The sequence below is a fragment of the Osmerus eperlanus genome, chromosome 9 (genome assembly GCF_963692335.1).
Source record: "Osmerus eperlanus chromosome 9, fOsmEpe2.1, whole genome shotgun sequence".
Lineage (NCBI taxonomy): Eukaryota > Metazoa > Chordata > Actinopteri > Osmeriformes > Osmeridae > Osmerus > Osmerus eperlanus.
Window position 1 is genome coordinate 5,819,069 of NC_085026.1, and position 109,542 is coordinate 5,928,610.

General features: G+C 44.4%; 6 protein-coding genes across 15 annotated transcripts; 3 read left to right on the forward strand and 3 right to left on the reverse strand.

The window, feature by feature from the left end:
• Nucleotides 1–594: 594 nt before the first annotated feature.
• On the reverse strand, nt 595–4,445 carry LOC134026826 (phospholipase B1, membrane-associated-like). The gene is made up of 16 exons (XM_062469811.1): nt 4,399–4,445; nt 4,206–4,258; nt 4,003–4,111; nt 3,869–3,927; nt 3,651–3,718; nt 3,330–3,373; nt 3,092–3,212; nt 2,660–2,711; nt 2,496–2,576; nt 2,324–2,389; nt 1,959–2,050; nt 1,667–1,748; nt 1,213–1,314; nt 1,041–1,136; nt 874–945; nt 595–771 (listed from the first exon to the last, which is right to left on the reverse strand). The coding sequence occupies exons 3-16, from the start codon at nt 4,031–4,033 to the stop codon at nt 664–666; spliced, it is 1,074 nt and encodes a 357-aa protein (XP_062325795.1). The 5' UTR covers nt 4,034–4,111; nt 4,206–4,258; nt 4,399–4,445; the 3' UTR covers nt 595–663.
• Nucleotides 4,446–7,152: 2,707 nt separating this feature from the next.
• Nucleotides 7,153–11,420, reverse strand: LOC134026881 (activator of 90 kDa heat shock protein ATPase homolog 1-like). The gene is made up of 9 exons (XM_062469894.1): nt 11,194–11,420; nt 10,294–10,484; nt 10,105–10,187; nt 9,803–9,920; nt 8,886–8,971; nt 8,612–8,737; nt 8,164–8,265; nt 7,996–8,047; nt 7,153–7,680 (listed from the first exon to the last, which is right to left on the reverse strand). Exons 1-9 carry the CDS (start codon nt 11,271–11,273, stop codon nt 7,508–7,510), a joined length of 1,011 nt encoding a protein of 336 aa, XP_062325878.1. The 5' UTR covers nt 11,274–11,420; the 3' UTR covers nt 7,153–7,507.
• Nucleotides 11,421–14,527: 3,107 nt separating this feature from the next.
• LOC134026411 (cell division cycle-associated protein 4-like) lies at nt 14,528–19,918 on the forward strand. Of its 6 annotated transcripts, none has more exons than XM_062469150.1 (4): nt 14,528–14,711; nt 15,263–16,739; nt 17,113–17,236; nt 17,577–19,918. In XM_062469150.1, the coding sequence occupies exons 3-4, from the start codon at nt 17,126–17,128 to the stop codon at nt 18,507–18,509; spliced, it is 1,044 nt and encodes a 347-aa protein (XP_062325134.1). In that variant the 5' UTR covers nt 14,528–14,711; nt 15,263–16,739; nt 17,113–17,125; the 3' UTR covers nt 18,510–19,918. The 6 variants fall into 6 exon arrangements, with proteins under 6 accessions (XP_062325134.1, XP_062325136.1, XP_062325137.1 ...); XM_062469152.1 differs by having other exon boundaries at nt 16,534–16,739; XM_062469153.1 differs by lacking the exon at nt 15,263–16,739 and having other exon boundaries at nt 17,110–17,236.
• An 18,729-nt stretch (nt 19,919–38,647) lies between these two features.
• LOC134026249 (neuroblast differentiation-associated protein AHNAK-like) lies at nt 38,648–50,715 on the forward strand. 2 transcript variants are annotated; one of them, XM_062468799.1, is made up of 2 exons: nt 38,648–47,658; nt 48,223–50,715. In XM_062468799.1, the coding sequence occupies exons 1-2, from the start codon at nt 38,733–38,735 to the stop codon at nt 49,776–49,778; spliced, it is 10,482 nt and encodes a 3,493-aa protein (XP_062324783.1). In that variant the 5' UTR covers nt 38,648–38,732; the 3' UTR covers nt 49,779–50,715. The 2 variants fall into 2 exon arrangements, with proteins under 2 accessions (XP_062324783.1, XP_062324782.1); XM_062468798.1 differs by having other exon boundaries at nt 38,648–50,715.
• A 1,697-nt stretch (nt 50,716–52,412) lies between these two features.
• Nucleotides 52,413–70,200, reverse strand: cnksr1 (connector enhancer of kinase suppressor of Ras 1). 3 transcript variants are annotated; one of them, XM_062468801.1, is made up of 21 exons: nt 69,941–70,193; nt 68,975–69,132; nt 66,654–66,850; nt 66,079–66,166; nt 61,993–62,034; nt 61,754–61,873; nt 61,442–61,501; nt 60,749–60,817; nt 60,483–60,611; nt 59,656–59,738; nt 59,262–59,371; nt 58,077–58,216; nt 57,813–57,846; nt 57,308–57,483; nt 56,896–56,969; nt 56,590–56,661; nt 55,813–55,886; nt 55,515–55,585; nt 54,629–54,710; nt 54,095–54,276; nt 52,413–53,913 (listed from the first exon to the last, which is right to left on the reverse strand). In XM_062468801.1, the coding sequence occupies exons 1-21, from the start codon at nt 69,990–69,992 to the stop codon at nt 53,482–53,484; spliced, it is 2,445 nt and encodes an 814-aa protein (XP_062324785.1). In that variant the 5' UTR covers nt 69,993–70,193; the 3' UTR covers nt 52,413–53,481. The 3 variants fall into 3 exon arrangements, with proteins under 3 accessions (XP_062324785.1, XP_062324784.1, XP_062324786.1); XM_062468800.1 differs by having other exon boundaries at nt 54,095–54,279; XM_062468802.1 differs by having other exon boundaries at nt 53,774–53,913; nt 54,055–54,279; nt 69,941–70,200.
• A 4,895-nt stretch (nt 70,201–75,095) lies between these two features.
• rps6ka1 (ribosomal protein S6 kinase a, polypeptide 1) lies at nt 75,096–104,051 on the forward strand. Of its 2 annotated transcripts, XM_062470165.1 has the most exons (22): nt 75,096–75,732; nt 84,537–84,581; nt 94,050–94,166; nt 94,848–94,929; nt 95,099–95,179; nt 95,302–95,381; nt 95,771–95,877; nt 96,001–96,038; nt 96,276–96,418; nt 96,818–96,888; nt 97,886–97,974; nt 98,107–98,171; nt 98,392–98,494; nt 98,928–99,058; nt 99,305–99,430; nt 99,606–99,695; nt 100,170–100,328; nt 100,963–101,124; nt 101,550–101,626; nt 102,045–102,162; nt 102,427–102,564; nt 102,757–104,051. In XM_062470165.1, exons 1-22 carry the CDS (start codon nt 75,670–75,672, stop codon nt 102,877–102,879), a joined length of 2,208 nt encoding a protein of 735 aa, XP_062326149.1. In that variant the 5' UTR covers nt 75,096–75,669; the 3' UTR covers nt 102,880–104,051. The 2 variants fall into 2 exon arrangements, with proteins under 2 accessions (XP_062326149.1, XP_062326148.1); XM_062470164.1 differs by lacking the exons at nt 75,096–75,732; nt 84,537–84,581 and adding an exon at nt 91,566–91,810.
• Nucleotides 104,052–109,542: the final 5,491 nt, after the last annotated feature.

The following is a 109,542-nucleotide window of genomic DNA, read 5'->3' on the forward strand; positions in this document are numbered from 1 at the left end:
TACCTTTGTACTATTTCAGTTTATTCACAGGACTTACAGTGCTTAAATACAAATTAAAAACCTGGGTGTTCTAAAACTTCTGATCGGTAGTGTAGAAGAAACCTCTTTGTTGACTATGAACAATGGAACCTGTTAATTTACCCATGCCAATTTAACGGCGTTCAGTCTATCTTTGTTTCGACACCTATATGAATTGCTATTACTGTCCAAGATAAATTGTCCAACATAAAGGTATTTTATTTAAACACCACACAATGTTTGATGGTTGCACATTGGAGTGTGAGATGTCATAAGATAGGTGTTTGTGTTTTTTATCCGAAGCAGCATACAAATAGTAGATGTTGTTGCATATAGTAAGTGCAGCAGATAATCAATAACTAGACCTGCACAGCTCCAACAGTATTACAGTAGTTAGGCCAAGGATTGGACAGTATTTTACAAAACAGTGCAAGAACAACAACACTAACATCACTGTTTATCTCAATCAAAACATAGAAGTGTTGTTTGTCTTACTAGACACTATAAAACCATATGTCAAATATCAAGTCAAAGAATGCCAAAAGTCCGCAAAATACAACATCCTCATCCTTGATGTGTGAATGCTCCATTAGGATTGCCAATCAATTTTGTTGTATTGTATGACGATAAAGGAAATCCATTCTCTCAGTGCAGAGAGACCTCGGTAAGAAACAGTCCAGTCAGGATCACCATGGAGCCCAGGCAGGGGGTGGCGGCAACAGACTTGGGTTGTGTGTAGATGTAAGGATGATCCTGGAGCATCACAACCACATAACAGATCACATTAGAGAAATCCCAGACATCATTGCTCACTGTACATTTAATTACCACACTTGATATTTTCTGTTGGTGTACCTCAGGTGGGCAGATGAGTTCAACAGGGTCTGTTAAGCTCATAATCAGCCCTTTCTTGCCTTCTGGTTGAAACTGAAGCAAAATTATATTGAGCAAAATCACACAATGCAACAGAGACGGTTTTGTATGTGAACAGTTGATGTATTTCATGTTGATTGTAAAGTTACCATGTTGTTCCACAGCCCCTTGGCCAGCTCCTCATGTCCTTTAATAGTGAAGTGAAAACAGTCAGGGCTAAAGAAGCTCAAGTCAATAGTCCCGTCCTTTAATAAAGAGAAAACAAGTCAGGAGAAGTTGACAGATCATAGAAATATGAAAAGCTTTTTGTTTAGAACATACTGGAAGCCTCGGGGGTAGAGCGTTCTCTAGATATGGCTGCAGGACCACTGCAAAGTCCTTCCGGAAGAAACGATCACTGTGCAAAAGTTTTTTCAGTTTCCTCTGGATACAAAGATAAATCAAAAACAAGAAAGAAACCAAAGAGGTTTAAATGTGAGAGTAACTGGACATCTACAGGCTGGACACCTGGATGGAGGGCTTTACCACACACCATACACCACACATCTCACACACACTTTACACGCATGCCTCACACACACCACACACAACCCACACATGTCAAACCAGGCACACCTCACACACAGGCTATATACCTCACACACACCACACATACAAACCTCACACACTACACATCCATACCTCACACACACCGCAACACACACAACTGGCCACACCAAACACACACACCAGGCATACACACCTGGTCTCACTTCAAACACACATACACACACACCTGGAACTCACGGTTGACCTCTATAAGCTCCTTGAGCTCAGGTGAGTTCTCTTCAGGTAACACCAGGCAGGAGCAGAAGCTCCTGTGAACAGGATATGACAGCATCCTCGATTACAAAATGCTCTGCTGAAAATAAAGCAAACCTGCCCAATGCTTCTGTCAGCGTTGAATTATAACTGTTCTTGTATTCGTCACACATCCATACTACTGTAACTAACTCCCATCAAGAGGTCTAAATGGAATGTCTAAATGTGAAACAATTTAAAGTGGAGGTGAGAGAGAGGGAGGGTACTTCTGCAGCTGACAGCCCAGGGTGGGCCTCTGAACCTCCCTGAGGGGCTGCATGGGGAAGATCTGCGCCACGTTCACTATCAGCCTGGGGACCTGCAGCAGCACGCAGACAGCACACAGGCCACAGGATCACACCCAGCCACCCTCTATGGTCTCAGAAACAGTAGAGCCAGCAGGCCCCATCCAGCATCTTACTGAGGTCCAACCACAGAATTGTTTATATCTGACTGTCACAGGACAACATTTTAAATAAATAATTGTGTGTGTGTGTGTTTTTTTTTTTTTACAGAGATCAAAGCCTCGGGCACCTCATGTTTAGCTTTGGACCTGACAGCCCCAGAGACACTGTTGCATGAGGGATCTTACCTCAGCCATCATCATTTCCAAAGACTCTGTCATGTAGTGGATGAAGTTGTCTGGGGAGAAGAGAGTCTTTGGACAGTAAAGTGTGTAATTACTCCACGTGGACATACATTGACATTTAAATGATGGATGGATGGATGAATGGTGATTCTGTGAGAGATACCAAATATCTTACTTTATTTTTACAATAATCGCAGATATCATTCATTCCAATTAGTATCGTTGCCAGCTTCCAATCTTCTTCAAAGTTCAGGCCCTGGAGATATACAGAATAAAGTGTGTTGAAGTAAAAAAAAATTCGGAAACACTTATCAAGGTTTATAAAGACTTCTGGCTTACAGGGTAGGATCTGAATGTGTCGATCATGTGTCTTGTCTGCTCAGATACGTTTCTGTGAGAGGAAACTGTGAGATTAGTTTGTGACAAACTGTGTCGCCCAAGACTCACCTCAAATAGTTCACTAATCAGTACCATCAGTATATAGTCATTAATCTCTGTGGTAGAGTGAAATAAAGGTGATCTTTGGACCAAACATGCAAACAGGTGTTTTACAAGAGAGACCATCTTGTCTGGACACATCAGATATGCATTAGAAACTATATTGGTTCAATAACATTTATATTGTTAACAATAAGTACTCATCAAGCAATAGTTTTAGGTTGTTGCTTCCTCCGCTACCATTGGTTTGCAGACAGTCAGTAATGTTGTGTACCAGACAGCCAGTAATGTTGTGTACCAGACAGCCAGTAATGTTGTGTACCAGTCCCTCACAGAGAATTATGCCCAGTGACAGCAAAGTTGAAGCCTGTCTGGTTGATGGTGGAGGGGTATCCATTGACAGTGCTCACAGGAGCTGGGCCCAGCACTTTGGGGTTAAAGAGTTTGACAATATCTGTAACCAGAAATAATTATTTACCGGGGGGAGTTGTGTAGAGATTTGGCAGTTATTGTTGGCATTATTTGAGTTTTCTAACTTCTATTGTGAAAATGGGGATAAACCATAACATACTTGCAAGGGTGATGATGTCACTGTATGTCCCATGCCCTCCAATGCTGCTCAAAACAAGTTGAAGAATTGCAGTCAAATCAAATCTAATTTGTATAGTCCTTTTTGCATGCAATTTCATACAGGGCTTCACAGATACCCACAGATCAGCATCAACAACAACAAGAATTACATGCTGGAACAGAACTCTCATAAACTTAGAAACATGTTTTTGTCCATTTATATTTGCTGTTTGATCAACCCCTTTTCCAAATGTCATGCTACTGACCAGTGAGACAGGAAGTGTCATGCTCCTGACCAATGAGCAGACGGGAAGCTCCTTACCTCCATGACAGGTGACGATGTTCAATTGGAACTGATAGAATTGTGGATCCATTAGCAGCAATAGCGGTCTGCAACAATAGTGTAGAGTATGCTGATCCATTTAATAAAATAAGGGACTGGCGAAGCACAACAAATGTAAATACTGACACTTTTATTAACTCATTACTTATCATTGGATGCTCTCATGCATTGCACTCATAAAATCACATTATACTTACAGTCAGGGAATCTCCCAAAGCTGCAATGACTTTGATATCAGCCGCTTTCACATATTCAACTGTAAATAAATGAGCACATATTCAATTGAATGTATTTATTGTTGATGTTGCAGATGCCTTGTAGTCAGTCTAACCTGATGTGGGGATCGAGGGGGAAGGGCTCATGTCTGGGCACTGGAACACAGGGTGGAATAACTGCCGGTCTCTGGTCTCTCTATGCTGCTGGGCTCTGGTCTTTTCCAACTGTCGATGCAGAGACCAAGGTGACCACTGTAGTACATGCAAGGCATTTCTAATATGGACGGTGTCTTCAGTTTGGACACAATGAAAGGGATACCTGCTTCCCCTCAGCACACAGCACCTGGTTGTCCTCCTCCCTCCAGTTATTGCCTAAAAAAATACATGTAAGCACAGATGCTGGAGTGAAGTCTGCCCGTGTCTTAATTACAGACTGTGTTTACAGAAAATTATGTTATATTAGTACTGATTATGATAGTCTTATTCTCTATACTAAATAAGCTAAATCTTACCATGGACACAGGAGGCAACACAGGCAACGAACACTACAGCACCAATGATCATATCTCCACCAGCAAGAAAAAAGTGAGTGTAATTGTATTGAGGCGGCTTATATTGAGAACCTTGAGCCTTATTTAGGGCCCTCTGTGAGATTATAATAGTTGTATGATCATTAACGTGGTGATAACATTTCTGAAAACATCAGATTAGCAAACACTCGTTATGGGAATTATACCAATAAAAATGAAAAGTAATAAAAACAACTAAACGACTGACACAAAAATATATAGTAGCAGTAATGAAAATAAACTACATTAACATTTATACAATACATTTAAAGTCGTCTGAATCAGGTGAAGTCGCTCGAGGAACCCCAGCATGGACGGGTGGCCTATGGTGACTTTCGGGAGGCGCTATTAGAATTTCTGCTTACACCTGTGTACATTTATAGGGATTCGGATGTTGGGATTATTTGTGAATCAATTTGGAATTCATTTTCAATAAGGCAGCATTTAGATTTAATTAAATAAAAAATACGCAGTTAGTTTTTAAACGGGGTCATGGTTAGGGTCAGGGAGCGGAGGGGGAAGGTCAACCCCCGCGCGTGAGTTCAGAACGTCTTCTTCAGCTATGAAAGGTAAACAAATAGAGAACTGGACAAAGTGTCGCCTAATGTTTAAAAAATGTAACCTTATACTGGAGCTTTAATTTGAAAATGCCTAGACAGAAGAAAAAATACAACGTGCGCTTCCCACCTGTAAGTAACCAAACCTTTAGGCCAGACTCTTAACAGAAAAGTACTTTCTCCAGGTGACCATGTCCTCTCTCCATGCAGGGTCGCATTAAAAAAATGATGCAGAGAGATACTGAGGTGGGGAAAATAGCTGCTGCAGTTCCTGTGATAATATGTATCCTTTCGGCCTGTTAAATGGTTACTCGGTCAATTAGTTCAATTGGGTTTCTGTCATCTGTCTGGTGAAGTTGATGCGGATATAAGCGTCAGTAATGTGTAACACGGGGGCGTAGATTTGGTTATACATAAGCTTAGGTTTCATCATACATGAGCGTAGGTAAGAAACCTACGCCACTGATGTAGTGTACCACTGTCTTTAACTACGGACATCAGCACGGGCTGTGGAACTGTTTGTGGCATCACTGCTGACGAAGACCTGGGTGATCACCCAGTCAAAGCGCAGTAGAGTCTTGTCCATCGCTCACATGTAAGTATCAACCCCCTTGGCCTAACCATGTGATCTGTGGGTATCTTTGGAGCCCTCTGTGACATGCTTGTAATTTGGTGTCTGTACAGGAAGCAGTGTGTGGAGTCAGAAAAGCTCTTTGTCTTCCTGAAGAACATTACTGAGCATGTTCGATCCATGTCAACCCAGGGTGAAACCCAAGGGAAAGTGGCTATTTAGGTAAGAGAAACCGTCATAGTATACAGTCAATCCCTGTTGACCTGAAATCTGAATTTGGAATGGGTATAGCTCAGTGGTTAGAGAATTAGATGGCAGACTTAGAGGTCACAGGTTCAAATCCCCTCAGTACATCACTGTGGTTTAAAGTGCTTGTTAAATGAATGTGTTGTTCTTAATTGCATCTGGCCCCTCGCAGAAGGAAACAGCAGGATCTTTCTGCCAAACAGCATGACGCTGGAGAGAAGTCAAACAACAACAGCTCCAGAGTAGGTATTTCCCTCTGAACATGAACATGCAGTGTTTCTGACTTCAGAGCAGGATCCCATATGTGTTGCCCTGTTGAAGTGCTTGGTATTGGATAATGTCACACTGTTTTTCAGGACATGGACTCAGATTTGTTTATCTGCTTGGGAGCTAATCTGTGACGAGAACAGTCATCTGTTATTGCTTAGGTAACATCTAAACCCTACAATGACATGTCTTTTTAATTATACATTTGTTTATTTATTCATGTGAAAGCCAATTATTTGTAATGACAGTGTGGCATTGTAAAAGTAAATGTGATATGTTTCTGATAAGTAAAATGTGAGAACATTATTGTGAATGTGAGAGGCTCTGTTGCCAATATTGCTGAAAATAAATAACATTGTATTGTAAACTTTTAAACTATGAACAAAAATTTGCCATTTGTAAATACCCAAATGGAGAAATATGAAATATATGAACCATTAACCATGAACCATAACCATTAACCATAACCATAACCATGAACCATTAAGAAATATATGAACCATTAACCAACCAAGACAATTTAAGGATTTATCATTTTTGTTGCTTTCCCTAGTTGGATTATGCTGTTGAAACATTGTTGTTTTTCTTAAGTGGAGTATATCTGATTACAGATGGATCATTTGTCCACTGGGGCTGCAACAAAACAATCTGTTACATGACATTCTAAATATTTAAATAGTGTTCTTAATGATTCAAATGAGGGGTCCAAGTATTTAAGCAAACTGTAGACCCACAGAATAAAGAATATGCACAGACCAGTTCATTTCAACAATTTAATAATTCTCCAACAAATTACTGACAGATGATGCAAACCATAGTACTGCTGATCATTTGTTGTTAAATGGAGACACCTGAAGGCCAATCGAAGCTTCAAATATAAATATTTACTTTTCAAAGCCCCCTTGAAAGCTCTTTCCATCCTTACAGCACTTTCTGACCAAACTAGTCTGAAAAGGTGACAATCCTTTAAGATGTTCCAAATTCAGAGACCAGTCTCATGAACAGAACATTTATGCTCTTTGAACGTGTAATTTAACATGGTTCGTTTCAAAGATGAAAGATGAGTAAAAATAACATTTATTTTCAAAATAACAAGCATGACATTTTGATCAAACAAAAACCAACAACCAAACTATTGTTCCCTGTAATAACTAAATATCTAAATCTTGATACCAATTCATTTAGTGGTTTGAATCATGTCAGTCTTCCCTCTGCTGCTTTTGAGACAAAGCTCCTTATGTTCCTTACAGCAGTGGGAAATTACCTCTAAAATTCAAATACTTTATTTATATACAGCTACTGTCTTTTTGCGCTTTAATCAATACCATAACCTTTCAGTTAGAAATGTTGCGCATTAACCCTACCCCCCGTCCCCCCGTCCCCCCCAAAACACATAATACAATAATGGTCTTCAGTAGAGCCGTGCACCGTATCCAAAAGTCTGTTTGATGGAGTCAAAGTAGTGTCTCTGCCACCCCTCCCTGGTCCTCTCCTCCTCGCTCTCGGGGACACCCCGGCAGCACAGGGCCAGCTCCGTCTCACTGCCGCGGTCCGACAAGCTCAGGGTCACCGTCGCATAATGCTCTGAAGAACGTTACGGTCAGAGGAGAGGTCACGTTAAGGGGTTTTGGATGTGCATGCCTGATGTGTGACTAAGCATGGGAGACTGAAATGTACATGGTGTTTATTACATCTTATCCATTTAGTAGACACTTATCCAAAGCAATGTACAATAATGTCAAGGAACTGTCAGTATTTTTTCCAGACACAGTGCAACAATACCATTACAACTACAATATTTGATCCTTCTGATGATATGGTGTTGTTATTGTTGCCCTTTCCTATCTCAAATGCAATATGTTTATAAGACAACATCTTCAAATCAACAACACAACTTACCACTTGGCCAGGTGTTGTATCTCCACTTCATAACTATCCTCTCCTCAGGCACCTGAACAATATGAACAGGAGAGATGTCTACTAGGTGGTGTATCAGGAGAGAGATGTACCAGGAGAGGTGAAGATAAGAGCCATTTATGATCTTATTGGACAGGAAAATGTTCTTACCAGATCCTGGAATTCACCAATCACGTTCCCATCCAGAATACGGAATCTTCCACCCTTCTCTGCCTCCACAATCGCAGAAGCGTGGGTGAATGCCTGAACCATCTACACATGCACGCAAGCACACACACAGATTCAAATGAACCATCTACACACACTAAGAGAATATCTCTGGATTCCCAACCCTTTTGACAAAGGGATTTCCATTACCCCTTTCTTAAACTGAGTATTAGTTATGGCTTTGAACACATCTGACCTATGAACATGCAACTATGTCTACCCATGCAGGCCTATGAGAAAAGGTGTTACATATCGGTAAGCCTATGAGAACATTAGGTTTCATGAACATCCATGATTTCCCAGCCAGTCGATCACCATTCTTAACTTCCAGGGTTTCCTTCCTGACTTGCAGTGAACTGGCACAGTACAGGTGTGTGAAGGTGCATCTCACCTCCTGGTTGAGGAATACTCTGTACAGCTCCTGTGGAGAAGTAAGGAATGTCTCTTTCAGGCTGAATTTACAGGTGGGGATCTTCACCCCGGCGTGGGCAGAGGGGGTGGAGCTGCTGGTGCCAATCTGTTACAGTACAGGACACATGGAGTACACATGCAGCATGGTTAGTAAGAATATTTACATTCCATTTACATTTAGTCATTTAGCAGACGCTCTTATCCACAGCGACTTACAGTAAGTACCCTCTGATGCTGAGATTAGCTGCACCAACCTGAGTTTTGTTCACGCTGGCTCTGGGCTGTGAGGTATGCTGGAACATGCCATTGGCCGTGGGCAGGATCATGCCCTGAGTGAACTCTGCAACGACACAGCGGGACGTTCACAGTAGGGGTGGATAGATTATCGGCGTGGCCGATTATAGGCGCCGTTATTAAGCATTTTTATGGTTATCCGTATCAGTCATTTTCAAAACCGATTTGCCGATATAATATGTTTTTCTTTTTTTTTCCATTATTTGTTAATTTGTTGCTTGTTGTGGTTTAAATTTACTTCTTTAAGTTTTCCAAAATGTTTACAGAATGAAGCTGGATGCTCCCTGCATTTTGTAATAATAACAACTTTATGTTGTTATTATTATTAACAGTTCTCAGAATTAAAGATATGGTTAAAAAATGTTTTAAAGAGTCTTTGTCAGAGGCCTTTTTATTATTAATTTTGAGATAATTCTCATTTTTATACTAGACATATATCGGTTATCGGTGTACTTGATCTGTAATCATCTGTATTGGCATCGGTCCTGAAAAACGCATATCGGTCGACCCCTAGTTCACAGCACCAGGTATATTATGGAATAATGTCTTCATTTAGCACACGCTTTCATCCACAGCAACGTATTGGTTTGGGGGATTTAACTCTGTAACCTCCTTGTCTGAAGTCAAATGCTCTACCACTGAGCTATATCCATCCTCATGCTCTACCACTGAGCTATACCCATCCACATGCTCTACCACTGAGCTATACCCATCCACATGCTCTACCACTGAGCTATACCCATCAAAGTGCTCTACCACTGGGCTACACACATCCCTATACTGAGCTATACACATCCTGGGTTATATGAGGAGCTATGAATGCCAGGGAACATTGCGTGTCACCACAGACAGATATGGACATTGTGGACAGTCTCACCTGTTTTTAGATAGCCGACGTAGCTCCCAAGCACTGTGCGGATCTTCTCTGTTCCTGTGCTTCTCATCAGAGCCAGCAGAGGAGTGTCCGGCTCATCTTTGCTCAGCGACACACTTATCTACCACAAAACCAAGAAACAAACAGCAAAGGTTTGGTTAACACATCTTGAGACTTTTAGAAAATACATACAAGGTTGTTGGTACTGCCCATCTCCCTGTGCTAGGCTGTGTAGATCCCTTACTGAAGCACCTAGCAGTGAGCTCAAATCAATACATTTGTTTTGTGTCCTCAACTCGACTCACGTCAAGGTCTTCCATGTCATTCTCGTCAGACAGGTTTGGTACATCAATGCTGCCTTTGTACTTGACTCCCGTTTTTGACTCTCCTGATGGACAAACATAACTTAGGATTCTGGGCAGATAGCAATCTCCATAAGCAGTATGTACAAAAACAGTTTTTTTGTTTGCCAACCCTTCCTCCCAGACACACACCTGTCCACGTAGCCTGCAGGTTCCACTCATAGAAGAAGATAAGCTTCCCTTTGCGATTGTTGATAGAGGCCTCCCCTTCAACCTTGCTGACCTCAGTCACTTCACCACTACCCTCCTCATTCTCCACTCTCACGCCCATCAGAAGGGATTTGAGTTTATCTGAAGACCAGTTAGTAGCATCACGTTCAGTCCTGCAAAATCAGATAACATGTGTATAGATGGCAACAATCTACTCTAATAAAGACCCAAACCCATATTTGCTGGCACCTTTTTTCTTTACTACTGAGATACATACTCAAGTTCTCAATTGTTTAAAAAGGAGCCTCAATATATCACACTGCAACCTATGACCTACACTAGTATATTATAATTATGAGTACATTTGAGAATTATTTGGACGATGATGTTTTTTCGAAATTAAATGTTGGCTGCAGGCTAACTACCCATATAGCATTGCTAACTTAGCTAGTATGCTGAAACCAGCCTTATTGAGGGACTGACAGGTATGCTAAGTTACTATCTTACATGAATAACCTTGCAGTGTATTCATTAACCTATTCTCGTCAGTGATCTGATACATTTAGCTATTTAGCTATTTTACATTCTGTAATCTGGTAAACACTAGTAAATTCTGGCTCAGATACCACAAATAATTTAGCAGGCTAGGAAATTAGCTTTAGCTAGCTAGTGTTGGCTTGCGATATAGACTAGATTAATAAAATACACAACAGTAACTCTGACCAATGCTTCTAATTGTTTTGCAGTATTGTATTGCTGGTTCGCAAGCTAAAACACAAAGATAACTAGCTATCATGGATGACTTGATAGCTGACTGTCCTGTTACATTGATGTAGTTAGCTGTTTAGTGAACCAAGTTAGCTTGCTAACGAGATAACTCACCAGTGCCAATTGTTGACATTAGTCGCGTCTGCTCTCTCCTCCACAATCCAACGAGGGTCCCCTTCTCCCCACTTTGCCATAGTTAGATAACTGTAGCCTCACACTTGTAGTATCGTTGGAAGAGAGAGCAGACCGCGCCACCGGTAACCGTTAACGACTGACTGACAGGCCCGTTTCCTACTCTCGTTTAGCTGCGGATGTGCTGTAGAATTTGCTGGAAACGGAAATATGTTCTACGCACAAAAATGTACCCACCCAGTTGTTTCCGAAGATTGAGTTCCACACACTCCTCTGATAAAATACTGTATATTGTCTGATGCATTCCTTACAATTTTTATTACTAGCCTTTTATCTACGTTACATTCTTTAGGACAATCTCAATTATAAAGCGGAATTTGGTGCTATTTGATGGGAACGCTTGCTTTTGTACATTTTACATGCTCTGCCCTTCCTTGGCAGTCATTCCATCACCTAGTATGTCGTCGTGTGCGTACGTGCGTGTTTCGCAGGGGATGGGAGCATCCAAAAATGCACAACTCGTTACAACGACGAGTAAAAGGTACAAACTAGACAAATTACCCTAAATGGTAGAACGTAGGCTAGTCTTTTGGAGTGTTAACCGGAAGCTAAATAGTGAGCTGTTCCACCAGGCTATTTTCATCCTAACCAGCCGACCAAGGTACGACGTCGCGGCAACGTTGTCCAGGGGACCAACAAATAACGTAACCAGCCGACCAAGGTACGACGTCGCGGCAACGTTGCCCACGGGTCTAAAAATAACGTAACCAGCCGACCAAGGTACAACGTCGTGGCAACGTTGTCCATGGGACCAACTGGCAACATTCCCTTTATAACGTAGCTACGACGTTGCCACGACGTTGCCAGAAGGTAACGTCGCGGGTTACCAACTGAGCACTTACTGGCAACGTTGCCGCAACGTCATGTGTTAGCTGGGCAACCATTTGTGACCGGTAGTTCCTCTCTCGCTGGCGGTCGCGGACACGGATCGAGGCTGCAGTGGTGAGGTGAGCTGTTTCATTGAACTGAATTATTCTTTTGTGGATCACACAAGAAGGAAGATATTCCAGTAATTTCATCTTTGAATCATTTTATTTATGTATTGATAGATATTAATGATGATGAGTATCATGAGGTTGTTTATGTTGCTCACGAAAACAATCGTTGAATTGACTAACATGGCCTGAGTTTATGGATTGCAAAAAATGTATAGCCTGAAACTATATGTGGTCATTAGTTCAAACATCGATTGTGGCTTTTAAATATAAAAATTCTAGTCAATCTAATGCTGAAACCACCACTTGTAGCCCAATTAGGCTAGCTACCAGGTAGGCAGGATGTTATAGCTATTTCTACATAGGTTGAGCTATGTTTATCCGTAAGATTCTTAACATATTATTCAGTTTCGCAGGTAAGTCATTTTTGGCCTTGCCTCTCAATATTTCCTTGGTAAATATGTGTAACAGACGTGGCCGCGACCACGTCGGAGGTACTGTACACTCGCCTGACGTTCGCACCAGGGACCTAACCCACCACCTCCGACATCCCATGCGCGAACACCAGCTACGCCAACGAAAAGCTAGCGATTTGCTGGCGCGGGTGATCTGTATACATACGGAGTGAGTTCAACTGATCTACACCGGCTAGACATGCACCTAGTGAATACAATCAAAACAGCTATGGTTGCCATGGTTACTGATATATCCATCCAATTTTGGGCCCCGTGACAGTCAATTGGGCCCCCTCTGCGCAGCTGTTGTCACCACATCTCTAGGACCCAACTGTCCCATCAAAAGCTTTACATAACTCTAATTAAAGGCTTGCAACTGTCTTGCTACTTGTAGTTCAATACTAGTACTAGCACAATATTTACTGCTGGTGATTTGTACATGCAAGTCTGCATACAGTAGCCAATGCAGTTCACTATTTGATGCAAGATTAAAAGCCACCAAAATATCCTTAACCCTTGTGTTATCTTCGGGTCATTCTGACCCATCAGCCGTGTGACCCACCGTCGTATTGCGACAAATTTACCCCATACATAAACAAAGTGAAGCATTTTCTTTTAACCGTTGGGCTGTCGCAGACCCCCCACATTGCAAAGGTTAAAATATTTTTTATTTTATTTGTTTTTGTATTGGGTAAAACTGGGTAAACACAACGATGGTTCGTTATGAACCTTTGGGTCATGTGACCCGAAGGCAGCACAAGGGTTAAGGCAGGACCAAACCATTTTATGCAGATACAGGGGGGTGGTCGGTCAATATGGATGTTTTTCTTTTTGGTCAATGGGGATATTTAACTTTTATTGCCAAAAACAAGTACAAATTAAGAGATCAGTAATTTTATTAAATTAATGTATATAGGCCTACTCAATGATGATGGTTTATATAATATAATTTTATGTTAGTTTTTACCTATTTTTTTGGGCCCCTGTCAGTCACTTGGAATTGTCCTAACTTTTCCCCCCTATACGGCACCCCTGATCCATCCACATCCACCCTTCCGTTCGACACGGACCGCATCCTTCTGATGGTCAATAGAGCTCTGTCTGCAAGGCTGCCTCTAAAGCTATTCCGCCCCACCACACACACAGATCTACACCCACAGCTGTACCCATATTGTGTCCAGAGGTATTTTGGTCTGCACCCGTTGATTATGCCCCTTTGAAATCGAAAATGAACTGAGAAGTTACTGACTAATAAACATTTACACATTGACGTAGCAATTCCAGGACTCTAATCAGATGAAGCCTCTGCATGTATGCTTTAACTGTTTCTGGTCTTTGTTGTCGTTTTGTTGTTCGTTGCACAAACTGCAAAAGGCTATGTAATCAAAATGTCATTAATAAAAATATGAAATAATTCAGTCCAGGTTTTTGTTAAAGGTTTTAGTGATAAATTGCTACATGTATGCTCAGTAAAGTTCAGTTCACAGTGGCAATGGCTCCCACTGCTGGACACAGGGTGTTCAGGTGAATATAGCCACGTCGGGGAAACTAGAATCAGCCCCGCTGCTAAACACACACCTAGACCTACAACGGGTCAGGTCATGCAAGAAAAATACATGATTACTGATGTGTTTCGCAAGCTGTAAAATACCATAATGTAAACATTTTTTTATTATTATCATAGAACAGATGAAAACATTCTCACAGAACATATCACATTGCCCGGAGCGTTGATTTACTCTGTATTCTCACCCAAGGTCCAGCCACACTGTCTTTTATGTTGTTATGGCTTTCTCACTCATAAATCATCATATCTCCTGATACAGATGCGTCGAGCCCGCCCCATTTCCCCTCACCCCCACCCATGCGCCCTGTCTGCCTTGCTGTACCAGCAACAAGCTCGAGCAGGCGAGCAGCGAGACCTAGCGAGCGAGACGAGAAGGTTAGCCAGTTCTGATGCCGTGGCATGAATGATCTCATCCCAATCTGATCTCCCGCTATTTACAGAGAATCCTATGACCGACACCGGTATTAAGTAAAACCAAAAAAGGTATGCTTTATTTTTTTAAATATTTATGTATTTATTCAAGTCCTCAATGGATGTTTATTTATGAGCTAGTTTGCTAGCTTGCTAGGCAGCTTACTAGCTGGCGATTTCCGAAACTAGTCTTGCAGCTAGCTAGCCACCTAGCTAGCTAACGACGTTAGCTTGTCTGGCATGACATAGAAGGACGCTTGTTGGGAGGGCGCAGCCGCTAGCTAGCCAAGATGGTCAAAACAAATACATCTAAATATACCAAGTTAGGGCGGATGGTGTTTGGTTGCTAGTTAACGTTAGCTATTTTCATAAAGCAATAATTGTATTACATTGAACGAGTCTGCTAACTAGCTAGCTCTGACTTCCTACTAGACTAGCGAGCTAGTTATTTCAAAATGGCCTCATCTCCATTGTCGTCCTAGCTTCTCAATGGTGCTCGTCAGACAAAGCATGCGGCTGAACCATCACCGACTTGACAGAGGACGAAGAGTTAGTTACATACGACTGTAAGACGCGTTGATTGCATCATGATGAATGCTTTGCCGATGTATTATGCATTACAGGATTAACTGATTTGACTGCTTGGGTTGCCAGATTGATACTTCACATAACCCGAGCCAGCAGCAGAAGGAAATGCTATCAACGTCAGTATAGTGGGGGAGGGGAGCCAGCTAACAAGGAGGAACTCGGGTGAAACTAGCTAGTTAGCTGTATTATTTTTTTCCTACGATTGTTGTTTGCTGTTTCAGATTGACATCTTTGTTCAGAATAACTGTTTATCAGACAGCATAACATCTCAATATATCAGTCTTTGTGCAATTTGGTGAGATGAATGTCTTGACTCTTATCTTGACCAATGTTTTATATCTAAATAACATATTGAATCTTTATTCATCAGTTTCTATCAGGCCCTAACAGACTTGTGTTGAATGGTCCCTTTCAGGCTTGCAGTGTGTATTCTGATGGAGGAGCCTCTTAGTTGCCACACATTTTTATCTTTCAAGTTTCCTTCTTGTCTTGTCACGACTACTTCCCCATGTCTTGTTTTCAGACAGCCAACTAGTTAAACACACCCAATAAGCTTGAATGCAGCTTCTGCACAGGGACAGCTGCATTTGTATCTACGGCCGGGCTCATTTTTGCTCTTATTTGTACACGTTTTGTTTTCACAAATAGTTTATCATCTTTTAACAGGATCAACCGTTGTTCGAAAATACGGGAATACACATTTCCCTTCGTCTGTCTCCCGTGTTGTGTTTTTTTTAACGACCCCTTTATGAATTCTCTTAGTCATGGTGTAGGAAATTTGAGTCTGTGCAAGAGCAGGTGTCCCTCTCCCCTGGAGCTGATGCGTTCCTCTGTTCACCCCAGAGGCTCGCGTTGGTCCCAGTCGTGGACAGCAGAAGTAATATCATGGTCTGTTTCAGTACGGAGAGATGTTGACTGACACTGACTGACACTGGAACGACTTCTCTGCACTCTTCATCTTTCTCGAGCAGTCACAAACTCTTGCACTCACAATCTGTCAAATGAGTTTTTGTGGTGGGTGGGTGATGCGTGGGTTCAGTAGCCCCAGTTCATCCATGTTAGACCAGCACAGGGCTCCATGGGCAGGCCCCCCCCCCCCCCCCCCCCGAGTACCAGGTATCCAGCACATCATTGGCTTGAAACAAAATCAAGTCTGCTGTTTTGCTGTCATCTAGAATAGTGTAGTTAATGCTTATAAATCCTTTTAAAATTTTTATTCAAGGTTCTTCTGTTCAAATTGTGTCTTGTATATTTTGGTTTATGTTACATGCTTGCCTCCCCTTGGATTTCCTGTGCTGCTTCTCAGATAGTACATGTAGCGGAGTAGTGATCCACCTGCTTCGCCCTCCGCCCTCCTAGCAGAGCCTCCCAGTAGCTCCCTCGGCTTGATGGGACATGTAGTCGGAAACCTAGCAACTATACTCAGTCCAGTCCCTTCCGTAGTGACTGTTTTATTGGTGCGCGGGAGTCAGCGGCCATGCTTACCTTGAGGCAAGTTTTCTGACATCTTGAGTAAGTTCAAATTGATCAGAAGTGGACTTCATGTATCAAAGACGTCTGTTGATCTCCCCCCCTGCAGCTGTAGTTGTGAAGGTGTGTGTTGTGTAAACATGGAAACATATCACATGTGCTTCTGTGTGGTATTTGTCTTACTAATATTTTCTTCGTATTTTCTCATGTTAACACGACGCGAGTGACTGATTTGAACCTCCAAGACAGCAGGTGGCAGTGGGGCAGTGTGGCTGGGATGGCGTTGTGTTGTTTTTCCGAGCGTGGCCTGTCTCATGCTTTTACTTTTAACGCACTCATAGCAGCTGATTGGTAACATGCTACATTCCCGGTGGTTCAGTGGGTTTGTTAAAAGTGTGGTTATTCCGCCCAGCAGGAGTCAGCCTAAAATGGGCAGAAATGGTGCAGAACAAAAGCTGCTTGTTGCTTGTACAAAGGTTGAGACGTGCAGCAGCTGGGACCGGGGTGCTATGCTAATGCCTGTGCCTTCGACAGGAAAGGTATAGCCAACTTTCAGAAAAAACAACAACAACCAGCCGTTTTTATACTTAGCCTACACGAACACTTGTAGAGTTTCTCGTAGAGTTTCCTTATTATCAGTCTTTTCAGCTTTTAAGATTTAGCCTATTTTGTAGTCTACCATCAATAACTTCTCCTTTGTACACACTTAACATCACATTTTACGATTTTCCATTCATGATAAGAATATAGACGTTTGTTGACTTTGTGAAACTCAGCCAAAACAACACATGATACTGTCAGTATGTGTGTGTCAGTATGTTTTGTCTTTGGATGACGCCTGGCCCCGTGTAACTCTTCTCCTTTTCCCCCACGTCGCAGAGAAGCAACATGTTCCCGAAGGGCACGAAGCGCAAGTTCTCCGACTCCGGGGATGAGCCGGGGGCGGCCGGCGAGGAGACCCAGTCCAGCTCGATGGCCATGCGGATGCTCTCCTCCTACAGCCTGCAGCGCCAGTCCCTGCTGGACATGTCCCTCATCAAGCTGCAGCTGTGCCACATGCTGGTGGAGCCCAACCTGTGCCGCTCGGTGCTCATCGCCAACACGGTGAGGCAGATCCAGGAGGAGATGACCCAGGACGGGACGTGGCAGATCATGACGCAGGCCCTGAGCGCGGCGCAGTGCCCCGCCGACCACCTGGTGGCCACGGAGGTCCTGTGTCGGCAGGCCGAAGCGGCGCAGGGAGAGCAGGGGCCCAAGCCCCTCTCGGAGGAGGAGGAGGGCTACCACGAGGAGGACGAGGAGGAAGAGGAGGACGAGGAGGAGGAGGAGGTGGTGGTCGAGGAGGGGGAGGGGGAGGGGAAGGTCACCATGTCCTCTGGCGTCCCCCAGGCTCCGGCCCCTTACCTGCCGGGTAGTTTTGGGCTGGACCCCCGCTGGGAGGAGGACCACGATGAGGAGGAGGACGAGGAGGAGGACAGTGAGGAGTGCGGGTCTGGGTCGGAGGGGGAGGAGGGGGACAACAGGCTGGTGGGAGACTCCAGGACAGCAGAGCAGGTCTTTGGGACCTTTGAGATTAAAACCCCAGCGCCCAGCCCCGACCCTGCTCTGGAGGAGCTGTTCTCCGACGTGGACGCCTCCTACTACGACCTGGACACGGTGCTGACGGGGATGCAGAGCGCGCCTAAGATGGGGCCCTACGACCTCCTGGAGAGCCTGTCCTCCCACGGGCCCTCGGCCCTCAGCTCCAGCTCCAGCTGCCGAGCCGACCTCAACGAACTGGACCACATCATGGAGATCATAGTGGGCTCCTGAGGACTACCTAGCCTGATACCAGACTGCACGTTGTGTGTGCATGGATGGGGAGCCCCTCGACACATTTTAGACATTGGAGGGTTATGAAATCAGACTTGGTTATGAATCTGAAGCCAGCAATGATTACTTATACCATGATGTTTTATTTTTTATTTGACATATTTTCTATGTTCACTTTTGTCATACATTCTATATTTTCCAGTCTTTGTTTATTTATTGTTGAATGGACTGAAGATCAATTCCACACTACATGACAAAAGAGCTGAACAAATCGCAATGCATATTTTCCTAAAGAGTCAAACCAATATGAATGAAATATATGTATATGTACGTATGTATATAGAAATATATTTTTTTGCATTACACAGCTTGGGAAATTTACCAATATGATGTAATATTATTTGTCCTTGATAGGTTTTAAGATTTTAATGTAGCCAGATTCTTCTGTCTTCCTATGGGTTGGTATCAAGCAGACTGCAGCAGAATCAGACTGGCTCCTCCAGGCCTGCTGGTCGGCTGGCTCTTTCAGGCCTGCTGGTCGGCTGGTTCCTCCAGGCCTGCTGGTCGGCTGGTTCCTCCAGGCCTGCTGGTCGGCTGGTTCCTCCAGGCCTGCTGGTCGGCTGGTTCCTCCAGGCCTGCTGGTCGGCTGATTCCTCCAGGCCTGCTGGTCGTCTGGTTCCTCCAGGCCTGCTGGTCGGCTGGTTCCTCCAGGCCTGCTGGTCGTCTGGTTCCTCCAGGCCTGCTGGTCGTCTGGTTCCTCCAGGCCTGCTGGTCGGCTGGTTCCTCCAGGCCTGCTGGTCGACTGGCTCCACATCTGAATGAACACATGGAACATGTATTACACATGGAACTGGGAGAGTTCTGGGGACCTTAACCCTTTCACCTGCAGTAATAAGCCATATTTTCTGACTTTTGTAGAATAACAAACAACTAATTATGAGTTAACCCACCTAAGTTATTTCCTTTTTTTAATTTATTTGTATTTATTCAACACAGATAAAAACATGTTGAGTTGTATTTTGTTGAGACAGATATTCATTCCCTGTTCTGTAACAAATATGGGCTTACTACTCTATGCAGTTCTTTCATACAATTCACACATGATTGTACTCAACAGTAATAATATCAGTATTTTGTTTCCTTTTTTTTTTTTTATATATATATAGGCAGTTGATTCTCTAGATCTTATCATGATGAAGAGGTTACTCAGGCTAGTGTTGGTGAAGTCAGACAGTATTAACATGCTTGTTACCTTCCTCACTCCTCCAGGAATGATGTCACTCTGGTTTGAACACAAGCTGGAATTTCAAAGACCTTAACAGTTGTAAAGTATATGCATTTTTTATATTCAGAAAAAAACATTGTACCGTCTTTGTAAATATTTTTTATAATAAAAGGTACAAAGTGTATTTGTTGTGTAGTTTTGTTCTTTACGGCAGTTCTTTAGTTGTACTTTTACACTTCTAACACACTGGCATGCTAGCCTTCTGTTTGCATCTTACTGCCTCAGTCAAACTGCCTCAGGCAAGCTGCCCCAGTGAAAGTGACATCAGATTTGACATGCCTTGTGTATTGTTATTTGACCTCAGAACCTTGCATGTAAACCTCAACCCCATTCTGGTATTGAAGTGAATAACGTTCATTCGCTGCCCCAGCCATGCCCGTGATATGAAGGCTTTATTTTCAAAGCGGTCAAAACAAATGATATGGCGTATGGTTTTACTCTAGGCTACCGCCTACTGAAATGGCAGAGTTGCATGATGTGATGTGGGAAACATTGTTGCGGCGACAACACTGCAGAGAGGAACTCTGCCCTGAGCTGCTGCACCTGTCCGGCAGGCAGTCAGGTAGGCAGTCAGGTAAGCAGGCTTCAAGACATTCATACTCAACAACTCAAGGACTGAGGAAGAGGTCTGAACGCAGACAGACCGAGGGGATGAGCTGCCTACCTGCAGGAGTGTGAGCAGGTGTTTGTGTCTCAGGTCTCACAAAGTCTGTAAAGCTGCCAGGGAGGCCAGGGGCCCAGGCTGTTCAACATGTGGAGGGTTAGGGTTAGCTGCAGCAGGAGAAGCAGAGGGATTGGCCTGGAGCTGGGGCTGGGAACAAGTCTGGGACCTGGGGCCAGGGACAGTGCTGGGACTAGGGATCAGGATTGTGCTGGACCTGTCCAGGTCATCTGCTCGCACCCTGACCTCCCAGGTGACCTGGCCAGCCTACCTCAGCCTGAGCCTTCCAGGACATTACATTTACATTTAGTCATTTAGCAGACGCTCTTATCCAGAGCGACTTACAGTAAGTACAGGGACATTCCCCCGAGGCAAGTAGGGTGAAGTGCCTTGTCCAAGGACACAACGTGATTTTGCACAGCCGGGAATCGAACTGGCAACCTTCTGATTACTAGCCTGATTCCCTAACCGCTCAGCCACCTGACTCCCAGGACCAGAGGAGCATAGAGCTAGCCTGGACCAGAGCTCAACAACACAGGGTTTCTACTCCTCCATCCCAGCCAGTCTGAATCCTCTTCACCAGTTTGTCTTTCCGGGTGCTACAGAGTGCAGTTCTCCAGGGAAGGCTTGGACTCTGGTTGACCCCTTTGCACCCCATAACCCCCCTGCATCCCTATACCTCCTAGCCCACCCTGCACACCTAACCCTTCTGTACTCCTAATAATCATAAACACAGTTCTCAAGCATGGTAAGCACTTATAAAATGTAAAACCTTTTTTTTTTTTTAACAAGACCTCTATGAAAAGTGTGCATCCACTTGTTTGCACCACAAATAATTTACTTCACATCACTTGGACAGCAGCAAGGGTGCCTGCCACCTAGTGGCCGTGTAAGGGAATAGCAGAGGAGAGCAGCATTGCTGTGTCCATCTACAGAGTTGCATCATCTGGGCAGAGTAGTAGTCTCCTCTAGTGAGAAAAGCACCAAATACCAGTGACTGGGTTTATAACAACACACCCTCGACAGACTAGAAGAATAAAATATAAATATTTGACTTGTCAAAATAGCTCATTAATTTTGATTTATTCGTGTAGAAAAAGAACTGTGTCTAAATGTTTTAAGCATATGAATCGCGCTCTATGCCCCTTGACACCACACCGTCCACAGTAGCTCTGTAAACATGAACGCAGATGACAAAACGTTGCTTGGCCCGGTGAATGGAAAATTAACATACAAAAAAAGCCCAGATAGAACTGCTGATGGGCGTACCGTTCTCAGTGGCGCCAGACCACGGACACCCTGATACAATCACTGCCCCCCCCACTGGGCCCCCTCCTAAGTCACATATCGTCTGGAATTAATAATAATACATTTTATTACTCAAAATCTTAACTGCACCGCTATTAGTAAAGTAATTTATTGCTTGAAAGCCCTAATAAAGATTGTATTATCTCAGTCTCCTCCAGTCCACCAAATTCTCCTGAATTAAAGTCATTTAATCTTAATCTTTAGACCCAGAGCCAGGGCCAGGGCAGGAGGACCTTCTGTTGGGGTTGAATGCTGGGATGAGGTTGGATGCTGGGATGTTGGGATGAGGACACACACACAGATAGACAGACACCTTGGTGTTGATAAGAGGAGCTGGAATAGGAGGGAGCTGTGCTTCTTCTCGGTACACAGAGCTCGGCACAGGCTACAAGAGATTACAGGTAAAGTATGTTTTCATGTAGAGCAGAGAGCTCTATCTAGTGGTTATAACAAGAACTGCTAGGGGGGATTTTTGTATAATAGCGATGACATTTTAATAGATTACCGGATAAAACAGCCCAACCTGGAGATGGTGTGTCGGCAGACTTGTGGTCCAGGCCAGAAGCACTCTAATGGCTGTTTTATTGTCCTCAGATTCAAATATTACCTAGAAATATTGGCAAACTACCACACAGGGGCTCCAGATGATCCATAAATGCAAAACACACATATTTGTCATCACTCAATCACCATACATCTATACTTCAAAGCACCTTTGACTGATCCAGGAACATTAGAAGACAGAAAAAAGATGCTCATGTGGCTCGAAAACACAATTCCATTCTCTTAATGCTCTGTCGGTGTTACTGCTAGACTCTGACAACTTCACCCTCAGAGGTTTGCCCTGGAGCTCTCAGTGTAGTTGCATATCGCACTGCAAGGTTGTTTTACTTCACGTCAGACTGAAGTTGGTTACTAACTGAAAATACATTTTTCACAACTTAATGTAAATGATATGCATTCAAATAAACAGTTTACCCCTTTGAGTCCATTACGTGTTACCGGTTCAACAGGAAGTGGGACAGTTACTAGCCAATACCAGTCAGGACCCGCCCGGTAGAGGCACTTTTTCCGACGGGAGTGGCGTCCGCGAGGTTACCGGTGGTGACGTTTCTCACTTGGGACCGGCGATGGTGTGAACGATTCACAGTGAACCTTCTGAGTATTAGTCACAGCACCACTGTAAGAGGTTGATGACTAGACAGTCAATATAGCATGGAGGAGGGTTCTTAATCTTATTTTTTATTTTATTGTACCATAACGTTTTAACGATTTCATGTTCACAACAGGCAAAAAAGGTGATCTGGCAATGCCTTTGAAATGCTGGACTAGAGCTAGCTTGTAAACCATTACTGATTTACTAGGTCTAGTCACCATGGCACTGCAATTGGATTCATTCATGTAATAATTTGCACACAGAACACTCTTTGTTGGGCCCCTCTCGACCCCCCTTGAAAAAATAGTTTCGGCCCTCGGTCAAGTTGTGCTGTTGTACAGGCTACTTACAGTGTGTGGGTTCTGTTGTCAATAATGTATGACTGCTATGATTAACCTATTGGCTTAACTCTGTGTTGGCAGGTCTTGCTGCAGATTATTTCTTGTTAGAACAGAAAGTCAGAAAGCAGGTCACTTCAAGAACAGCTCCCCACCCAAACTCATGAAAAAATACATTAATACTACAATATTCTGATGTCCTCGTGTCCATTCTCTGGCTCACAGTCAGAAACACAGGTGTACCTCTCTCCCCTCTGGCCTCACACCAGGACCTCTCTCCCCTCTGGCCTCACACCAGGACCTCTCTCCCCTCTGGCCTCACACCACGACCTCTCTCCCCTCTGGCCTCACACCAGGACCTCTCTCCCCTCTGGCCTCACACCAGGACCTCTCTCCCCTCTGGCCTCACACCAGGACCTCTCTCCCCTCTGGCCTCACACCAGGACCTCTCTCCCCTCTGGCCTCACACCAGGACCTCTCTCCCCTCTGGCCTCACACCAGGACCTCTCTCCCCTCTGGCCTCACACCAGGAACTCTCTCCCCTCTGGCCTCACACCAGGACCTCTCTCCCCTCTGGCCTCACACCAGGACCTCTCTCCCCTCTGGCCTCACACCAGGACCTCTCTCCCCTCTGGCCTCACACCAGGACGCATCCTGGTCCTCCCAGAGGAACAAGCTCCATACTATTCAACCCAGATCCATGGTCTCAACTCTTCAATCAAATCTTCTCAAAATGAATTATGAGCCTGGGTAATTACGGACTGTGCATGCATTATTAGATGACTCCACTCTGCTGTCACGTAAAGCTCTGACCTCAGCATCGTCCCACTGCTGTAGAAGGAGTCTCCATCACGTGACAGAATTCTATACAACAACACATAGAGATTGAATAAAGGTTCGTAAACTCATGGTATGTCCTGTTGATTGAGTAGGTTGACTTGCCTTCACCAGAGAGACACTGGTAGATGGGCCAGGGAGACACAACCTGTAGCCATGAAGATAGTTTCTCATCTGTAGTGTGTTCAGCAGATTCCATTATCTCATCTGCCAGAAATGAATGGAATGTCATTCTAGTGTAGCCAATTCTGCTGTAGGTATTATTGGTTTGTTTTGGGGCTTAACTCACAAAATCAGCCGAAAATATTCAATTACATTAAATTGGTGGGTCAAATATACAAGAGGTGTTCATTGTGTTCAGATGATTTCAGCTACTCCCACCACGGTAAACATGCCACACACGACATCAACACAGGGATGGAACACTGCCCACTAAAGTCCCAGAGGGAAATTCCACCGTGATTGACTCAGATGTGGACATCAGGTATGGAGAGGTCTGCAAGCCGCCCTGTCTTCATCCTGACCTCTCTCACATGCTCGGCCCAGACACTGAGAGCTGTGTGTTTCTCTGAAGCAGCTCTTCAGGACGGACGTGGAGAGGAGCCAGGAGACCTAAGTTGTGTGGAAACATAAAATCGTTTTTTCCCTGTGTTGACGATTGCAAAGCATGCCGTTTCTTCTGACTTCCAGAACAGGGCACTGTTCCTGTGATCCTGCCCCTTTGTGCCAGGCCTGTGTGGTACCTCACCTCAGGGTGAGGAGCTACACCTGCGAACGCTCTGCTGCTCCTTGGGAGGGGGAGAGATGCGGGGATCATTGATTTCATATCTGGCTGATGCGAAAGGGTCACGTTGTGTACGATAAAACTCAAATATGCACTTACAGTGCATATTTGAGATACATATCTCATAATGCTGTTAACTTCTGTGAATCCATCGTCATGGACATAGGTTGTGCATCTAAGAGTGCAATATTGCGTGTATGTGTGTCTGTGTGTGTGTTACATGCCACTGGAGTCATGTGAGTCTTGGATGTCTCTGGGAAAATCTTTTTTTTTTTTGTTTGTTTCCTGGAACCGACGCTTAAATGTCAATGCCTTCCGAGGTACACAGCAAGCCATCTGAGTTGTGCATCTTACCTCTCACTGCCTCCCTGTTACCCTGTCTGCACTCTGAGGGGCTCAGCCAGACTTTGTGCTTTAAACGGCACAATGAATTATTCAGACCATGACTCAGCACAATTCCAGATAGTTGCCTGTGCATGTCTTTGACTGCGTGTCCACACTCATGTCATCTGTACATTGCCTGTCTGCTGCTGCCTGTACACATGTACCTGTAAAGTTGAAGGCATATTCTATTCTAATATTCTAGTTCTTATAAAAAACATGTCAGAGTATAAAGCTGCTTGTTGATCCGGAGCCAAGCATACTGCCGTATCATCTTGCTGCTCATTCTAAAAAGAGCCTGCAGTCAGATAATATTCGTCTGTATCTGTCTCAGCAAGGAGGATTTAGAAATGTGTCTGAAACGTTCTAACACAGCGTTCTAACTCCACCTATACAATGACACTGTCTTAAGTTCGGTCATTAAATTCTGTAATTTTCCTATGTAACTTTGTCTTTGAAGGTATTGCCATGTAGTTACATGGCAGTTAAATCATAACGTACAGGTATGAAAAGAGTTGCCCTTTCTTTTAACACAGTGTTCCACCTTCCATCCATCCATCTATCAACCATCCAGATGTGTTTCACCTATACAATGATGTTACCGTAAACCTGTCTTTAGTTCTGCTCATTTGAGTGTGTAATGAACTCGGTTACTGTCTGTCATACAATGGGTGCCAGCCCGTGTTTCTCTGGCCTGGCCTCTCTCTCTGGATGCTGGCTTACATTTCTACTCTATTGATTACAAGCACTCAGCCAAACAGGGATAGTGCCTTGATGTTTTAGTTTCTGGCCATCACTCAGTCCTGATGGCCGGACCAGTGCCCCTCCCCCTCCTCTCAGCTCCGGTGCTGTCGGAATGAGCGTCTGGTTTCAGGATGTGTTCTGTTCCACTTGGGCCATGGCCTTGAGCCCGCTCCAAACCCCTTTATGCATTCGACAAACTAATCAGCCCAAACTAATAAAACTAAACAACTCTTGTACAGTACCCTTCCAACTTGAACTGAAACTCCTGTATATCTCATCCTTCTAACCCAAACTCTAACCAAACTACACTATCTTACACGTCTCCAACACCTTCTGCAGTTTTCTATCCACCTATCTACCTTGATGTTTATGATTCAGGACATGGTCCAGTGTTGTACATGGTTTAGGGGTAAGCATATAGGGTTATATAGAGTTAGAGTACAAGGTTTGGGGTACTCCAGTGTTGGAGTACAGGGTTTAGGGTTAGAGTACAAGGTTTGGAGTTTAGGGGTAGAGAATAGGGTTCAGGGTTCTGGGTTAGAGTATAGGGTTCAGGGCTTATGGTTAGAGTGTAGGCTTTAGGGTTGGGGTTTGGCTTGGAGGATTGCCCTGCACTTGTTTTTCAATTCACAAGGTGAATTACAATTACTATGAAGACTACAGGAAACTGTACTGCCCACTGCCTCATCTTCTGCTCTGGAGGTGGGGTCTTGAATCATTGAAGAGGTAGCGTCTCCTTGTAAACACGACACCAGAGCGAGAGGACCTCCAGTTGTGGCATCACCTACTGCAGCGTCCTCTCCTCTCGCTGGAAGAGCCTGTGTCTGCCTCCATGCTCCTCCTCTTGTTTTCCCCACAACTGTGATTCCCAGCATGACTCTCTGCCTTTCCAGCTGTTATGATGAGAGCTGAACACAAGTAGTGCTCTGAGTCTAATTCAATTATGTGCCTCCGCACCACGTTACTGTCCCAGTCCAGAGCCGGTCTGAGCTGTCCTGAGTGTCCTTGCCTGGTGGGTCAGATCGATGCTCCTGCAAGGAGGGGTGGGGGGGCTGTGTATGGGAGGAGCCTCCCCTCCCATATTTGGGCTACTGAGCTGGACCGGAGATCCGTGTTTACAGCAGGGATCCAGACAGAGCTGCCTCACTTCACCGTGGACCAGGCTGTGGATGCGGCAGTGATCTTTTTCTAGGACAACAACTTTGACACTCACTCGCTCCCTCTCTCTCTCTCTCTCTCTCTCTCTCTCTGTTTCTCTATCTCTCTCTGTCGCGTGCGCGTCCCGCTCCGCTGCGACCGAGGGGAGGCTGCCCCAGGACAGAGAGGCTTCTCAGCAGCCGGTCGGCGCTGGCCGCAGCCCCATACGCTTCACTCCCAGGGACACCAGGAAGAAGCCATCATGTGTGACTGCTTCCACATCGCCTTCCCCAACTGGCACACCGCGCCAAGCACGGGTGGGCATCCGTCTCTCCCTGTCTCTACTCTCTTCACCTCTCCTCTCTCGGTTCCGGTTCTCCTTCTTTCTCCCCCTCGCTGTTACTCTCTTTTACTACTCCCTTTCAGTTTCACAGCTCTCACCGTCTCTCCTCTGTCTCTCTCTCTCTCTCCTCTCTGCTGTGAGTGGTCCCCTGACTCAGCAGGAGTGAGCGGAGGCTGCAGCTGAGTAGCGAGTGTTTGTTTCCTGGGTGTGTCTGCAGTGTGCAGGGTGTGCTGTGCTCTCTCCCGTCCATACTGGGGAAACTCAATTGACTGTTGAAATTGTTTTGTGACTACAGTATTCTCTTTGAGTCTTCAGTACTATGACAACATGCACCTGTCCTGTTATCTTAACATATCAATCACAGTCAGAGAAGCAGTGTTTAATACTAATAATATTATCTGAAATATTTGTAATTCATTCAGTGTTCTGGAAGCCGGAAAGCGTTCATCTTTCTGAGATGTTGTAGCTTTCATATCTAAGCAGGATGGATGGATGAATTGGAATGCGAAACTCTTTGACAGTACTACAATGCACAGAATATTTGGTTATTGAGATATGGGATGTTGAATATTGTGTGTGTGCTCACAGGAAGGAAAACTAAACATATCTGTGATTCTCAGACAAAGGTTTGTAAAGGCTTTTAATTTATCATCCATATAGAGACTGTAATCACCAAATAGAGACGGTGATAACCCTATAGCTGTTATCACCCTACAGACACTGTTATCACCCCATAGAGGCTGTGATTACCCTATATATGCTGTTATCAGTCATACAGATGCTGTTATCAACAGAGAAATGCTGTTATTACCATGTAGAGGCTGTTATAAACCATGTAGACGCCGTCATACCCATATAGAGGCTGTTATCATCATAAAGAGGCTGTTAGAGGATTTGGAGGGCATGTCTTTCTGAGAGGCTCAGCTCCTGTGGTGAGCCCCACCCTTGAGGCCCAGACCAGCTCTGGCCCCGGAGAAACGGATGCCCAAACATCACAAACATCAAGCGTTCATTCCTCTCTGATAGGAATTTGTGAGGTGATCCTATTGGTACATCGCCCCCCCCCCCCCCCCTCTGCCCCCCGCCACCCCCCCACCCCCCCCGCCCCCACCCACAGCGTTTGTGGACGGTGGGAGGGGTGTTTCCATTCGATGCACTTGGTTCTTTCTCTAACATGCACTATTCCTGTGTTCAGTCCTTGGCACTGCCGGTTCCAGTACAGAAGGACTCCCGTGGAAAGACACACGCATCATCATACCTGCGTTGCACACCATGACGAAGCTACGGGCAGATTAGTATAAATGTTTCAGCTTAGATTGAAAGCATGTGGCGTGACAGTCCCATGTGCTCATTATCCTCGGGGGAAAATCGAATTCATTTTTCCCCCTAAGGCTGAAATCTCATTATGTTTTGGATACAAACAAGCCACCCCCTGCTGAAAGAAGCTTGTGTATGTTGGATAGGGATCGAATCCCTGGTTCTCTGTAAATCCTGGACATGTAATGTGCTGTATTAGCTCGGCTAACAGGCCGCAGGACTGCCCAGGTGCACTGTGAAATGAGAGATACTAACTCGACTGTAGTAATGCTGGTCATGGGAGAGCTGGTTATGTTTACAAGCTGTCTAAAACAGATTGAGAAATCAGACGCAGTGAATCCATGCTGTTGTAAGTTAATTAGAAAAGTAAGACTAGCTGTTCTGCTCGGAAATATCTAAAGCATAAACATCTGCAGAAGTCAACAATAAAAAAAATTATGATGTCATGACATGGCTCTTTAGCAGACATTTAAAAGTTATTTTTCTGTGTAAAGACAGGACAGCCCAAGCCAAACACAGGGCCATTGTGTGAAACACACAGGCACACACACACACACACACAGGAGACCGGCGGTGTAACAGACATACATTGGTCTCATCCACCTGCTTAACTAACTCAGGTGAGCAGGTAGAGTGACACTATCATTAGCATTGAACATTTTTGAATTTGTCATCTGCTTTGTGATTACATTTGGATACTTTTGGTCAATAGTGGGTGTTCTTATCATTTGCAGCACCCGTAGCACAAATATTTGAGCAGGGAGTTACGCCATATGTAGGAACAGGATCCTGGAACACCAGCCATTCACACATACTGGAACACAACATGATATACATGATTCAGGCTTGGTACCAACACATCAATTTGTGACAGTTTGATTTCAGACAGTGAATTAACTCTGCATCAAAACACCTGTGACCTGTGGATCTCACCCTCTGAGGCAGAGCCCTGGTTTGGGGTTAGCTCTGGGCTGTGCTGGGATGGTCACTGGCCCTCTGGAGTAGAGGTCTGGACTGTGATGCTATGGTCACTGGCCACACATGGATTAGATGTGTTTAGTTCTGGTGTAGACCCAGAAACACAGGGCTTCTGTCAGGGGTCCCCACCCCTGCCCGCCTCCCCCCTCACTCCCCTCACCAACGGATAGATGCAGATCACCAGGTTGTCTAGGAGACTCTTGAATGATGGTGTTCAGGTTCAAAAGCCAGTCAGTACAGACCCCATAGACACAATACAAGGATGTATATGGCAAATTCAATTTTTTGGGCTGTATCATGTGCAAGCCTTATCATCTAAATATGCAAGTTGGATGTATTATTTCAAGAGAAGTGTAACCAACCACACCTTCCTCTAATTCAGACTTGTGACTCCCCTCCGTAGCGTATTAGTCATTCCAGTGGAAGATTGATGTGTTGTTAATGTAGTTGACTGGACTGTAACCCATGGAGGAGGCAGTGTCCTCCCTTATTTGTCCATCAGAGGCTGGCCCTTATCTCAAACCAAGTGCACCCTGGCCAGTCTGGGGCAGCTGCAGTGTGTGTGAGGCAGAAGGAAGAACGCAGGTTGTTTCTTAAAAGCGACAGGTGACTTCAACAGGTGAGTTGTCTGTCTGTGTATCTATTTCCTCTGTAAGATATTCTAAGGAACAAAGACAGTTGTAAAGCACCATACCAGGAATGATGCAGCAGCTGCTGTCGGTAATAATAATGTGTTCAGTTAGTGGACGCTTTTATGTAAAGCAACGCACAGGAACCTACAACCTCTAGATAAATCCAATGCTCAACCACTGAGCTACACCCTTTCCATGTGTTTAGAATAGTTGGCAGAGACACTGTGTCTAACTGGACACCTGACAGCTCCAGTCTCCATCCAGATGCAGTGTGTCAAAGCTGTCTGGAGGGCAGGGCTTTCTATGGAGTTACTGTTTACCAGGACAGAGATGTTACACTGACTTTATTGGGTTCAATATTCTCTATCTGCTAAATGTGTTTAGCCATGTGTTTAGCTGTGTCTTTACAGCCCTGAGACTGTGGAGGTGATGAGACTGTGGAGGTGATGAGGCTTTGGAGGTGATGAGACTGTGGAGGTGATGAGGCTGTGGAGGTGATGAGGCTTTGGAGGTGATGAGGCTGTGGAGGTGATGAGGCTGTGGAGGTTATGAGGCTTTGGAGGTGATGAGACTGTGGAGGTGATCAGGCTGTGGAGGTGATGAGGCTCTGGAGGTGATGAGACTGTGGAGGTGATGAGGCTGTGGAAAAGATGAGGCTGTGGAGGTGATGAGGCTGTGGAGGTGATGAGGCTGTGGAGGTGATGAGGCTGTGGAGGTGATGAGGCTGTGGAGGTGATGAGGCTTTGGAGGTGATGAGGCTGTGGAGGTGATGAGGCTTTGGAGGTGATGAGGCTGTGGAGGTTATGAGGCTGTTGAGGTGATGAGGCTGTGGAGGTGATGAGACTGTAGAGGTCTTGAAGACTTGTTGCTGTGATAGGGTACTCGACCCTTCCCAATGAACTTTTAGGAGCTCGCCCTCCATCAGTAACTCACCTGCAACTAGGGCAGAGACACATACACACACTCCCGCATTTCACACATTCCAGTAATTAAAATGTTGATCACAGTGTCGAATTGCGGCATATTAAGAGCTTAATTTCCCGAGAGGAATTCAATACATTTTGGCAAATTAAAATTCCTTTTCTCAGCTCAAAAGTAAAAGCTGAAAAACAATGTGGTATCAAATTCTAAAATATTATATTATATACATGCATTATTTAATATTTCTAAGCTGTGTTCTTTGGTAGCGATAGTTGGTACTGCATGTCTTGTAAGGCATGTCTTGTAAGGCAATGCAAAACTGGACAGCATTCCAACAAATATTATAGTGAAAATAATACAATTCATTTGAACCTGCAATTAATATGAAATTACAATGACACTATTAATGAAATGACAGTGAGGAAATACATTTGGAATATTTTTTATAAAATAGAGCACTACCCTTCCTAATGACATGGTTTGTAAGAATTATTATTGTACAGATCATTTCCTGTCCTAGTCAAGCCATTTTCCTTGGGCATAGGAATACACTTTCAAACAGAACATTTCACAAACAGAACATTGCACACAGATACTTTGGATACCTTTACAATGAAAAAGTTAAATAAAGCAGCATGATCACATATCCAGGATTATCAGGATTCAGATCATATTGATTGGGTGTAAATGTTTCCTCCTCCTACTCCGGGCCAGGTGTCAGCAGCTGTCTGCACTCTGGGTCGATACAGTGGATTGTTTTCCAGCCTTGTGGGGAAGCTAGTCCCCAAGGGAGGTCTTTCCAGGAAAAGCTACCAATAATCTGGACACTCAGTCTCTCAGTCTTCACCCAGTCTCTCAGTCTTTCACCCAGTCTCTCAGTCTTTCACCCAGTCTCTCAGTCTTCACCCAGTCTCTCAGTCTTCACCCAGTCTCTCAGTCTTTCACCCAGTCTCTCAGCCTTTCACCCAGTCTCTCAGTCTTCACCCAGTCTCTCAGTCTTTCACCCAGTCTCTCAGTCTTCACCCAGTCTCTCAGTCTTCACCCAGTCTCTCAGTCTTCACCCAGTCTCTCAGTCTTTCACCCAGTCTCTCAGCCTTTCACCCAGTCTCTCAGTCTTCACCCAGTCTCTCAGTCTTTCACCCAGTCTCTCAGTCTTCACCCAGTCTCTCAGTCTTTCACCCAGTCTCTCAGTCTTTCACCCAGTCTCTCAGTCTTCACCCAGTCTCTCAGTCTTCACCCAGTCTCTCAGTCTTCACCCAGTCTCTCAGTCTTTCACCCAGTCTCTCAGCCTTTCACCCAGTCTCTCAGTCTTCACCCAGTCTCTCAGTCTTTCACCCAGTCTCTCAGTCTTCACCCAGTCTCTCAGTCTTTCACCCAGTCTCTCAGTCTTTCACCCAGTCTCTCAGCCTTTCACCCAGTCTCTCAGTCTTCACCCAGTCTCTCAGTCTTTCACCCAGTCTCTCAGTCTTTCACCCAGTCTCTCAGTCTTCACCCAGTCTCTCAGTCTTCACCCAGTCTCTCAGTCTTTCACCCAGTCTCTCAGTCTTCACCCAGTCTCTCAGTCTTCACCCAGTCTCTCAGTCTTTCACCCAGTCTCTCAGTCTTCACCCAGTCTCTCAGTCTTCACCCAGTCTCTCAGTCTTCACCCAGTCTCTCAGTCTTCACCCAGTCTCTCAGTTTCTCAGTCAGTGTCCCAGTCTGAGATGCAGTGAGTCACCAGTAGTCAGGGGTCTGTACCATGGTGCTATATGACAATATGTCATCATCAGGGCCGGAGTTTATTGTAACATGTCAAATGTTCTGGCCACACTCCAATCCAGATACGGCATCTTGGTTATTCATGTTCTCCAGATGATGGAACATTTATCTACGATGATATTTCTTTTTTAAACAATTGACAAAGTTGTGTAAAAAGTGAAATGCTAAAGGTCTTTTTTCTGGACCCTTCTTTCAGGGGCCAGCCGAAGGCTGCAGGGACCACAGGACGAATCAGTAAGTTACTGTTGCTGTAAAGCTGTTGTATTACATTCATCTAGCTGACACTTTTATCCAAAGCGACATACAAATAGTGCGTATAGAAAATACAGCAGCAAATCAAAGATCAGAAGTGTTTAGTTCTAACAGTATTTCAGTGGTCAGAATCAACTTGTATTACCAGCATTACCAGCATCCAGGACACTGTGCACAGTAACCACATCAGGCACGGTGGAACAATAGTAATATCTCAACAACAATGGAGAAGAATGAAGCAAAACATCCTATTTTAAATGCAACATCAAACAAGTGTGTGGTTGTGGTCACTTGTGAGACAGTGGTACATTTACATTACATTTACATTTAGTCATTCAGCAGACGCTCTTATCCAGAGCGACTTACAGTAAGTACAGGGACATTCCCCCGAGGCAAGTAGGGTTAAGTGCCTTGCCCAAGGACACAACGTCAGTTGGCATGACCGGGAATCGAACGGGCAACCTTCGGATTACTAGCCCGATTCCCTCACCGCTCAGCCAACTGACTCCGATCAAACAGGTACAGCAGGATCTCAAATATAACATGCAGAGAAAAGACAGATTAGCAGGCATCATAAGAAGCATGTAAACATGTAGCCTCAAAGACGGTGGAAAGCAATAATGTGTTGTTTTCTGACTCCATAGATATGTGATGATCCGTCCCACATCGTAGAGGGGGAGAGACCACGGCCACAGGGATCCTCGCCTGTAGAAGAGTTTCCTGAAGCGGGCACAGACACACAGGTGTAGTGTGCCTTCTATGGGTGGGGACATTCAAGATTACTTTATTTGTCCCTGTGGAAATTTGTCTTGGACATTTGTCAAATTTCCCTATGAACAAATAAAGTAATCTTGATATCTAGAGAGAAATGCAGGATCTAAGGTTGATTTCTTTTCAGGGTGGAGAGGAGCTTTATGATCCGCTCTACAAAGGTGTCAAGAAAGAAAAGAGGGCTGGGCGAGGATTCGGTTCTCTGTTTGACAAGCGCTCCACGCCCAAGACGAGGAAGCTGGAGGTAAGATTACCCGCATCCTTTTCCTTCTTATGGGTATGGGTATAGCTCAGTGGTAGAGCATGAGGATGGGTATAGCTCAGTGGTAGAGCATGAGGATGGGTATAGCTCAGTGGTAGAGCATGCAAATGGGTTTAGTTCAGTGGTAGCACATGAACTTATTGCATTATACCACTAAGCATCGGATTGTATTATTTTTCATGGATAATCAAACACAAAACTTAACTAAAAGAGATGATCTATTTATTTATAACGTTGTAGGAAATAAATATGTCAGAGTCTGGGATGATAGTGAAAACAGCTAAAGAGGCCTGTTCTGAGGGTCTGGTGGTGAGGGGAGGAGGAAAGGAGGGCCTCTTCATTCAGGAAGTCAGACCTGAGTCCCCTGCCTCCAAAAACACGAGTGTGAAGGAGGGTGAGTTGCTGTTTATGTCTAACGAGGATTTATAAGTGACATCACTTTCAGCTAATTTGTGATGAATTTTAATAAATGTATCTGCTGGACATGATGTAGTGAATTTTACTGTTTATATCGTGTAAAAAGTCAATGGTATATAACTTAATATTATATAATAATATTATATAAACTACAAATTGTATATAAACAGTACATGTATTTATCTTAATGTGTACATGGATTAACTAAGGGTGTTTGCAGGGGACCAGATCATTAGTGCTACAGTGTACTTTGAGGACGTGGCATACGAAGACGCACTCCAGATTCTAGAACGAGCCCAGCCTTACAAAGTAGAGTTCTGTCTGAAACGCAAACCCATTGAGGCCGTCACCCTGGAAACTGATCCAGCCTTGCCTTCTGAAATCGTAAATTTAACTATTATCATAATATTCTTGTATAATGAGTACTATCTGTACTCTCTGCTTTTGTAGAGTTTAGCAGTGGTATTCTGAATAGAAAATAACTAATGTTTTCCTTTTTTATTGTCCACCAGGGTGCAAAGGACTCCTCTCCAGAGATGAGGAGACGTGGAAAGACCAAACGGCAGGGCGACGGCCGGATCTCATGGCCTAAGTTCCCCTCCTTCAGTAAAGGACGGAAGTCACATTTTAAGAGATCTCACAGCTCCTCAGAGGCTGAAGAGCACCGTCAGTTGGAGCTCAGCCCTGCGACAAGCGACACAGAGTCGCCGATCAAGACTCAGGAAGCTGTCAAGCCCAAGACTAAAAAGCATAAGATGAAGTTGTCAGGTCTGAGAATGAAGGGCCGCTTCAGCAGGTCTGTAGACCAGGCTGACGAGGAAGCGCACATCCCAGGACCAGAGGAGAGGGGGCAAGGCTCATCAGGTATCCACTCACCTGACCCACCAGGGAGTCCAGCAGGAGAATCACCTCAGGTATATGTGTTAGAAGATCCAGAACAAACAGGGTCTACCCCACAATACAAGGTGCAGCTCATCAGCTTGGACACAACTTTAAAAACAACAGATTTAACAGCTGCAATAACTGACCAGGAGTGCCCCTCTGGCAATAAATCCCCCGAAAGAAAGACAAAGAAGAAGAAAGAGCGTTCTGAACTCAAGCTCAGGATCATGGGAAAAGAAAAAGCAGCTGGTAGTCAAAAGAACAAATCCATACAGAAACAGGATGTAACAGTTCAGTCTTCGCCACAAAGACTTAAGACTCTAGGAGCCAGTATGGAGACCACTGAGCCACTTACAAACGTATTGATGACCCATAGCGATGTATCCCACACAGAGCTGGATTTGTGTCAAATCTCTGTTAACACTGAAGCAATCAACATTTCCAGTCATGAGAAAATATTACCCTCCACCATGACAACTGATGTTGAAATGAGCATGCCTAAAGTAGACCTGTCTCTTGACATGTCAGAGGTAGGGCTTCTTAGGCAATCCCCAAAGACTGTGAGAGAGAAAAATTTAACAGAACCATATGGTATACGGACAAGAGGACCACTAGCAGACATGGGCACAGCTAAGCCACGGATGGCAGAAATCCAGGGTACAGGTAGTGACAGTATTACACTTCTACCTGAAACAAATATTGAGGACTCCAACATGGATGTATCTAATCTTCTGTCCAAAACTAAAATCAATTATGCTTCAGCTGACTTTGAGGCAAAAATCACTCCCACAATCAAACTGCCACGAGTGGACCTTTCTGACATTGTATCTGATAAACTTTTAACATTTACAGACGTGAATGTTAAAGGAAGTAGAGATTGTACAGCAGAAGTTGAGGGTGTGAAGAAAGTAATTTCAGATGACCAACTTCCCAAAGTAAAACATTTCAAAGATCAACTTCCTAAACGTGAAGATTTAGTTATACCTGGCATGGAAGATGCATTGACAACTAAATCCCAAGTGATGAAACAATCTAAACCTGTATTTACACATGTTATTGAAGAAATTCAAGCTGAAACTGTACAAATGGAGATTGATGTGAACAGGGTTAAAGAAGTTGTCTCCAAACTACCAGGATTTAAGCTGCCACATGAAGATATTTCAGGACTGTCTTTTCACCAGGAAATTACCAAGACAGATGTGCAGGCAGAAAAAGTAAAAGTGACCGTGCATACCACACTACCAAAACAGGACAAAAACATCAGAAAGTCTGACGTACCAAATTACTATTCAGAAACGATTAATACAACCACAGTTACACCAGTCAAATTGCCCAAACCACTGCTTTCTGATTTAGATAGCCATGAACACATTACTGTGAACTACACTGAGGACAAAACAATCCCAAAGGACACTGGAATTACCATTGAACTTAATAAAAGGGAGGACTTAGAGATCCCTGGAATGGAAGCTATCCAAACAACAGGACGTGTTCAGAAAACATGCATCCAGTTGCAAAAAGATTCAAAGCAGGAAGAAGCCACTATAGAAGAACGTTTTGAATCTGAAATACCAACCACAACAGATAAGGGAAATCTTATAAGTTTTGACATAACTGGATCAAATAAGAAGACAAAGAAAGGAAAAATGCCAACACCTGGCTTTGGAATGGTAAAATCGGATGAAACATTTCCAGAAATTGGGATTCAGTTCCCTAAGACAGATATTTCTCTTAAAGGAGATGAGATCAAAGATGGAGAGGTATCTGGAAAAAAATCCCATTTTGATATTATAGACTCTAATATAGAGTATAATATCAAAGTTGAAAAAGTCACTGTCTCCCCAGCCAAATTTAAACTACCCTCTTTCACTTCATCCAAATTTGAACTCTCTGAACCTGAACTGGATTTCAGTGCATCAAAAAAGGTAGCTATCCAACAGTCTGAAGCTGAATTCAAGGACCTCTATTTTGAATATGAAATACAAAAAGAAGCAGCTTTGGGGATTGGACAGAAAGAAATAAAGCCATCGATGACAGTCTCCAAAGTTGGATGGTCAAAACCAGGATTTGTTCCTGAAGTGGATTCAAGTCATCCAAAATTTGATATTCAAATTCAAGGGGGAAAAGTGGAGGTCGCTGACACAGATGGGGATTTAAAACCAACAGACATAAAGCTTGACATCAAGGATTTTGAATCTAGGGGGAAAGCAAGTACATTCAAACTACCAACAATGAAGCTCCCTAAATTTGGTCTGGAATCTCCACATGTCACCATGGAAGTACCCTATGTAAAGAAGGAAGTGGAAATTGGTGTGGTTGACGTTACAGAAGCCAAGCTATCAATGTCAGTGGAGGGACCTGTTGTTGATATAGAAACTCCATCTATAGATGTTGATGTGAAGAGCAAAGGCGTTGAACTTGAGGGACAAGGAAGCAAGTTTAAGATGCCAAAGTTTGGAATCTCACTGCCAAAAGTCAAAGGTCCTGAAATGGACTTCAGTTTGTCAAAAACAGACAAGGACGTGACTTTACCAGAAGCCAAAGCAGAGATCCAACTACCTGATGTTGAAGTCAAAGGTTCCCCAACTAAATTCAAACTACCAACAGTGAAACTCCCTAAATTTGGACTGGATGCTCCACATGTCAATGTGGAAGTCCCCGATGTAAAGAAGGAAGTAGAAATTGGCGTGGTCGATGTTCCGGATTCAAAGCTATCAATGTCAGTAGAAAGACCTGTTGTTGATATAGAAGTTCCATCTATAGATGTTGATGTGAAAAGCAAAGGATTTGAACTTGAGGGACAAGGAAACAAGTTTAAGATGCCAAAGTTTGGAATCTCACTGCCAAAAGTCAAAGGTCCTGAAATGGATTTCAGTTTATCAAGAACAGATAAGGACGTGACTTTACCAGAAGCCAAAGCAGAGATCCAACTACCTGATGTTGAAGTCAAATATATTTCAGGAGATGCCACAGTACCAGAAGTAGCAGCACCAGACGTTGATGTGAAAGTTAATAGAAGGAAGTTTTCATTCCCTAAATTTGGATTTTCAAAGCCAGACATGAAAGCCCCTGAAGTGGATGTCAGTCTTCCAGAGGTGGACGTTTCTTTACCGGAGGTTAAGATGGTAACCAAAGAGACAGAAATCAAAATTGAAGCACCCGAAAGTGAAGCTGAAGTCAAAGGTTCCTCAACAAAATTCAAATTGCCAACAATGAAGCTCCCTAAATTTGGTCTGGAATCTCCACATGTCAATGTAGAAGTCCCCGATGTAAAGAAGGAAGTGGAAATTGGTGTTGTTGATGTTCCGGATTCAAAGCTATCAATGTCAGTGGAAGGACCTGTTGTTGATATAGAAGTTACATCTATAGATGTTGATGTGAAGAGCAAAGGCGTTGAACTTGAGGGACAAGGAAACAAGTTTAAGATGCCAAAGTTTGGAATCTCACTGCCAAAAGTCAAAGGTCCTGAAATGGACTTCAGTTTGTCAAAAACAGACAAGGACGTGACTTTACCAGAAGCCAAAGCAGAGATCCAACTACCTGATGTTGAAGTCAAAGGTTCCCCAACAAAATTCAAACTGCCAACAGTGAAACTCCCTAAATTTGGACTGGATGCTCCACATGTCAATGTAAAAGTCCCCGATGTGAAGAAGGAAGAAGAAATTGTTGTGGTCGATGTTCCAGAGTCAAAGCTATCAATGTCAGTGGAAGGACCTGTTGTTGATATAGAAGTTCCATCTATAGATGTTGATGTGAAGAGCAAAGGCGTTGAACTTGAGGGACAGGGAAGCAAGTTTAAGATGCCAAAGTTTGGAATCTCACTGCCAAAAGTCAAAGGTCCTGAAATGGACTTCAGTTTGTCAAAAACAGACAAGGACGTGACTTTACCAGAAGCCAAAGCAGAGATCCAACTACCTGATGTTGAAGTCAAAGGTTCCCCAACTAAATTCAAACTACCAACAGTGAAACTCCCTAAATTTGGACTGGATGCTCCACATGTCAATGTAGAAGTCCCCGATGTAAAGAAGGACATAGAAATTGGTGTGGTTGATGTTCCAGATTCAAAGCTATCAATGTCAGTGGAGGGACCTGGTGTGGATATAAAAGTTCCATCTATAGATGTTGATGTTAAGAGCAAAGGCGTTGAACTTGAGGGACAAGGAAACAAGTTTAAGATGCCAAAGTTTGGAATCTCACTGCCAAAAGTCAAAAGTCCTGAAATGGACTTCAGTTTGTCAAAAACAGACAAGGACATGACATTACCAGAAGCCAAAGCAGAGATCCAACTACCTGATGTTGAAGTCATAGGTTCCCCAACTAAATTCAAACTACCAACAGTGAAACTCCCTAAATTTGGACTGGATGCTCCACATGTCAATGTGGAAGTCCCCGATGTAAAGAAGGAAGTAGAAATTGGCGTGGTCGATGTTCCGGATTCAAAGCTATCAATGTCAGTGGAAAGACCTGTTGTTGATATAGAAGTTCCATCTATAGATGTTGATGTGAAAAGCAAAGGCGTTGAACTTGAGGGACAAGGAAACAAGTTTAAGATGCCAAAGTTTGGAATCTCACTGCCAAAAGTCAAAGGTCCTGAAATGGATTTCAGTTTGTCAAGAACAGATAAGGACGTGACTTTACCAGAAGCCAAAGCAGAGATCCAACTACCTGATGTTGAAGTCAAAGATATTTCAGGAGATGCCACAGTACCAGAAGTAGCAGCACCAGACGTTGATGTGAAAGTTAATAGAAGGAAGTTTTCATTCCCTAAATTTGGATTTTCAAAGCCAGACATGAAAGCCCCTGAAGTGGATGTCAGTCTTCCAGAGGTGGACGTTTCTTTACCGGAGGTTAAGATGGTAACCAAAGAGACAGAAATCAAAATTGAAGCACCCGAAAGTGAAGCTGAAGTCAAAGGTTCCTCAACAAAATTCAAATTGCCAACAATGAAGCTCCCTAAATTTGGTCTGGAATCTCCACATGTCAATGTAGAAGTCCCCATTGTAAAGAAGGAAGTGGAAATTGGTGTTGTTGATGTTCCAGATGCAAAGCTATCCATTTCAGTGAAGGGACCTGGAGTGGATATAGAAACTCCATCTATAGATGTTGATGTGAATAGCAAAGGGGTTGAACTTGAGGGACCAGGAAACAAGTTTAAGATGCCAAAGTTTGGAATCTCACTGCCAAAAGTCAAAGGTCCTGAAATGGACTTCAGTTTGTCAAAAACAGACATGGACGTGACATTACCAGAAGCCAACGCAGAGATCCAACTACCTGATGTTGAAGTCAAAGGTTCCCCAACAAAATTTAAACTACCAACAGTGAAACTCCCTACATTTGGACTGGATGATCCACATGTTACTGTGGCAGTACCTGATGTGAAGAAGGAAGAAGAAATTGTTGTGGTCGATGTTCCAGATTCAAAGCTATCAATGTCAGTGGAGAGACCTGTTGTTGATATAGAAGTTCCATCTATAGATGTTGATGTGAAGAGCAAAGGATTTGAACTTGAGGGACAAGGAAACAAGTTTAAGATGCCAAAGTTTGGAATCTCACTGCCAAAAGTCAAAGGTCCTGAAATGGACTTCAGTTTGTCAAAAACAGTTAAGGACGTGACTTTACCAGAAGCCAAAGCAGAGATCCAACTACCTGATGTTGAAGTGAAAGATCTTGCAGGAGATGCCACAGTACCAGAAGTAGCAGCACCAGACGTTGATGTGAAAGTAAACAAAAGGAAGTTTTCATTCAATAAGTTTGGATTTTCAAAGCCAGACATTAAAGGCCCTGAAGTTGATGTCAGTCTTCCAGAGGTGGACATTTCTTCACCGGAGGTTAAGATGGTAGCCAAAGAGACAGAAATCAAAAATGAAGCACCCGAAAGTGAAGCTAAAGTCAAAGGTTCCCCAACAAAATTCAAATTGCCAACAATGAAGCTCCCTAAATTTGGTCTGGAATCTCCACATGTCAATGTAGAAGTCCCCATTGTAAAGAAGGAAGTGGAAATTGGTGTTGTTGATGTTCCAGATGCAAAGCTATCCATTTCAGTGAAGGGACCTGGAGTGGATATAGAAACTCCATCTATAGATGTTGATGTGAATAGCAAAGGGGTTGAACTTGAGGGACCAGGAAACAAGTTTAAGATGCCAAAGTTTGGAATCTCACTGCCAAAAGTCAAAGGTCCTGAAATGGACTTCAGTTTGTCAAAAACAGACATGGATGTGACATTACCAGAAGCCAACGCAGAGATCCAACTACCTGATGTTGAAGTCAAAGGTTCCCCAACAAAATTTAAACTACCAACAGTGAAACTCCCTACATTTGGACTGGATGATCCACATGTTACTGTGGCAGTACCTGATGTAAAAAAGGAAGTAGAAATTGACGTTGTTGACGTTCCAGAAGCAAAGCTATCAATGCCAGTGAAGGGACCTGGAGTTGATATAGAAGCTCCATCTATGGATGTTGATGTGAAGAGCAAGGGAGTTGAACTTGATGGACAAGGGAGCAAGTTTAAGCTGCCAAAGTTCGGAATCTCACTGCCAAAAGTCAAAGGTCCTGAAATTGACGTAAATCTGTCAAAAACAGGCATTGATGTTGAATTACCAGAAGCCAAGGCAGAGGTCCAACTACCTGATTTTAAAGTCAAAGATATTTCAGGAGATGCCACAGTACTGGAAGTAGCAGCTCCAGACGTTGATGTGAAAGTTAATAGAAGGATGTTTTCATTCCCTAAGTTTGGATTTTCAAAGCCAGACATTAAAGGCCCTAAAGTTGATGTCACTCTTCCAGAGGTGGACATTTCTCTACCAGAGGTTAAGATGGAAGTCACAGAGCCAGAACTCAAAATTAAAGCACCAGAAGGTGAAATTGAAGTGACAAGTTCCCCAACAAAATTCAAACTACCAACAATGAAGCTCCCTAAATTTGGTCTGGAATCTCCACATGTCACTGTGGAAGTACCCGATGTAAAGAAGGAAGTAGAAATTGACGTTGTTGACGTTCCAGAAGCCAAGCTATCAATATCAGTGAAGGGACCTGGAGTTGATATAGAAGCTCAATCTATAGATGTTGATGTGAAGAGCAAGGGAGTTGAACTTGATGGACAAGGGAGCAAGTTTAAGATGCCAAAGTTCGGAATCTCACTGCCAAAAGTCAAAGGTCCTGAAATTGACTTAGGTTTGTCAGAAACAGGCTCTGCGGTTGAATTACCAGAAGCCAAGGCAGAGGTCCAACTACCTGATTTTGAAGTCAAAGATATTTCAGGAGATGCCACAGTACTGGAAGTAGCAGCTCCAGATGTTGATGTGAAAGTTAACAAAAGGAAGTTTTCTTTCCCTAAATTTGGATTTTCAAAGCCAGACATTAAAGGCCCTGAAGTTGATGTCACTCTTCCAGAGGTGGACATTTCTCTACCAGAGGTTAAGATGGAAGTCACAGAGACAGAACTCAAAATTAAAGCACCAGAAGGTGAAATTGAAGTGAAAAGTTCCCCAACAAAATTCAAACTACCAACAATAAAGCTCCCTAAATTTGGTCTTGAATCTCCACATGTCACTGTGGCAGTACCTGATGTAAAGAAGGAAGTAGAAATTGGTGTGGTTGACGTTCCAGAAGCAAAGCTATCAATGTCAGTGGAGGGACGTGGAGTTGATATAGAAGCTCAATCTATAGATGTTGATGTGAAGAGCAAGGGAGTTGAACTTGATGGACAAGGGAGCAAGTTTAAGATGCCAAAGTTCGGAATCTCACTGCCAAAAGTCAAAGGTCCTGAAATTGACTTAGGTTTGTCAGAAACAGGCTCTGCGGTTGAATTACCAGAAGCCAAGGCAGAGGTCCAACTACCTGATTTTGAAGTCAAAGATATTTCAGGAGATGCCACAGTACTGGAAGTAGCAGCTCCAGATGTTGATGTGAAAGTTAACAAAAGGAAGTTTTCCTTCCCTAAATTTGGATTTTCAAAGCCAGACATTAAAGGCCCTGAAGTTGATGTCACTCTTCCAGAGGTGGACATTTCTCTACCAGAGGTTAAGATGGAAGTCACAGAGCCAGAACTCAAAATTAAAGCACCAGAAGGTGAAATTGAAGTGAAAAGTTCCCCAACAAAATTCAAACTACCAACAATGAAGCTCCCTAAATTTGGTCTTGAATCTCCACATGTCACTGTGGCAGTACCTGATGTAAAGAAGGAAGTAGAAATTGGTGTGGTTGACGTTCCAGAAGCAAAGCTATCAATGTCAGTGGAGGGACGTGGAGTTGATATAGAAGCTCCATCTTTAGATGTTGATGTGAAGAGCAAGGGAGTTGAACTTGATGGACAAGGGAGCAAGTTTAAGATGCCAAAGTTTGGAATCTCACTGCCAAAAGTCAAAGGTCCTGAAATTGACGTAAATCTGTCAAAAACAGGCTCTGCAGTTGATTTACCAGAAGCCAAGGCAGAGGTCCAACTACCTGATTTTGAAGTCAAAGATATTTCAGGAGATGCCACAGTACCGGAAGTAGCAGCTCCAGACGTTGATGTGAAAGTTAACAGAAGGAAGTTTTCATTCCCTAAATTTGGATTTTCAAAGCCAGACATTAAAGGCCCTGAAGTTGATGTCAGTCTTCCAGAGGTAGACATTTCTCTACCAGAGGTAAAGATGGAAGCCAAAGAGCCAGAACCCAAAATTAAAGCACCAGAAGGTGAAATTGAAGTGATAAGTTCCCCAACAAAATTCAAACTACCAACAATGAAGCTCCCTAAATTTGGTCTGGAATCTCCACATGTTACTGTGGCAGTACCTGATGTAAAGAAGGAAGTAGAAATTGGTGTGGTTGACGTTCCAGAAGCAAAGCTATCAATGTCAGTGAAGGGACCTGGAGTTGATATAGAAGCTCCATCTATAGATGTTGATGTGAAGAGCAAGGGAGTTGAACTTGATGGACAAGGGAGCAAGTTTAAGATGCCAAAGTTTGGAATCTCACTGCCAAAAGTCAAAGGTCCTGAAATTGACTTAGGTTTGTCAAAAACAGGCTCTGCAGTTGATTTACCAGAAGCCAAGGCAGAGGTCCAACTACCTGATTTTAAAGTCAAAGATATTTCAGGAGATGCCGCAGTACCAGAAGTAGCAGCTCCAGACGTTGATGTGAAAGTTAACAGAAGGAAGTTTTCATTCCCTAAATTTGGATTTTCAAAGCCAGACATTAAAGGCCCTGAAGTTGATGTCACTCTTCCAGAGGTGGACATTTCTCTACCAGAGGTTAAGATGGAAGTCACAGAGCCAGAACTCAAAATTAAAGCACCAGAAGGTGAAATTGAAGTGACAAGTTCCCCAACAAAATTCAAACTACCAACAATGAAGCTCCCTAAATTTGGTCTTGAATCTCCACATGTCACTGTGGCAGTACCTGATGTAAAGAAGGAAGTAGAAATTGACGTTGTTGACGTTCCAGAAGCCAAGCTATCAATGTCAGTGAAGGGACCTGGAGTTGATATAGAAGCTCCATCTATAGATGTTGATGTGAAGAGCAAGGGAGTTGAACTTGATGGACAAGGGAGCAAGTTTAAAATGCCAAAGTTCGGAATCTCACTGCCAAAAGTCAAAGGTCCTGAAATTGACTTAGGTTTGTCAGAAACAGGCTCTGCGGTTGAATTACCAGAAGCCAAGGCAGAGGTCCAACTACCTGATTTTGAAGTCAAAGATATTTCAGGAGATGCCACAGTACTGGAAGTATCAGCTACAGATGTTGATGTGAAAGTTAACAGAAGGAAGTTTTCCTTCCCTAAATTTGGATTTTCAAAGCCAGACATTAAAGGCCCTGAAGTTGATGTCACTCTTCCAGAGGTGGACATTTCTCTACCAGAGGTTAAGATGGAAGTCACAGAGCCAGAACTCAAAATTAAAGCACCAGAAGGTGAAATTGAAGTGAAAAGTTCCCCAACAAAATTTAAACTACCAACAATGAAGCTCCCTAAATTTGGTCTTGAATCTCCACATGTCACTGTGGCAGTACCTGATGTAAAGAAGGAAGTAGAAATTGGTGTGGTTGACGTTCCAGAAGCAAAGCTATCAATGTCAGTGGAGGGACGTGGAGTTGATATAGAAGCTCCATCTATAGATGTGAAGAGCAAGGAAGTTGAACTTGATGGACAAGGGAGCAAGTTTAAGATGCCAAAGTTTGGAATCTCACTGCCAAAAGTCAAAGGTCCTGAAATTGACGTAAATCTGTCAAAAACAGGCTCTTCAGTTGAATTACCAGAAGCCAAGGCAGAGGTCCAACTACCTGATTTTGAAGTCAAAGATATTTCAGGAGATGCCACAGTACCGGAAGTAGCAGCTCCAGACGTTGATGTGAAAGTTAACAGAAGGAAGTTTTCATTCCCTAAATTTGGATTTTCAAAGCCAGACATTAAAGGCCCTGAAGTTGATGTCAGTCTTCCAGAGGTAGACATTTCTCTACCAGAGGTAAAGATGGAAGCCAAAGAGCCAGAACCCAAAATTAAAGCACCAGAAGGTGAAATTGAAGTGATAAGTTCCCCAACAAAATTCAAACTACCAACAATGAAGCTCCCTAAATTTGGTCTGGAATCTCCACATGTCACTATGGAAGTACCCGATGTAAAGAAGGAAGTAGAAATTGGTGTGGTTGACGTTCCAGAAGCAAAGCTATTAATGTCAGTGGAGGGACGTGGAGTTGATATAGAAACTCCATCTATAGATGTGAAGAGCAAGGGAGTTGAACTTGATGGACAAGGGAGCAAGTTTAAGATGCCAAAGTTCGGAATCTCACTGCCAAAAGTCAAAGGTCCTGAAATTGACGTAAATCTGTCAAAAACAGGCATTGATGTTGAATTACCAGAAGCCAAGGCAGAGGTCCAACTACCTGATTTTAAAGTCAAAGATATTTCAGGAGATGCCACAGTACTGGAAGTAGCAGCTCCAGACGTTGATGTGAAAGTTAATAGAAGGATGTTTTCATTCCCTAAGTTTGGATTTTCAAAGCCAGACATTAAAGGCCCTAAAGTTGATGTCACTCTTCCAGAGGTGGACATTTCTCTACCAGAGGTTAAGATGGAAGTCACAGAGCCAGAACTCAAAATTAAAGCACCAGAAGGTGAAATTGAAGTGACAAGTTCCCCAACAAAATTCAAACTACCAACAATGAAGCTCCCTAAATTTGGTCTGGAATCTCCACATGTCACTGTGGAAGTACCCGATGTAAAGAAGGAAGTAGAAATTGACGTTGTTGACGTTCCAGAAGCCAAGCTATCAATGTCAGTGAAGGGACCTGGAGTTGATATAGAAGCTCAATCTATAGATGTTGATGTGAAGAGCAAGGGAGTTGAACTTGATGGACAAGGGAGCAAGTTTAAGATGCCAAAGTTCGGAATCTCACTGCCAAAAGTCAAAGGTCCTGAAATTGACTTAGGTTTGTCAGAAACAGGCTCTGCGGTTGAATTACCAGAAGCCAAGGCAGAGGTCCAACTACCTGATTTTGAAGTCAAAGATATTTCAGGAGATGCCACAGTACTGGAAGTAGCAGCTCCAGATGTTGATGTGAAAGTTAACAAAAGGAAGTTTTCCTTCCCTAAATTTGGATTTTCAAAGCCAGACATTAAAGGCCCTGAAGTTGATGTCACTCTTCCAGAGGTGGACATTTCTCTACCAGAGGTTAAGATGGAAGTCACAGAGCCAGAACTCAAAATTAAAGCACCAGAAGGTGAAATTGAAGTGAAAAGTTCCCCAACAAAATTCAAACTACCAACAATGAAGCTCCCTAAATTTGGTCTTGAATCTCCACATGTCACTGTGGCAGTACCTGATGTAAAGAAGGAAGTAGAAATTGGTGTGGTTGACGTTCCAGAAGCAAAGCTATCAATGTCAGTGGAGGGACGTGGAGTTGATATAGAAGCTCCATCTATAGATGTGAAGAGCAAGGGAGTTGAACTTGATGGACAAGGGAGCAAGTTTAAGATGCCAAAGTTTGGAATCTCACTGCCAAAAGTCAAAGGTCCTGAAATTGACGTAAATCTGTCAAAAACAGGCTCTGCAGTTGATTTACCAGAAGCCAAGGCAGAGGTCCAACTACCTGATTTTGAAGTCAAAGAAATTTCAGGAGATGCAGCAGTACCGGTAGTAGTAGCTCCAGATATTGATGTGAAAGTTAATAGAAGGATGTTTTCATTCCCTAAGTTTGGATTTTCAAAGCCAGACATTAAAGCACCTGAAGTGGATGTCAGTCTTCCAGAAGTGGACGTTTCTCTAACAGAGGCTAAGATGGAAGCCACAGAACCAGTTCTCAAAGTTAAAGCACCAGAAAGTGAAGCTGAAGTCAAAGGTTCTCCAACAAAATTCAAACTACCAACAATGAAGCTCCCTAAATTTGGGCTTCAGTCTCCACATGTCACTGTGGAAGTACCTGATGTAAAGAAGGAAGTAGAAATCGGTGTGGTTGATGTTCCAGAAGCCAAGCTATCAATGTCAGTGGAGGGACCTGGAGTGGATATAGAAGCTCCATCTATAGATGTTGATGTGAAGAGCAAAAAGTTTGGAATCTCCCTGCCGAAAGTAAAAGGTCCTGAGATTGATGTAACTGTCTCAAAAACAAACATTGATGTGACATTACCAGAAGCCAAAGCAGAGGTCCAACTACCTGATGTTGAAGTCAAAGATCCTTTTGGAGGTGTTGCAGTACCAGATGTAGCAGCTCAAGATGTTAATGTTATCAAGCGTAGGATTTCATTCCCTAAATTTGGATTTTCAAAACCAGACGTCAAACAGACTGAAGTTCTTGTCAGTCTTCCAGAAAGTAACATATCCATGGCAGAACAAATGGTGGACATCAAAGAACCAGAGGGGGAAGGTAAAGGGCAAGAGAGTCACCCTGAAGTGAAAGATGTCGGCTCCCCTACAAGGTTCAAGATGCCAACTATTAAATTCACTAAATTTGGTTCAAATGTCTCAAATGTCACTGCAGAAACACACAATTTGGAGACAGATATGAAAGCAGAGAGTCCGCAGAGTAACAGGGATCTCCCTGAGCAGGAGGCACAGACAGATGAGAGGATGAAGACAGAAGCTATGCAGGAGACTGACAGTCATGCCTCTCCAAGCAAGTTTAAACTCCCAGCCTTCAATATGCAATGGTTCAGTGTTTCTAAATCCAAACCCGAAGACAGCCATGCAGACAGTGGTGACTCGGAAAAGAAAACTAAAAATCAAGAAACTGAAAAAGGAGAGAAAAAATCCCCTTCGTTAACTATGTCATCCTTCGGAGACATACTGAAGGCCATTGATGTTGAATTTGACGTTCCTACTATAGAGGAAGTGGAGGAAAAGCTGACACCTTCCATGGAAGGATCACCTGTCAGAAGTAAAACCACACCAAATGCTGGCCCAACACCTGAGAAAAGTGCTTGGTTTAAATTCCCAAACTTTGGACGGCTTTCTCCTTCAGAATCCCCTAAAGTCCTAGAAAAAGAGTCCAAGGACCATATGAACATTGCTGCTGGTGACTCTGTGGAAGATGACGTCAGCTTAACCCTCTCCCTGAGGTCATCAGATGCCTTCGCTGATATCAGCTCGACAGTAACAAGTGAACAAGTAGCCATATCCTCTGCTTCTCCAACCAAGGTAATGGTTAAGTACACTGACCCTAATGCCACTGTGAGAGAGACGATGGGCGACGTCATCACTTCCACTGCAAGGACCGAACTGATCTCACTTGAACCACACTTGCCAGAGAAAATCACCATTCCAACGTTGTCTAGCACATCATCTTCCTCCGTAGACACACTTAAACTTGAGAGTGGTGAGATACATGTAATCACGTCAAACACACAAGCCACACCGGAGGCAAAGCAGGTCACAGTGTTCACTGATGTCCAGATGCGCTCAGCTACCAAAGATGCTTCCGGTCTGTGGAGTGGTGAGAGCTCAGCTGTTCAGAGGCATGTTGTGAGGGAGGCGTCAGGACATGGCATAGAAACGGTCGTACTAACTGAAAGAGTCACACATGTAGGAGTCCATCCTGGTGAGGCTATATCAGATGAAACAGCCTCCTCCATCAGACGGTTAAAGGACACTGTGCACTCGGAGAAAATGAAGTTCTTTGATGGAACTGAAAAATAATACGTTGTGATGTTTATCAAAGACAATAATACAGACAGTAATTGTATTCTAAAGTATGACTGAGTTTTAGCATAAGCAATCCTATTTTAGTATGCTTATAGTGCACACTTGCTGTAACCAATGTCAAATGTAAACTAAAATATAAACTTCATAAAACTGTTAACAATGTCTCGTTTAGTCATGTGATTATGCATATGTAGACCATGTTCCAGTGTGTAATCTGAGATAATTTGATTAATCCACTGTTGTGAGCCTGAAGCACAATCTATAATTTCCCTTTGTTTTGCTGCCAAACATCAAGTTATTATGGTTTATCAGTTTCACATAATGAATGATAATCTTTTACCTTCATTTCACTGTTGTTGAATATAGAATGCACCAAATGTTAACATAGCGCTCATGAATTGAAATGTTTACATTATATTTATGCTATTATCATCTTACATAATCACACTTACAAAATACAATTGGATATTCAAATATATTTCTTAAATAAAATTCCAATTTATGCAGGGAATTATAGCCAGAGATTAAATGGAAGAAGAAGAAACAAATCGAGTTTGTTGTATTTACTTTTAAACAATATTTGTTATTTTTCAATTTGCCACCAAAATTATAACACACATTCTGTATTCTGCAATTTGTATTGTTCACTGTATAAAGTAAAAAAAACAACAACGCTATTGTAAATATTTGTTGACTTTATTATTTCTTATGGAGTGTGACTTTGATTGTATCTCAGGATTGTATTCAGTACCTGATTTAGTCAATGTACTTAATATACATAATAAATTATATGAAATATTTGTTGTCTTCGTGAATATAAAGTAAATCATATTTCACTAATGAAAATAGGACTAGGCTGATATTGTTTCATATATAAATAAAGATATATAGTATGTGTATACATTAAATACTACAAAAATGCAATATTTGTTTTTAATGAAGGAATCTAATTTAGTATGTCAGTGATCACACCCCAGTTGGATGTTTTATGACTACTACTTTATATACTTTCAAGCATTTTTTACCTCAGTCATTTACCATACTGAACAATATTCTCAGTCCTCATGTCCATCATGTATATATGACACAACGTGGACATGCTCTCAATTTGGAACACAAACACGGAATGAGATGGGCGAGCAGTCAGAGATACAATATGCTACAGTCATTTTTGACCCATCACTTCTCCAGCTCGTTTTTTATTCCCTGTAAGTGAAAATGCAGTACAGTAGACCATCTCTTCAGCCTCTGATGGTGGTGGTGGTAGTGGACCGCAGCCTGTTCTTCAGGCTTCAGCCTTTTTCTTATTGGCTTAATTGGTGTCAAATTATTATATGCTCAGTAAGCACACATTTTGAGACTTGTATAAAAGCATTATACTTTCAAATGAACAAAATAAAAAAAACTGTCAGTGTCGAGATGGCTGACGATTAAAAAGAGGTATTGCTCAGAATCTTTTTGGCCACTGTGCTGTTTAATAAAGCTCAGCATAATCACAATTGCTTGTATTGCAATTAAACCTTACCGGTTTATTGTATTTTTGTATTTCATCTTCAGTTGCTGCCAAGTGTGTTTGATGCCTGTTGGGTTGCACCTAAATAATATATAAATATGCACGCACGCACACACACATAAATGTTTAATAAGTGGAAGGTAAAAACTATTTTTTTCCAAACGATAGGCCTGCTCTCATATTAACTTGGTCAGCAATATTCTGCCATGCCAACTCACATTCTTTCGCTGCTGCTATGGTACTGCTTTTTAAAACAAAATATTGGTTAATATGCAGCATAGCAGTCACTAATATCTAAAATTATACTAGGGAGAAATGGCCGGTTCAACGGTTTCCTCCTTTTGCATGATGAAAAGTGTGATCTGTGTTCCATTGGTGAGGGCTTTTTATATCCTCATGCCCGAGCTTTACGCAGGGTTAATTAGGCTCCGACATTTTTATCACCTCTTCTGAAACCGTCAATTTCGTCAACCCAGAGTTGGGGTTTGAACTCAAGAGTATGTTAACCCTGCTTTCTGAAATATCCCCATTATGTGACATAGAAGCTTCACACTGCTGGAAGCATGCAGAGGACTACTATTACAAACACTGCTATTAACATGTAAATGTATCCTTCTGAAATGTCAAAGCTCGCAGTGAATTGTGTCGTGTTCCTCTGCTTCACTGTCAGCCGTATGTCTGAGTGGACTGTGACCACCTTCAGCATAACTGCCATCCCACAGACCTCCTCTGATGGCATCTATGCATCTTTAGACCAGAAAGCTGACTAGATGACCTGCGTGCAGTCGAGACTGTATACACAGACAGAAAGCTGACTAGATGGCCTGCGTGCAGTAGAGACTGTATACACAAACAGAAAGCTGACTAGATGGCCTGCGTGCAGTAGAGACTGTATACACAAACAGAAAGCTGACTAGATGACCTGCGTGCAGTAGAGACTGTATACACAAACAGAAAGCTGACTAGATGACCTGCGTGCAGTAGAGACTGTATACACGAACAGAAAGCTGACTAGATGACCTCAAACAGAAGACAATACATATTTTGATATGATTTTAGAAAGGAAGTAATATCAGTAACACTTTGGTTAGAATGGTGATAATAACACATTGATGAATCATTTACACAACCTTTATAAGCATGTAATTTATAAGCATGTCACAAACGATATGTACTCAAAGAAATTCATTTGAACTCAGAAATAATAATGCATATTAATGTTGAATAAATGCCTCATGAATACTTTATCATCAACACTGGGTAAAGTATCACCAATCTACTGTCAGCATCACCCCATTAACAAGATTCAGCCACTCTACCTGAGGAAACTACTGTTTAAAAGCTTCTATGACAACAGGCTAGTAGATTATAACAGTGTATCTTTGTTACATGGCATCAACATAATAGGCTAAAAGGAAGGTATTGTTAGCAGATATTCGTCAGCAAATGTTTTTATCTTTTATTTAGAAATTTAAAACAACCTTAAAATCCCATAAACATAGGTATACAGTATCTATCAACAAACTGTGAAATTTGATTGAATCATGTTTTTTTTTCCTTTTTTTCAAAATACTGCTACTAGAAGTCAGCTGATAACATCATCATACACACCCTGGAGACAGACAGAGACACTGAGTCTGTTCCCCTGGAGACAGAGACACTGAGTCTGTTCCCCTGGAGACAGAGACACTGAGTCAGTACCCCTGGAGACAGAGGCATTGAGTCTGTTCCCCTAGAGACTGAGACACTAAGCCAGTATCCGCATGCTAGGGTGTTTCAGTGGGAATACTCCGGATACAGCATCAGCAACTACATTAAACACTCACAGTTACTCAGTTATTACAGTGATTACGTTAAAGCTATGTTCAATTGAATTAGCATTCTGCTTGGCAGTATATGTGTTGAGGGCGTATCAGTCCGTACCAGCACGCTATAGACCTCCTCGGCAGCAGGGCTGCCAGATGGCGTCTCATGAGAAGTACAGAGGCCAGGAAGCCTACTGCAAGGCCACCTCCTTCTCAAAGCAGAGGCTTCTCGAAGTTTGAAGAGGGTCATCTGCCTTGGTTGACCCCACCTACACCCTGAGGTCCTGATTTGATCTCAGCAACAAGGCTCCATCTGGAGAGGGAGGCAGAAGATCCCTACTGGCTGCTGTGATTCCCTCCCTCTCTGAGCCCCGGCGTCTCATATGTAGAAGTAGTTCTCACTGGAGGGGCGAGCTGTGTCAGGGGTGAAGCCTGAGTCACGGCTGCTCTGTGCGTCTGTGAAACCAGACCCAGACAGCTCCGTCCCCTCCTGGGGTTCTAGGGCCTGGCTGACCACGTTCTCCAGGGGAACTGAGGGTTCTGCATCCACCAGCTGCTCCCCATCACTAAAGCTCATATCCGGAAGTGTGTCAGTGCCTGTGGAGACTGTTGCTATGGGTGCGTCATTACCTGTGGAGACCGTCGCCAGGGGCATGTCCTTGGCTGTGGAGGCCTTTCTGGGTTGAAGTGCCAGCTTTTCAATCTCTAGGGACAGATGCTCATTGATCTGCTTCCACTGGCGAAACTTTGCAGCTGTCAGCTCGGAGTCTTCTAGAACCTTGTTGATGATCTGCAGCTCTGCCTCTTTAGCCTGCAAGACAACCGAGCGTTACTAGAGACATCATCAGAGACACAGTCCTCCACTACTAGAGACATCATTAGACAGAGAAACAGTCCTCCATCACTAGCGAAACTGAGCGTGCCCTGTCGGAGTTACAGGGTGTGGGCCTACCTTGAGCGTGCTCTGTAGGAGGTACAGGGTGTGGGCCTACCTTGAGCGTGCTCTGTAGGGCACGCAGCGTGTGGGCCTTCTCGTTGATGACCGGGTTCTTGTTCCTGCGGATGAAGGACTTGCGGAAGTGGTCATGTGTCTGAGGCTGGTCCTGACCAATCAAAGACACCCCACCCTCCTTCAGCCTGTGGAACAGAACCCCCATCTCGTCTTCAGGCGCCCCTGCTGGGTGAGGGGGCGTCAGACAATGAGTGGTGAGGAGGAGAGAGAACAGGAGAAAGAGTGTAGAAGAGAGAGAGAGGAGGGTGTTTGAGTAAGCTATGAGGTAGGGAGGCGTATTTAAACCTGCCGTCTGGAGGGTCTCGTTAGTGTTCATTAGAGAGAGACAGGAAGACTACAGCGTCGACATACCAGTATTCAGAAACTGCCAGATTAAAACCTCCATCAGAAAACAATATTCACTGATATATACCTATTATCTGGAGTTGCTACAACCATCTTGTGAATGAGGGGAGAGAGAGGAAACACTGTAGATAGAGGAGTTAGAGAGGGGAGAGAGAGGTGTGTACTCTACCTGTGGCTTTGGCAGGGGTGGGGAGTGCTGTCGTCTTGTTTTTCTTGGCCTTTGTCCGAGGAAGTGTGCTGGGCTGGGGTTTCTGTGGACGACATCCCTCGTTAAGTTCCCTCCACCAGGCAGCAGGGCCTCCTCAGTGTCACTCACATGGCCGGCCAGCAGCCACCAGGGGGCAGCGCTCTGCCTCCCCGGAATACTACTGGCATTGTTTTCCTTGTGTGTGTGCGTGCATAGTGCAGTGTGTTTGTGTGTGTGTGCGTGCATAGTGCAGTGTATGTGTATGTGTATGTGTGCATAGTGCAGTGTATGTGTATGTGTATGCGTGCATAGTGCAGTGTGTTTGTGTGTGTGTGCGTGCATAGTGCCGTGTGTGTGTATGTGTATGTGTGCATAGTGCAGTGTGTGTGTGTGTGTATGTGTGCATAGTGCCGTGTGTGTGTGTGTGTGTATGTGTGCATAGTGCAGTGTATGTGTATGTGTGCATAGTGCAGTGTGTGTGTATGTGTATGTGTGCATAGTGCAGTGTGTGTGTGTGTGTATGTGTGCATAGTGCAGTGTATGTGTATGTGTGCATAGTGCCGTGTGTGTGTGTGTGTATGTGTGCATAGTGCAGTGTGTGTGTATGTGTATGTGTGCATAGTGCCGTGTGTGTGTGTGTGTATGTGTGCATAGTGCAGTGTGTGTGTATGTGTGCATAGTGCAGTGTGTGTGTATGTGTATGTGTGCATAGTGCAGTGTGTGTGTGTGTGTATGTGTGCATAGTGCAGTGTGTGTGTATGTGTGCATAGTGCAGTGTGTGTGTATGTGTATGTGTGCATAGTGCAGTGTGTGTGTATGTGTGCATAGTGCAGTGTGTGTGTATGTGTGCATAGTGCAGTGTGTTCACCGTGGTGATCTTCCGTCTTCTGCGTGGTGATGGAGTGTCTTCCTCCTCTGACTCCGTCTCGCTGTAACATTCTAACAGGAGACAAGGACAAGCTTTACTATCTCTCCACATCTTTACTCTTAATACAAGTGGGAGGGAGGGCATGAACAGATGAGTAAACATGGTTGGTTAGATGTGGAGGATGAGGATGTGACAGGTTATTTGTGGAGGAAGCGTGAACATGATTGGTTAGATGTGAAGGATGAGTGAACATGATTGGTTAGATGTGAAGGATGAGTGAATGTGGATGGCGTTCTACCTTCCTCGCTGTCAGGAGGAATTTTGTGGAACTTCTTGTGCTTCTGAATGGCAGCAATCAGAAAGTTGATCCATCTGGACACCAGAGATAGAAACAGAGACTCAGCAGATAGACTAGATGTGTCCTTTTCATGCATGTGTCTGCTAAAATACAGAAATATTGAACGATGCACTTCTGATCTTTGATTTTCTGTTGAACTTTCTATGAGCACTATTTGTGCCTTTGGAGAAAAGCATCTGCTAAAATGTTAAATGTAGAAAGCTCTTTTTACAGTGTAATTACATGAGTAATAGGCCTTGATAACAAATCAGAGTATCCTTTTCTGCACCGACACTCAAAGGGGGAGGAGCACATGATTAGACTGTACCGACTCAATGAATGGGTGTAGGTTTTCAACCGTGCCTGTTGAAGCTTTAGCAGGCCACCAGCAGGGGGCGATGTGACCCTGTCCAGGTAGGAACGCTCCTGTGTGAGTGTGCGTGAGTGAGTACATGCGTGGGTGTGTATGGTGCCATTGTAAAGAGTAGACAGTGACACCAGCTGTGTTTCTTCCAGGTTTATGTAAGATATGTTTATGTAAAAGATATGGTTTATGTAAAATACTGACCTTTTGTCAGCCAGACTCAAGGTGGTCTCGGACGTGCCCGAGAGAATGACAGAGAGATAGAGAGGAGGGAGAGATATAGGCAGAGACTGACAGAAAAGAAGCACCGACAGAGATACAAAGCTCTTGTGTCCGACAGCACAATGCTTGTGTTTATAATTTGTCACACTCACTTGCTCATGTCAGTAACATTCTCGGCTGCAAAGATGAAGTTCTGGAAGCGCTGGTGGCACATCTGAAAAACACTGAACACACAGAGAGACAAAATTGACAATCTATCTGCTAGTGGTACTAGAGCCTAGACTATCTATCTGGAGTTAGTGGAACCCTGCACATGGTCAGGCCTGGGGGAGATTAAAACGATTTATCTAGAACGATCTATCAGTGTTCTGTTACTTTCTCTCCCTCTCTCAAAAAAGTGATGAAGGGATGTTTGTACACACACACACACACACACACACACACACACAGATACTCACTTCTTCCGTTTGTGTTCTCCAGCACTCTCTATATTGTAGCTGGCGATCTGGACCAAACCCTGAGCCTTCTCCTCCTGTAGACACAAGACACTGTAATCATGAGAATTATAACACACCATAACCATGACAACCACAACACACCATCACCATGACAACTACAACACACCATCACCATGACAACTACAACATAATACACTATAACAATCACACCAACACCACAACAACCGCAACACACCAACACCATGACAGCCGCAACACAACACATCATAACCCTGACAACTACAACACTACACAACCACAACACGGCAATACAACAATAACACACTTGGGTGACTAGCTGGAACAGGGATGTTATATTGTACTAGTAGAGGGAGGGGTGACTAGTAGTGAACGGGGTGACCAGGGGACTCACCTGGGGGGTGTTGTACCAGTAGAGGGAGGGTCCTTTGAGGACAAACCAGAAGCGCTGCCACTTCTGCGTCAGGAAGACACTGTTCTCCTTCCTCTTCTTCCAGAGCCAGCCGTCGCAGTCAGCGCTGCCCAGCTCCCGACACGACACACGCCTCCGGCTCAGGGCCGTGGTCATACCTGAGGGTACGGTAGAGTAGAGTACATTAGAGAAAAGCAAGGTTGAGTACAGTAGAGTAGAGTACAGTGCAGTAGAGCACCGTAGAGTACAGCAGAGTAGATTAAAGTACTGTAAAGTGGAGTCCAGGACAATGGAGTACAGTGCAGTAGAGCACAGTAGAGTACAGCAGAGCAAAGTACAGTCAAGATCATTACAGTACAGTCGAGTACAGTAGAGTACAGTACAGTATATTGCAGTACAGTAGAGTAGAGCACAGAAACCTATGTAATAGAGATGTTTTGAAATGCTTTGGGTGAGTGAATAAGAACAACATTTAGAAAGAACGTACCTTTTACAGAGGACTTCTTAGTCTCCTTGTCCTCCTGAATAAAAGGTAAGGACAGGGTTAAGGTTACCATCAGGGTTAAGGTTAATATGAGGGTCACGGTTAGGTTACTCCTAGGGTCGAGGTTGCCATTGGGGTTAAGGTTACTCCTAGGGTCGAGGTTTCCATTGGGGTTAAGGTTAGTCCCAAGGTTGAGTGTTCATGCTTCAGTCTTTCCCATCACTGACGGCGGACCACATCAGCCCAGTTTCCGGTCAGTGGTCCTACCTTGGGCATGCCCATCTCAGGACAAGAACTAATGCTGGCTCGTCCCAGCTCCAGGGCTCGTGGGGAAGGACTTCTTTGTGACACAGAGCTGGTTCTTGACCCGGGCAAGAGCCACTCCCCATCCAGCTCTTCAGGGCCCCCTGGTAGACAAACACAACACAGCCATTATTGTGTTGTATGATTATTATGATCATCAAAACACACACAACAAGCCTCAGATACACAGAACATCTTAGATATACAAACCACACACAAGTAAGTACAGAAAGAAAATATTCACATCGGCTACACATATGTTCCTACCAAAGCCACGTAAACACAAATGATCCCTACCAAAAATTTCTGAGTGAAAACTGTAGTTTTAGTATTTCACAACATTTTGCCTATCTGCTGCAAAAGCAGGTCTGTTTGACAGCTGCATCAAAATCAGGAAGCTATCCGCAATATCCAATCAATAACCTGGACTCTTTCCTCCCTCCCTCCCTTTGTCGTTATTTTAACGTTACTCACTTATCAGCGGTTCATCAAGGACAGTGATAATTTTGATTAGCAGCAAGTAAGATTAAAGATTCAAGATATTTATTGTCATGTGTACAGTTAACAAAGTTACTCTGTACAATGACATTCTTATATTGCAATGTCTTCCTTCCACATAATTACAATAAAACACTAAAAAGAGAGAAAAATATATAAATATATACAGTCAGAATAAAATAAGAAATGAAATGAGTGCTATATAATAAAGTGCACCATCCGTTGTTGCAAATATTGCAAGTAGAGTTGGTGACATGAAGTCACAGCAGCAGTCAACCATAATAAGATTGAATTTTCTCAAACAATAGGGAAGAAAATATGTTGACCAACCATTATTTTCTGTACTCACAGAGTTGTATAAATGATAATAATTTGCGTTGGCTAACTTTGAATGGCTACCTGTAAGCGTAAACTGTAGCTGGTACTTTAGTCAGAGCTTGCTAACTGTTGCAAGGTGGCTAGGTTTGAGGTGCTCACTAGCAACACATGACGATGCTCACTAGCAACTAAATAGTAAACAAACTGGATGTTACCGGATGTAACATCACACGGACACCTTCGTTTGATTCAGTGTAAATAAATAAAACCAATAAAGAGGGTTCTTTTTTTTATTGTGTGATATCTGTGTAAATATGTGTTCTCTTATATTACCTGTAGCAGCCAGTTGAGAAGTCACAATGTTGTCCAATCTCGTATCACCTGGTAGCTCAGACTCCTCCTGTCCAACAGGCTGGCTATGTGGTGGTCCCTGGATGGCTGACCTGAGGAGGGACCGGAAGTGAAGGGACAGGAAGTGGAGGGACAGGAAGTGAAGGGACAGGAAGTGGAGGGACAGGAAGTGGAGGGACAGGAAGTGGAGGGACAGGAAGAGGAGGGACAATAAGTGGAGGGACAGGAAGAGGAGAAATAGGAAGAAAAGGAACAGGGTTTATACAGGACGTTTCCACTCAAAACATTCTCATCTACCAGGGTGCATCACACCTTCTCTATCTCCCCTCATACAAATTGGTTTGTGAGATGACAGGGTAGATGTTGATGTACTCACCTGAATGACAGGGACCTGACAGAGGCTGTGACTCGATCAAATATGGAATGTCTTGGGTTGTCTTCCTCGTCCTCTTTCTCCCTCTAAGAGCAAAAGAACACACCATGTGAACTCCCACTACTCCTATCGAGGTTAGCTCCCAACTGACAGTCAGCTTGTGTTTGTAGTGTGTGTTTGTGTGTGGGTGTCCCTGTGTGTGTGTGTGGTTGTTTGTGTGTGTGTGTGTGGTGAGGAGGGAAGGTCATGTGTATTGTTTTTTTCGGTTGTTTTTTTCCCCGGGGCTTTGGGCACATGGTGCTCTGTGGAGTTGTCATGCAGGATTTGGTTCATTCAGCCACAAGAGCACAAAACTGCCCCTCCAATTTGGCATGGAAGAATTGGACTGGTCTGCACAAATCCCTGACCACCATCACCTTTGGAATGAATTCTAACTCTGTCTGTAAGCTACACTTGATTGCCCAATCATAGACCAACCTCCCTAATGCTCTTGCAGCTGCATGGAAGCAAATCCTGCATTAGTGTTCTATTGTACTTCCAGAAGAGATCCATCCCAGAACTACCTTTCCCCTGGAGGCAGTTACAGAACTACCTTTCCCCTGAAGGCAGTTACAGAACTACCTTTCCCCTGGAGGCAGTTACAGAACTGCCTTTCCCCTGAAGGCAGTTACAGAAGCAAAGTGGGGACCAGCTCCACATTGCACCTTGTATTGAGAAGGCCTCCACGCTAGTGTGTATGTGTGTGTGTACGCGTACATCTATCTATTTGTGTCTGTGCGTGTAGCTGCGTGGGTGTTTGTGTGTGCATCTGTGTGCTTGCATGTGTGTACCTGAGTGGAGGTCTGTAAGGTTTTGCTATTTTTGCGTTGAGCGGAACCAGGAACCTTCTTGAGAACCAGCGTCACTCCTTTAGGATTCTCCTGTAGTTTCTTCACCAGGTTGGCCCTGCTCCAACCCACCTGGAGGTGCAAGGGAGCTTGGTATTATTTTTAACATCCGACAGACAAACAGACAGACAGACAAGCTGTCAGACAGACACAGACAGGTAGACAGGAACAAAGGCAGACAGACAAACAGGCAGACAGACAGAACTCACCACTATCTGGTTGTTGACTTTAATGACCTCATCACCTGCCAGGATCTTCTCACAGCAGTCTGCAGGCGACTGGGAGAGCAAGACCAGTGAGTGGGTACCTTATGGGCTATGCAATTAATGTAATTAATTTTTTCCGTTATATTCTTTAATCTATAACACAGTTATTGCTGTTGACACGCAACTGAGGTAAGCTTGACATTGTAGTTTTAGTCAGAACCGCAAACAACACAAGCAAAATAGTTGCAGGGATCTCTCCCAAGATAGCGAGCTAGAAAGCTGTGACTTTCTTGATAGTTTGCGAGTTGTTACATTGCCTAGTGAAAACAATTCCTATCCAGTGACTATATCCAAATCTGGCGACTTTCCGCTACTTTGGCAATCTCCATGTTTTTCTAATAATAATAAAGCACAATGGCAACAATTAAGTATACAACCTATAACATCCAATCATATTATTAAAATATGGCCTTTGTTACAAAGTAAGAGATAATTGAGCCACAGATGCACAGACACACAGAGATTCCGAGCATCATCGTTAGCTATTCCCACTCCTACTGCCTTCCTCACTGGGTAATGTTAGTAGGTGGTTGGCACCATGGTTAGCACCATGGTTAGCACCATGCTACAACACAGAATGTGATCCTTTGTGGTCATTATAACAAGTCACATGATCTTTAGAATAGAGAGACAGACCTCAGCAACAGTCCCGGTGACGTAATGATGACTGGACGGAGTGGAGGTGATCTCTATGCCCTGAGAAAGAGGGACGCACACATTCATTAGGGAATACAACCACCTGCATTGAAGCGTCTCCCAGAATCTGTGGTTCCAGAGAAGTTTCTGGCATGTTCCAACATGCTTTACTCGTACAGAGTGTGCATGTTTACATGTGTGAGAATAGTCTGGCTGGGTAGATAAAGACACCCCTTTAAAAACCAGCTGGACTGGTTGGTTAATCGGAGCAGCCGGCAGGGTTTTTTTTATAGGAATTGTATAGGATTGTACCAGGTTGTCGCCGGGGGAGACTGGGACCAGATCCACACTCTCCAGCTGAGCGGTGTGGCTGAGGAGCGCGTCAGGGCAGGAGCATAGGATGTCGTCACACACAGCCACCAGCTGACGACACTGAGGGGATCACACACACACACAAATCTGAATGCACAGGAAGTCATTGATGCCAATAAAGTTGATTAGATGTTATCAATTAAATGACTGACACAGTAAAGCTGTATAAATATACTTACAATTGCAATGATGTCCTTTTCTTTCTCATAGACAGTAGTGTCCTGGTGGGAGAGGAGAGAGGGGACAGGAGACAGAGAGAGAAAGACCGGGGTAGAGGAGAGAGACAGAAGAAAGGAGACAGGATAGGAAAAAGAGGAGACAGGAGAAGAGACAAAAGAGAGAGAAGAGGAGACAGAAGAGGGAGAAGACAGGGAGAGAGAGTCAGTGACAGTCCTGTCAACCTTCTAACCTAGTTTGCTTGTAGGCTGAGAGGCTAGTGTCATAGAACACTAGTTTGGTACTTGGCTGGTAAACTAGTAGACTGAGAGATTGGTAGGCTAGTAGGCTGGTATACTGGAATGCTGATAAGCTGGTATGGTTGTAGATTGGTATGTTAGTGGGCTGTTATGCTGACTTTGTCATTGATCAGATGATGTCTCCGTTTGTCTCATCACTGAGAGAAAGAAGAAATGGACCTTAAGCTAGGTCAGTCACCAGTACTGGAATAACCACAATCCCTAGCACTGAAACATTCCGTTCAGGTCACCGTTTGGCAGAACCAATCTACTTTCCCCTCCCTCACACACACAAAATAATACAGTCAGACAAAAGGTGACAGTCGATAGTTGATATGAACATATAACTCAGTAGGCTGACAAACGTAAATCCACCTTTGAACAGTTTCTCAGTGTTTAATGTATGTAAGTGTATACACTGTATGTGTGTAAGATATATAGAGAAAGAGGAAATATAAATCCTGTGAACCCTAGTGTGGGTAGGATAGTGAATGGTGGGATTAGTGGGATAATTACAGGCTTGTTGAGACTGGGCTTTGGGGAGGGGGAGGGGGGGGGGCGAGAGAGTCAGAGAGAGGGAGAAAGGAAGGGAGAGTGAGTGAGAGAGTGTGGGAGAGAGGGACTGTGGAAGGGCGAGAAAACATGTAACACCCCAATGAAAGAGTGTTTATCTTGACCACTGGTCTTCAGTTTCTTATGTGACGTATCATGAATGAACATATCATTTACATTTACATTACATTTATGCATTTAGCAGACGCTTTTATCCAAAGCGACTTCTAAGAGAGAGCTTTACAAAAGAGCATAGGTCACTGATCATAACAACGAGATAGCCCCAAACATTGCGAGCAGCCAAAACATGAAGCATACATTGTAAAAAAACAAATAAGTGCCAAAGGGAAGAACCATAAGAGCATGTAGTAAACAAGTTACAATTAAACAACATGAAACTGCTTTACAAGAATTTAGAACCGTTACAACTAACCAACAAGAGCAACAAGTCTCTCAATACGAGTCGTTGTGATCCTGGAGGAAACTAACATCAGGTCATAGCTAATCCTGTTCACGGAACCAGGAACCTGGGGTGCCACTACAGATCTAGGAACCACAGAGTAACATCTACACACGCACACACACGCATACACACACTCTAGGTTCCTCCTCTAATTTACGATCAGCAGAATAAGGTCAAGAGGCAAGAGTTTATGTGTACGCATGTGTTGCATTTTTGTGTGTGTGCGCGTAAAAGAGCATGTGTGTTTACACGTGTATACTTGTGTGTGTATGCATACATAAATGTGTGTGTGTATGTGTGTGTACACATTTGTGTGTGTGTGCGCCTGGGAGTGAGAGGGAAGGGCAAGCAGCCATCTATGAAAGATGGTTTAATAGTTTGGTCAAGTGAGACTGTGTGTGTGTGATCCAACTGGTGTCTTTGGTTGTCTAGGAAACAGAGTGTGTGGGTTGAATAGCATGCTCTGTGTTCTGCACATGTAACATTGCTAACACACACACACTAACACGCGCACACACGTGCACACATACATGTCTGTTTTGTTTTATAAGTAACAGTTTGAACACAAAGAGCACATTAGTGATGCTGAATGTCTCCTCCTCTTCCCCTCCTCCCCTCCCCTTCCTCCTCCCTCCCCCTCCTCCTCCGCTACTCCTCCTCCCCCCTTACCCCTGCTGTTGACAGAGCAGTACCACAGGGTTAAGTATTATTGACCCTGTATCTGTGTGTTCAGAGGTCCAGAGGACCAGAGCTGCCAGTTGGGAATTGTCAGCGTTCTCTCTCCATGTTCAAGTTCATAAACATCCTGTAAAGGTGTCAAGAGTCAGTGCCTCCATGGGGCCACCGGTCTCTGGTGGACTTTGGTTCCTTTGGGGCTGTCGACGCTTTAGAAAGCTCCAGTAGGCCTGACTGACCCCTGCCGTCCATCTCCCTCAGACCACTGTGTAGATACCACCCCCTCCCTCCTCTCTCCCCATAGCTGTATATGCGTGGAGATATACAGTAGTTGTAAATAGCAGTACATGGTTACTTAAATAGCTGTACATGTGTGTTGGTATAACTGTACATGTGTTGGTATTGCTGTACATGTGTGATTTACGCTGACATACCAACAGTTTATATTCAGATGGCTTTAGCATTCATTCTCAATCTGTGTGAAGCACCACAATACCAAACTAACCTAGTTCCTTTTTCAGAGCCTTTCTCTGTATGACGCATCCCATTTAAATACATTGGTCTTGTCCTGCTCCTGTTCTGCAGTCATCACACACACAGCCCCAAAACAGGAAGTGACCAAGATCTGCCTAAACAATGGCCAGCAATCACCTAAATACAGATTCTCTCTTGCCTAAATAGCCCAGGGAAGTGACTAGGTTTAAGTGTCTGATTAAACAGCCTGTTCATGACAGCACCTGTTAGCGAACATGGTTTGACTCAGCTGGAAGACCAGGCAGTAGGCATCAACATCCTTCAAGAACTTGTTGTTACCATTCGACCTCGTCACACACTCATTTCCCACCTTGCATGTTAACGGTTCTACAGCTAGCCTGGTGTTTGAATTCTAACTGTTGTAGAGCTAACCGTGTGTTCTAGACCTAATAATGTGTTCTAGTTCAACAGTTCAAGAACTAAAATTGCGTTCTAAAACAGAATGTTTGAGTGCTAACAGAGTGTTCTAGAAGGGAGTCATACCAAGATGGATCAACAGTGGATATCACTTCCACTCGGCTCTAATTCGTTACACTAAACCAGCCACTCAACAAGTTCATTTCTTAAGAGCAATGAAAACTAACTGTACATTTCTACCAACTTGGGACAAACACAAGTAAAGCTCCTCACATTTTAACTGTAGCAGTAAACTATAATACAAACATAAATGAAATGACAAAAAAAAATACATGTAGATTTGAAGAAGAGAGTGCTGTACCTACTGTAGCAGGCAAGAGTCCAGTTCTGGGAATAGACCTCTAAATATATCCCCCTATAACCCTCTACTTCTCTCTCCACCTCTAATACTCTGTCCTCCTCTACTCTCTCCCTGTCATTCTGCTGTCACACAATCACAAAGCTTCTCTCTCTCAGGTGGTGCAGGAGAAAGTCCTCGGTTCCTAACCCTAACCCTCTGTAGCCCTCCCTACTCCTCCCTCTGCCCCCCCCACCTCTGCCCCTCCCCCCTCTGCCCCTCCCTCCCACCCTCCCTTCTTCCTCCCACCTTACTCCTCCCTCCCTTCTTCCTCCCACCTTACTCCTCCCTAACCTCCCTTGCAAAGCAGCATATCTGGGTCTGATGCTTTTCTCTCTCAACATTTTCTTATAATTTTCACTACTGGACACAATCAACCTTCACCAGCTCAAGGAAGAACTCGTTGCCTCAGACAAGAGAGAAACAAGCCCTTGTCTCGGGCATCATGTGCTCCGTAAGAGCACAGGGACTTTGAACTATTCCTGGAATGAGATGAAGAATGCATTACCCAAGCTCCTCCATTACCCGGGAGCTTGTTGTTGTTAGTTAACTCATTCTTTGGCTTATTAAAACATAACAGCAAACCAAGCCTCAATGTTGTAGTTCCTCTCTGACAGTTGTGTCCTCTGGTATAGTGGTTCCTCTTGAGACAACCACACACCCTTTAGTGTCAGCGAACTGTTATTTTCATTTAATCTACCTTTGATAAACAGTCCCTTTTAAGTCAACTGTATGTACTTGTATTGTAATGTGTTCTTCCTTTCATGTACATCCCCCTCCAGACCAACCTCATGCACTCTTCTTCCTCCAGACTGCCACCCGCTAGACCAACCTTTTGCACTGTGGCCCCCAGCTCCTTGCAGTGGCTGATGATACTCTGACTGGCTGGCTGAGTGTTTCCACTTTGGGATAGCTGGTACCTGCACAGTAGAGAGGAAGAGAGAAGGGGGAGGAGGAGAAGAGAGAGAGCAAGAGAGGACGGGGGGATAGGGGTGGGGAAGAGGAGAGGAGGGAAGAGGGATGGACGGTAGGAAAAGAAGGAAGAAGAGAGGAGAGGAGAGAAGGAAAGAGAAGGAGAGAGAAGGCAAGGAGAGATGGAGAGAAATAGAGAATGAGAAAGGAGAGAGGAAAGAGGGAGATGTGAATATCAGTATAAAACATGCACACAAGACAAATCAAACAAGATCAGTACAAGACCATGTGCAAACAGAACATCAGAATAGGCTTAACCTGCTACCAGCAGTACCAATAGTACCAGCAGTACCAGCAAAACCAACACTACCACCAATACCACAGGACCAGCAGTGCCAGGAATACCAGCAGTCCAAACAGAACCAGTAATACCTACAATACCAGCAGTATCTGCAGTACCAGCACTACCACAGGACCTACAGTACCAAATCTCACCGGTTGAGCAGAGAGAAGAGGCCTTTGGCGGAACTGATGAGATCAAGGACAGCATGTAGCACGTTGGCAGGCAGCTGGTTGCCGCCATCCCTGGTTGTGAGCCGCCAGCGCTGCTGGATGCCCATCTGGAGGGTGTGCGCCACGGTGCGCAGCTTCTCCGTCAGACTCTGCAGACTCTCCCCTGCCATACCATAGGTCTGGAAACACACACACACACACACACAAACACACATATTTACAAACCACACACAGCGGATGCACACGTACATACACATGTAACAGACGTGGTCTTGCAAGCTCCGTCAGAGGTATACGGGCCTATGTTCGCTCCCACCGGGAGTCGAACCTGCCACCTCTGACTTCCCAAGCGCAACCACTACCAGCTACGCCAAAGAAAAGCTAGCTATTCGTTGACGCGGGTGGCCTGTTACATACCTGAGAAGTGAGTTTCACCGATTCACACCGGTTACACACGCACACATACCCCACACGCACGCACACACACACATGTAGAGCAGATGGTTCAAATGAGCATCTTCTCTCACACACTGCAATCAATCCGCATAGACAGTCTACATAGAGAACTAAAACACAGACAGTCTACATAGAGAGCTATAACACAGACAGAGTCTACATTACTCACATAGCAAACAACACTCTGATCGGAGTACCATAGCAGTCTCTTCAGTAGGGGTGCGTAACCTGGCCTGTCTTCTAACCCTAACCTAGCCGGTCTACTTTCTGGTTGACAATCATTGCTTTTGCATTGCTGTCCAGGAGTTCTCTGTGTGTGTGTGTGTGTGTGTGTGTGTGTGTGTGTGCGTGCATGCATGTATGTGTGTGCATGTGTGTGCGTGTGTGTGTGTGTGTGCATGTGTGTGCATGTGTGTGCATGTGTGTGCATGTGTGCAGTGATTGATGCAGAGAAACAGGACTGGTCTGTTATGCAGAGTAATTAGTAAGGCCAGGGCCCTTCCTCCCACACAACACATCAGCTCACCTCAAGTGGCCCCGAAGCGTTCATGCATAGTTCATTACCAAGGGTCTTCATTATGTCAGCCAGTCCTTAAGTGCTTTCCACATGATCATATTCCAGAGTGTGTGACTGTTGTTCCCACAAACACGTAGGCTCTCGAGCGACTCCAACTAAACTGCGTGAACGTGACACGCACACATACGCAGAACACACAAACATACATGCACACATCCGCACACGCCTGGCTCAGTCATCAGTCATCCCCACGTGCACGTTGCTCACCGTCAGCCAGTCATCCCCCTCACGATGGAGACAGTCTAAATCAGGGTTTTTCCTGCAGGTAAGCTGATCAAGGGCTTAGACCTCTCCTGACATCCACTGTTACGACACCCACACACGTACACACAGCAGGGGGATCAGAGGTTTGGGGGTAGCAAGTGTAGGTAGGAGAGAGGACAGCTCAACAGGGGAGTAGTAACCTTTCCAGCATATTTGCATGAGTGGTATTCAAGGCTAGATTCTGTGTTCCATTAATCTGCTTCAGGTGCAGGTGGAGTGTGACTGAGGACAGTCTCAGCGGGCTTCACCCACTATAACTCCATCTCTCCTCACAGCCCCAGAATATAGTATAACTATGACCTCACATCACCAGAGTATAGTATAACTAACCCTCCTCACAGCAACAGAGTATAGTATAACTAACCCTCCTCACAGCAACAGAGTATAGTATAACTAACCCTCCTCACAGCAACAAAGTATAGTATAACTTACATTTACATTTAGTCATTTAGAAGACGCTCTTATCCAGAGCGACTTACAGTAAGTACAGGGACATTCCCCCCGAGGCAAGTAGGGTGAAGTGCCTTGCCCAAGGACACAACGTCATTCGGCACAGGCGGGAATCGACCCGGTAAACTTCAGATTACTAGCCCGACTCCCTAACCGCTCAGCCACCTGACTCAACTTACCCTCCACACAGCAACAGATTACAGTATAACTAACCCTCCTCACAGCAACAGAGTACAGTATAACTAACCCTCCTCACAGCAACAGAGTACAGTATAACTAACCCTCCTCACAGCAACAGAGTGTAATATAACTAACCCTCCTCTCAGAAACAGAATATAGTATAACTCTAACCTCACAGCAACAGAGTACAGTATAACTAACCTTCCTCACAGCAACAGAGTACAGTATAACTAACCCTCCTCACAGCAACAGAGTATAATATAACTAACCCTCCTCTCAGAAACAGAATATAGTATAACTCTAACCTCATAGCACCAGGGGTTAGGTGGAGGAAAGAGTAGGAGGAGATAAAAAAAAGAGGAGGATTTGGACTGACCAGTGAGCAGAGCTTCTCCACAGCCTCCAGTATGAGCTCCTGATGTCCTATCTTGGTGACGCCCAGGTTCTCCAGGTCCTGGGAGGAGAGCTGCAGCAGGTCCAGCCCACACAGATGCCAGTCTGACACATGGTACTGCTGCAGTGAGGCGTCCAGGCCTGGGACCACACACACACACACCAATATGCTGTCCATCATAAAGACCTACAGTTGAAAGTTATCAGCTCCTGTAATTACTACTGTGCACGTGAACACCTGAATTTACATCACATCCTCATGACCGTGTATGCGCATCATCCATTAACCTATTCGCCTCCATCCTTCAAACACCCGTCTACAAATCTCTCTCCAGCGTCAATGGAACATTTAAGTGCATTCATCTAAACTCGCGGCTCTTCACAAAACCAGCGGAAGGCAGATTTTGTGTATAACTCTTGAATGTGTAGGCAGTGGTGTTGAGACTTGTTCCTACTCGCTGAGAATAAATGCTCGGTATTTAGGGTCAAATAAACACAGACGCTAGTGTTTCCGACTAACAAAGTGACAATAATACAACCTATTAGCTATATCAAATCACATCAACATTACTTGTTCTGTAACAACAACACGCTTCACTATATGGAATGTTTATGTTTTGATATGATCCATTTAAGTAAAATATATTTGTTATGGGTTGTGATTAGGGTGTGATTACTGTGTTATAGTACTTGTGTACTGTATTCTCTTGTGTTGTAGACTAGTTAGTTTATGTCGACAAATCGTTTCAAGCGGGTTTCCAGCGTCCACAACAAGCAGCCTGTTGCAGCATTATAACCTGCTTGGTTACAGCACTGCTTCACGGCCTCGGATCACTTCCTCATTCCACCCTTCCCTTCCAAAAGGATTTGTGTAGATTCTATTTAAGACCCAGCTTGTGTGATCCTAAATAAAGCCACCTGGCGAATGCCAAAAACAACCTTAGCCTACCTCCGAGCCAGTCGCTGACTCTGTCCTTACTCCACGACGCTATCGGCTCCATGCTTGGAGTCCTGCTTGAAACGTTGTATCAATTTCCAGTTGTTGGATTCTTCACGGGACTGTACCTAGGTGCGCAGGAAGCTCATCCTGATGATGACGGGCACTCCCATCCGCAGGTAGGCGTCCAGGGAGCCAATAGGAGGGTCTGGAGCTGTGATACGATTGGACCTGCACTTGTTTCTCACCTTAGACTGGCAGTGCAGACGGGACTGACGGGACTAGACCGCTCGCAGTATGAAAAGGTCCAAAGTCTCAAAACTTTCTGTAAACTCTAGAATGTCATCAGACTGCCAGAGCGTTAAAGATAGGGGGCGCAGGCACAGATCATCGCTAGCCTGCAGTATGGGCGTAATCCTCTTAACCCTTGTGTTATCTTCGGGTCATTCTGACCCATCAGTCGTTGTGACCCACCGTCGTATTGCGACAACTTTACCGCATACAAAAACAAAGTAAAGCAATTTTGTATTTTTGTAAGCATGCGTCAGACCCCCCACATTGCGAAGGTTAAAAGAAAATTATTTTTATTTGTTTTTGTATTGGGTAAAATTGGGTAAACACAATGATGGTTCGTTATGAACCTTTGGGTCATGTGACCCGAAGGCAGCACAAGGGTTAAACAAATAGTGTTTGGCCCTTATATTTTATAATCTCAATGTATCCAAGATTGACATAACATTTTAGTAAACATGCATATGCACAGGGCTCAGAAGTCTCACGCATTCCCCGTGAGACTCACCCATTTCAGCCGTTTCTCACGCTCTCACGCAACACCTTGTATTTCTCACACATTTCAACCATTTCTCACGCTGAGAAGTAAGGGATAACGTCCCGCTATACAATTAATGGACGAGGCGCAGGAACACTGAAGGACTATTTCTGCCGAGATGATAGTTAATGTCTCGAGTTATACAGAGTTAAATGCCAGTCAGAAAACATCACCAGCACCCCACGCCAAACATTTGATAAAACTTGAGAGCCCTGCATAAATGTCCTACTGTATGCAGGCATTTTACATGAACTGCAGACCAACAGATTCAAATGTATCAGACGAGTGAAATTAGAGAATGTTTTAGTGTATAGAGAGTGCTGTAGAAAGAGTGAACTGATCAAGCAGGAACAGAGGATGCAGAAAAGGGAGAGAGGTGATGAAGACATGTAGAAAAGAGAAAAGATGGATTCAGTTTAAATGGGTCCCTCTTCACCCCTTTGTATATTGTGTGTTAGGGTATTGGGTCAGTGTGTGTGTGTGTGTGTGTGTGTGTGTGTGTGTGAGTGTGTGTGTGTGTGTGTGTGTTGGGGTACTGGTTCAGTTTGTATGTTGGGATACTGGGTCAGGGTGTGTGTGCATGTGTGTTGGGGTACTGGGTCAGTGTGTGTGCGCGTGTGTGTGGCAGTAGTGAATGTGCTTCAGTCAAAAATCAAAGCTGGTAGAAAGGGCAGGCATCAAAGAGCACCCTCTGGTGTCTGTCCTTTCGGGAAGGCAGGATACAGAGAGAGGGAGGGAGACAGAGGGAGGTTGACAGAGGGAGAAAGAGCGAGAGAACGAGAGGGAGGGAGGGAGTGGGAGGGTGTGTGATGAGGAATCAGTTCTGCCTTTGAGTGTCACAGCCTAATGGTTAGATACTGAAGAAAGTCACCATTTAATGAAAACTATGAGGTCAGTTTCTGAACCTGGCCAGTAGCCATGGTGACATGGTATGGACCCTAATGGACTTGAAGAGGACTTGAACCATCAACCCCTCCTCTTTCAAGGAAACATTTGCTCCAGCCCTCCCTTGTTTATTCACCCCTGTAGCCTCGCCCATGCCCTCCCTACATGCCCCTGTAGCCCCGCCCCTGCTGACAGGTTTAAAAGCGACATACGAATAATGCATTTATGAAGTACAGCAGAAAATCAAAGATTGTAGAAGCGCATGGTTCTAACAGTATTTTGGTGGACAAGGTCAAGAAATGGTCTGCACAGGTATCACTCCCCTCCCTCCCCTCTCACACTTCCCTTCCCTTCTCCCCTCCCCTCCCCGCCCCTCCCCTCCCCTCCATCCCCTCCCCTCGTACATACCAGGAGCTCGGGGTCAGGTCTCAACCTGCTACTGTCCACAGACAGCTCTGCTACTCTATGCACAAGCACAACTATGCACAACATTCAACAACGCACAACTGTACACAACTATACACAACAACACACACTTTACACAACTACACAAAACAATACACATCTATCCACAACTCCACTGCTGTATATAGACAAAAGTATTGGGACAACTACACATTATAACAGGAGCTTTTAAGACATCCTATTCTAAATCCATAGGCTTAAATATTGAGTTGCTCTCCTCTTTGCAGCTATAACAGCTTCTAGTCTTATGGGATGGATCTTTACATTACATTGCATTGCATTTAGTCATTTAGAAGACGCTCTTATCCAGAGCGACTTTACAAGAGTGTTTCTATGGGAATTTTTGCCCATTCATCCATAAGAGCAAGTGTGAGGTCAGACACTGTTGTACACAACTCTGCTATACACAACTCTACGGTACACAGGAAGAGTTTTTGACCATGTTGTCAGCTCTCCCCTAACCCTCTCGTCCAGGCTCTCCCCTAACCCTCTCATCCAGGCTCTCCCCTAACCCTCTCATCCAGATACAACTAACCCTCTCGTCCAGGCTCTCCCCTAACCCTCTCATCCAGGCTCTCCCCTAACCTTCTCATCCAGGCTCACCCCTAACCCTCTCATCCAGGCTCACCCCTAACCCTCTCATCCAGGCTCTCCCCTAACCCTCTCTCCAGGCTCACCCCTAACCCTCTCATCCAGATACACCTAACCCTCTCGTCCAGGCTCTGCCCTAACCCTCTCATCCAGATACACCTAACCCTCTCATCCAGGCTCTCCCCTAACCCTCTCATCCAGGCTCACCCCTAACCCTCTCATCCAGGCTCACCCCTAACCCTCTCATCCAGATACACCTAACCCTCTCATCCAGGCTCTTCCCTAACCCTCTCATCCAGGCTCACCCCTAACCCTCTCATCCAGATACACCTAACCCTCTCGTCCAGGCTCTCGTCCAGGCTCTCCCCTAACCCTCTCATCCAGGCTCTTCCCTAACCCTCTCATCCAGGCTCACCCCTAACCCTCTCATCCAGATACACCTAACCCTCTCGTCCAGGCTCTCCCCTAACCCTCTGTGTATTATGCAGCATGTGCTGATACTCCAATGGTGCTTTTGAGCTGCACTGCATTGAGACTGTCACTCTCTATTCCTCTACCTACTTTCTATCCCTTTCAATATTCCTCTTTCTCCTCTCCACCCCTCTCTCTCTCCATTCCTCTCTCCATTCTATTTCTCACCCTATATTTACATCTGATTAACAATCTGTTCCTCTCCTGTCCTCCCCAATTTCATTACTCAGTTGCTACATTTCCTCATGCATTATGGATAGACCTCCTTCATTGTACTCTCCTTCTGCTTTCTCTCCCTTTTTCCATCCGTTTATGTGACGTCATCTCTCCATTGCCGTCTCTCCCTCCCTCTTAATCGACTTACTTTAATTCACATCTCTCTCACTTGCAAGCTCTCTTTCTCTCCTTTCTCCTTGCTCTCTCTCTCTCTCTCTCTCTCTCTCTCTCTCTCTCAGTTACTCTGAATCTGAGTGTTTAATGGTCCATCTCCATCATCTCCTCAGAGAACCACATTATCTTGCCCTGACTCCTTTTACTTGTAGGCTGCAGTTACACGACTCAAACCCGCCACTTATTTTGTCTAGCTCGGACAAAGGATTTGTCAGCCTCCTCCACCATCTTTCCCCTGCAATTGCAACACACACACTTCTGATTCCTACTGTAGAAATCCACTAGATGCACCTCAGTGAGTGCCCCATACTGCTGTCTGTCACCCAGGCTGACTCATTCTCTACCCATGATCCTTCACTTCAACAGTGTGTGTGCGTGTGTGTGTGTGTGTGTGTGTGGGGGGGGGGGGTTCTCTCTGGTAGTTACCAAGGATGGGGAAGACCTCTGAGTCACGACCTGTGATGTCATCACGGTGTCAGAGGGAGGCAGCAGAGACTCCACCTACTCTCCCTACATGGTCACACAGTCTGCTGTACTATACAATTATACACACAGGAAGCAGACCGCTCTACTACACACAGCTCTGCTCTACACAGATATACACACAGGAGGCAGTCTGAAACAACACAATTCATAGAATGTGAGGATAATTGTGATTCGGAGCCATGGGAATCCTAATGTTATTAGGGTTTATTGTGTTCCAGCATAACCTGGCAGATTAGAGAGTGGGATCTCATTATGTGTTTATGATGGCATTCTGTCAGAGGCGAGCAGACCAGAGGAAAGGAGGGGTGGAGAGAGGAAAGGACAGTAGAAGACAGGAGAGGAGAGGGGGCTGTGTGTGTCTATCTGGTATTGAATACCTGAATCGAATACCTGGGATGGAACTATAGCTGTGCACCTAGGCCCTAAAACACACTCTAACCTAATGTGTTTCAGATCATCTCACTGACTCCTGCAGCATATTGTCAAATCTAATCCGAATCAGATTGAGACACAGGTGAGCAATCAAATACATGAGACACACACAGGTAATCCATAATCATCCTGTCATGGTTTCAACCAGCAGCTTCTGGAGTGCTTGATGCTGTCTAGTTGCCCATAGTAACCAGTCAGCCGAGAAGAGCAGAGTAGTGAATGAACAGTGACTGGGGGAGGGGGCTGGCTGGCTAAACTGCCACAATCTCTGAATGAGGCGCCTTCTCCATGAATACAATATGAGATTTGAGATTGTGCTGGACAATATACTGTGAAAAATACATACTATTTAGTAAAGTGAGTATAGTAAATTGCACATTGTTGGCAAAGCGCTAAGATAGTCATCATTAAAAACCCGTTGAATTCCATCATTCATATTCGTCTTGGTTCCCATCATTACGGTCGCAAATATTTCCCTTCTGATATCTGGAGATAACAGTGACAGCAACTAACGTTGGCTTCCCTGGCCATGCTTTGAGCGTCTGCGCATGACGTATTTGCAGTTCCCTCAGCAACCAGCAGAGGGTGCGTGAAGGGGCGGAGTAAAACAAGGGGAAGGATCCAATCTTTCTGGGTCTGCCAATAACGGTTCGACTTCATGTGGATGGTACTTTTCCCAAATATGCGCTGACGGGAATCCTGGAGATCGAACCAAGTCCCTGCCCCGAGGAATATCCTATCCGTAAGAAGAAAGGGAATGTCTACATGCTCTTAAACGGTTTTGCGTAGGTATCACGGACTATAATCAGGTTATCCCACAGAAGCAAATAAATCCTTCCACGGCTTTATCTACACCGTCCAGCGCGTTCGGGACCGTTCACTGTTCCTCTGAATCTAGACCTTCATACCTGTCCAGGAGAGCAGCACTGAGGAGTTATTGCCACAAAGCAGCGTGCTTGAGTTGGAATAGGGGCTTCTGTCCTTTTTGATGGGAGCATTTGACGACGTCATTTAATAGGGTTTGTAACTGTAAATGTCCCTACATACGCGTTTTGCACCGGGGGAACCAACTTGTAAATGAGCCTAGACTGGAGCTGAAGCCTATACGTTTTATCTGAGGCTTGCTGCTCCAACCTACAAGAAACTGAACTTGTATTGCGGCTGTTGAGAGGAGACCAGTCACTCGGACAGAATGCCTCTTGCACAACTTGCGGAGCCGTGGCCTAAAATGGAGCTGGTGCAGCTCGAATCGGAGGTAAGGACGACACAGGTGATGGGCATTTGTGAGATTAGTTTGTGGGTGTACCGGTACGCGAGCTTGTTGGAGCCATACGAAGGCAGATGTCTTCCCGTGACTTGCAGCATACATCATCGGTGTGCACGTGCATTGATGCCAGTCTCTATTGGATACTCTGTTGCTAATAAAGTTGAGAGCGAAACTGTACCGCTTTGTAGAAGAAGCTGGGCAAGCTGCAATCTTCTCAGTGATGATTTAATCAGCAAACAGGGTGAGAATGAACGCAGCTGAGGAATTCTGATGGAACGTTAATAATCACGTGTGATCCTCCCTCCAGTCAAATCCTGACTGGTGAGTTTGACCTGTGACCTATAAAGGTAGAGATGTTTGTCATGGCCATTGAGACAGGAAGCTGTGTGCAGGTCAGGGTCACAGCATGGATGGATGCCACCCCACTCTGGAATTGATGTAGATCACACATATTTAACTGATAAATATACATGTTTGATGGGGCAGACTCTCTTTCTCTCTCTCTCTCTCTCTCTCTCTCTCTCTCTCTCTCTCTCACTCACTCACACACACACACACACACACACACACACACACACACACACACACACACACACACACACACACACATACACACACCCACCCACACGAAAAAGCTCTACTCTCTCAGATATCATATGACAGTGTATTGGCAGTGTGTTTCCAGTAGCAGGGTTAAGAAAGGAGACCAGAGACACAGTAGCCCCAGCAAGGTCCCTGGTTACCCTGGTAACCCCGATGTGTTACACTGGTAACCTCTGTCTGTTACCCTGGTAACCTCTGTCTGTTACCTTTGTTATCCCTGTCTGTTATGCCTAGCCCCTTTGATACAGACATCCCGCAATATTGCTGTAAAGAAAACTTGTCATTATGCCAGCTATGCTTGTTTACACTGAATCAAACAAAGCCGGCATCATGCCGCCCTGTGTGTGCTTTCAGAGAACATGCCAATGTTCCGGAATCATAGGTGCAACGTTAGCGTTGTTGTTAGTGTTTGTAGTTCTGCCATGCCAGCTCTCCATTTTACTCAGACATCAATTAGTCTTTGTGACTACCTCCACTGCTGGCTTATTACAATGACCCCCCATTCTGTGTTCGTACCTTTTACAGAAAACTGCGAGGCGGCATAAAGACACAACATTTCTGCCTCGACCCCCTGTCTAATATGCTGGTTACCCCTGCATGTTACCCTGGTTACCCCTACATGTTACCCTGGTTACCCCTGTATGTTACCCTGGTTTCCCCTGCCTGTTACACTGGTTACCCAAGTTTACCCCTGCCTGTTATCCTGGTTAACCTGGCTACCCCTGTCTTACGTTAGTAACCAGTCTGTTACCCTGTCTGTTGCCGTGGTAACCCTATGAGCCATGTCTAGGCTCTAGAGGGTAGTGTCTGAATTATGTTGTTGCGTGGACTTCTTGTCATGTGACCTACTTTGATGTTTTCTGTTTCTTTTATCTCTTTAAAGCGGGGGTACTCAATAGGCGGACCGCGGTCCGGATCCGAACCCAGACACAATACAATTTGGACTGTAATAGTAATCACCCTGACAACTCATTCACTCAAAGTTGGCCGCAACCTCTGTGGGTCACGCAGGTTGTGTGTGTCATTCGCAACAACGTAGGATAATCGATTTGCTAACGGTAGCTTACCTGTTTCTTCCTTAGCAAAAATCATGGCGTGACAAAACCCAGCAAAAAGCGAAAAGTTGATTCAGAAAATCTCAAATTTCTGACAGAATGGACTGACAAGTATGCATTTGTATTGCCGGTGGGGAGCACAAACCGATGTGTTTAATCTGCAATGAGACGGTTGCCCTTGTCAAAAGTGGTAGAGCTAACGTGAAACGTCACTATGACACAAAGCATAGACACTTAATTATATACCTTATCTAACAAAATTACCCCCAGAACTCTGAGGTAAGGGCCAGAAAAATAAACCATGGTCCGTTCCGGACCCTGGACTGAATGGAAATTTTGTGAGTGGACCTTTTGAGTTTCTAATTGAGTACCCCTGCTTTAAAGAAACTGGTCTCGAACATTGTTCTCTGGGTGAATGCATCTTCTACCTGTCTATCTCTACAGTCTGATACCTGTCTATCTCTACAGTCTGATACCTGTCTATCTCTACAGTCTAATACCTGTCTATCTCTACTGTCTGCTTCCTGTCTATTTCTACAGTCTGTCTCTACTGCCTTCTACCTGTAGATCTCAACAGTTTGCTAACTGTTTATTTCTACTGTCTACCTGTCTATTTGTCTAGCTGTACTGTATCTGTCTATCTGTCTACCTTTACTGTCTATCTGTCTGTCTACCTGTACTGTCTACCTGTCTATCTGTCTACCTGTACTGGTCTACCTGTTTATCTGTCTCGGTCTCCAGATGTTCGTTGTAGGGGTAGACCTATATGCGTTTTTCAGGACCGATGCCGATACCGATTAGTACAGATCAAGTAGACCGATAACCGATATTTTGAACCGATTTTCTTTAGTGTAAAAATGAATGTCAAAATTAAGAATAAAAAGGCCTCTGACAAAGACTCTTAAAATAATATATCTTTAATTCTGAGAGCTGTTAATGATAACAACATTAATATTAATAATAATAACAACATTAAAGAAGTAAATTTAAACCACAACAAGCAACAAATGAACAAATAATGGAACAAATAAAGGGAAATAATTCCCTGAAGTTTTATAAGCTACTAAAATGGGTAACAATTAGTAGTCCCAATCCAGCAGCACCAGGTTGTGGTGCAGGAAGCAGAAATAAATAATAATAAAAATATATCGGCAAATTGGTTTAGAAAATGACCGATAACCATAAAAATGCTTAATATCGGCGCCGATAATCGGCCACGCCAACAATCGGTCGACCCCTAGTTCAGTGTCTGACTGCTGAAAAGTAGTGCTGCTCAAGTGTCTATATAGGTTATATTCTGGTAATACTCTAGTATACTCAAGACTGGTTATACTCTGGTATTCTGGTTATTCTCTGGCTCTGGTTACACTCTGGTTACACTGGTTATACTCTGCCTCTGGTTATACTGGTCATACTTTGGTTCTGGTTATACTCTGTTTATACTCTAGCTCTGGTCATACTCTGGTTATACTCTGGTGTACGCTACTCTGGTTAAACTCTGGCTCTGGTTATACTGGTCATACTTTGGGTCTGGTTCTGTTTATACTCTGGTTATACTCTGGTTATAGTCCGGCTTTGGTTCCACTCAGGTGCTGGCTGTGTGGAAGTAGTGTAGCTATGCAGTTAGGGAGTAATGGATGGTTAGGTTGAGTTATGGAGCTATAAAATTGGAATAAGAAATGGCTGAAGCAGGTCCACATTATTCAACCACATTGACACACTATTTCACTCATACAGATGGGTACACATACTCGCATATGTACTCTTGCATACACACTCACTGATACAGAGTTTGGACTGGGAGTGTTCCCTCACCAGGACTTTGACCAGGCTTGTTACTTGTCTGACAGTTATTTGCAAAATCACACTCACTTCATTCACTCATTGCTCTTGTCTCACCTCTCATTGCTCCTGTCTCACTTTCTCTAGTTGTTCCTGTCTCACATCTCATTGTACCTGTCTCACCTCCTCTCATTGCTCATGTCTTACCTCCTCTCATTGTTCCAGTCTCACCACTCATTGTTCTTATCCCACCTTTCATTGCTTCTGTCTCACCTCCTCATCTTTCTCCGGTCTCACCTCCTCTCATTGCTCCTGTCTCACATCCTCTCATTGTTCCGGTCTCACCTCCTCTTATTGCTCCTGTCTCACCTTCTCTCATAGTTCATGTCTCAACCTCCTCTTATAGTTCCTGTCTCACCCCTTATTGCTCCTGTCTCACCTTTCATAACTCCTGTCTCACCTCTCATTGCTCTTGTCTCACCCCTAACTACTCCTGTGTCACCTTGCCCCTGAATCAGAGTGGTACAATTCCCCAAGGTAGAAAGGAAATCCTCTAGCAGAGCAGCCTCTGGTAGGACAGCCTCTACCAAGAAAGCCTCTAACCAGCCTCTGCTGGTACTCAGTAGCTCAGCCAGTGAGGACAACAGCCCTCAGACTACAGCACATTCCAATGTGAGGCATGGGTGTGGTCTCCAGAATAACTCAGCAACTGTGTGTATATATGTGTGTCTGGGCTAGCCTTCAGCTAAGTTGGGTGTGACCTCTGGAACACAGCTCTGGTACACCTGGGCAGGGGAAAGGGGGAAGCCGGGAGGGGGGATAAGTGGAAGGATAGGGAGGGAGAGTGAGGGAGAGGCGGAAGTTGAGTAGAGGTGGGGGAGGGGAGAGAGAGGAAGAGAGGGAGGGAGGTAGAGGTGGAAGTTAAGAGGTGGGGGAGGGAGGTAGATGTGATTCGCTCTTGAGAGACGTGTAATAACACAACCTACAGCTTTCCTCTGGATTCCTGACTACTACGTCCTCATACTATTACCCCCTCAGACAACCCCAGGCTGCCTACCTACATTACCCCCCAGCCTCTAACAAGCTAAAAAGATTTAGACATATAGAAGAGAAGAGGCAGGTGAAGAGGAGAGACAGGTAAAAGAGGGCAGACAAGTGAGACAGGTAGAAGAGGAGAGACAGATGAAGAGGGGAGACAGGTAAAAGAGGGCAGACAAGTGAGACAGGTAGAATAGGAGAGACAGGTGAAGAGGAGAGACAGGTAAAAGAGGGCAGACAAGTGAGACAGGTAGAAGAGGAGAGACAGATGAAGAGGGGAGACAGGTTGAAGAAGGAAGACGAGTGAAGATGAGAGACAGGTGAGACAAGTAGAAGAGGAGAGACAGGAGAGAGTGTTGGAATGAGATGTGGAATTCATTGTGTTCCTAGAGGGCCTAGGTTGCCTGGATACAGGGCTGTATTGTCTTAATTGTAGCTTTAACACTTGACTTATCTGTTTAACACACACACAAACACACACCATCCACTGTGGATTCCTTCACATTGTTTACTTTACTATAAATTATGCATCTATCCTCTGACATCTTTAGTGTGTCAGCATTAAATTAGGTATTTGCGTATGTGTGTGCGTGTGCTTGCATGTATGTGCGACTGTGCCAGTGTGCGTGTTTGTGTGTGCGGCCAGTGTGCGTGTTTGAGTGTGCGTGCATGTGTAAGTGTGTGTGCGCGCATGTGTGTGCGTGCATGTGTAAGTGTGTGTGCTTGCGTGTGTGCATGTTTGAGTGTGCATGCATGTGTGAGTGTGTGTGTGTTTGTGTGTGTAAGTGTCTGCACATGAGTGGGTCTGTGCGTGTGTGTGTATACGTGTGTGTGTCTGTGCTCATTGAGGGACTCCAGGGGATGGAGCATGTTTAAACTGGGACACATGGATCAGCCATGCAGGGCTAATGAGGGAGAAACAAGTGGAGCCGCTTCATCCCCAATCAGCTCCTGACACACGCACGCACACACAAATCTAAAAAAAACACACACAGACTCTAAAAACACACACCGTTACACAGATGCTTAAACACACAGACATGCTAAAACATAGACAGACTCTAAAACACACACACACACATACATACACACACACACACACACACACTCACACACACACAAAGACAGACAATACAGCACACATACACTTGGCCACTTGTGTCTTTGCAGCGACACTAGCAACGTGGAGAGATGGGGAGGAGGAGAGAGGAGTGAGGGGAGAGGATTGGAGAGGAAGGAAGAGGGGGAAGGATTGAATAGAGAGGAGAGGACTATGTAGCAACCACTGGTGATTTCTTTAAGACTGCAAGGAAAGTTCGGCTTCCCCTGAAATGTAAAAAAATTAATGGTCAAATATTTACTATTGTGTTAATATTTTAAATGCGTTAGAACACGTTCAACTCGAAGACGAGTTCGTTCAGAATCAGCTACATATTGTAGCAGGTCGACTGACTCGATTTACTTCTCATACTTTCCCGTAGCGTCACAGTGCATTTCCCTGTTGAAGCCCAGCGTCCATGGACTTCAATGGGGCTGCTTTGATTTTTTTTTCTTCTGTGATTCGAAACTATACGATCATTGGATAAATGCTGCGATTATGTCCCGCCCACGGACGCTCAGGGTCTCTGGGGGTAAATGCAGGAGTGGGCTGGACTGGACGCCGGGCTTTTGCGTGATGATTGGAGGATCTTTCGAAAGACTGCATCTCCTTTTTATTGACAGCGATTTTGTACTATAAAAAGTCGCCGAAGCTATTCGAACTCAGTCCCATCGCGGATTTTGCAAGTGTCGTCGAAAGACAAACTGCTGCAACCTACTTCTTGGTATTTGCTTGGCGAAATTGCTTGCCAGTTTTCATCATACGTTTCATACGTTTCCATTATACACCACATTCCTTGTTCCAGTTTAACCACATACTCACAATGACACCTTGCCACTTTGCAATTTGCACCATTTGTATCTTTGGTACTATTTGTATTTTTTGTACTATCTGTATTTTTAGATTGTAAATTATGGTTACTTTATATTTTATATTTTATTCTAAAATCCCCTTAGTATTAGCTAGACTGTTCATTTTGTATAGTTAGACCACATATTTAAGTTTTAAGATTCCTATATGTTTAATGTATGCACCTTCCTGCCAAAGTAAATTCCTTGTCTGTGCAAACTTTCATGGCGATAAAAACCCTTTCTGATTCTGATTCCCACATTTCCTTTGAGTTTAATATTGTTTTGTTAGATCGGTTGTTCATTCATTCATACATACAGTAGGCTAGGCTATGGAGGACCAAACCTGCCATATTTACAAATGAATGAATGAATAAATAAATGTCCACATCCATGCATTTAAACAGAAATAAACGAATATATGTATTAATTAATTCACAATTGTCAATCAATAGTTACATATATTTTACATTTATGTATGTATGTATTTATTTTTGTATTCATTTATTGATTGATTTATTGATTTATTGATTTATTCATTCATTCATTCATTTATTTATTTATTCATTCATTCATTGTTCCCAATATGATAATGAGAGGAGGCCAGTAGGCATGGAAACTGACGTTCAGACATTGCAATCAATCCAGAGCCATAGATTCAATCTAGCTAACGCCTGGGACACACTGGCTGCGAAGCGGATATCGTTTTTATGGACAACATAGCCTACATGGCCAGGCTGGCCGACCTCGTTGAAAACAAAGATTTAATTCACCATATGATATTTGGGTAAACAAACATGTTATAAAGAATTGACTACGTTAGTTGTGGGCTATCATTTAACACCCAACTTCACTACGCTGACCGGCCAACCATGTGTTTACCCCGATAAAATCGATATCCGATCAATTCTCAAAATGTAAACATTTAAAAATAAAAAATCCTGATTGTTGATTGTCAAACCAACATTTTTGTCCTGTGTGTAAGAGCGAGATAGACGATCTGTCATAGCCCCCAATCAAGCAGATTTGTGAAGATTGACAACACAAAGTCATCATCGAAGATTAAATGTAGCTTAGTCCTACATGGAGTTGTATGCCCAACAGCACGTATTTTACAAAGACTACGGCAACAAAAGCCAAACATTGCCACGTTATGTTGGGAATGGGATGCTGTTGCGACGGTTGTTGGAGCAACAAGTTGCCTAATTAGCCTGTAGCCTATGCCATGTTTATGTACCATGTCAGCTATATATATGTATAAAAGGAAAGCTCAGAGAAGGTGAAAGGCTTGGTGACCGGCGTGGAGAAATGCGCGTCTAGTGTGAACAGCATTGCGTCATTCGTAGCAGATTGTGGCGCTTCAGGGTGCTTCGCAGCCAGTGTGTCCCAGGCGTTAGCTAGATTGAATCTATGGCTCTGGATTGATTGCAATGTCTGAACGTCAGTTTCCACGCCTACTGGCCTCCTCTCATTATCATATTGAGAACAATGACAAATGAACAAATGAATACATAAATGAATACATAAATGAATGACTGAATCAATCAATAAATGAATAAATAAATGAATACAAAAATGAATACAAAAATGAATACAAAAATGAATACAAAAATGAATACATACATAAATGTAAAATATATGTAACTATTGATTGACAATTGTGCATTAATTAATACATATATTCGTTTATTTCTGTCTAAATGCATGGATGTGGACATGTATTTATTCATTAATTCATTTGTAAATATGGCAGGTTTGGTCCTCCATACTAGGCTAGTGTCGTAGGGGTGAACTAGCCAGTGAACTAGCAAAATACATGTAAAATGTGTATGATGTAGGCCGAAAATGAGCTTCCCCTATTTGAAAGACCAGCAGCCGCCACTGGTAGCAACCTGCCATCATCTTATGTACACATTTGACCTAACCCTAACTTTCACTTTGAAACTTATCATTACATTCGTTTTCCTTCTTGTTGTAGTTAATTATATTTATACGTCATTGTTATTCAAATGTGAGTGCATCATAATTAATATATTTTGTTCAATGTTACATGGCTTTGGCATGAATGCTCACTCATTCATGTTAATGAATGACAGGTTCCAGTGAAAGGTGCAGGTAGAACAGGTGTTTTCTCTATCCTCCAGAAATGAAACCGTGACAGGAACACTTCTGTACTGAACTTGTTTCTGTGCCTCGTGATAACACACAGTAGGGCACAAGCCAACTCTGGAATAGAAGTAGTCTGTGGTTTTACCATGTGAAGTAGCCTGGTGTGTGTGTTGGTTGTGTAGTTATACTAATGACTAAAGTCCACACCCACACACTGTTAGTGGGATTAATGCTGTGCCTTTGTTTGTTTCCTTACAGAATGGGCAGAGCACGACTGAGGACGGAGACACACCTGCTGTCAAGGTACTCGGCTCACACACACACTCACACACACACTCACACTCACGCACACCCAGACACATATGGGGCGTTAATCCGTGCCACCAAACTATATGAAAATGCCTCACTAGCGCCTACTTACAACCTCGAAATCATAACCAACCTCTGAACGCACGCCAACATTTTACCTAGATTCCGAATGGACACACAGGTGTTACACACACCTGTGTAGGTTGTACTGATGGTGTGCACAGTACATGCAATTTCTACTACACCTGACATACGCCACACATACATCACACATACACCACATGATCACTACACCTATACAGGCAGGTGTTTTTAGTGATCATTATTCTAACACAAACACGAATTCTAACCCTAAAACCCCATACAAATACCAAGAAAATCCGGTCCCTACAAGGATGGTAAAACAAGGCAACACACACTCACATACACACACTGTCACACACTCATGCATACACATTCACAGCCAAACACACATACACACACTCACTCACAGCCAGACAAAGGCTGTAACAAGCTCATAATTGAATTATTCATGCCTATTTATTTTTGTGGAAAAGGTCTCATTCAGGGAAGAGTTGGATCAAATCAGTCTGCTACTGATGGGGCCTGACACACACACACACACACACACACATACAGAACATACACACCCACACACAAATAGGGGACTGAGTTTGCTGGCATCTTCCAGCTCAGCTGTTCCAGACTGTAGGAGTGTAACTCTCTTCCTGCCATAATGTTCTGGAGGGAGGGAGGGAATACGAGCAGGCTTTTGATGTGTGTGTGTAGAGTGTGTGTGTGTGTGTAGAGTGCCACTTATACCCCATGGTTCCTTCTATGTTGAGGCTTTGTTCAGTCATAATGTGAGCGTGTGCACGTGTTTGTGCTTGTGTGTTTGTATACAGATGGGTTCAGAGCCAGTATAGTGCTCTGTTGTGGAGGCAGAGGGAAGGTGATGTGATTGGCTATCTGACCCTGTCGTATGAATAGACTAACTCAAGATTCTCATCTGAACTGATTCAAGCTACATTCCTTCAGTCTGTGTGTGTTCGTTTGTGTGTGTGTGTGTTTGTGTGCTTGTCCTTGACCATCCATGCATTGTGTAGGCATAGCAACAGCTCCTTTCCTGGCAAAGCAGTTATCTTATGCTTGATATATGTTCATCAGCAGGTCCCTTGGCTCATGATACACAACCAAACACACACACACACACTCACAGTCACACTCACAAATATGACACACTCACATTTACACACACACAGTCACACACATACTCACAAATTCACACACTTATATTTACACATATACATAGACACAAAACACATTATCTTTCTACCCCTCTCTCGATAAATATATATATAAATATATATATATATATATATATATTTATATATATATATATATATTCCTCCCTCTACCTTTCCCGCTCTCTCTTTCTATCTTCCTGACTTGCTCTTTCACATAGATATACACATACGAAATAGCTGCAGCATCACTGGAAGGTCAGAGGTCGTCTCCACAGCACAATCATCAATCACAGTTTAAGGCTGGACCATTCACAACCAAGCAACAGAGGTCTCACAGCCTATCAGATGCTAGCAGAAAATGAGAAAAAGCTTTGGAGCTTGAAGATGACCTCTCTACCACCCTGCTTTCTTACATACACACGCGCACTCTCTCTCTATTGCTGTTCCCCTCTCTCTCTTTCTCTCTTCACCATTCTCCCTCCTCGTTCTGTCTACTTCCCTCCATCTCTGCAGTGTAATTCATCAGTGTGCTGCAGCAGAGATAAAGCCTTTGTAATGATTGGCTAAGCTCTGCACAACGTCCTTGACTGTGGCCTTCTGGCAGAATTTCAGAACAACTTTACCTCTTGATCATCTCTTGTAGGCAGGCAGAGAGAAAAGCAAGACAGACAGACAGGTTGACAGACAAACAAGCAAGCAAGCAGACAGACAGACAGACAGACAAGTTAGCAGGCAGGTAGACAGATAGACCTACAGGCAGGCAGACAGACCTCAGGCAGACAGACAGACCTACAGGCAGGCAGGCGGACAGACAGACCTGCAGGCAGAAAGACAGACAGACCTACAGGCAGGCAGAAAGACAGACAGACCTACAGACAGGCCGGCCGGCAGACAAACAATCAAACATGCAAGGAGGCAGAAAGATAGCTAGGGCTGGGACTAGTAGTAGATAAGATGCCACACACATTCACACACATGCATACACACAATCACACACACAGGGTTTGTAATCGTATTGCCTGCTCCTCTAGCAGCAGTCAGAGTTGTGAGTCATAACTGAACCACTCTGAAGCCATTTAACGCTAACTAACCTGGATCAGTAGCCTATGAATCCCAGCTCGGACCCCCCTCCCCCATGGCCTGTCTGTGCACAGTGCGGTGTTTCCATGTCTGCATCATTATATCATCCATTCATCCATATATTCAAACATCCATATATCCATCCATTGACATATCCATCCATCTATAAATTAATTCATCCATTAATCCATATATCCTCCATCCATCATACATACATCCATCCAATGATCCATCCATCCATATTACACCGGAGTGCTCTGTTGTCATAGTTACAGCAGCTCTCCCTCAAGATCATTGACTTATTTGTCTTACAATAAAAAGTAATACTGTCTCTCACACACACACACATATACACACACACACACACACACACACCACCTGTTGCTCACATTCATACCTCAAACTCATTCAAATGTCATCTGTCTCTGGTCAGGGTCAGGAGGGTCTTAGACCAGGATTAGGTGTGTGTGGTCAATATTTACTCTTTGTACATCCCATCCCTACTTCCCTCTTTCTTTTCCTGCCTTTCTCCTTCTCTCTGTCTCCTTCCCACCCTCTGTCCCTCCCACCTTCTTTCTCTTTCCTTCTCTACCTCTCTCCTTCTCTCCCTCCTCTCCCTCCCTCCCCCCCCTCCTTCTCCTCCTTCCTTTTCTCACTCCTTTCCCTCCTCCCCTCTCTCTTTGAATCATTTCTTATTAATTTAGACATGGTCTGACGCTAACCTTATGGTTTGTACCATGGCCACAGAGTGTGTGTTTGTGTGCATGGGGACGGGGGGGATGTATTCCAGAAGGCCCCACTAGTGCTTTGGCAGGAAGGGTTGACTCCGGTTATAAGCAGAGAACTCTGATCTTCCAGGATGAATTTGTTTCCTGTGTGTGGACAGGCTTCCTGACTTTTAGCAGCAGCACAATAGCTAATGCTAGCGACTTTTAGCAGGAATGGATTGTAGTGTATGGAAGTATAGACAGTCCATAACTACACAGCCAATCATAATAGTCTCAAGTTGAACATCAAGTATTATGCAAATAAGATGCCGGTCAGGCTGAGATGTGTACTTGACTGCTTTTACATTTACTTCTATAAAGTAAAACATACATTCATTCTCCATTTCCAAGTTAATTTATACTGTGCATCATAAAGCACAACACGGATAGCAACTGCTAGTGACTTTAGACAGTAAACAGACAGGTACTACTATCTTGCAGGGTCCAGTAGGCTGAGGGTGTACCGATGCTGTTGACCGGCTACTCTGGGGATTCCTGTCCTCACTTCCTGTCCTTTCCTCACTTCTTGTCCTCTCTTCCTGTCCTTTCCTCACTTCCTGTCCTCTCTTCCTATCCTTTCCTCAATTCCTGTCCTCACTTCCTGTCCTCTTCTTCACTGTATCTTGCATGGTATCTACCCTCCACCTTCCTCCACAGCCGGGGTGAAGAACATGTCCATACTTGGTAATAGATGCTCTCCTCCTGCCCTCTGTGGAGCGCAGCACTAGTTTAACTGCACTTCCCTCTCGTGGTCACTACTGGATACTACTGCACCGAACAGCACTGGAATCATGTGCTTCTTTAGAATCTTCTGTCCTGTTTCAAAGGTTATGTTAGGACTACTTCAAACATAAATGGTCAAATTCTCAGGAACCCACTACCCAAATGAATGTAGTTTGTGTGTGGTATGTGTGTGTTACTCCCAACATGAAGTAAAAGAGATAGCGTGCTGGAAGAGAACGCACATCACCCTGTGTGTCGAGTTGAGACTAGCACCTCTACTTCAACTCTCCCCCCTCTGCTGCCTAGCAACACCACCCAGCAGCACACGGTCCCTCAGGCTCCTCCTTTCTGTTGGTCCTCCTCTTCACCTCCTCCTACTCCTCTTCTCCTCCTCCTTCTCCTCTACCTCCTCCTTCTCTTCTCCTCCTCCTCCTCCTCCTTCTTCTCCTCTCCTCCTTCACCTCCTCCTTCTCCTCTTCTCCTCCTCCTTCTTCTCCTCTCCTCCTTCTCCTCCTCCTTCTCCTCTCCTTCTCCTCTGTCTTTGTATTCTCGCTTTTCTCACATAACACATTTAATGATAGTTTGTGTTTGAGTTTGTGTATGTTGGTTTCACAGCCAGGGTGTCTCAGTAAGAGGTTAAGTTTCCGGATCCGTATTAAATACATTGGGCCTCCCCCCGGTCGGTCATTGAGACACTCCTTTCAAAACTGTGTGTGTGTGTGACGTAATTATCTTACTGAATCTGCACTGCTTCATCAGTTTGGGTCAGGGACATGGGAAGCTGCACGCAGAGAAATGTGGAGGCTCATTTTCCGCACCAAACACCGTTCCGCAGAGGCAAGTGTGTGTGAGCGTGTGTGTGCATGTGTGTGTTGATTGTATAGAAAGGGGTTTCCCTATTGATTTATAACTCAGTAACTCAGGTCCAATTGCATCCGAACTCATACTAGACTCTAGTTCTGTGGAGAGCTGATAGCACCAGAACTCATACTAGACTCTAGGTCTGTAGAGAGGAGATGCAAGGGGTTAGGGTTTGTCATGTTCTAGACAGGTTTGTGGTTACAATCTTAGACAGAGCAGAGTATTATAAGTTTGGCTTTCAGTATTTTATAATTGTCTCGAGGAGTGAATGGTGACATCAGTCTCTCTGTGGTCTCCAGAGAAAGAGGAAGTGAACGCTGGGAAGGAATAGCTACATCCTGTCAACTCTGTTGAAAGCCGTCTTCCTGTTTCTTTCAAAACCACGCTTGGTCTCCTGTTAGAGTGTGTGAGACAAGTTTGGGTTGTTAGGGTGAGACAGGTCTGGGTTGTTAGGGTGGGACAGGTCTTAGCTGTTAGCATGAGACAGGTCTGGGTTTGTTAGGGTGAGACAGGTCTGGGTTTGTTAGGGTGAGACAGGTCTTGGCTGTTAGCATGAGACAGGTCTGGGTTTGTTAGAGTGAGACAGGTTTGGGTTTGTTAGAGTGAGACTGGATTGGGTTGTTAGAGTGAGACAGGTCTGGGCTTGGACTCCTTTGGATAGTGGGTCCTGGGGGTGCCGCTGATGTGGCTGCCCCCTGCTCCTGGCTGCCCTCCAGGCTGCTCCCTGAGTGTGTGTGTGTGTGTGTGTGTGTGTGTGTCATACTGTGAGACCAAGAAAAATTCTTCTTCTTCTGATAATGTGTGTGATCGAGTGTCCAGCACAACAGGACTGTAGTATTATTAAGGTCACTTCACCCTCTAGGTCTTCTCTCACCTGTCCGGGATAGAGAAGGTAGGATCCCTCCCCTCCATCCGCCCTTACTTTCCTCTGCCTCTATAACCCTCTCTCTGTCTCCCTCTCTTCCCCACCCTCTGTCTGTCTCTCACTCTGTCTCTCTCTCTGACTCTCTCTCTCTATCTTTGGTTCTGCCTAAATAATTCGATTAGTCAGGAAATACTACCGATATGGAAGACGAGGTTCTCGGGAACAGGGTCAGTAAATCCAAAGTCAGTGTTGCTGTCTGTTGGCTGAGCGGTGAGGGAATCGGGCTAGTAATCCGAAGGTTGCCAGTTCGATTCCCGGTCATGCCAACTGACGTTGTGTCCTTGGGCAAGGCACTTCACCCTACTTGCCTCGGGGGAATGTCCCCGTACTTACTGTAAGTCGCTCTGGATAAGAGCGTCTGCTAAATGACTAAATGTAATGTAAATGTAAATGCTGTGGTAATGGCAAGGTTGTGCATTGATGGTTTGCCAATACAGGCTGTAAACCCTTCCTGCTGGGGTAGGAGGAGGTGCTCACGGGCACCAGGGCTTCATTTGTATCCAGGGGTATTTTATTCCTATTTGTCTCATGTCTTCTTTTTGTCTTGTTTCTTATATTTTATGGCATTTTCCATGCTTCATTGGACAGTTTGTAAGTGATGTGTGACAGGAAAGGCAGGGAGAGAGAGAGGGGAAGATATGCAGCAAAGTGCCAAGGCTGGAGATTGCCTACATGGTTGGTGCACTTATCCGCTGAGCTACCCATTTGTTTCATGTCTTGTATCAGCTTTATCAAGGGATTTCTGTAATGTCCATGGTGGTATAAATGGCTGGTATCCTGCAGTTTCGATTGCACTATAAAGGCTGTTATAAATCAATAAGTCTCTAGCTCTCTCTCTGGCTCTCTGAATTCAATTCAGTATGCTTTATTGGCATGAGTTAAACAATGTTGCCAAAGCGGTCCACAGTGAAGGGACAACGTTAGAAATGATTAACACACATAGACATCCAGTCTACAGAGGGGGCCAAACTACCACTTCATAACAACATTACTAAAACTTTCAAAAGTCTACAGAGGGGGCCAAACTGCACAACAGAAATGAAACGCACAAGCACTAACAAGCTCCTACATTGAACATACATACATGCATACATGCATATACATACCGTACAAACATGCATACACACAGTATTCAACTAGTCATTGCAGTGACTGAAACACAGGAAAAGGTGATCTCTCTCTACGTCTCTCTCTCTGTCTCTCTCTTTATCTCTCTCTCTATCTCTCTGTCGGTCTCTCCCTCTCATTTTGCCCCTCTCTCGGGTTCACACCTCAGTCTTGTGGTGTTACAGACAGTGCAGTTCTTCCTTCCTGCCCACCTCTCCTTCCTGCTGCAGTCAACCAGCTAGGCCCCAGTAGGGCCAGACGCAGCAGAGATGGAGGCTCTGACATAGACAGCATGCAGGGGAGATAGAGGGAGGCCAGGGTGTGGGGTGAAGAGCCTAGCCGGCAGGGAACCCTGACATGGACAAAGACAGAAGGAGGTTCAACCTGAGTCGCCTGTTGGCCGTGTATCTGTTAAAAAAACAGCAGAGGAGGGCCAGCCCTGCTACCAGCCATCCGACAGAAACAAGCAGAGAGACAGATGCTTCACTAGCAAGCCTCAGGAGCCCATGGACGGTACAGATATGTTATAGACCTAAACCATATAGACGTTGTTATAGACCTACACCAGGTATACGTTGTTATAGACTATCAACCCGATAGATGTTGTTATAGACCTGAACCAGATATACTGTCCGTTGTTATAGACCTAAACCAGATATATATCATTATAGACCTAAATCTGAAATACTGTACGTTATTATAGACCAACATCATACATTGTTATAGACCATCAACCCGATAGATGTTGTTATAGACCGAAACCAGATGTACTGTACGTTGTTATAGACCTAAACCAGATATACATTGTTATAGACTTAAACCAGATATACTGTAGTGTACGTTGTTATAGACCTAAACCAGATATCCATTGTTATAGACCTAAATCAGACATTGTTATAGACCTAAACCAGATATACTGTACGTTGTTATAGACCTAAACCAGATATCCATTGTTATAGACCAAAACCAGATACACTGTACATTGTTGTAGATTTAAACCGGATATACGTTGTTATAGACCTAAACAAGACATTGTTATAGACCTAAATCTGATATAACATGATATAGGCCAAATATAGCTATATCTAACCCAGATATAACTTTATGTTGTTATCAACCTAAAAGAGATGTGACCTGCTATATACCAGGAGGAGATGTTGTGGACTTGTAGCGGTGGTCTGTCTGTCCTAGTTGTGCTGGCAGAGATATCTAATGTCTTTAGTACAGAGTTAACATCTAACTATAAAAGCACAAATCTCTTTTGTGCTGTGTGTCTTTGTGTCTGTCTGTCTGTGTGTCTGTCTGTGGCTCAGTTATCTTGAGAACTGGGCATTGTATGAACTTGAAAATCTGCAGGTGTCCTACCCAAGGACGCTTAGTGCCGTTTGTCACGTTGTTTTGATGAGCAGTTTACGAGAAATACATATACACAAGTATATATAAGCAATGGAGCCATAAGACAAGACGGATAAAAAAGTCCCTGAAAAGTCAAGATTAGTTTGAATGTATGGTGTACTAGTTTGAACATTACCCTCATTTCCAGAGCTGAGGACAGTTCAAACCCTCAATGTTACATAAGGAGATGATTTAAACAGCGTGTAATAGAAGTGTTCCGCATGTGCATGTCCGAGCAGACAGCTGGGGCGCTGGGTACGGAAGCAGCGTGTGGCCACGCTGCTTCCTGGTAGCAGGAAGGTGGTGACTACCAGCTGTGGCGGTAACACCCTCCAGTTTCTCGCAAAACAGCACAGGGTGGACCACTTCCCTTGAGTACTTCCTGTGTGTTTGAGAGAGAGGGGGGGGGGGGGGGAGACTGACAGAGAGAGACAGAAAGATGAAGGGGGAGGGAGGAAGACTCAGAGAGAAAGAGAGAGAGAGATCCACAGATATTTGTACTGGTCTAGTACCAGCCTGTCAGGGTTATGCCTTCCTCTCTCTGCTCTCATCTTCTTTTTGAGCTGCATGCTTTAATGGGATCCGAACACAGCACACCCTTTTCATGTGAGAAAAGCGACCTCGACTATTACACCAAACTGTAACCTCTCTGAAACCTCACTACAACCTGTTTACAGTACTACCACTTCATAACATCATTACTAAAACTTTCAAATGTATTCTTTCAATACTGCTACATCCAAGGGCGTATAATTAAGTAAGGATGCTAGGGTCATGTCCCTACCAAAGCCACGGAAACACAAATTGTCCCTATCAAAAATTGCTGAGTGAAAACTGTAGTTTTACTTAGTATTATAACTCACAACGTCGCACAATTTTACATTTAGAAATTCACAACTTGTGAAACAGAGCGTTAAGCTGTTATCTGTTATGAAAGGAGGTCTGGTTGACAGCTGCATCAAAATTAGGAAGCTATTACTACAACCCACCTCCAATAATACCACAACAGTACTACAACCCAACTACAATATTACCACAACATTACTACAACCCACCTCCAATATTACCACAACATTACTACAACCCACCTCCAATATTACCACAACATTACTACAACCCACCTACAATATTACCACAACATTACTACAACCCACCTACAACATTATTACAACCTTTCTACAATGTTATGACACGATTACTACAACAAAAAAGGAACCATAATCATTCTACAATATCAATACAACATTACTACAACCTTTCTACAACATTGCGACAACCTTGCTACAACCTTTCTAAACTATTACTACAGCATTGCTACAACCCTACAACTTATTTCCTTTTTGTCTCTGTGTTTCAGGAAGATGATGTCATTAAGGAGATCAACATCACCCATGTTGTCAAGGAGGGCTCAGAGAAGGCAGATGCCTCCCAATTTGAGCTGCTCAAAGTCCTGGGACAGGGGTCCTTCGGCAAGGTAACACACACACACACACACACACACACACACACAGTCATACATATACATAGACATATGCACATACACATACATATTCACTCACACATGCACACACACACCCTCACACACATATAGACACACATGCACATGCACTCCACACACACATGCAAACTCAAACCCTCACACACACGTTCTACTATACTAGTGAGCACCTACAACTAACTCACATGAAAATCTTGTTATCCCTAACCCTCACCCTATCCACTACCTCTAACCCTCACCTTAAAACCTAACTCAACCCCTCACCTTAACCCTCAACACTAATTCTAACCAGAACCCTAAACCCCTTTAAACCTCCTAGAACCAGCAAAATGTCCACACTTTCCTTTAGTTTATTTTAGTTAGGGGGGGCTATTTCTCTTACAAGAACAGTAAAACTTGTACACACATGCACACACTCACACACACACAGACACATGCAGTGTCCTACTGCATCTATTGAATAGTCCTGAACTCCCATATGGTTGTATGGTTGTGTTACCTGTAAAGGCCACATGTGTAGTGTGTTCTGCTGCCATTGTGACTCTTTTCATTCTAATCCCCATTCCTGCCCCAATACACACTCTCACCTGGCCGTTAGTGTTCATGAACCTGCCAAATAGAGGTTGAAGAGCAGGTGATGAGATTGTTGTTGTGCAGGTGTTCCTGGTACGAAAGGTGACCCCACCTGACAACAATGAGCTGTACGCTATGAAAGTCCTGAAGAAAGCCACCCTTAAAGGTACCACACACACACACACACACACACATACACACATCCTTCCATCTCTCCAGTAATCCACTACGTATCCACGCACACACCTCTTGAACCCTCTTATATTTGTAAACGAACCCTAGAGTTCCTACAAACCAAGTACGCACTAAGCTCCTTGTCCTGTGCTTGTGTGCAGTGAGAGATCGTGTGAGGACCAAGATGGAGAGAGACATTCTAGCAGACGTCAATCATCCGTTTGTGGTGAAGCTTCACTATGGTGAGTCTGGAGCCTGTCTGTCTGGAGGGTTAGGAATTTCCTCTGTACCGTTCATGTAATTATGGCAATTTGTGCAACTGATGTGCGTCTGTGTGGATGCGTGTTTGTGTTGGTCTATGCAGCCTTCCAGACCGAGGGCAAACTGTACCTGATCTTGGACTTCCTGCGAGGTGGAGATCTATTCACCAGACTGTCTAAGGAGGTGAGACTCTAGGGTTAGGAAGTGAGACTCTAAGGTTAGGAGGTGAGACTCTAGGGTTAGGAAGTGAGACTCTAGGGTTAGGAGGTGAGACTCTAGGGTTAGGAAGTGAGACTCTAGGGCTAGGAGGTGAGACTCTAGGGTTAGGAAGTGAGACTCTAGGGTTAGGAGGTGAGACTCTAGGGCTAGGAGGTGACACTCTAGGGCTGGGAGGTGAGACTGTAGAGTGACGGTTAGGACTCTCCAGCTAACGTGTTATGGTGTCCTTGAGACCCGGGGGAAAAAAAGGTTTTTAAATGTTCACATTTTACAACATTATATCATATACCTCTTCTGTTAAGCGCTCCCCCTATGTGTGTGTGTGTCTGCGTGCATGTGTGTGTGTTCTCCAGGTGATGTTCACAGAGGAGGATGTGAAGTTCTACCTGGCAGAGCTAGCTCTGGGTCTGGACCACCTGCATGGCCTGGGCATCATCTACAGAGACCTTAAGCCTGAGAAGTACGCACACACACACACACACATAATTAGGCAGTGGTTCCTGAATGTTCCTCCCTCCCAGAGACTAATCAACATGTCTGATCATCATCACTGCCTCTCACGTTCTCTGTTGTTGATTTGTAGCATTCTACTGGATGAGGAGGGGCACATCAAACTCACAGGTACAATGTGCACACACACACACAACACACCAATTCACACTCAGACACACACCATTACACACACACAGTAATACACGTGCAACACACACATAGGCTCTAAATATTGTATCCACACGCACATTCGAAATACTGTCTTCTGTGTATAATCTCCTTGTGGGCATATCTTTTGAAGAAAAAAACAAATCTGATTGGTTGTGTATCTGTGAGCAGTATTGGGATGTTGTTTACTCCCTCCAGACTTTGGCCTTTGTAAAGAAGCCATCGATCATGAGAAGAAGGCCTACTCCTTCTGTGGTACTGTGGAGTACATGGCCCCAGAGGTGGTCAACCGGCAAGGACACATCCATAGCGCTGACTGGTGGTCGTTTGGGGTACTGATGGTGAGTTGCAGTGTATTGCTTATTGATGGTTCTATAATGGTTCTGGCCTTAACCCTCAAAATTAGATTCTCCTTTCCTGGCTCTGCAACCACATAAAAGTCAGTACTTTGGCTCTCTGACAACACAAGTGAACCAATATCTATTGAATTAATATGTTTATTGTGTTTGCAAACTCATTTGCATAGCTAGATAATAATGTCAGTTCCTGCAATGTTCCATACATTATGACACTAATTAATCATTAATAATTTCCTAAAGCAAATTGATTTTGCCTCCTGCGACTTGACAACATAAACTGAGCATATAAAAAATTCAGACAATTGGATTTCGTATTAATAGAGTAGAGCCTAATGCATAATAGTTTGTGAAGAGCTGATGGTTGTGTTTTTCCCTCCACAGTTTGAGATGCTGACAGGCTCCCTGCCGTTCCAGGGGAAGGACCGTAAGGAGACCATGAACCTCATCCTGAAGTATGTGAACATCAACCTCTAACCATGAAAACTGTCAGTCACACAATACCTAAGAACTGTTAGTAGTTCTTTAATGACTTTATTGCTTAGGTTTGTCTCTTTAAATCATGTAGACGTGCTGATCTATATATACCTTTTATTCCTAGAGAGGTCTAAATGAAGTTTTTTTTTCGAATATTGGGGAAACACTTTATTTAAAGTCCATATGCGTAAGGCATTATATATGTACTTGTAATGAAATACAATACAGTAGAAATGCAGTATAAGAATAGTTTTCAACACTCGTAAAGACTCAAGACTTGTGGTGTGTGGTATACCAATGCTCATAATGCATAATATTTTTATTATAATGACCTGTACTGTACAGAAACATCATACCACACTTTAAAATTATCTTTGATTGCTTTAGGTAAAGTGGTGAAATGTCACAATGCACAAGACGTCACTTGAACATTATAACGTGGTCATTGTCTGCATTCAGTAAAGTAACAATGTTCGTCCCATTTCATGACACCAACTCCTTTCATACTCTGCGGTATTCCACAAGTTGAATAACAAAGTCTGTTGCCACAAATGCGTATATATATTCTTTATTACAACTAGTTAGTTACAACTTTATGAAATGGAAGAAATTTGTTTTTTTTCCTCATCAATCCACATACAATATACCATAATACAAAGAGTAAAAGGTTATTAGAAATATCTGCACATATATTAAATAATAAAAGATATAGACTGGCTACTAACATAATTAGACAAATACAAATAAATGTTTGTGATATACGTGTAATATTAAATTAAATATTGCTGTGTCTGTGCTTTCTTGCAAGCCAATGTTCCCATTCAATTATTCTAATGATTACTGTATTGTATTTAATTAAGAGTACTGTATACTGCTGTATAATGCTTCAAATAAAGTGTTAACATATATTTTCCCGTATTTTTCACTGCAGAGTATGTCTAATGTTTGTGTGTTTGTGTGTTTCTCTGCCTGCAGGGCGCGTCTGGGAATGCCCCAGTTCCTGAGTTCTGAGGCCCAGTCTCTCCTCAGAGCCCTGTTCAAGAGGAACCCCACCAACAGGATGGGTCAGTCCTCTCTGGCCCGTCCACTCGGATGGTTAGCCAGTGTATCGTAGTGGTTTTACTAACACTGTTGCTGTGTTGCCAGGTTCCAATGTAACCTTAGTGGTTTTACTAACAGTGTTGTTGGGTTGCCAGGTTCTGGAGCCGACGGAGCAGAGGAGATCAAACGCCACAGCTTCTTCTCGACAATCGACTGGAATGTATGTGTCTGGGGAGACTCTGCTGTGCTAATGCACTGCTGTGCTAATGCACTGCTATACCAACGCTATACTATCACTCTCCTCTGCTCCCCTCTCTCCCCTCCTCCATTCTCCACTCCACCTCTCACTCCCCTCCTCTCCTCATCCCTCCTCCTCTCTCCACTCCACTTTTTCCTACATCTGTCTCTTGTGTGACGTCTGCCTTCTCCATCCTCCCCAGAAACTGTTCAGGAGAGAGATCAAACCTCCGTTCAAGCCAGCAGTGGCTCGTCCCGACGACACCTTCTACTTCGACTCAGAGTTCACCTCCCGTACCCCGAAAGGTAAGACATGAAGGGGCTCTCTTAAAGGAACAGGTCCAGAGTCTTATTTACAGTCTGAAGTCTGAGACGTTGTAGAACGTGACATGGCAGACCAGGATTTGCTTACGAATATATCATGGAGCAATGTCTATGAACGGGGATCATCTTTCTAATGGACAAACTTACATGCTTACTGGCTTAAAGCAAAATTAGACCTTTCATTGTTTTCAGTTTGAGGCAACTTTCCACCATCAATGTAACATTTTATTGTGAAATCAACTGTCCTTTTATGAGACCACCTACTATAATGTGTGTGTGTGTGTGTGTGACTTTGTGCATGTGTGTGTGACTGTGTTTGTATGTGATTGTGTGTCTGTGTAACTGTGTGTGTGACTGTGTGTGCATGTCTCTGTGTGTGTGTGTGCCTGTGTGTGTGTGTCTGTTGCTCCTCCAGACTCTCCGGGTATTCCCCCCAGTGCTGGTGCTCACCAGCTCTTCAGAGGGTTCAGCTTTGTTGCCACGGCGATGCTGGAGGAGGAGGGGTCGGACGAGTCTGCCCAGCCTGCCCCACACCCAGTGGTCCAGGTAAGCTCTCTAGATCTCCAGGGACAGGCTTGGAGTGTAAACCTACATGAAGAGGGTAGGAGTGTAAACCTCAAGGGATTGGGTTGGAGTGTAAAGGTTGGAGGGTTTGTGTGATGTGTGCTCCACATCTCTCTCTCTCTCTCTCTCTCTCTCTCTCTCTCTCTCTCTCTCTCTCTCTCTCTCTCTCTCTCTCTCTCTCTCTCTCTCTCTCTCTCTCTCTCTCTCTCTCTCTCTCTCTCTCTGCAGCAGTTGCATGGGAAGAACGTGCTGTTCAGCGATGGCTACATGCTGAAGGAGGACATCGGCATGGGCTCCTTCTCTGTCTGCAAGCGCTGCATCCACAAAGCAACCAGCACAGAGTATGCTGTGAAGGTCAAGACACACTCTCCCCGACAACACACTGGATACAACACACACACTCTGTGCCCCTATACACACACACACATTCACTCCCCCTGGTCCCTACACAACACACACCTGGTTCCTGTCCCAGTAGAGGTGTTTTAGATTGCGTTTGTGTGGGTGTTTGTGTGTGGGTGTTTTCTAGGTGATTGACAAGACGATGACGGACCCCTCAGAGGAGATCGAGATCTTGCTGAGATACGGCCAGCACCCCAACATCATCACCCTCAAAGACGTGAGTTAAACACTGGCAACCATGATGACACTGTTAGTCTCATCATCTTCACCACTACTTTGACAGTATCTTCATCTTCATCACTACTATGAAAGTAGCTCCTGGACACTACTATGACGGTAACATCATCTTCGTCAATTCTATGACTATCTTCATCACTACTATGACAGTATATTCCCAGATAACAAAAGTGTCATGATGTACAAGACACGCACCTAGAACATTTGTAACGTTTCCTAAGGTCTTACAGAGATACTGAATGTCACAGCCTGTTTGGGATGTTAAAGGTACATTCATAACGTTCCCCATTCACATGTTATGAACGTACCTGTAATGTACCTATAATGTCCCAAAACGTTCCATTTCTTCTCAGCTGGGTTCATCTACTTCGCTACTATGACAGTGGCGTCTTCATTAGTACCACGTGACAATATCCTGACCTCCCTGCGCTGGGTGGGGGGGGGGCCTCTGCAGGTGTATGACAGTGGGAAGCAGGTGTTCCTGGTGACGGAGCTGATGAGGGGGGGGGAGCTGCTGGACAGGATCCTCAAACAGAAGTGCTTCTCCGAGAGGGAGGCCAGCTCAGTCCTCCACACCATCACCAAGACTGTGGAGTACCTGCACTCTCAGGGGGTGAGAACACGCTCCGTCCTGTGGCGCTCTGCTGAGCTCAGTTCTGCTCTGTGCTGTGGTGTTCTATCGTACTATGTTCTACTGTACTCTACTAGGTTCTGCTGTGTTCCACTCTATTCAACTCGATTCTACTTTCATGTGTTCTACAGTTCTGTAATGGTTCTACTGGATTCTACTCTGTTCTACTCTTCGCTACTCTACTTTACTGTTCTACTCTAGTGTGTTCTACTGTACTTTTCTCTGCTCTACTGTACTCCAGTACACTGTTCCAGTCTGTTCTGCTCTACTGTGCTCTACTCTACTCTGTTCTACTCTTCTTTGTTCTGTTCTATCATACTCTGCTACACTGTACAATGCAAGACTTCTCTACTCTGCTACACTGTACACTACTCTGCTCTTCTCTAAAGTACTCAGTCTGCTACAATCTACTCTGCTGTACTCAGCTTTACTCTGCCCTCCTCTATTCTGCTCTTCTGTACTCTGTTCTACTGTGCTCTGCTCTGCTATTACCTCCATCCCGATATTTTGAAAGATGAAACCAGAGCTGAGCACAGCTAGCAGTGTTTGCTGTCTCCCAGGTGGTTCACAGGGACTTGAAGCCCAGTACCAACTAGCAGTGTTTGCTGTCTCCCAGGTGGTTCACAGGGACTTGAAGCCCAGTAACATCCTGTATGTGGATGAGTCTGGTAACCCCGAGTCCATCAGGATCTGTGACTTTGGCTTCGCCAAGCAGCTGAGGGCAAACAACGGCCTGCTGATGACGCCATGCTACACCGCCAACTTTGTGGCCCCTGAGGTGAGCATGCTCTGCCATTGGTCCACATCAGTCAGACTGCTCTGCCATTGGTCCGTCTCAGTGAGCCTGCTCTGCCATTGGTGTATCTCCCTCTAAGCCAGGGTTCTCCAATCCTGGTCCTCGAGGGCCGCTGTCCTGCAAGTTTTAGATGTTTCCCGCTCCAGCACACCTGATTCAAATGAATGCTCATTACCCGGCTTCCACAGAGCTTGATAACAACCCATTCATTTGAATGGGTTGAGCCTGTTTAGGTACCCATTTGAATTTGGCCCTCGAGGACCAGGATTGGAGAACCCTGCTCTAAGCCATTAGTGCCAGTGTCAGCACTTATCATTTCACCTTCCATGTCACCAACCTTAACCTACCACTGCTGGCACACACACACACACTCGCACACCTTCACCAGCATGGCTGTGTGCTTTCAGGTGTTGAAGCGCCAAGGCTACGATGAGGGCTGTGACATCTGGAGTCTTGGAGTCTTGCTGTATACCATGCTGGCTGGGTGAGCACACGCACATGTTCACACATACTCACACACACATGCATGTACACACACATGCATGTACACACACATGCATGTACACACACATGCTCTCACACACATGCATGTACACACACATGCTCTCACACACATGCATGTACAGACACATGCTCACACACACATGCATGTACACACACATGCATGTACACACACATGCTCACATGCATGTACACACACATGCTCACACACACACACATGCATGTACACACACATGCATGTACACACACATGCTCACATGCATGTACACACACATGCTCACACACACATGCATGTACACACACACATGCATGTACACACACATACACACTTACACCATAAAATAATGATTCACCATGATAATGTCGACCCTTCCATTGATTCACTCCTTCTCTTTTTCCAGCTTCACTCCATTTGCCAACGGACCTGAGGACACTCCGGAGGAGATATTGGGCAGGATAGGCAGTGGTCGCTTCACCCTGACTGGAAGCAGCTGGGATGCCGTGTCTGACTCCGCCAAGGTACACACACCTAGCTTGGTCCTCATCCATAGCTTGGTCCTCATCCCATCAATCAAACAAACGTTTTCATTTTCTTTACTTGTTTCTTGACTTACTTCATCAATCCCATTTTCATATAGGGTGCTCCAGGGGTCTATTCTTGGGGCAATACTGTTTTCACTTTATGAGTTACTCTTTGGGCAAATTATTTATCAACATGAATTGTCTCTCTCTGTTTTCCTAACGATTCGAGCAGGCTGACCATTTTCAATGGCTTTTTTTCAGGACCTGGTTTCCAAGATGCTGCATGTGGACCCTCACCAGCGCCTGACAGCCATGCAGGTGCTGAAGCACCCCTGGATCGTCCAGAGAGACAAACTTCCCACTAGTCAGCTGCCGCACCATGACCCGAAGCTAGTCAAGGTAACGCTAACACACGCACGTGAAATTGATTGTTTTTCATAATCATCGTCAGTTCAGTCAATCTTTAATGAACAAAAGTTTACTTGAACCCCATCTAGCTACCGTTATTCACAGTAGGACCAGTTGTGCTATTCAGTTGTACCGTCAAGCTCTAGTCTGGCCAGATGTTGCAGTTTGTGTGTGTTCCTCCAGGGGGCGATGGCAGCTACGTACTTGGCCCTGAAAAGCTCCCAGCCACCTCCAGAACTCAAACCTATCGAGTCATCCTTCCTGGCTCAGCGACGTGTCAAGAAGCTACCTTCTACCTCCCTGTAGAGAGAAAACCACACAATCAGCTCCTTCCTTGGTCTGACAAGGCCACACCTCCCTATAACCAGCCACGGAAAAGGACTCTGATTCCACCCTGCTTCCAACATCAGCACCCTTTCACTCTCACTACAAAGATTCTTGCCAGCTATCAATCACACTGGACAAGCAAGGACATAGTTGAGGATGGAGGGGCAGAGACTAATCTCTGGGTGTGTGGAGGGGGGGAGGGGTGGGGGCACGGTGACATGAGAGTGATTGTTTATTGTGGCAGCAGGTTTTAACCAATGTTTGGGTCTCATTCTGATTGGCTATCCTCTCTTCTCAACATTGCTGTAATTGGTTGTTGTTTAGCTTGCTGCACGTCTACTGGTTGATTGGCTTTCTGTCTGTCTGTCTCTCTGTCTGTCTGGTTGTTTGTTTCCTCCTCCAGTTGATAAGTGTTCTGTTCAAGATCTGGTCTGGTCTCTCCAGCTCTGTGTCTCGACTCTGATCCATCAACCAGGAAGGGACTGACAGAAAACTAAGAGTAGAGTCCATCTGCTCTCATCTCCATGCCTGCGCTCCGAATGAACTTTCTGTTATTGTGTATGATTAAAAAGTGTTTGCCATAAATGCCTCTTGGTCTTGGTGCGGTAGCCAGAAGAATGTAATTCTGGCTGATGTTTATTGGACAGAGTGTGTTGGTATGTTGCATGACTGTGTCTCTTTTGTGGGAGGGGTCACAAGGTTGTGTGCATGGTGATTGGTCAGCTGCAGTGATGATACGTGGCTTCCTCCCTTTCTGCACTCCCAATTGGTCCGAATGTCAATGTATATAATGAATAGGCAGTTTGAGAAATGTCCAAATATTTTTCAAGATGAAAAGAAAAGCCCTGAGCTAGACGTGGTGGCATGTTGTTGGAATTATTATGAATCTATCTTTTTTTCACAGTGTTTCTTGGATATGCATATCGAATAATGCTGTCTTTTGTGTTTGCTTTTGTTGTTTAGTTGAGTTTGACTTTATTCCATAAGTGACGGTTATTACTGTAGCCTATAGTGCAAGGCATTTGAAGCACTTTTAACTCCCACAACCTTTTGTTTCTCTGTTGATGTCATGTGACCTGGGACTGACTGTAGACTTGATCATATTGACGGACTTTGATGCACTCTCTCCATAAAGTATCTGATTCATTGATTATTGCTCGTCATCTATAACAGAATCCTTGCCAGAAATGTGATTTTGTCGTTGTCTGATTGGCATGATTCTGATTAAGATAGCTAACTAAACTATCCTCCAGTTATAAACAGCAGGTTGCATGTCAACCCTAATCTTTTGATTTTTCTGCTAGCTAGCCTGTACGCGGTAAAGGGTTACCTATCTCCAACCCTGTACCTGTGTGTCTGCTGGGTTGTTCATACACTGGGAAGTGGACACAGGCAACTATTTAGGAGACACCAAATTGTAGAAGGCTGTGAAAGATGTCCTTACCTTACACTTCTGTACATTCTACCATACAACTTATTGAAATATATATTAAAGTTTAAGTATTTCCTTCTTAACATCATAAAGGAGTGTGTACAAGTCTGAGAAATCTCCTTGGCCATGTTAGTCCAACTGGTGTTCCACAGCTTCAGTTAAATTGAGGTATGGACCTGAGAGGGGCATTGGGAATCAAACTACATCATGTGTGCTTTGAACTGATGCCTCTTCTACATTTGTGATTGTTTTAAAGGTTTTTGTGATTTTTACATGTAGACTTAGAACTGTATGCAAGGTTAGGGTTATTCCTGCTGTACTGCTCTTTACTGCCATGTAGCCCATGGTGTGTACTGTGTCTGGTCATTAGGGGGAGGCAGAGCTAAGCTACTCCCCTCTGAACCCTAACTCGTCCTCTGAACCCCAAACTCCCCTCGGGTGCAGCAATGGAGATCTGGGAGCTCCAAGGATGAAGATGATGCCTTTCTATTAAAACCCTGTCCCTGCACTAACTAGGGTCCTCTCTGCTTTTTACATACTTTCTCTGTCACTCCTGTAGTATGTGTGTATGTTGGCTCAGGGTCAGTGACCAGTCGTCATGCACTCTCTCTTATGCTAACCACTCTCAGAACACAGTATTACATACTGTACTTACTTGGCTTCTAAGTGCTATAAAGTCTCCCTGCCCCCACCTGTCTCGACTGTGCTCTGTCAGAGACAGCAGCTACTGGTATTGATTTCAGACTCCATCTGAAAGCAGCAGTGAAAGAGAAGCCTTTTCATCAGGATCTTATTTCACATTTCCCGCCCGAACACTTACCCCAACTCTAACCCTGGGTTATCAGAATTCCCTCAAAGAAATCACTGCCAAGTTACTTCATACACACAGACAATCATACACACAAACACACAACTATGCACAGAGAGAGAAACCACTAGGATTAAACTAATCTGGGACAGACGGTCTATGAGTGCCTGCCAGGGAGAGATAGATTGAGAGCAGGCTTTCAGTTTTGGTGTTTGGGAGGGAGGGAGGGAGGGACACATATACAAAGAGGACACAAGCGGGGGACACACACAAATTATTGCTGGAATTCATTTCAGAGCAATCACAGTTTACGGGGATCTATTCAATTGAAGCTACTCTTCTAGAAGACTGTACTATATCCAACTCTACTGTAGATGATGTACTCTACACATGTCAAACTATCTTCTCCACTGCTGTGTTCTAGGTCAGCACTGCTATTTTACCCTAGTATTAATAGACTTCCCACTTATCTCATTGTTATACCACTTTACTTTGTAGACAGACTGTTTAGGTACCCATCCCTCTACTCTCAACCGTCAACTGAAACTCTGTTGTAGAATCAATACATGCTGTCAGGACAGTTTCCTCTCCATCTGCTTATATGTGCACTATAAAGCCTCTCTAATTTCTCTCGCTTTCTCCCTTTCTGTCTCTTTTCAACCCCCCCCCCCCTCTGTCTACCTTTCCCCCATCTGTCTCTCTCTCACTGTCTCTCTCCTCACTCAAGTAAAACTAAATGTTTTCCTGTTAATATCATAATATCATCCGTGATGTAATAGACTAGGGGATTAAAGCACTGAACTGAACACATCCCGTCCTCTTCTGCCACCCCAGTCCATTAAAGCTTTTACCATGGTTATTTATATCAACCCCTCACTTCACCACCAACCTCACTCGTAACCCCCCTGCTCGTCTTCCCCCAGCTCTCCATCTCTCTCCCTCCCTCTCGCTCCCTCCCCACCACCACCTCTCCCCTCCCTTCTTCCCCTCTCTCGGTCTCTGTTGGATGATATTTCATCCTCTCGCTTCTCTGGAGCCATCACAGATCAACACGTCTAGACAACATCAGTTCACCCTTCAGGCAAAGGGACTCTCACTATCTTTTGTTCTTTCATGTTTCTGTGTGAGCTTTTAGGTAGGTATGTATGTGTGTGTGTGAGAGAGAGAGAGAGAGAGAGAGAGAGAGAGAGAGAGAGACTACATCTGAGCTAACACTCCTCCTTTTACTTGCCCTCTGATGTTGAGACTGTTGCTATGGGCAACCATCAGAGTGTGAGCAAGAGGCTGTATGCCGGCAGAGAGAGAGCTATCTGAGGGAGAGAACAAAAGGACATGATCCCTTTATATTTACAATAGCTCGTTTCTATTTAGCTGGTCTCAGCACAGCAACAAGAGCACAGCTAAGGGGAGGAGTTGGGTGCAGTCGGCATTAGGTGGGCCGGCCAATCGGCAGACGGGGTGGAGCGAGCATCCAATGGGCAGTGATCGTGCAGCTTCCTAGCGCGAGGTAAGTCTCAGATCTTTTATTCATGAATGGAGCGGCGGGCAGACAGCACTCTCATCTCTCCATCGGGCTCAGGAACGAACAGCAGCCGCTAGCACAAACAGACCTCCATCACCCTCGGCAGCATCAGCCATGAAAGGACGCCACAGACACACACACTCGACCGAGGACACCACGACAGACACGCCCTCCATCACTGACTCGGATGGCCAACCGGAAACGCGCTTCCCCGCTCTCCCAGCCATCTCCCCCTCCTCCCTCCTGGCCCTCCCGTCGTCCGCTACTCGCAGGTCCATCTCCATGGGGGACTTCCGCCGGGTAACTGGGGGGCTACAGGGCTCGGAGCTGCCCTCGACTTCCACCACCGCCCCCTCCTCCCGCCTGGTCACGCCTTCCTCCAGCATGGAGTTCCAGGCTGCTCGCCGGCGCCTCCTGGAGATGGAAGAGCGGCAGCGCGTCGTCCGGGAGATGGAGCGGCGTCTGGAGGAGCTGAGGGAGGTGTTCGTGAGCTCCGAGCAGGAGGCTGTGATTCACGGGGAGCTGGTGTCACGCATCAGTGGGGCGGGCCTGCAGGGGGAGCTGCTGGTGGCGGAAAACAGCCAGAGGCTGAAGAAAGGGCTGAGGTTCAAAAAACACCGGCCAACCATCGTGTTCTCCTCCATGCTGGGACTGAGGACCTGTTTGCCTTGGCCCGTCAAACTGAAATAACCACCATCTTGGACCCACATCCTCCCCCAGTCCTCCAGCTCCCTCGTCATCCTCCCTCCATGGACCCTGCTCACTGTTACGCTGCTCCCAGCTCTGAGGCCCCAAGGCTGGAGTGCCTACTGTCCCTGGAGCTGTCCCTGGAGCCTGCACCATGCAAACCGGATCTACGACACGCTACTTGCTTTGTGCTACACGTTTCCGCAACATACACATTGGATCTACTACATGCAACCTGCTACCATACCGTGCAGACTGGATCTACGATGTGCTACATGCTGCCACAACATACATGCTAGATCTACTACATGCTAACTGTGACATGCTACACGCTACCACACCATGCACACTATATCTACTACATGCAGACTGAATCTCTTACACACTACCTGCTACCATACAATGCACACTGGATATACTACATGCTACATGCTGGCCCACCATGCAGACTGGTTATACTACACGTCACAACCTACCACACCATGAAGACTGATGTTCTACAGGCTACATACAGACTGGATGTACAACACACTACACACAACATACAGACTGGATTTGCTACATGCTACACCTTAGCACACCTGGCAGACTGGATGTACTACACGCTACATACTACCGCACCATGCAGACTGGATGTACAACATGCTACAACAATGTATGTGTAGCTGCCTCCATGTTGTGTTCTGTGTCCAGCTGCTGTAGGAGCCTGGTCTGAGAGGCCAAACTAGCTCTACATGTGTAGGATGAGAAGGATGGAGGGAGGAAAGGAACAAATAGGAGAGACAGATGGAGAGAGAGATAGACAGAGGCTGTATCTGGTGTAGGACTAGGGATTGTGCGGTGGGTTAACATGGTAACAGTCCATGTTGTCTCTCTCGTTATGCAAAACATGTGAGAGTGAGATAGCTGGTGCAGGGGAGGATTATATAACTGAGCTGGGTTTACGGGAGATAGAGAGAGGGAAAGAGAGTCAAAGTGAGTGTGAGAAACGGAGGGGGGGGGGGGGGGCTTTGGAAAATCTGTCTCTCTTAACCCCTAAAGTAAATGGCACAGGGCAGTAAAGGCAGATAGGACACGAGAAGGTTTGTTTGATAAACCCAGGACAATAGAGAAAGGGGGAAGTGGAGGAAACGAGAGGGCGAGAGAAGGAGAAAAGGGGGAGGAGAAGCAGAGGGCTGGAAGAGCTGGAAACATGTCTTGTTGTTTCGACTGCTCAGCTGACTCACTCCTCCTGCGTCTGACTGCAAGACCCCCAGAGCTGTGGTAACCCATTGTAGGGGAGAGAAAAGAGGAGGAGTTGGAGGAGTTGACACTTGGACGCTTCACCCTGTAGTCTTGATCCTTCAAACTCCTGGAAACCCCTCTTCTATCATCTCAAGGAACCTCCAGAATGTATCCAAACAACCATTTTTCGATTTTAGAAGCTATGCTTATGCTGCAATTCTTTACACTTTTTTTCAAACTTGCTTTGATCGAAGAACAGTATCTACACGGTGTTCTCTGATACTATGCTGCTGGATAGTGTGACGCAGTGACGGAGAGTGACGCAGTGACGGACTGTGACGCTGTCTGTGGTGCAAATGTAGCCATTCATTGCACAGCTATGCTGCACTTTTATTTTTGTACCTTATAGCAGATGACCTCGCTATTCATCAAACTCCCACATTGCCATTTGCCCTACTTCTTCACCCTGAACCACTTTCACTCTCCCTCTCTTCCTCCTTTTCTCGCTCCGTCTGTCCTTTCCTCTCTCTGTCCTCTGTCCCTCACACTCTCTCCTCTCGTGCTTCAGTGAGTGTGATTAGAAATCCAATTCACTAGAAAGATCTATTTTTGGAAATGGAAGGTTATGAAAGGCATTCTCTGTGCTACACAGCAAATGTGTGGAAAACCTTAGGCAAGCACACCTCTGCACACAAAACAAATATAAAATATACTATTCAAGATGTTCTGAGTATACATAGTTTAATGAGAAATACAAAGGACATATACAGTAGTATAGTTTTATAGATCAGATAGTTTGCTAGGCAACAAGGCTACATGCTAGGCAAAAATGCTGTGCCATAGGCTACATGGTTACATAGTATGCTATAAGACTACATGCTAGACTGAAAGGTTACATGCAAGGCAAGAAGGCTACATCATAGGCTACATGCCAGGCTACAAGGCTACATGCTAGGCTGTAAGGCAACA

Bases quoted from the DNA above. Each gene is read 5' to 3' on its own strand.
- LOC134026249 (XM_062468798.1), top strand. From the start codon at position 38,733: ATGAAAGCCCCTGAAGTGGATGTCAGTCTTCCAGAGGTGGACGTTTCT.
- cnksr1 (XM_062468800.1), bottom strand. From the start codon at position 69,992: ATGGAGCCGATAGCGTCGTGGAGTAAGGACAGAGTCAGCGACTGGCTC. The intron at 61,502-61,753 runs GTACAATCCTAT...CCTCTTTCTCAG, and splicing joins TCTCCCCCGGCGACAACCTG to GGCATAGAGATCACCTCCAC. The intron at 53,914-54,094 runs GTAGGCCCACAC...GTTGTCTTGCAG, and splicing joins CCCTACAGAGCACGCTCAAG to GCTAAAGAGGCAGAGCTGCA.
- LOC134026411 (XM_062469148.1), top strand. From the start codon at position 17,054: ATGCTACATTCCCGGTGGTTCAGTGGGTTTGTTAAAAGTGTGGTTATT. The intron at 17,237-17,576 runs GTATAGCCAACT...CCCACGTCGCAG, and splicing joins CTGTGCCTTCGACAGGAAAG to AGAAGCAACATGTTCCCGAA.
- LOC134026826 (XM_062469811.1), bottom strand. From the start codon at position 4,033: ATGAGCCCTTCCCCCTCGATCCCCACATCAG. The intron at 1,315-1,666 runs GTGTGTGTGTAT...CTTTGTATCCAG, and splicing joins AGGTCAACCGTGAGTTCCAG to AGGAAACTGAAAAAACTTTT. The intron at 772-873 runs GTACACCAACAG...GTGATGCTCCAG, and splicing joins AACTCATCTGCCCACCTGAG to GATCATCCTTACATCTACAC.
- LOC134026881 (XM_062469894.1), bottom strand. From the start codon at position 11,273: ATGGCAAAGTGGGGAGAAGGGGACCCTCGTTGGATTGTGGAGGAGAGA. The intron at 8,972-9,802 runs GTGAGACTGTCC...GTGTCGTTGCAG, and splicing joins CGTCGGCTATCTAAAAACAG to AGTTCACTCAGGGCATGATC. The intron at 8,738-8,885 runs GTTGGTGCAGCT...GTACTGTAACAG, and splicing joins CCAGCGTGAACAAAACTCAG to ATTGGCACCAGCAGCTCCAC.
- rps6ka1 (XM_062470164.1), top strand. From the start codon at position 91,655: ATGGACAAAGACAGAAGGAGGTTCAACCTGAGTCGCCTGTTGGCCGTG. The intron at 95,180-95,301 runs GTGAGTCTGGAG...TGGTCTATGCAG, and splicing joins TGTGGTGAAGCTTCACTATG to CCTTCCAGACCGAGGGCAAA. The intron at 99,431-99,605 runs GTCAAGACACAC...GGTGTTTTCTAG, and splicing joins GCACAGAGTATGCTGTGAAG to GTGATTGACAAGACGATGAC.